General features: G+C 47.3%; 2 protein-coding genes across 6 annotated transcripts; both read left to right on the forward strand.

Annotated features, from left to right (window-relative positions):
- Positions 1 to 9,394: 9,394 nt before the first annotated feature.
- LOC119824614 (splicing factor SWAP) lies at positions 9,395 to 85,018 on the forward strand. Of its 5 annotated transcripts, none has more exons than XM_038344880.2 (19): positions 9,395 to 9,741; positions 12,124 to 12,293; positions 12,879 to 13,010; positions 18,220 to 18,305; positions 25,088 to 25,313; positions 27,155 to 27,267; positions 28,490 to 28,625; positions 51,993 to 52,233; positions 54,548 to 54,676; positions 55,257 to 55,350; positions 56,330 to 56,495; positions 62,845 to 63,078; positions 64,340 to 64,530; positions 69,221 to 69,486; positions 74,013 to 74,165; positions 75,169 to 75,294; positions 82,807 to 82,980; positions 84,057 to 84,129; positions 84,631 to 85,018. In XM_038344880.2, exons 1-19 carry the CDS (start codon positions 9,524 to 9,526, stop codon positions 84,694 to 84,696), a joined length of 2,994 nt encoding a protein of 997 aa, XP_038200808.1. In that variant the 5' UTR covers positions 9,395 to 9,523; the 3' UTR covers positions 84,697 to 85,018. The 5 variants fall into 5 exon arrangements, with proteins under 5 accessions (XP_038200808.1, XP_038200809.1, XP_038200810.1 ...); XM_038344881.2 differs by having other exon boundaries at positions 62,848 to 63,078; XM_038344882.2 differs by lacking the exon at positions 74,013 to 74,165.
- A 10,317-nt stretch (positions 85,019 to 95,335) lies between these two features.
- Mmp17 (matrix metallopeptidase 17) lies at positions 95,336 to 116,974 on the forward strand. The gene is made up of 10 exons (XM_038346600.1): positions 95,336 to 95,491; positions 105,664 to 105,796; positions 106,063 to 106,192; positions 106,513 to 106,796; positions 107,459 to 107,635; positions 109,636 to 109,735; positions 112,825 to 112,907; positions 112,999 to 113,151; positions 115,879 to 116,136; positions 116,685 to 116,974. Exons 1-10 carry the CDS (start codon positions 95,336 to 95,338, stop codon positions 116,972 to 116,974), a joined length of 1,764 nt encoding a protein of 587 aa, XP_038202528.1.
- The last annotated feature ends 26,360 nt before the right edge of the window (positions 116,975 to 143,334 follow it).

Genomic DNA, 143,334 nt, shown 5'->3' on the forward strand with positions numbered 1-143,334 from the left:
TCATTCATCTCCAAACTAAGCTGTTAAAATGCCAAGCTGAGGAAGAGAAGCCTGGGGCACACTGCAACCACGACACTTTTATCTTAAAGACATGATGGCAGATGTGTGTGGAGTCATGGACCTCTGATTGCAGCACTCAGGAGGCTGAAGCCAGAAGATCAAGGTCATCCTGGGCTATGTAGTGAGACCCTCATCTCAACAAAACAGCAAAACGAGAAGCTGGGACTCAGCTGATGAAGCACTTGCCTAGCACACACTAAGCTCTGTTATAGCCCCAATACCACATAACACAGTGGTTCTCAACCTGTGGGTTGTGACCCCTTTGGTGGGGGTGTCAAACGACCCTTTCACAAGGTCACCTAAGACCATTAGAAAATACAAATATTTACATTATGATTCATAACAGGAGCAAAGTTAACAGTTATAAAGTAGCAACAAAAATAATTTCACGATTGGGGTCACCACAACACAAGGAACTGTATTAAGAGAATGCAGCATTAGGAAGGTTGAGAACCACTGACATGAAGCCAGGCATGACTCATGCTTGTAACTCAGCACTTGAGAGGTAGAGGCAGAAGGATTAGAAGTTCAAGGCCATCCTCCTCCACAGGGAGAGGTCAAAGCAGGCCAGGGAAACACAAGACCATGTGTAGTAAGGAAGGCTTCTAGTTAGTTCCTGGCCACTTAACCCAGAAATAATCACACAGAAACTGTATGAATTAAATCACTGCTTGGCCCATTAGCTCTAGCTTCTTATTGGCTAACTCCTACATATTAATTTAACCCATCTCCATTAGTCTGTGTATCACCACGTGGCTGTGGCTTACCAGGTAAAGTTCCCAGCATCTGTCTCAGGCGGGATACATGGCTTCTCTCTGACTCCACCCTTCTTTTTCCCAGCATTCAGTCCAGTCCTCTCCACCTAGCTTTGCTCTGCCCCACCCTGCTCTGCTATAGGCTCAAAGCAGTTCTTTATTCATTAATAGTAATCACAGCATACAGAGGGAACTCCCACATCAACCATGCAGTTATAACATGTTACAACACCCATCTTTAACTCTCTGTTTCCTGAGCTTGATGCTAAGCCTTGTGTAAATAGACATAATGAGCTCTGGATTGTGCTGAGCATGACCCATGGAGCTTCCTTGGCCACACCAGGATGACAGAGGGCCTAACCACACCCTTACGCATAACAAAATTCCTGGCTCTCTTATAGGTCACATATTCTGAAAGCAGCAGCTTTAGCAAGCTCCAGGGGTCTGGTTAAATCGGGTGCCTCTAAAGCTGCAAATGCAGATGAAGGGCTGGGAGATAGTTCAGTTTGTAAAGTATTTGTCATGTATGTATAAGACTCTGGGTTCCATCTCCAGGACCATAGAAACCAGCTGTGGTGGTGCACCCCAGTAAACCCAGCACTCAGGAGAGGGTCAGAAGGATCAGAAGTTCAAGGTAATCCCTTGCTACATAACAAGTTTGAAGCCAAACCTGGGCTACATAATATTAGGTCTCAACAGCTGAGGTGCCTAGTAACATATCAAAGCTGACACTGGCTGCCAAGTTCTCCCAGCATCCCTCAGCCCTACCTGTTCCAGAATCCTCCTGGCTGGCATACTGTAGGTGGAAGTTTCTGCCCTGCAATCACTCCCAAGTAACCACATAGAGACTTAATATTGGTTCAACCTATAGCTCAGTCTTGTTATTAGCTACCTCTTTTGTTGGCTACTAGCCAATCAGTATTTTATTAAAAATCATACAAGTGACAGGATAAAAGATCATTGTCCCATAGCACTTCCCCCCCTTTAAAAAAAACAAGAACTCTGAATCTAATATTCTTTGTTTAGCTTGTCTCCTGACCATTATCCAAAACAACTTGTAACCAACATTCTAAACAAAGTAAAATATCTATAGTCCGTTTTTTGGGAATGTGGGCATAGTTTTCCAGGATACTTCCTGCTGATTGGGGGCACTGATAATCTTATGAGGACCTTTTGAATTATGGTCAAGTCCTAAATGGAATATTCTGTGAGACTTGATCATCTCAGCCAGCAGTTTTGAAACTGTTCTGGATGTAGAACTCAGACATCTGGGTCATCCATTCCTACTGGAGATTTCTCAGGGGTCTTCCTTGATCAAACCTTATTTTTCTTAGTCCAAAAATGAATCCATAGCCTCTCATTTCCTGTTGAAACAAAAGCGAAACCTCTTCTCCAAAGTAACAATCTTTTGACTTCAATTTTGAAGTCACGGCATTTACAAAATATTCATGTTTTATTAATCCAGCAGCATTTATATTCAAATGTCTTTTAGTAGCTCTTGCTCCTTCCTCAGCTGTCAAGCAATTCAAAAACAACATAATCACATACAAAATCCAGACTCTGTGTATTTTCCATCTTTACGTGACATTTTTTTTCTTTTTTCTTTTTTTGGTTTTTCGAGACAGGGTTTCTCTGCAGCTTTTTTAGAGCCTGTCCTGGAACTACTAGCTCTTGTAGACCAGGCTGGCCTCGAACTCACAGAGATCCGCCTGCCTCTGCCTCCCGAGTGCTGGGATTAAAGGCATGCGCCACCACCGCCCAGCTTACGTAACTTTATTTTAAACTCTATTTCTTTTACTTTTATTTTTAATTTTTGGCTTTTTGAGACAGGGTTTCTCTGTGTATCTTTGGCTGTCCTGTAATTCACTCTGTAGACCAGGCTGTTCTTGAACTCACAGAGATCTACCTGCTTCTGTCTCCCAAGTGCTGGGATTAAGGTGTGTGCCGCCACACCTTGAACTCACAGAGATCTGACTGCCTCTGCCTCACAAGTGTTGGGATTAAAGGTGTGTGCCACCACACCAAACTACTCTTTTTTCTCTTTTATTTTAAGGACTTTATCCTTCTTTTTTTCTTTCTTTGCCAAGCCTACATATATTTTTTTTGCCTTTTTAAACACAATATAAACCATTTAGAGGTTTTCTTCATCTGAATCTATCTTTACTGTATAACTCTCTTTTTCTGACCACATGAGTGTTTAATTTGCTAAGCAATATGTCTAGGATTAAAGCAGTGGCTTTGGCAGCTGGATCCAGTCAATTCCTTAGCTTTCTGAGATTCTAGCCTCATGATAGAGGTACTGGCTGGAGCCATGTTTATTGCCACAACTCTGTGGCGTTTTAAGGTCTATGCTGCCACCAAGAAGCATGCTGTAGGCTATTTATAAACACCATGTAAGAGGCAGAGCCTCTTAAAAGGGCTGCAAAATTTTTGCAGCTAAAGCTGAGTCAGGAAGCCTCACTTAAATGAGACTCATTTGCCTCTTGCAAACAGAGTCCACCTGAGAAAATGCTGTTATCAATAAGCCGTGCTTAACTCTATTCTTTTCTGTCTAGAATTACTTCCCAAGTTCAGGCTTTCTGTGGATGCAGTTGTCCACACGTTGGGTGCCATTTCGTTGTGTGTGTGTGTTGGGGGGGGTTCTGTCCCGCCTGGTCCTGCAGTCCCAAAGAATCACACAGAGATCTATATCAATTATAAACTGATTGGCCCAGTATCTCAGGCTCTTCTTATTAACTACTTCTTATAATTTATATTAGCTCAAATTCTTGTCTGTGATAGCCACATGGCTTGGTACCTTTGTTGGCGAGGCAGTCACATCTTGCTTCCTCTGAGGCTGGGTCACAAATGCCCATTAGCTAACTCTTATATTTTCAATTAACCCATAATTTTATCTATGCTTTTCCAGGTAGACTGAAGTTTCTGTCCCACCCAGTCCCACAACTTTTCAGTCCCAAAGAAACACACAGAGGCTTACATTAATTATAAACTATTTGGCCTATTAGCTCAGGTTTATAATTAACTAGCTCTTACAATTTAAATTAACACATAATTCTTTTGGGGGGAGGGTGGGTTAGAGACAGAGTTGCTCTATAGCTTTGGAGCCTGTCCTGGAACTAGCTCTTGTATACTAGTCTGGCCTTGAACTAAGAGATCCGCCTGCCTCTGCCTTCGGGGTGCTGGGATTAAAGGCGTGCGCCACTACCGCCCGGCTGGGGCACTAGTAATCTTATGGGGATCCAAAGAAAATTTAGGATTACAGTCAAGTGCTGACTGGAATATTCTGTGAGGCTTGATTATCTCAACCAGCAGCCTTGAAGCTGTTCTGGATGCAGAACCCAGAAGAACTGTTACAGAGGTGTTCTTGAAATGTTGGATCATCCGAGCCACCCATTTCCACTGGAGCGTTTTCAGGGAGTCTTCTTCAATCAAACCTTATTTTTCTTAACCAATAATGAATCTACAGCCTCTCATTTCCTGTAGAAACAAAAGCAAAACCTCTTCTCCAAAGCAACATAACTTTGACTTAAATTTTGAAGTCAAGGCATTTTCAAAATATATAGGTTGGATTAATCCAGCAGCATTTATAACCAAATGTCTTTTAGCAGCTGTTGCTCTTCCCTCAGCATTCAAACAATTCAAAGACAACAAAATAATATACAGTATCCAGATTCTTGTATTTTCCATCTTTACATGGCTTTTTAAAACTCTATTTCTTTTTATTTTTTATTTTTAATATTTGGTTTTTTGATACAGGGTTTCTCTATGTTCTTTGGCTGTCCTGGATCTCACTCTGCAGACCAGGCTGGCCTGAAACTCACAGAGATCCACCTGCCTCTGCCTCCTGAGTGCTGGGATTAAAGGCGTGCACCACCATTGCCTGGCAGCCTATGCATATTTTTAAACACACTGTAAATCTTTTTTAGTTTCTTTTGTCTGAATCTGTCTTTATTGTATACCTTTATCTTTTTTTTCTTACCATATGAGTCTTTAATTTGCTAAGTCATATGACTAGGATTAAAGCCACAGCTTTGGCAGCTGGACCCACCCCATGAGTTGGCTTCCTGAGAGTCTAGCTCCATGGTGGAGGTACTAGTGGGAGCCACATTTTTTACCACAACTCAGTGGAGTGTCTGGCTCCATGCCACCACCAAGAAGCATGTTAAAGGCTGCTCATAAACACCATTTAAGTGATTGGTAGCAGGGCCTCTAAAAAGAGCTGTGAGGTCTTTGTTGCTAACATTGAGTCAGGAATCCTCTCTTAAAGGAGACACACTGCCTCTAGCAAACAGAGCCCACCTGAGAAAATGCTGCTACCAAGAAGCCATGTTTAACTCTGTTCTTTTGTGTCTAGATTTCCTTCCCAAGCTCCCCCAGGTTTCATGTGGATGTAGTTGCTCCACATTGGGCACCATTTTGTAGACAGAGACTGTGCATTGATTTCCTGGCCACCCAGACCCAAATAACAACATAGAAACTATATTAATTACAACATTGGTTGGCCATTGATTCAAGCAGATTCCCAACTAGCTCTTACGTCTTAAATTAAGCCATTTCTATTAATCTATTTTTGCCACAAGGCTGTGGCTTACACATAAGGTTCTGGTGTCTTTCTCCTTTGGCAGCTACATGGTGTCTCTCCGACTCCGCCTTCTTTCTCCCTGCATTCAGTTCAGTTTTCCTGCCTACCTATAGTCTTCCCTGCCATAGGCCAAAGCAGCTTATTAAACAATGGCAATAAAACATTCACAGCATACAGAGGGGGATCCCACATCCCCTTTCCTTTGTTGGCCTCTTAGTCTCCTGGCTCGCCCCTCTCCTCACAGTCTTCCAGTGTGTCCACGCTGGACTCTCCAGATGCCTGTCTCCTCCTGTGCACTCCTGTGTATCTATACTAAAAACCTCAACCCTCAGAAGCAGTCATGTCCTCCTTTTAGTTTTTCATTCACATGAGACTGCCTCAAAAATTAAAAAAGCAAGCAAAGCTGCAGAGTTTGTCCACTGCACCTGTAGTTCTTGTGCGCACATCCATGTTTATGTACCACCAGACAGTTCCACACAGGGACATTCTAATACCTTTGGATCAAGACCAACATGATTCCCTATCTTTTTGGTAATTTTACATACAGAGGTCTCCTGATGAATTCAGCCAGTTTTCCACAGGATAAAACCAGGGTGGTTTTCTGATGAGACTTCTATACCAGCTTGTACCACCTCCCCGCCAAGAAATTGTTCTAAAGAGCACAACATACATTGTGGTACTTGACCTTAGGGACTTGCCAGTGGTGGCCTCCAAAGCACAGCAAGACACAGAGATCTCTAAAGCTCAGTGTGAGGCAGGCATACTCATTGTGTACTGGCTAGCAGTGTATCTAAACCCAGCGAGGCAGAAAACACTCATGCAACAAGTTACATGAAAACAATTTATTACCCACAAATAAGGCCCGAGGGACAGAAGAAGCCTAGATCTATGAGCCAAGTCTCAGACAGCAAGCAGCACGGTGCAAGAAGTAGCATCAGCTACACCACAGATGTGTGGCTCCTATAGGAATGTGACTATGGCAGTTTGAAAGAAAATGGCCCCCAAAGGGAGTGGCACTATTAGGAGGTATGGCCTTGTTGGAGGAAGTGTGTCTTTGTGGAGGTGAATTTTGAGTTCTCCTATGCTCAAGCTACTCCCTCTATTACAGTTGACTTCTTGTGACCTGCAAGATGTAGGACTCTCAGCCACCTCCAGCACCATGTCTGCCTGCACGCCACCATGTCCCACCATAATGGTGATGGACTGAACCTCTTCACTCTGAGGGAGTCACCACAATTAAATGTCCTTTTTAAGAGTTGCCATGGTCAGGCCAGGTGGTGGTGGCACATACCTTTAATCCCAGCACTCAGGAGGCAGAGACAGGCGGATCTCTGTGAGTTCAAGCCCAGCCTGGTCTATAGAATGAGTTCCAGGATAGGCTCCAAAGGAACAGAGAAATCGTGCCTCCAAAAAAGATAAGTAAATAAAGATAATAATAATAATAAAAGAGTTACCGTGGTCATGGTGTCTCTTCACAGCAACAGAAACCCTAACTAAGGGCTGGAGAGATGGCTCAGAGGTTAAGAGCACTGACTGCTCTTCCAGAGGTCCTGAGTTCAATTCCCAGCAACCACATGGTGGCTCACAACCATCTGTAATGAGATCTGGTGCTCTCTTCTGGCCGGCAAGCATATAGGAAAGGAATGTTGTATACATAATAAATAAATAAATCTTTAAAAAAAAAAAAAAAAGAAACCCTAACTAAGACAGTGAGCTATAGTGGCCACAAGTCTCTAACCTACAGTGTTGAAGGGCGTCTGGTTCCTAGGGAAGGCTTAGATGGGGCTCAAATGGCACGCGTGTGTGCATGTGCATGCCAAAGCGCATCTGAAGCTATTTTTCACGTGTCACCCACTTCTTTATAACACGGGGCCTTTCACTGACCTCGAACTCACCAACTGACCAGGTAAGCTGGCTGTCGAGTCCAACAGAACAGTCTGTCTCAACCGAGGCATCTTCCTAGCCCCAACTGCTTCTCAAACCGTGGCTTGATACCCCGAATGGGGCGAGGAACTGAACGTAGGTGTCAGAGGCAACAGTAAAAGGTTTCTGAATGCACAATCTTTTTCAAAATTCAAAGTCAAGTACCCACGGTGTTTCTGACAATGCTCAGCTGTCCTGCGTGTGGCTGTGCTGCAGTCTTGGCTCTGAGCACACAACATGTGAACTGTATGTCGAGTGGATCCAACATGACAGCTCAGAACTGAGACCACTGCATGGTAAGAATAGCAGCAATTTTTTTCTTTTCTTTCTCTCTTTTTATTTTTCTCTTTGCTTTTTCAAGACAGGGTTTCTCTGTAGCTTTGGAGTCTGTCCTAAAAACTAGCTCTTCTAGACCAGGCTGGCCTTAAACTCACAGAGATCTGCCCCCCTCTGCTTCCCAAGTGCTGGGATTAAAGGCGTGTGCCACCACCGTACAGCAAAGCAGTATTTTTATACTACATAAAGTGTTTGGGCTGGGCAGTGGTCTCTCACACCTTTAATCCCAGCACTTGGGAGCGAGAGGCAGGCCAATTTCTGAATTCAAGGTCAGCCTGGTTTACAGAGAGAATTTCAGGACAGCCAAGGCTACACAGAGAAACTTTGTGTGTGTGTTGGGGGGGGAGGGTAATTGTTAATGTTTTCACTAAAAATTCATTAAACGAACTCTGACTGGGAACAATGGACACACACATTATTTCTGCCCCGTGTACTACATATTTAAGCAAAGCAACATTCTCCACATCGTTGACTAGTTTCACTTAGTATGTTTTCTAGTGTGTGTACATGTGGAGGCCAGAGGTCAACATCAAGTGTTTTCCTCAACTGCTATCCACTTTTTAAAAATGTAGTTGTGCTTGTATGTGGGCGAAGGGGGTACTGGGGAGGCTTCTCTCCTTCCATCATGGTGGCCCAAGGATCTAATTCGGGCAGTCCACATACACACACACAAACTAAGTAAATGAAAATGTAATGAAAACTGTAAATATCAACCTGGGAAACTGAGCAAGAAAAGGGCTGGGGACATTGCTTAGCAACGTGAGTATTTTACCTAGCAAGTGTTGAGGCCCTGGATTCATATGAGAACTGAAAGGGAACAGATGAAAATAGAAACACGGAGATTTCTTTCCTAAGTAAGACCACCGGTGTGCCACTCCACCCAACAATCTGATCCAGATATCAGAGAAACTGCAGCCCAGCAGAGTGCTCGGCAGTAAAAACAGCAATGTAGCTGAGCCAGGATTGCCAGAGTTCGAGACCAACCTGGGTCACGGTGAGACCCTGCTTTAAAAAACAAACAAAAAACCCAACTCTGAGCCGGACGGTGGTGGCGCACGCTTTTAATCCCAGCACTCGGGAGGCAGAGGCAGGAGGATTTCTATGAGTTCGAGGCCAGCCTGGGCTACAGAGTGAGTTCCAGGACAGCCAGAGCTGTTACATTGAGAAACCCTTTCTCGGGAAAACAAACAAACAAACAAAAACTCCCAAACAAACTCTGCTTCCCAGAAGGAAACAACCAGCCTCGCTGTCTCCGAGCTGGGTTTCCCTCAGCCACTGCAACCCCCCAGCACTGAAAGCACTCGAACATTTATGGCTCACAAGTCTGGTAAACCTTCTGAGTCAGACGGCCAGGACCTTGGCTTCCTAGTGATCTAGGAAAGGGGTGTCGGAAGTGAGCAAAACTCCGCCGGCCTCCCTAAGACATCAGCGACAGGATCCCAACAAGATCCCACTTAGCCTCCACATCTCAAAGCCTCTCCACAGTCCCAGCGGAAGTCGGCGCGCGACAGCAAACCTCACTTTCGCCACACCCTAGGTGGCCACCAAAAATTAGAAATAGAACATTTTGTATAAACAGAAATTTCCAGCATAATACAGAATCGAATAACGAAAACTAAGGTCCGTATTATTTTTTTTAGAGTTTCAAGTGGCCCCCGGTGGGCGTGGCGAATCTACCACTGTTGTTTCCGGAAGTGCGGCTTTCCCAACGGAAGTTGCGTTTCCTCCATTTTGTTGCCCGCCATGGCAGCTGTGTTGAAGTTGCGACGGGGATGCGGCGCCTTTGACTGAGGGGGTAGGACAGGCGAGGCATCTGGGACGTTGTGCGGCACAGCAGCAGACCGGCCCGGACGTCGGGGACGCTGTCATGTACGGTGCCGGCGGGGGCCGCGCCAAGCCAGAGAGGAAAGGAGGAGCGAAGGAGGAGGCCGGGCCCGGCGGCGCCGGCACTGGGGGCAACCGGGTGGAGCTTCTGGTTTTCGGCTATGCCTGCAAGTTGTTCCGCGACGACGAGCGGGCTTTGGCCCAGGAACAGGGACAGCACCTCATCCCCTGGATGGGGGACCACAAGATCCTCATCGACAGGTCGGTTCCTCCCCCCACCCGTCGACCCTCCCCTCCCTCGCCCGCTTGATTTCGCCTGATGTTGACTTGATGGCCAGGACCGAAAAGGGGGGTTTGCGGAGCCCGGGGACCCGGGGGCCTCCCTGCCCCACGTTCCCCGGCATCCGGGGGGAGGGGACGGTGAAACCGGCCCTAAGGCTCCGGGCAGAGCTGGCGCCGCGCCGTCGCCGGAGGGATCGACTCCTGCTCCCGCAACCCCTCGAGCCCGGGCTGCCGCTAGCGACTCAGCGCGGTGGAAGCTGCCCGGGCCTCCAGCCCGCGCCGTGGGGCGGGTGCCGCTGTCCCTCCGCTCGCTGTGCGGGAGGGAGCCCGGGAGTGCGCTTTTGTTCCTCCGAAGCGCCGCACGCCGAGGCCGTGGGTAGAAGCTTCTTTTGGACCCCGTGAGTTAGCCTGAACCGTCACTGGCCGGCTTGACTTTTGGCGTCCGGCGAGCCCCTCCCCGCGGTTATTCGACCATTTGACCCACCGCTGTAGTTGGTGAAGTTGCCGTCTGTTGGAGGCCGGTCGACCCCGTGCGGACCTTGCTCTTAGGGGTAGCGTTCTTAGAGCTGGTTTCACTGTTTCCTACAATTGAAGGGTGGAGCTGGGTTACCCTTGTGCTGCTTCTTTTCAAATCACAGCCACTTAAGGGCGCCCTGAGTTGAGGGTCAAGGGGCGGGGCTGTGGGTTTCTCAACGGTGTTTGATTTGAAAAGGATGGCATTACATGATGTGGGTGGTTTGCTCCCCACCTCTCTTCTCATTTTTCTCAGTCCCCTTTTCCTTCCCCACCATCCTGGGTTTGGGTATTTGACCTTCCATTGGGTAATATGGCTTCTGAGGCCAGGACTCAAAGGCTAAGTGACCAACCATTAAGCTGTGGCGTGGTTTTCCCCGAGTGAAGGAAACCCATCGTTTGAGACAAGTAAAACTGGATTCTGCGAGGACTTGGAACATGCATGACTGTAGGGATGACCTCTGAGCTGGCCAGAACGGACACATTAATGACCAGTAGGCCTTTCCAATCCCTTCCAACTGTGTTTGGGGACAGACCTAGGAAAAAAGGACTCAACGAAGGGAGTGTTGCAGATCAGATGGGCTCTGGATCTGATGGTCCACTCTGCTGGAATGTGCTATGCCTTGAACCTCGCTTGGTAGCAAGAGATGTTGCTTCCCAGGCCCTCACTGTGATGTGTGCTGTTACAGTGGGGCAGATGCTGAAGCCGCTACTCCATCTGCAATTTCTTTCCATATCATTCTGTGCATGAGTTGAGTTAGATCTCCCGGAACCGGTGGGGAGCAAACACCACACATGGATATGTGTAATATTTGAAAATAATACATTTGTAAGTTAAGGAGGTTTACATCAAAGGAAAGCAAATTTTGAAAGTTAATAAAAATGCAACCGTTGGGGTTCCCAGGAATTTTTGACCTTTTTCCTGTGGTGCACTTTTTCCTTCCTTAATTTGGTCTCCATTACAAAAGTTAACATTGATAAATCATGCAAACTTTTGTTTGTTGCCCCACATTCACTTTTGCAACCTAAATTTGAGTCTTAAACGTCACTAACCCATTTATTGTCCGGCAGTTGTACATTGACAGCATCTGTATTGGATCTTATGTTCAAACATAGCAGAAAGTGCTCTTTTTATTCCTAATTTGGTCTTCAATGATGTGTCTTCATTGTGGGATTTAAAGTTTAAGGGACATGCTGATGCTGCGCCTTCTGGTGTCTTTGCAGTGTTTGCCGTGAACCTCCTTAAACTGCATGTATATGTCACTGTTCCTTTGTATGTGTGTCTCTCTACCACATAACCCAGCACTTCTTTCCTCAGCCAAGTGGCTAGGGGCGAGCCTAGCCAAGATTTTACCTCCAATGGACGCAAGTTTCTTTGGTGAAGATCTCTCCTGAGAGTTCGGGACTAGCAGGAAGAAGCGAGGAAATTTCGCCCGTTTGGTTCTGTCGGATAGGTATTTATGGACTCGGTCTGTGTGAATGTAAGCTGTAATATTTAACTGCTGAGAACAGATATTTTTTTGCAAGTGGCATTGAATGGTTGACCAAAGCATACATGGTAAGAACTGCTAGCAAGGGGGATACTTTTTCTGCCCTAAAGGATTGTCTGCCTTTAGCTCTAAGTTCTGTTGTACTGTAGAGAGGAGCTTAGTCTTTGTTATGATTACTTCAGTTTAAAAAGTAGGTGAGCTATGTATGACTAGTCATGTTAAATATAGATCTGAAGCTTTGCATTTGATTTAATATTTTTATTTCATTATTTTAATTGGTAAGTATGTGCATAGACTGTCACACGCAACCAGCATGGGTGTAGACTTCCATCCATTGACCAGCATGTTCCCGTTACAGATACGACGGGCGTGGTCACCTGCATGACCTCTCTGCGTACGATGCTGAGTACGCTACGTGGAACCGAGACTACCAGCTGTCTGAAGAGGAGGCGCGGGTAGAGGCGCTGTGTGATGAGGAGAGGTATTTAGCCTTGCATACGGACTTGCTTGAGGAGGAGGCAAGGCAAGGTACTGCTCAAGAAAGACCTACTTCAGCCACACCCTTTAAAATTTAACTATTTAAAACGTTACTCCCATTCATTTATTTTATACTCACTCTTTCTGATATTATCTTGACAGTACCCAGTGGATTGGAAAAACAGGAGTCTTTGCGTTCTGAGAGGACCTCAGGATAGCTTATATGTAGAACCACAGAGAATTTTCCCAGCTTTTGAGGGCAGACTGGGATTTGAAAAAAACAAAAACAAAAAACAAACTCTTTAACTGTTCTTCTTTAACAGTATCGTATGAATTAAAATCGATGTTCTTGTCTTTGCCTTAATTATCTTTAATACAGTTTTTAATCCCAAAATTTCCTCAGCAGGAAGAATTTTTCCATAAAAGACGTGTATTCTGCTGTCTGTGGGTAAACACATACTGGCAAAAGTACATAACAATAGATACCAAGTGTGCATTTCCGGAAAAATTTTCTCCTCAAAAAGAGATTGAAAAAAGTGTGTTTTATGCTTTACTGATAGCTGCACTTTAGAAGTGTATGAAGTTTTTCTCAGTAAACGTTCATTTTTGTTAATAAAATTCTCGTTTTTATTCAAGAGGAAGAATACAAAAGATTGAGCGAAGCTCTGGCAGAGGATGGGAACTACAGTGCCGTAGGGTTCACCTACGGCAGTGACTATTACGACCCATCAGAGCCCACGGAAGAGGAGGAGCCTTCAAAACAGAGAGGTGAGGGAAAGGAACCCGCCACTTGTCCTACAGGGACACGATTGAGGTGCCTTTTGCTGGAACAAAGCTAAAAGCTAGAAGATGAATTGTGAGTGGCAGTGGAAAGACAGTTCTGACTTTGAGTAGCTACCTGGATTAGTCCTCTTAGGGTCTCACGGAGTTTATCCTGGGATCCATGCTTCTGCATCAAACACACACTCTTCCTGTCTTAGTCATTGTTCTATTGCTGTGAAGGAGGGGACACCGTGACCAAAGGAAAATCTTAAGAAAGAAAGCATTTCATTTGGGGCTTACTTACAGGTTCAGAAGCTTATTAGTCATTTTCCATCATGGCTTGGAGCATACAGACAGACCCTGGAGCAGTAGCTGAGAACTACATTCTGATCCATAGGCAGAAAGTGAGAGACTTTATCTAGGCTTGGCTTGGGCTTTTGAAACCTCAAAGCCCACCACTAGTGACACTCTTCCTCCAATAAGGTCACATCTCCTAATTGTTTTGATCCTTTCAAATAGTGCCACTCCCTGCTAGCTAAGTGTTGTTGTGTATGAGCCTATGGGACCATTCTTATTCAAACTGCCACACTTGCATAGCCTTAGTATTCATTCTGGGGTCACTGGAAAGTCAGTTTTGCCTAGGAATCATTAATGTCCGTCTCTTACCCATGAACCTCTGCAAAGCCTATCCCCCACAGACCTGACCAGTGGAAAGACACCTGAGGGGTTTGTCAGCAGGAAGACTGTTAGTGTAACATTAAAGATTGAAGCTGGTGTCCTTTCTAGGCTAATGTGGCACCACTGAACATAAAAAGAATGCTATCAAAAACTCCAAGCACTTGCAATATAAGCAGAGCCCTTGGTCACTTCTGTGAGCCCTGAGAAGACCATTGTCACAGTAGGACATACCTATTAGCTTTTGTCAGTAACAGTGATATAAACTTAAGCCATTAAGGATAATTCTCTGACAATCAGGATGTTCTGTTTGAAGAAGAGAAAAACTTTTAACATTGGAAAGCCGTTCAGATATTTAAAATAGGAAACTAGATCACATCCTGCAGAGACTTATGTCAGAGCTGAATCTGCTCCTGAAGGTGATGAAGTGAGATCACAGCTACATATTCAAACAGGCGCTGTCCACCCTTGTGTCCTGCAGCTGCACCAGCTCGACCGCACCCCACCCCACCCACTGAGTGGTGTAGCAGAGCAGCAGGCGAACAGATGTCCATGCAGGCTTTCCTGCCTGCCCTTGTGCTAGCCACACTCATCACCTTACAGGTGAAATGTGACACACGCAGCTGCTGTGTGGACTTGCTGAGGCTTTGCAAGTGTAGCTGGGACTGTGTTGGGAAAGGCAATTGAAGGAACCACCTGCGATCTGTGCTGCCTCGAGTGTGTGTGTGTGTCCTGCTTTTTAAATTTGGGCAGGCTCTCACTGTATGTCCCTGTCTGGCCTGGCCTATATCTCACTACATAGACCAGGCTGGCCTAAAGTTTGTTTCAGTGCTTTGCCTCCCAAGAGCTGGCACCTGCGTTGACTTCTGAATTTAACTGTCCTATGGAGGTTGTGAAGTGCCGGAATTCTTTCAGGTCTAAGAACTAAAACCCATTGATTTGTCTGGACCACATTATTTCTGCTCAACTTTGTTTTGGGTATTTTGTTTGTTTCATCAACAGAAGGAGAAACTACATACTGTCACCATACTGGTACCATTTTCTTTTGTTTTTTCTTTCTTTTCTTTTTGTTTTTTCGAGACAGGGTTTCTCTGTGTAACAGCCCTGACTGTCTGGAACTGTAGACCAGGCTGGCCTTGAACTCACAGAGATCCTCCTGCCTCTGCCTCCCAAGTGCTGGAGTTAAAGACGTGCACCACTGCTGCCCAGCATCCCAACCATTTTCTGACTAAAGAACTTTGAAATACAGTTCAAAAAAAAAAAATAAAATATTTTTTAAGATTACAGCAACTATCTTTAGAAAGGAATACTGTATTCCTAACATCTTAGCCATTCCCACAGGCCACGTGCCAGGTTTATGTAAAGGCATTTTTGTTGGATCACAGCTCAGCAGGAATGGTGTGCTTCAGCAGAGTGGAGTGGCTGGGGCAGAGCATATGACCCCTGTTGGTGGTACCCCTCTGCACTGCTTGCTGACCCACTGGTCTGGGCTTGGATCTGTTGCAGCTTAATACTGAGTAGGTACTAAGGGTAGTGAATACCAGTGTGGCTTCATGGGCTTCCTCTCATCATAAAATCATGTTCCTGGAGCCTGACAATTTTCTTTCAGTATTGGGGATTGAACTTAACAGGCACTGAACCAGTGAGCTACATCCCCAACTCCTTTTTTTTTTCTCCCTTTCCATTTTGAGACAGGGTCTTACTAAGTTGCTCAGGTTGACCTTGAACTGTTGTGTGTGTCCCTGTCATCGCGCCCATCCCCCTCTCAGTCTTCCTAGAAGCTGGGAGTACAGGCTTTTGCCACCAGGCCCAGCCCAGCTTATGATTTTTTTATTTTTTAGTTTGCACTAATTAGTAAAATACTGTAAACATAGTAGAATTCATGTGGAACCTAGTACCACTGATTATAAAATTCAAGATTAAGTGTTCTCATTATTGCTGAGCATTTTCAACCTTGCTGTACTAGCTGAGTGCATGTGTGCCTGTTTCTGCATCTGATTCCTCCCTCTTTCACAGCACTCTGCTTAGCCTGGTTCCTTCCTCTTACACTTTGACAACTTTTCACCCTTACACATGTTTTTAACATTTTGGGTGACTCTGGTTTTGTATCACAATGATTGCTTGCTTGTTTGGTTTTTGTCATTGGCTTTGTGGGTCTTGTTTGTTTCCTTGTTTTGTTTGTTTCAGTATAAGGTTTCTCTATATAGTTCTGACTGTCCTGGGACTTACTTACTCTGTCGACCTGACTGTCCTCAAACTCAGATCCACCTGCCTCTGCCTCCTGGGTGCTGGAACTAAAGGTGTGTGCCACCACCAGCTAATGATTGGTTTTTATTTCATACTTTGAATGCAGTTTTTTGTAAAGACCCTTATAAGAGTAGGATCTATTTAGGCAACTATTTCAAAAGCTGCATGTGTGGACTCCTTACCACACAAAGAAGAGGCTGTTCGAAATCTTGTTTCATGTAAAGTGGTCTTTTCCTCACGCCCTTGGTCTCATCCCCAAAGAGATCTCAAGAAGCTAAGTTGCTCTTGGTATTTGTAGTAGGAAAGCTGTACAACCAGTGTTTGTGATCCTTCCAGTCCCACTCTTGTGTAACTCCTGGAGGTGAGCACAGCAGCAGGGTTGGTAGCTTCAAGAAGTATAGGTAGCAGGATGTGTTTGCTCCCCTGTTAACCACTGTTCTTGGTGGAGAACAAGGGGCACATGTGGGACAGAGGGGCAGTGTTCAGTACTCCTACCTGGTAGGAGTTTATAGTCAGCTAGAATCTCACTGGAAGAAAACACTTGAGTTTTTTGCCCTGCTAAAGAGCCAGGTTTAGATCTGCAGCTTCCTGATGTCCAGGGGACAGTACTGTGTGCAGTCGGGTCTCACCATGCAGCTCTAGCTTGGCTGGAATAGGTAGCTCTAGTTGGCCTTGAACTTGTGACCCACTTGCTTTATCCTTTTGAGTACTAGGATCACAGGTTGTGCTACCACACATGGTGAAGAGTGATGTTTCTTTCATTTCTTCTTTTCTGGGCTAAAAACTGTGTAAACACTGAAATTCCTTAAAGTGTTGGTTTCTAAAGTTTTGTGCTGATTTCTGTACATTTCACTATGTGCTTTTAACCTGCTGAGCGATCTCACTGGCTCTTCCTATGTACTTTTAAATTAATAATCATGGGGCTCACAGATGGCTCAGCTGATATAGGTGCTTGCCACCAAACCTGGTAATCTGAGTTCAAGCCCCAGAACCCACTTGGCAGAAGAATTGACTCCCACGGGTTGTCCTCTGACCTCCACTCACATGCATTGGCATGCTTGGATATGCACTCACACACAAGATAATGTAATTATAAAATAAATAAATTGTTAACAATTAAGTTGGCTATTGAGGTGTATTTGGTACCTTAGAATTCAGAAAAGGTATAGTGTATGGGACCTTGTCCAGTATATAGCAGAAAGATGTTAAATGAACCACAATTAAAAAATAGAAATGCAAAAAATCTGATTACTTTTTTAAACAGGGTGGTTTGCTTGTGTGGAGACAGCTTGGTTGTTTTACAACTTTGTGATTATAATTGATTTTTCCAGACATTGATTACCTTGTATCTGGGATCCACAGAAACAGTTGGAGGATGTTTTTGATGCCAGTTAATGCCTTCATAAAAGAGGGTCTGGGAAAGGCGAATGTAGCTCAGTGGTAGAGAAAGCTCTGGGCTCCATTCCCAGCATGGCAAGAAAGTTACCCACTCAGCGCAGGACAGACTAAGATGCTAGGTCTATAGTAATAGCAGGAGGGGGATAGACTTTACAAACATTCATCAGGGAGCTAAGGCAGAGGGTTGGTGGATAAAAGCATTAGTTGCCCATCTGTGAGGGCCCATGTTAAATCTGGGAAGCAATAGGAAGAGTGTCTATAATCCCAGCACTTCTGTGGGATGTAGAGTAGAACTAGAATCTGGAAGTTTGTAGGGCAACTAGCCTGAACACTGCAAAAACAACAGAGAGCCCCTGTGTCATGGCTGAAGGCAAGAACTGACACCTAAGATTAGCTTTTGATGTCCACATGCACACTGGCTCACATTTACACACACTCACACATGCCATACACTTATATACTCCCTACCCCCGCAATAAAACATTTAAAAAGAACATTAAGTACTAAGCGTTGAGCATTTTGCTCAGGGAAAGGTGGTCATGTTATTTAGCTCCCTTACACCATGGAAATGAACTGGGCTGCACTGAAGAAAGCATGGAAATAGATGTAAGAGAAGCATATGCCCAGAATCCCGGGATTCGGAGTTCAGAAATACCCAGGCTGGATTTCAGATTTCCACCTGCTCCAAAAACATGCTCTTGTAGCTGTACCACCACCACCTCTTTGGAATCCCTGAATGAGGATAATTAAGTTAATGGGATAGAGCAGGAAGCTGGAAGGGGGTTGTGGAAATTGGTGAAAAGGTGAAGAGTCAGGAAAAGTCCACACTGTATAGTTACCTACTGTTGGTGGGGCATCACACTGCAGTTCTTAATTTTCCTTTTTTTTTTAACAGAAAAAAATGAGGCTGAAAACTTGGACGAAAATGAAGAGCCTTTCATTGCCCCGTTAGGATTAAGTGTTCCGTCTGACGTGGAGCTGGTATGTGCGTTGGTTTACAAGCCTCTGCACTGTGGTTTGTTCCTGTTCTTTGTGGTGCGTGAGAGCACAGTAAAACACAGCTGCTGTTTAGGTACTTTGTGCAGCAAGATTATTTGTAAGTTGAAGGAGAAAGCACAGACTGCCTACCTTTGAAGATTAATGGGTGCCAGGTGTGGTGGTACACAGCCGTCATCTTGGGACTTGGGAGGATAAGGTAGGAGGATCTCAAGTTCCAAGCCAGCCTAAGTGCTCCAAACAGGGACCCTATCAGAAAACAGAAGGGGGGTGTGGCTGAGAGATGACTCAGTAGTAGATTGCTTTCGTTCCTTGCAGAGGACCCTGGTTCAGTTCCCAGCAGCTATATCAGGTAACACAACCACCTGTACTCCAGTTCCAGGGGAATCACATACCTTCTGCCCTCTGCCAGCTTCTACACACACAGTACACATAGCCTCATGAAGGTACATACATGTATACATACATACAAACTGTACTTTTTAAGAACATACACTTTAAAACAAAAGGAAGAGGTAGGGGATGGAGAGAGTGGAAGTACACCATCATGAACAGCTCAGCATACCAGTGAGTTGTGTTGGATCTGTGTGGAGTTCTGTGGGGAATCTCTGTTTTATCAGCCAAGTCAGGGCTGGACTGGGATGTTGCTGTCCTCATACAGATGTGAAAACAGTTGTGCTCAAGGCAGTCTTGTTTTCAGCAAAGTACCTGGTTCTGGCTTTTCTAGTATGAATTGTGGAGGCTCTTGCACTTTACCTAACATTCACTGGACATATTTTGGGTCCATGGGACGTGTCCAGGCTAACTTTCCATGGATGAAGAAAGCAGAGGTAGAGCTTTGTGAATAAACCTCCCTGCCTTTTGAGGTGCCAATTTGGTGTTTTGTCTGATAAGCCATCTTGCCAGTACTTTATAAAATTAGTTTTGAGACAGAATCTCATGTAACTCAGGCTGATCTCAGACTCGGTATATAGCTGAGATTGGCCTTGAACTCATGACCCTCTCTGCTTCCACCCCCACCTACTACTGGGATGTCAGGCATGTACCTCCAGCCCAGCATCTGTCATGTTTGGAAAGGGTTCCTAAGGGATTATGTTCAGGAAAACGTGTTTGCTTTGACAGTATTCTCGCTCAGTGCCAGTTGGAGGTATGAAGGTTCCAGGTTTTGTGCCTGGCACAGTAGCCAGGACAGTAGACACCATAACCCACACACAGTGACACCTCTGACACCCCCTGTTGATAGTAGCCACCCTCAGTTCAGCATGGACTTGAAGCTCTTGCTCTTTTCCTCTTCTGCAAATGAAAGAATGGTGCCTGGCTCTTCCTTTTGCCATCTTTTACATATCTGGGTAGAAATTTCTGTGTGATTGCAGTTCTTTTTGCTTCCCTATTTCTATCTTTTGATTGCTTTGCTACAGCTAGAGCTGAATATGCCCAATATGGGTAGATGCTGGTAATCAAGCCCAGGTCCCTGGAAAAGCAGCAAGAGCTCTTAATCAGTGAACTATCTCTCCAGCCCCATATTCTTGTTTTGATATAGTTTGTTTCTACACATTCCAAAGCAGACTATTCTACATCAGAGACCTATTGAAATTGAACCTTAAAAATCATTTGCTACGCCGGGCGGTGGTGGTGCACGCCTTTAATCCCAGCACTCGGGAGGCAGACGCAGGCGGATCTCTGAGTTCAAGGCCAGCCTGGTCTACAAGAGCTAGTTCCAGAACAGGCTCTAGAAACTACAGGGAAACCCTGTCTCAAAAAACCAAAAAATAAAAAAAATAAAAAAAAAATCATTTGCTACATTATCTGTATTTTATACTAAATACTTTTATTTAAGATTAACTATGGGTTCCATGTCCCCTTCCCTAATTTGTGTCTTTTGGCAGGAGAGAGGTTGACTTTTTTGTTGTCGTGTGGGGTTTTTGTTTTTGTTTTTGTTTTTGTTTTGTTTTGTTTTGTTTTCGGTTTTGGTTTTGATTTTTTGAGACAGTCTCTTTACATATTCCTGGCTGTCCTGGAACTCACAGAAATCTGCTTGCCTCTGCCTCCCAAGTGGTATTAAAGGTGTGCACCACCACACCTGACTGTTTAATTTTTTCATTATATGTATGGGGGGTGCATTTTACACATGTGTGCAGGTGCCTAAGGAGGCCAGAAAAAGGTATCAGATTCCCTTGGGAATTAAGAGTTACAGGCAAGTGTGTAAGCCTGCCTACAAAGGTGCTGGGATTCAAACTTGGGTCTTCTTCAAGAACAATATGCGCTCTTAATGCTGAGCCATCTCTCCAGCCTCTCCTTACCCCACTTTTTTGAGATAGGTTCAACATATGTCCTGAGTTGACCTTGAACTTGTGATCCTGTTTCTTCTATCTCCCAAGTGTGAGGTCTTTTGTGTGCTTATGTACTCCTACAAGTAGAGGCAAGAAGTCAGCTCTTTTTCAGGAGCCATTCGTTCACCTTATTCTTTGAGACGGGGTATTTCACTGGGACCCAGGACTCACCTGTTGAGCTACTGGATTGGATAGTCTCAAGCTTTTTCATCCTGGCATTGCAGGCACATGCCACCGTGCTCAGCTTCTCACCTGACTGCTAGGGAATGAACTCAGGTCCTCATGCTTGTACAATCCAGTACTTAGTCGACTCAACCTTCTCCTCAGCCCTTTTGTTTTTGACACAGTTGTTGTTGTTATTGTTGTTGTTTTTAATGTCTGTTCAGATAAAATACAAAGGTACAATAGAATGTTGGTGGCTTAGCTCCTGTTGTTAGATTTAACAGCTGTGTAGTCTCAGCATAAGCATCACTGAGCTATTTAATAGTTACCTTGGACCCACAGACAGTTAAGGGAGTCTTGTTCTGTTGGCACAGTCCTCCAGTATCAAGGTTTGAGAGGTCCCTGAGTCCTTGGCTGAGTGTCTGCTTTGCTTTTTTTTCCCTCTTTTTTCCCCCTCTGACAGTGTCAATATTCTCACTTTTCTCAGTTGTGGCTTTGGCAGGGTACTGTGTAGATCATACAACCTTTGTGCTGTTGAGGGGTAACGAGAGGGGACAGTATTTGCAGCAGCAATGACTAAACATACGTGGTGGCTTGGTTACATGCCTGAGTGTTGCTATTGATCCTGACCTGGAAGGTTGAGTTGGGTGGGTAAGGAGGTAGGTGCTCTCAGAGCTCTTTGGTTTACACTAGCTGTTGGGTGAGAACCTAGTGAACATAAGGCACCTGGGATCACTGCCTGCCACCTGCTGCATGCTTGCCAGCCAGCGTGCCAACCATGACTCTGCAGCCTCTGGTTCATGCCTGCTTCTAGACTCAAGCCCTTTGGATTTTAGGATTTTAGGTTTTTTTAGTACTATTATGAGTGTGCCTTTTTGCTCAAAGGAAAGAGAAACAAAAAGACCTGTTTTTCCTTTCACTATGTATTTATGCATCATGTGTCCCAACACTCACCTGTCCCTTTCCAGGCACCCTGAGTCCCACACATCAGCTAGCCACCTCCTCTGGCTAACTGTGTTGACCCGTGGATCCCAGTAACACATGGGGTGAAGGGCAGAATCCTTTGCTCAGCCATCTTTTCACCCTCTCTTTGCTCCCAAGACACTAGAGATGACTGACATGGCTATCTGCACCTAGCATGATGGTTCCTGAGCTCGAATGTCTGCCAGGTACTCCTGGCCTTGTGGGCTTGCCTCAGAGCTGGCTCTGCCACCCACCACTGGTCAGGCCTAGGGTCCAGAAGTTGTGCTGCTTAGCAGGCTGTTAGACATGTTTCTGGAAGAGTACACAGTGGGAAAGGAGAGAGGGCTTTATTAGATGTTGTGTGCTTTAGTCTGTTATGGGACAGTAAGCACTTCCTGTGGGCGTGCCGTGACCCAGATCTGTGCCAGGGCATCTCTATGTTTGTTTGTATTCCTCATTTGGAAATCCCAGTCACTGAAATTAGAGAAACCCTGGGGTCTGAGAGCTGAGTGTTGAGTAGCTTTGTTGTTGTCCACTTACCTCTGAAAAAAGAGGGACCCTTGTCTGCCTCCTGGGAATGCTGCTGTAGCCCTGGGTGTTGTGTCTGTGTGTGATTCTCCAGGTCAGTTCTGTGTCCTGCCAAAGTCCTGTGTCTTTCCTTTGTGCCACAGGGTTCTGAAGCTTGGTTTCGGAGAACTCCTTTTCACTCCCAATTGATGGGAAAGTTTTTGCTACATCTCCTCCTAGTTCTTCTGTGGTTTTGTTTATCTGTCATGTGACTGATCTTGTGCTTATCTGAACCTATGGGTAAACAGAGTGTTTCTTTTCTTTCTCTGGGCCGATTCACAGACCCCCTCACCTCTTTCTGCATTCCTCCTGAAACCATCTCTTACTGTTCCCACGGCTGAACCTGTCCAGAGCTTCTCAGAGCTCTTGTGGGCTTCCTGACCTCTAGCTGTCCCACTTCTCAGTTCTTACTCTGAGTTTACGGCCACACTGATGAACTTTCTAGGGAGAGGGGCTCTCAACACAGGACTTAGGTATACATGAGAACGAAGAACATTTTCCTTCTGCTATGTAGGCTTTGTGACATGCATACTTAACATGTTTGTTAGTTTGAGGTTTTTGTTTGTTTGTTTGTGGCTCATGTGTGATTATTTAGTGCCAGAGTTCAAACTTAGGGCCTCAGTGTGCTCTGCCATTGAGTTGCACCCCAGTTCTTAGTAACTATTTTTGTTGTTGTTTTGTTTTTTTGTGTGGGTTTGTTTGTTTTTAGGTTTTTCAAAACAAGGTTTCTCTGATTGTTCTGGAACTAGCTCTGTAGATGAGGCTGGCCTCTAACTCACAGAGAGCTGCCTGCCTCTGCCTCCCAAGTGCTGGGATTAAAGGCATGTGCCACCAACACCCGACTTGTTTTTGAGATAGGGTTTACTATATGGCCTTGGCTAGCCTGGATAGAGATCCCATCACTGTTGAACGCTGGAATCAACATACCAAATGCCTATCATACTAAGTATATTTTAAAATAGCATTCTGTAGTGCTGGAATGGTAATGATGGTCCTAAATGAAAGAGAATTTAAGATCCGTATGGTAAAGATGCAGAGAATGCTGCCATAGTTTCTGATACTATGGTGAAATACCCTGACAGAAGAATGAGAAAGGGTTTATTCTCACCCACAATCCTGGCAGGGAAGTCCAGGTGGCAGGAGTTTGAAGCAGTTGGTCATATAATATCCCTAATCAGGAACAGAGAGGAATGTATGCTTGCAGCTGCTCAGCTTCCTTTCTCCACTTAAGGACTCCAAAGTCCAAGCCAGGGGAGAGTGCTGCCCACAATGGGCAGGTCTTCCCACCTCAGTAATCAAGATAATCCCCAATAGGCATGCCCAGAGTCCCATCTCTCAGATGATACTAGATTCTGTCAAGGTGACAGAATTAACCATTATAAATGGCCTTCTCCAGGAGAAATAGTTGTATTTTATTATCCTGGTGGCAGCTCTTAAGGTACCTTGGGCCAGGTGAAAGCACTTGCTTGCCATCAAACCTGACAAGCTGAGTTTATTCCTCACAGCCATATGGTAGAAGAGAACTGACTGCTGCAAGTTGTCCTCTGACCACAAGAACACACACACAGAAAACAAAAGTGTGACGGGGGTTGCTTTGTCTTGAGCAATGATTGGTGCTGTGTTTGAGCCACTGTAGTCACAACATTATCATAGTATTGCTTTTAAGTCATGGAGGCCAACAGTTGACCTGGTCCACTAAGAGCCTGCATGGTGAAATCATGCCTGTCTTTATGGGTCGTGCTGAAGTGATCCTTGCTTCTTGGTATGTTTATAGAATGGACTGTTTTACAAACAAGTTTTTCTGTTAAGCCAAAACTGGTGAAATCTGGATCGGGGCCCAGTGCATTCAGATTCCCTTTGACATGGAGCAGAATTTATTCAGGAGCCAAATAGCTTAAACTGCAAACATTTCTCTGTTTTAAAATAATGTTTTATTATAGTTCATTTGTTTGTTGCGGGGTTGGGTCACCGTGCACCACTGCGTCTGTGTGAGGTCAGAGGACAGCTTGTAGGAGTCAGTTCTTCCGTCATGTGGGTTCTAGGGTTGATCTCTGGTCATCAGGCTTAGCAGCAGACACCTTTACCCACTATGTCAACATTTCTCCTTTTTAAAGTGAGGGGGGCAGTATTAATGAGGAACTAAACTTGAGAAATTAAACTTTTTATTTTATAAAGGATAAGGTCCTGAAGTTATTTAAGCATCTTGATATTAAGGGGGTGGGTGTTTCGAGACAAGGTTTCTCTGTTTTCTGTGTAAGAGTCCTGGCCATCCTGGACCAGGGTGGCCTTGAACTCAAGAGAGTCACCTGCCTCTGCCTCCCGAGTGCTGGGATTAAAGCCACCAGAGCCAGCTGCATCTTGAATTTTTAACCACCCATTCTTAGTGTAAATAATTTTCAGTCTTTTTCTCATGTAGTTTTCTAATGTTAATATCTTTGTTAACATTAAAAATATTGAACATTTATTTATTTGGGGGCGTTGGGAGCACACATGTACAATTATACACACATGGAGGTTAGAGGACAACTCCCAAGTTAGCTCTCTCTTTCCACCATGTAGATCCTGGTAATAAATTCTAGTTGTCAGGCATGGTGTCGAGCATATTCACCTTCTGAGCCACCTTCTAACCTTAAAATGTTTTATTTCTTAAATTGGTACAGTAAAGCCAGGCTGTTCCTTTTAATTAAATTGTGTAGCTTATTTACGTCGTATACACACATTCTGATCACATGACTTTTCCCCCAGCCACCAACAGCCAAAATGCATGCCATCATCGAGCGCACAGCCAACTTCGTGTGCAAACAGGGAGCACAGTTTGAGATAATGCTGAAGGCCAAGCAAGCACGAAACTCGCAGTTCGACTTCCTGCGATTTGATCACTACCTCAACCCCTACTACAAATTCATCCAGAAAGCCATGAAGGAAGGACGGTACACGGTGCTGGCAGAAAACAAGAGTGAGGAGAAGAGAAGTATGTGGGTCTATCCTGGCTTCTCGGGCTTGGGAGGATGGGCAGTACAAAGGTGCCTGCTCTCAGAGGAACATGACTGAAATGGAGGCTTGAGTTCTCGGGTGCCTGTCAACTGCTGATAGCCTGCCAGCACACCCTTCTAAGTCCTTAGTTCATACTTTTACAGATGGTTAGAGTACAATTCAAAGTTGATGCCTAGGCTGGAAATGTTTCCTCTCATTTTGGCAGCGTAACAGTCCGCAGAGGAGATGGTTTCACTCTCCAGTGCACGTGCTTGCATCCCAGTGCATGGGGCAGGAAGTTAAATACCACACGTTCACAAAATGATGCTTCCTTGGTCTTGAATTACTTATCTGAAACTGTTTTTCAAGTGTCTCCATTCCAGATTCTTAGAAAACCAGTTTTTTCCTTTTTGAGTGACACCCAGGGGCAAGTCTCCCTAGCCATGTCTTCCCATCCCACAGCCTTGCCCCTCCAAAGAAGCACTCTGCCACAGAACTGCACCTGCAGCCCTGCCCAGCTGTGCAGATCTTACCTGCACACCTTGGTGCTGGTTTTGGGTTTTCATTTGTTTCCTGTTGGTAATATTTTTTTTATGAATAAAGAAGGTTTTTGCCCTTTTTGAAAATAAAAACCTATTACATCACTGCAGTAAATGCCAAAGGGAGCCTGTGCTGTGGATGAGGCGGTGCTCTTTCCTGGCTTTTTTTCTGAACAGCTTATATAACCAAAAAGAATATTCCCCCATGGGTTTTGTGTTCAGGTAACCAAGAAAAAGCCTTGCAGGACTCTGCCCTTGTCTGCTTTCAAGTGTTTCCACAACTCATTTTGTTCATCCCCCTTCCTCCTCTCCCCTCTCTTCATTCCCATCCTCTCCCCTCCCCTTACTATGTAGACCCCACTGCTTCAAACTCAGATCCACCTGCCTCTCGGTCCCACAATGTGCCTCCATGTCCAACCTTGTCCCCTTCCATGTTTCCTTATATTGTGTGTATGAGCCCCCTCAAGCCATGGCATACTTTGTGGGGTTCAGAGAATGGCTTGCAGGAGTCAGTTCTCTGCTTCTACCATGTGGATTCTGGGGATCAAACTCACTGGGAAAAAAGAAGAGTTGGTCTGTCTTTTTTTTAACTTAAGATTTTTCTGTTTGTTTGCTCAAGACTTATTTCTTATATGACCAGGTGGCACACGCCTTGTATCCCAGCACTTGGGAGGCAGAGACAGGCGGATCTCTGAGTTAGTGTACAGAGCACGGTTACACAGAGAAATTTTGTCTCAAAGAACCAACACAGAGAAAAAAGAGAGATTTATTTTTTATTTATATGTATGTGCTTGTGTCTTTGTGAGTCTTCGCCACATCCATTTGGGTACCTGTGGAGGCCAACGTTTTGAGTCCCCTGGAGCAGTTGTGAGCACCCGGTACAGGTCCTCTGGAAGAGCAACATATACTCTTATAGCTGCTGAGTCATCTCTCTAGCCCGATGTTTAGTTTGGTCTTTAAAATTCTTTCTTAAGTAGCCCAGGCTATCCTTGAAATCTGATCCTCCTATTTCTGCTTCACAAGTGCTGGGATTAATTAGAAGCATCTGCCACCATGCCCAGGAGACTCTCTTTAAATACGATTTAATGAGCATATTTATAGAATACAGTGATAGTTTAATACATGTAAGCAATTGAACCAAAGTAAAAATTTTTTGAGATAGAATCTCAGTATGTAGCCTAAACTGGCCTGACACTTGTAGGTGTGCCTCTGCCTCTGCCTCTGCCTTTGCCTCTGCAGTGCTGGGATTACAGGTGTGTGCCTTCATACCTGATAGCCAACATCTTGAATTCAATTTCAGAGTTGGGGACGACCTCTGACAATGAAGATGAAGATGAGGAGGAGGATGGGAGTTACCTGCACCCGTCTCTCTTTGCTTCCAAGAAGAGCAGCCGCCTGGAAGAGCTGATGAAGGTCTTTATCTTCTCACTAGTCTGTGTGTTTACACTGTCACAAAATTGCTGCTCATTTACATATGGAAACACGAAACTACTATTTTCTGTGCTACAGCTATATCTTGTGTATCTTGTTTTATCACGGAGGTGTCTGCATGTCTTTGTTCCATGTGGTAAAGAATCATTTGTTTACTTATGTCCCCACATTACAGGTTGCACAAGCAGAAGATTGTTGTTTTATTATATAAGTAGTGTTGGTAAAGACTTAGAAGTTGTTTTGTTGTGTAGATTGGAATTTAGGATTGGATTCTATGCTTTTTAAATGGCTGCTTCATGAAGCCTTAGTTCCTTCCATAGACAGTTCCTGAAAACGTGTTTTTACCTCTGGCCTTCTGACTCTCCCCTCATTCATCCTTATGAGGAGACTATCAATGCTTGCACACTTTCACTCTGCAGTTTATGATGTAGAGGAAAGGATTTATGAAATTGAAGCTTGGTTCTCCACAGTTACAAATGTAGTTGATGTCTGAGAGGAGTGGCTCTTGATTAATGGGAAGGTAAGAGCTGATGATGAGAAATTACGTCCCAGTGAGGAAGGATGGAGTTTGAAGTTTTGTGTGAGTTTGGATGCCTATACTTTGAGTAGCTGTCTGGTCTTGATGCTCCCTCCACCCTTTGCTTAGAAGTTGTTACGGAACTAAAGCCTGTTTAGTTTCTAGTACTCTGAGCCAGCTGGAGCACCTGGCCCCACGTGGACAGGACCTGTGTGTGTGTGTGTGTCTAGCCTAAATAACAGTGGCTCTTGGCAAGAAAGTTGTGTTTGGGAGTGTGCACTCACAGAGGTGGCATGTTCAGGGGAAGGACAGAGGATGGTGGTTTTAAAAGGTGCAGGGGGAGAGTTACAGGAGCATACTGGAATCAGTAGGCCAGCGTTGAGCAAGCAGCTTCAGGGCAAGTGTGCTTTTGGCAGCACTCTTGTGCTCAGTGTGGTTCTGACATGTCTCTTGTGATCACTGGACACATGCATGCAATTCTGCCTCCATGACCTCCCGGCTCTCCTTTTTTGTTGTTCAGGGTCTGACATAGTGGCTCTTCAGTGGCAGCTTTCACTGTGTCTAGACGTGTGCTGGGCTTTTCCTGAAGCATACTCACAATATGTGAAGTTGAGTCTTTTCTCAAGGAAGGTTTTACATGGTGCAGAACATAGAAAATGTTAAAGCCAGTGTCTTCTTTGTCTTTAGCCCTTGAAGGTGGTGGACCCAGATCACCCTCTAGCAGCCCTTGTCCGTAAAGCACAGGCCGACAGCTCTGCCCCAGCCGCACCCACTGCAGACGGCACACCTGCGCAGCCCTCCCAGGTGGAGTACACGGCAGACTGTGAGTACCTAGAGTGTCCTTTCTGTGTCCAGCTGCAGCTCTCCCTCACCCCCATGCTGTCCCTCAGTGCTGTGGAGCTTTCACTTCAGACTCCCTTTGCGGTCCAGGAGGGAGGTTCCTGGAGGGCATGCTTGCCTGGCCTGTGGCTCTGTATTCCTGAAAGGAAGAGTCAGCCTACCCAGCTTCCCAAAGCCACACTGACACCTCCTTTAGCTCACAATTGGCTAGAGCGGTGGGGGCTGGGAAGTGACACCTACGGTTCAGAACTTTGCTGCACTGAGCAGTGCACTGACAGTTAAGAATGGGAAGAGCAGAGACTTGTTAGACAGCACAGCATTGCTGTACTGTAGAGTTGTTTGGTGCCATGAAAATGCCCTGGTATTGACTTCAGATTAGGTACCATTTTGTTGAGAAGAACAACAAGCAGGGATGGGGAAATGTAGGGTTGCCTGTCATGATTGCTTAGCATGTACAGTCATTTTTCTGTTTCTACAGGGTTGGTTTCAGGGACACCTCTTACCCCCCACAGATAGTTTCTCTCACAGCCTCTAAGAGAATCCTTTCTGGAGAACTTACAATTCGTTGTACACGCTGTGTGAACAGTTGCTATGCTGTGTTGTTCAAGAGGTCATGACAGGGAAAAATTAGTGACTGCTCAATACAAATGCAACTTTTCCCCTTTCTGTTTTGAATCATCTGCTTGAATAGTGGGTGTGTGACCTAAGAATATTGATGTACAGGGATTATGTTCTTTTGGCTTTTAAGAATTGCTGCTCTCTTACCTTTCTGCCTAATTGAAGGGGAGTGCTCTGGAGAGTGACCCAGAATATCTAACCTTAGGCTCAGTGTCAGGTCTCGTTGCTGTTGAGGCTAAGCAGCGTTGCATGAGTGTTGTGTGAAAAGAGGAACCTTCAGCAAAGAAGGATCAGCCTGCACTGTGCTGTCCTGCTGCAGACTCCATTCCTCAAACGAAGCGACATGCCCGGAGGGTGGGTCTTGCACTAAAAAGAGCTGCCATTTGCCGAGGGTAAACATTCTTTACATGTGCTAACTTCTCTGCACTCTGTCTCCACACAGATGTGGCATTTTGGTTTAATAAAGTGACAAGACTGTAAAAATCAGTTACTTGCCAGATGTGGTGGCACAGGCCTTTAATCTTAGTATTTGGGAAGCAGAGGCAAGTAGATATCTGAGTTCAAGGTGAGCCTGGGCTACCATAGTGAGACCCTATCATTTAAAAAAAAAAAAATCAGTTTCTGAGTGAACTTTGAGAGTCTGTGCCTAGAAAACCTCGGCTGGAACTTAGATCATTTAAATAATAATCTTTAAATAACCAAATTGAGCCACATCAATCTGGAATATCCAATCAGGGGAACTTGTGTTACAGGATTGCATGTTACATGTCCTGCTGTCACATCCCACAGACAGCCATCTTGCAGCCTTCAGGAGATTTCTGCTGGCTCGAATACACACTTGGGAAGTGATCCATGTGCATAGCCTGCCTGTTTCCCATGTCCTGTGTAGCCCCAGGGAAAGCTCATGAAAGACCTAATCAGTGGCACCAGGAGGCTCTGCCAAGCAGTCTGGTTGCAGTCCAGAGAGGGAATGGTGTGCTGCCAACCACCCCTATCATGCATGCCTATTTTCTGCTTTTTTGTTTTTTTAAGTGTGTATATGTATGTATGTGTGTATGTGTGCACGCAATGCATGTTTGTGTCTTTGCACCCTTGTTTACAAGTGCGTGTGGAGGCTAGAGGCCAATGTTGACTATCCTCAATTGCTCTCTCTATTTTTTTTTTTTTTTGTATGTATAGAGTTAGGAGGTACGCATGTGTCCTGCAAATGTTGGGTTCCTCTCTGGATTGCATTGCTCTCTTCCACCTTACTGTTATTGAGACAGGATTGCTCACTGGTTTAACTAGACTGGTTGGCCAGTGTTTACCTCCCAGGCACAAGTCGCAGCTCCCAGCTTTTACATGGGTGCTAGGAATCCAAAGCCATTTCTTTGTGTTTGCACAGCAAACAGCTTACTAACCTAGCCATCCATCTTGCCCATCCCCCGCATTCCTTTTCTAAATCTGTCTTGAATTTGCTTAAATCAAATGCATTGTCTATTCATGTTCCTGTATCTTTTTATAGCCATAAAAGAAAGCAATAGAAATTGGGGGTAGAGAAACTAATTCTGTCAGTAAAGGGTGGACAGTTACACAGAGGTCAACTATGGTGGTGCACAGACCCTGTGGACCAGGCAACATGGTAGACAAACTGGCTCATCATTCCTAGTCCAGTGGGAACAGTGGCCTGAGGCAAACTTTGGCAGTGTAGGTTGTCAAAGGACCATGCAGGCTTGCCATGTTCTGCTTGAGGGCTAGTCCTGCCTACAGTGCCCTCAAGGACCAAAAAGGACATCAGGCCCTGATGAAGCCTCCTGGACACAAGGAAGAATAGGTTGTTTAGATATCTGGAGTTTGTAAGAACAAACAGATCTATATGGGATTGATAGGTTTCAGATATGCTCCTGTTATCAGCTACAAAAATCAGAGCCCTCAAAGCCACCAACACGGCCTCCTGCCCAGGATCTAAAAGATCATTGGGTACAACAGGTGAACTTGTGGTTTTACAGCAGAGCCAATCCCAGTGGGTAGAGCCTAGGATCTGTTTCCCAGTGAAACTGCTCAAAAACCATCAGAAAAGTCCCAGCATCCTTGGTGGTGAGACTGCTGCAGTTAGGAACAGCCCTGGTCTCTCCAGGGCTCCAGCTCTGCTGGGTATCTGCCTAAAACTCACTTCCCTCTGTACTCTTTGTCTTTGAGTATCTGCATCATCTTGTTGCTCTTGTCTTATGGTGCTGTAGGCTGCCAGAGTTGCTTGAATCCAAATCTCTGGTCTATTGATGGTCATTCACAGCAGCTGGGGCTCTGCTCAATTAGGTGACACTTGGTTTGTAGCCAACCATTTAATACAGCACTTAGAAATGCAGCCAAGTAGAAGAAAACCAATCACAGCTGTTGATTTTAGTTCTTTTGTGGTAAATTCATCCATATACAGCAGTTAGATTGCTTAAGTGTCAAGCAGTTGCTGGGGCCCTGTGCAGAGTGTCATTAGCCTTTCTTCCTCTACTTTTCTCATTTTCAACATTTTTTCCTTTTATTTGTTAATGTGTGTGCATAGTGGAGTGGTGCACATGTCACACGCTTGTGGAGTCAGTTTTGCCTTTATATGGGCTCTGGGGCTAGAGCTCAAGTTATCAAAACTGCACGGCAAGCACTTTACCCACCGAGCCTCTCTCCCTGGCCCATATAGTCTACATCTTTCAAATGTGTTTTACTGTTAAACTTTCAAAGGTTGATAACTGATTATAATATTTAGAGCATTGCCTACAGACAGTGGCCTGTGACTTACCTCGGTTTGTATGTATCAGGGTCAGATCCAACAGATTGTTCAGAGTTCCTCCTTTCCCACTCGTACATCTGTGTGACTGACCACCATCATTCATTAACTTTGCTCATGTCCACCAGCTCTTAGAACTTTGCTGACAGGACAGGGGCGGGGAGTGCCTGAGACTTTGGGGTCTTGGGCAGCAGTGTCAGGACTCAGTGCAAGGTGAGTGCCTGGTTTCTGTTGCACTTGAGTCAAAGAACAGGTGCTTGCCTGGTGTGGTTCTTGCACAAGACCACAGTGATACGTTGAGTTACTGTTTTACCTCATAGCTTAGTAAGATTATAGCCTTTGGTTCTTATAAAGAGAATTGTCTTTATAAGAACTTGTCTGGCAGATTGAGGGGCTAATGAATATGAATATGGAATAGGAACGCAAGGCTACTGTGGTCAAGGGGTTGTGGGTATCATGCTGGCTGTCCAGGCCCATATATGCCTTCCTTACCAAGCTAGCCCGCTTGGTGTTTGCTGTACTGGTATTCCCGAGGCTATTGTACTAGTGTGCTAAATAATCATGTGTCTGCACGTGTAGATAAAGGTCATGCCTGACCTGCTAGTACAGTGTCCTCTCTTGCTTTATTCCAGGGATACACAGGACTCTCAGAAATGGTTACTAGTGAGTAATTTTTAAAACATGAAGAAGAGAACTGGAGAGAAGGCTCAGTGATTAGGAGCATGTATTGCTCTTGCAGAGGACCTGAGTTCATTTCACAGCACCCATGTCAGTAGCTTACAATGGCTGCAATTCCAGCTCCAAGGGATCCAGCACCCTCTTCTGACCTCTGCAGTCACAAGCAGGCATGGACACACACATACGTACGCACATAAAGAAAACCACATCTTAAACCACAAGCCTGATGGCATATGCCTTTAATCCCAGCAGGTGGATCTTTGTGAGTGAAAGCCTGCCTGGTATATATAGTTCCAGACCAGCCAGGGTTGCAGAGTGAGACCCTGTCTGCATGAGTGTCTTTACTTCTGCAGGCCTTTATTTTCCCATTTGTGCATTTAAGATGTTATTTATTATGTTCTGAGTGAAACATTGAAGATATTTATTTCCATAGTATTTTAAGATTCCACATTGTAATAATGGTCAAGTGAAACTTAGGGTGGTTTACGATGATGGTTTCTCTCTCTCTCTCTCTCTCTCTCTCTCTCTCTCTCTCTCTCTCTCCTAGTAAAAAATTTCCCTAGTTATCTAAACAATAGTAAGGCAGAATATGAGAAATGTGAAAAGAAGTTTAATATAGGGGAACATATGCTACCATAATAAAATGTTATTTTGCTATGAGGCCCATGAAATAGTTGATGCCTTAAACAAGTATGTAGTAAAAATAGGTCTGAAGCTGGTAGTTGTGGGCCTGAAATCAGTCCTCGGAAGAAGGTCTTACCATCACCAGGCTGACCTTCCCTTGTGTGTGTAACAACATGTGTGCATGGACACTGCATATGCCATAGCACAAGTGTGGCGGTGAGAGAACGACTGTTGGTTCTCTCCACCTTCACAAGGGTTCTGGGATCAGACTTTGACTGCTAGCCTTGCAGGCTGAGCAGGCATCTCCCTTGTCTTACTGGCCCTATCTATCTATCTATCTTTCTTTCTTTCTTTCTTTCTTTCTTTCTTTCTTTCTTTCTTTCTTCTTTCTCTCTTCCTTCCCTTCCCTTCCCTTCCTTTCCCTACCTTCCCCTTCCCTCTCCTCCCCTCCCGTCCCCTTCTCTCCCCTCCCCCTCCCTCCCTTCCTTCCTTCCTTTCTTTTCCATAAGAGTTCCTATATGCTCTTCTCCATCATTTCAGATCTGGGTCATAGCTGCTCCTTGGACTCCAGCAAAGCATGTTTCCCCATTCCTCACCCTCCTCCATCTCTTTTAGTGTTTTTGTCCTAGGAAGCAGGTACCAAGTACTATGGTACCACATTGTGGGTTGTTTTTTTGTTTGTTTGTTTGTTTTGAGGCCTCAACAGTTTCTTCTTCTCCTGTAATTGTATAATAGCTTTTGAAAACACTTGGCTTTTTATCCAATTTTTCCAAAGCATTCAACTTTATAATCACAGAAACAGTAATTCTCTTCTTATTCAAATTGTGTGTTGGCATAAAATTTAACACAATACGTAATTACAGTAAGTTTAACTAAAAAGAAACTGTTTAAGAGAAAAACTGGTAAAAAGCAAAATCTCAACTTTGCAAAGAGGAGCCCACCCCGCCTGGTGTGTCCTGACATGGGCTGCTGAGGTCAGCTGAGACCACTGCTGCTCAGGGAGCCCTGCAGTCCCAGCACAGAGATCCTGAAGGCCAGCACAGCCAGGAGTCCTTGGAGAGGAGATGGCATCAAGAGGTAGTGTCTGGAAAACAGAGTCAGCTAGAGTGTGTGTGGATGGCCAACAGCTGACTTCTGTATTCGAGAGCCAGATGGGGGAGGTTCCCAGCTAAGGAGGAGTAGCCAGTAGCCAACACTTGATTACATCTGTGAATGGGTATTTTGTTTTATTTTATTTTATGAAACTAATGAGAAAGTAGGAGAAATGTTTAATGTACAATAATGTTCACAGCCAAATGAGAAATAACTGTCATTCTGTTCAGAAATCTCTGAGGTGAAAATGACTGTGCTTCCATTTTAAAGGTTCAGCTCAGCTGCTCCCAGCCACTGAGCAAGGGCTTATCTAGGAAGTTTCTACTGTGTATCAGCACAAAGTTGAGTTGGAGCCACTGAAATATTTTACTCATAGTCATGGGCATCTTAACGAAAATGAATGAAAAAGCAGACATCACTGAAGCAGAGAAGAGGAAGCTGACAGACAGTGTTTTATCAGTGGGACCGTGTATGTGAACAGGCAGTATGAATGGCATTAATCTAAAATACACATCCTTTGGTCCAGTGTATCCCCATTAGTCTCTAAGGATATCCATTTTAGGTAAGGCTTTAGACTTAGCCAAAGGCTGAAGTAGTTTACCAGAGCATGGCAAGAGCTACATGGGTGTTTTGCTCCCCTGTCCACCCCCTGGGCACTGGAGCTTGATGCTAGCAGAGTTCCTGCACTACTGTGGGGCCCACAGAGTGTGTAGCTTCTGAGGAAGGGGTGATGCTGTGGAAGAAGGCCAGCATGGTGGGGGGAGGACGTCTGTAGTGCCATTGAGAACTGGGGGACAGAAACTAAGGTGGAGTGGTGGCTGCTTGCCTGTCTTTTTCAAGAGCTGCTTGTTTAAAGTGATATGGACCCCTTGCCAACAGACATACAGATCTTTGTTTTGTTTTTGTGAGGCAGGGTCTCATGTAACCTAAACTTGCCTTAATGCACTATTGTAGCCAAAGATGACCTTGAACTTCCTACTCTCCTGCTTCGATCACCAGCTAGAATTGCAGGCATGCACCATCACACCTGGTTTTAGGTGGTGCTGGGGACAAACCTAGGACTTCATGCATGCTAGAAAAACAGTATACCAGTGAGCTGCATTCCCCAGCCTTAGGTGTTCAGGTATATATGGTGATTAGGGTTCCACTACTGACCAGAGTGGGTTTTTCACAGCTGTGACATTGATGTACAACTTCAAAACTGCCTCGACAGCCAGCTATTGTCTAGACACTCAGCCCTGTAGGTCTCTGCTAGCAAAGCTAGTGACTCTGCTCTCCTTGTGGTGTTTACTCAGCAACTCAGGATACACTCAGGCTCCTTGTGACTCACTTTCCACTAATGTTCCTGGATTTGGGCAGCCTGTGAAATAGAATAGCTGATTTTTATTTTGTGAATTTTTTCCAGAAGCTCTTTAAATGTAGATGTATAAAATTAACAATTTCTTTTATTTCTAGCTTGGTAATGAACCATTTTTCAAGTTCTATTCTATATTACTTTGCTACTTAGCAATAAATCCTTATAAAATAGTATAAATAAATTATGCAAGAGGCATTAATGCTGAAATACTGTCCACTGTCAGAACCAACAATACTTTGTATAATGTTCTATAAATAACTAAAATTAAAGTATTCCTTGTGACTAAATATTCTCCGTGTACACACGGGATGTGTGTGTCATGGTGTTCTTGTGGAAGTCAGAGGACAATTTTATGGACTCAGTTTATTATTCCTGTGCACAAGCAGTTCTATCTGCTAAACCATTTCTCTAGCCTTATCCTGGTTTAAATTGTGTTATTATATTTCTTAAATTTATTTATGTGTGTGCTCACATGTGCAATATAGCACATACAGGGAGGTCAGAGGACAACTTGTGGGAATCAGTTCTGGCCATCCACCATGTGGGTCCCAGGGATCAAATTCACTTGGCAGACTTGGCAGCAATCCTGTCTACCCACTCAGCCATCTCACTGGTCCCTATGCCAGTGTTTATCAGTTGGTTTGCTGCTAGCTGTGGCCTTTTCTTTTTTTTTTTTTTTTTTTTTTTTTTTGGAGTGTAGTTGTTAGTCAAGGGAGGTAGGAAGAAGCAAGGAAAGCTCTGTGCCTCTTGGCATTCGTGAGCATCCTTGATGAGGCTCAAGCCCAAGCAACTACCGTGCCACCGAGGAGAGGGATGAGCTGGGGCTGCACAGCAGAACCTGAGCAGCATGGGCTCTGGTGAGAAGGAGATTTTACTTGAGCTTAGCCGCAGACCCTGCAATTTAAACTCAGTGCAGAACTGTGGGTACAGCTGTTCAGCCCTGAAAGAACTCTTTCTAGTTCAGAGTAGAGATCTGGAGATCCAAGGTGGAGCAGTTGCATGGCAGGCACAGAATCCCAGGTTCAGTCATGACCAGTAAGGACAAGGAGAAAAGTTACATGTTTTTGTCTTGGAGGGAATGAGTCCCCATGAAATCATTTTCTTCCCTGGCTTTTATAGCTCAGTGGTAAAGCACTTACTTAGCTTGTGTACCTGGGTCCATGTTCCCTTTACTCATCACTGATTCCTAGTTTTTGTTAGGCGTATTAGCTTCATGTTGTGAGATTTTATGAGCATTACATGTCTTCTGTCTATAACTGTAATTCCTGCTTGTTTAGCCTTAGTTCTGTGGCTGACTAGAGTGTTTCCCCTGCGGTGTCTCCAGTTGAGTTTCATTGATTCATCTCTTGGATGTTTTTGTGTCTCATAGCTAGTCTATTGCAAGGACTTTTTAGAACTTTGCACATCCTTGCATAAATGAAAAACAAATACCCACTGGTACCTGGTTGCTGGTGCCTGGTAGCTTCTGTACTTGGAGCGCTCAGGAAACAGAGGCAGGAAACTCTTGCATTTGAAGTCAACCTGACATATATAGATACCAAGACTCAGTTTAAAAAGAAAGAAAAAAAAAAGCCAGCTTTCAACTTTCATATAAAAGAAGATCATGTCTTGGTCTGGGTGTGAGGTTCTCGGATATCCGTTTCTATCCCTCGGAGTTTTGTGAACCAGAGCCCAGTGTAACCCTTAACATCACAGAGAACTGTGGGATGGCACATGCCGGCCTGACTAGTTTTTGTCTGCTGGGTCTGGAGCTGTTCTCTTAAATTCTTTTATGATTGAAAGTGTTTGTTGCCTGTTAACATACATAGCAACAGCATCTACTGAGCCACACTCACCTACAGCATAGATGGTGACTCAGCCCTGTTTTCAGGAAAAGACTTCCCTGCCCACTAGCTAGCTGTGTGCTGTTTCACCTGAGCACCAGGGGAATACCACTAGGTTAAATGTCAATTGCCTAGTCAGTTTGCATTTCCCATGTGTGCCTTCCTGAAGGCACACATTCCCTTTTGTTGGACACTTTTTTCTGTGAGTGTTCTATTCCCTGGTTGTGGCTCTGCCTCCCCTGGTGTCTTCTGTGGTCAGTCTGTTCGCACTGTGTTAGTGTTCCATTCTGCTTTCTAAAGCTCCACAGTGGGGCCAGGGCCAGAACTTCTTAGATATCAAGAGTACACATTGCCAGCTTCCCAGGTCCTGCATGTCTACCAAGCTGCCCACCTCTGTATCAGATGAAGGTGGCCATAGACCATAGACAAGATAACTGGGCAACAATAATATTTTTATATGAACCAGAGGTAGAGATAGGAGAATCACAAGTTCTACACAAAACACTAACAAAAATTGTGTGTAGCCAGCAGGATTTTAGTACCACATATTTTCTCTATTGTAAAACAACTATTTTGCTTGATTTTTTTCCCTTTAATGTTTAAAACACACACACACAATTTTGCACTTGGAGCCTGTGAAGAAAGCAGATGGCAAACTCATGCTGACCCGTGCTTGGTTGACAGTGTCCTGGTCTCTGTTCACTTACCCTTTGTTCTAGTTTGTTTTCTGTTGCTGTGGTAAAATGTTCTGATGAAAAACAACTTGGGAGAGAGGATTTGTTCAACTCACTGCTCCAGATCACAGTCCATTATAGCAAGGAAGGCACAATGACAGGAGTTTAAAGCAGCTAGTCACATCACATCCACAGTCCAGAACAGAGACCTGCTCAGTTGTTGACTTTCTGCCCAGGATCCCTGCCTAGGGAATAAATAATCTGAAATGATAAGGTAGAAGGCAGTTGAGGGAGATGTGAACTGAGGAAGAAACCTGTTGTTGACCTCTGATCTCCACATGTGTGCACTCGCTCATGCGCACACATGAATTCTTAGTTCAGAGAGACTTTTCTAGAGGAAAATCTAATCCTCCAAGGAAAGAAGGAGTTTTTAAATATACTGGATGCAATAGATGCATCTGGTGGCTCTTCCCCAGATGTGACCTTCATGTACCACTGCAGATGTCATCCCAATTTCCCACTTGGTGATATCAAAATAAGTCTTTTCTTAAAGACACTTTTTAAAAAATATAATGTGTTTGTGAGTATGCGTGCATGTGTGCGTTTATGTATATGTGTGTTCCTAAATTTGTCAGAGGATTTTTAGAAATGTATACACTCCACGTCCTTTAAGATGGAGTTGCTAATTAGCCTAGAACTCACCAATTAGGCTAGACAGCCTGACCAGAGAGCCCCAGAGATCCATCCTCCTGTCGCCACTTCCCACTGAGATTATAAATATTCACCACTATACTGCACTTTCCTGTAGGTTCTGGGCCTTCAGTACAGGTCCTCATGCTTCTCGCGAAAGCACTTTACAACAGAGCCATCTCCCCAGCCATGGAGACATTTTATAGGTTGTCTGGAAGTTTCAACAGGGCAGGTGAACTAGAGTGGCATATGGTGTTCCTTTTCTCAAACATCATAGTGCATGTGCCCTGGTGGCAGACCTCTGCAGTCTTCTGCTGTGATGGGATGTCCTCGAGACAGTGTGGTGAGCCTGTTATGAGAAGGACAGTGACATTTTTCTATTTAAAAACTGTAGGCACTGCATTTTAAGGAGTTTTGAGATTGCTTGACTTTGTTTTTCTCCTCTGTAATAGAAGATTTTGTATTAGAAAGTGCTGACTGCTTTAGACTAGGAAGGGATCTTCTGGGAATTCCTGACAGTCAGGTACCTGAGTTCAGAGGATGAAGCAAGGACTCCAGAGAACTGAGCTAACTGCATGGAAAAGAGAAACTTGGGTTCTCAGTTCAGTTTCTCCCCATTCCGCCTCTGGAGACCTTGAAGGTTTTCAGTATCCACTGAATGTGTGGACTTTCCTGATCTGAAAAGGAAGGATTCAGCAGTGACATTGACATGTTGGTGCCAGCATTCATGCTAAAGTCACTTTGACCTCCCCTGAGTGTTCATCTTTAGTGTGAAGGAGGCAGGGCCTTGTGGAGGCAAGGGAGAGCCTACTCACAATATCTGCTGCAGCACGCAGATAGCAGCAGGCATCTTGTCAGGGAAAAGATGATAATCTCATTGACACTGAGATTACTATGGTAATAATCATCCTGACACTGGTCCTGGAAAAACACATCCATGAGAAATGCCAGCTTCTGGCAGCAAGCCAGATTGTACTGCTCTAGACTAGTTCTCAACCTTGCTAATGCTGCAACCATTATACAGCTTCTCATGTTATGGTGACTTCCAACCATAAAATTATTTTGTTGCTGCTTCATAACTGCAATTTTGCTACTGTTATGAATCATAATGTAAAAATCTGATTTGCAGGATATCTGGTATGTGAAAAGGTCATTAGGCCTCCACCCTCTCCAAGTGGTCACAACCCACAGGTTGAGAACCACTGCATTAGAGCAAGTCTTCCCTGACAGTCAGTCACCTACAGGTTTGCCTAAGTTATGCTTTGTGGTGACCTCCTTATGGAACTGACTACATTGTAGATAAAAAGGAGTGAATGTAACTGTGGTGTTAGGATTCATGTGCCCAAAGATTGCCGTCTTGATTATGCTGAGAAACTACAGGAGGTGAATGAAGCATACTGGCTTGGGAGTGTGTTTCCTGAGAAACCACAGGAAACGGTGTGTTAAAACTGTTGAACATACCGGTGGGTATTTCCATGTTGAATGGCTCATGATGACTCTGATCTAATCAGGAGTTCGTCATTGCCTTGATGTCCTGGTAATATGACAGCATTGGGAGGGGATGAAAAGTAGAAGCCAGTAGAGCCTTTGAAGAGTGTGGGGTCTGCTCTGCCTTCTGTCTAGAGTCTTTTCTTTACTTCTGTTTCACTATAGTGTGGACTGAGAATCTCTGAAACCATGAGCCAAGTTAGCTTCATTCCTCCCTTACGTTCTTTATGTCGGGGATTTTGGTCACAGTGGTGCAGACTAACTAATTCAGCACAGCATTGCAGAGTGGTAGGGAGTAGATCCATAAGAGTGTCAGGGACACACTCAACAACCTGTCAGTGCAGTCACTGCATCAAGAGGGCAGAAAAGAGTGTGAGACCAAAAGTTAGGTATGGTGGTTCATGCCTGTGCCTGTAATCTCCATGCTTAGGAGGCAGATACAGGAGGATTACCACAAGTTCAAGGCCAACCTAGTCTACAACGTGAGACCCTTTCTCAAAATCAAGAAAGTCATGGTTGAAAATAAAAAAAAAAAAACAGGTTTTTTGTTTTGTTTTGTTTTGCTGGTTGTTTTGTTTTCTTTTGTTTTTGGTCTGTTTGTTTTAAGTTGGCTTTCTGAAAAAAATGTGTAGTGTTGGGGAGACAGACAAGTGTTTCTGTAGAAAGTGCCAAGACTGCAGCCTTTGTCCAGGGTTGTCATCAGCTGAGCCAGAGTGAGCTCCATCAGCCCGTGCCTGCACAGAATGTGTGGTGCAGAGTTTGGTAGGTGAGGGGAATCCAAGAAGAATGCCAGTCTCCTCAGTAGTACATCTGGGCTGCCGGAAGTAGCAGTCCCTTGTCAGCAGTCAGAAGACTAAGGTGGGAGGGCGACAAGGTCCCAGACAACCCCTGCTACTGACAGACGCTGTATGGAAGGGGAAAATGGCTATTTGTTCTTATTTCCTCACATTGTATAAGGAGCTACATCTTGTCTACAGCTTTGCCTGCAGGTATACAGCCTGTGTCTATCTCCTTATTACATTTTAATTGATTTTGTGTATCTGTATATACTGGTATGGGTATGCCATGGCAGGAAAATAGAAGTCCCAGGGCAGCTCGCAGGAATCAGGTTTTTCCTTCTACTGCGTGGGTTTTGGGAGTCTAGATTGGCAGCAAGCACCCTTCCCCACTAAGCCATCGTTCCAACTCTTCAATATCTGTCTTCCTACGAAACTTTGCTAACCCCCACTCTTGGTCCTAAATAGTGAGGTAACTTGTCTACGTATCCATGTGTCTGTCACTCTTCTACAGGAGTGTGTTCTGAAGACTGCAATTTTAGGCAATTTTGCATCATGATTATGCTTAGGAATGTGCTTGCATGAGATTGCATTTTCATTTCCCTGGTTTATATGGAGCCCTATACATTTTAGGCTATTAAAAATCTGTTTTGTTAAGAAACTGCCTTTTCAGTATACCATTCTTCTTGGGGAAACACTTGGTATTGGTTTTTTGTTCTGGCACTTGCATAAAATATTTTATTGTTAGCTTTATGCAGAAAATTCATCAGTTTGTTTGGGATGACAGAGGAGGTATAACAGAAATCAATAGGAGCCAATGGCTGAGGGCAAAATAGATGGGAGGGGAGAGCCAAGTTGGGAGGGATTAGCAATGAAGCCAAGATTGCTAGTGGTGCTTGCTCGCTAAAAAACTAGGAATACCAGAGGGTTGTGGATCTGGGAGGATGAACTCCAGATGCTGCTGAGCTCTTGTCATTAGCTGTTAGCTGTAGACTAGCGCACCAGTTATCTTAAACAGCAACAGAAAGCCTTCCCAGCACATTCTGCTGTTCTGTCTGTCGGCAGTCATCAAGACGCAGTCAGGGCTAAGTCAAAGGAGAGCTTTAGTTGTGTCTGCTTTCAGAGTGAATTGATTTGTCCTGGGTAGAAATTCCCAAGTACAGCTGTGTTTGCCAGCCTGTTCCTCATCGATGCTGTGTCAGCAGCCATGTGCCCTACACATTTAATAGATGACTTCTTTAGTTCGTCACATCTTGATAGGAGCAACAGCTTCACCACCATCTCACCAAAGGTCCTGATCCCATGGCTCCATCTTTTAAAACTTCCTATTGTTGAGGAGGCTCACCCTGTCAGTTGCATGTCTATCATGCCCAGCTGGCTAACATAAATCAGTACTTAGCAAATGGGTGGAGGGCAAAAGGTCACTGAGAGGGACCGTGCAACTGTGTTTGGTGTTCCAGGCCTTCACACCAGCTATTCAGGAGGCTAAGGAAAGAGGGTATAAGATCAAGGCACACGTGGGCTACAGAGTGAGTTACAGGCCAGCCTGGGCAACTTACTGAGAACTTGTTTTAAAATAATAAAGGAAAAAATGAGAGACGGGTGGCTTAGTAGTTAAGAGCACTTGGTCTGGAAGCATGAGGACCTAAGTCGAAAGCACACATAAATGCCAGATGTGGCTGCACATGCCAGTAATCACAGCATAGGGTTAGAGACAGGAAGATCCCAAGAGTTCACTGACCTGCCAGCCTAGCCGAAATGATGAGCTGATTCAGTAAAGCAGAAACAACTGAGGATGACACCCAGTCCTGCTCTTACTTCTTATAACTATAGCCTCACATGCATGCATCACACACATACCACACACAAAAATAAATAAGCTCGGTGGTGGCACACACCTTTAGTTCCAGCACTCAGGAAGCAGAGGCAAGAGGATCTTCATGAGTTTAAGGCCAGCCCAGTCTATAAAAACTAGTTCCAGGACAGCCAGGGCTGTTACACAGAGAAACCCTGTTTTGAAAAACCATGAAGGAAGGAAGGAAGGAAGGAAGGAAGGAAGGAAGGAAGGAAGGAAGGAAGGAAGGAAGGAAAGAAGGAAGGAAGAGCTGGAAATGTGACTTAGTGGTAGGGTACTTGCCTGGCACACACAAGACTGTTTAGTCACCAGTATTGGGGGGGGGGGGTGTCAATAATGTGTTTCCCTCTTTGCTGTAAGCTCAAGAATGTGATGAATAGGGTAAGATGTTCCTCATTTCTTTGATTATAATTAGTATATGCTAAATTTTTGTTTTAATTAGAGTAGGATATATCTATAGTTTGAAAGTCAAGTGCACACTTGTTATGAAGTGTTTGCTCTCCCCCTCCCAGTGCCAGTTTGGGCCCCAGGATTACTTGTAGCATTGGTCTCTGGTATTGGGTGGGGCTCTACCTGCCCTTGCTGGGGCGGCACCTCTGTTCCTCCACATCCTGAATTTAGGTGCTCTGAGATCTTCCTCTGTGACAGACAGTAATCTGATTTCACTCACATGTGCTCCTCAAGCTTCCTCATGTCCAGAGTTTAATACTCCAACCCAGTGGTTTCTCTTTTGGTTGTCTTATCCCTCTGGAGGGATGGAACTGGTTGAAGATGTGTATGTATATGTATATTCTAAAAAGGATTCATAAAATGACTTGCAAAGTAGTGACTGGGTAGTCCAGCAGTTGCTCTCCACATGCTGCAGAGAATGAGAATTAACTGCAGAATGCATGTGACTGGAAGACCTGGAAGATTCCAGAGTTGCTTGTCTTCAGTATATATTGGAAGGCCAAAGACACTGGAGTCTGATATCAACAAAAGATGGCAGTTGCAGCAACGGTAGAGTTAGATGAACTCACCAGCAAGAAATGAAGGCAGGGGACTGGAAAGATGACTCAGCAGTTAAAAGCACTGACTTCTCTTCCAGAGGAGCAAGGTTCAGGTTTAAGCCACTTGTAATTCCAGTCTCAGGAGATCTAACATCTTCTTCTGGCCTCTGAGGGCACCAGGGACACATTGGTGCACAGACAAACATATAGGCAAAATACCCATCCATATAAAGATAAATAAAACTTTAAGAGAGAAAGAAATGAAGACGGACAGGCATGCAGCACTATTTTGCCTCAGACATCTTTATCTATCTGGTCTGCCCATTAGAAGATGCTGTCCACTTTGTTAATCTTTCCTGGAAATGCACTTACAGGCCTCCAGAGGCATGTTTCTCATTTGATTCTGTCAAGTTGCTTGCCATCAAGTTGACAAGATTAAGCATCATAAGTCAACCCTTGTCAACTTGCCCCCCACTTTTTATATCATGCTTAATTTCCAAATGATGATGATAACTAAGTCATAATTCAACCTGCTGTGACATAAGTGTACTATGTACAACTAAAAACATATTTGTTTTTTCCCCGGAGTAGATAATAAAAGGCCCTGGAAGAATGCTATCTTCAAAGTGTAACTTAAGTATAATACAACACTTAAGTTCTGACATTTTCTTAATGTTATATGGTAACAGAATAGGAAAAGAAAGAAAATAGTGTCAGACAGAAGCGTGCTTGGCAATTACATTCCTCATTTTTTGTGATTGGACTCTTGGCCATAGTGGTTTATATTTTTCTGCTACCTATTCATATACTTATCAAGCCCAGCTTTTTTGCCTGTGGGTATGGCCTGAAACGTCCTTCATGATACAGGATGGATTAGAATTTTTGTCCTTCCTGCCTCAGCCTCCTGAAGGTTTTAGTTCATTTATTATTCTGCCTGGATTGAGTTGTTACAGTTTCTTACTTACTCAGAACATGGTCACACCAAGAAAGACCCTCCACTTCCATTCCTCCATTGCAGTCCAGTTTCTTTGTGATGTCTAGATCAATCATTTCTAATAACACTGTAACTCCTTTTTTAGTCTGTTGACTTAAAGGACATCAGGAGCCTTAGTGGCCAGGGTCTTAGCTTCCAGTTTAATTGAATCGTTGTAGTGTTTCTTGTGTCTCCTAACAGAAGCATTCCTTCCTCTGGAACCAAGACATCTAGGCTAGCAGAACATAAGATTGCAAGAACAGAAAGCAAAAATGTTGTTAGAAAGCCACTAGTGGTATTGGTGAGTGGTACCATACCCATTTCTACCCCTTGCTTCATGAATCCTGGCTACAGGAAAAACTACCATATTCTGTACACTGAATCAGAGCATATACAGTCTTCAGGCTACTGCCACTTAATTAGTCCTGTAGTTTTGTCTTGGAAAGGTCATTCGACCATTTTATCAAGCCAGCTGCTTTAGGATGACAAGACCAGTGGATTCCAAGGGTGTGCGCTTACTGCCACACTTTGAGTATGAAATGAGTTCCTTGGCACTCAGCATCAGATGTATTTAGGTCAGCCTTAGCAAATGGGAGTCCATGTTGTTAACCACTTTGTTCATGAGTCCATTGGGTAATGGCAAGAGTGGTCAGGGAAAGGAGTTGATGTCTGTCTACAGAACAGGCCATCCTACTTGCTTGTTGACATTCTTTTCTACTGATACCACCATCTGAGAGCATTTACATGGGACACAAGTATCTTCACTTAATTTGAAGAGATCTGTCTATATTCCTCTTCCCCAAATGTCTTTCTCACCAATTTTCCAATTATGTTTCTTCCAAGTCCCCAGCTGATCACCCAAACCATTGGGTATGACCTAGCAATCAATGTGTAATTACACATCTGTCCAAATAAAGTGTATATGGCCAGCAAGATGGCTTATTGAATTAAAGGTGCTTGCTACCAAGCCTGATAACCTGAGTTCAATTCCCAGAACCCACATAGTGGGAGGAGTAAACTATCTTTCACAGGCTGTCCTCTGACCTCAATGCACAACAGTAGCATAGATACATACAGAGAGAAATAATCTTAGAAAATGAAATAGTGAATAAAAATGATATTAAAAATATACAACTGTTTTGCCCAAAGTTGTACCTACTACAAAGATTTTCCTTTACTGTATTCTTCAATGGACTCTTGTCCTTCTTGGTCATCCAGTCACAGAGCACACCTCATGAGGTCATGCTTGGGGACCTCAAAGGGCATTGTTGCAGGAATAGGAACCATCGGCATTTGGGCAACTTCTTTATGTGACTTTAGCCCTGCTGGGGCTCAGTCACATAAATACCACTTTCAGTTGATGATGGATTGCTGCTTTGCATGTCCAACTTCATGACTTGGTAGGTAATGCTCAGGCTATGACAGGCTGTTCAAGTGATGTGGTAACTTGGTAGTGCATTGTCAAATATTCAGTTTCCACTAAGACCCAGTAGCAGGCCAAGAGCAATCTCTCAAAGAAACCCTTGTTTATAGACGACAACAAAGCCTTGCCCCAAAATCCCAAAGGCCTCCACTGTGATTCACCTCTGGGGCCCTGCCAAAGGCTCCAAACACCATCCTTACCTACCACTGACACCTTAAGTATCATCAGGTTTGCTGGATCATATAGCCCAAGTAGCAGAGCAGCCTGGACTTGTTACAGAGATTGTTGTTGTTTTGGACTCATTTCTGGTACCACAGTCTGAATTAACATGGTACTCTTGACAAAAGATTACAGTGTTTATGTTACAAAAGAGGATTCGCTATCCTGGCACAGATCAGTCTGGGTAGTCCCATAATAGCTGTCTGCCCAATGAAGAGTCTGAGAAACAAATAGGTGCACAGTTCACAAGCGGCTGGATGCCTTTGCAGTCCCAACTGAAAGCCTGGAAGACTACTGGAGACTTACTATTTTCCACCTATGTGGCAAGACCGAAGAAGCAGAAGTCAATTGATAGCAGCAGTAACAGGAGAGTTGGATACACTCACTAGCAAAAGCAAACGCAGCAGCAATGATTTTTCCTTTGGACCCCCTCTTCCTGTTTGGTCAAGGGAGGGTCCTCTCTCCTCATTTAATCCTTCCTGGAAATACCCTTAGAGACCCACCAATCAAGATTCTTTTAAATTTTATTTATTGGTGTTTTTCCTGTATAGATGTCTGTGTAAGGGTGTCTGATCCCCTGGGACTAGACTTACAGACAGTTAGCCATGTTGGTACTGGGAATTGAACCTGGGTCCTCTAGAAGAGCAGTCAGTGCTCTAAACCGCTGACTGCTCAGCTACTCTAAGTCTCAGTGACTGCTTCTGAAGCTGAGGACAGTGAGTAGGTCCATCAGCCAGTGTGCACCTGTATGTTGGCTGTTGGCAGCTGTTTCCCAGTCTGCCACTCTAGTCTGAGACTGTGTTCTCAGCTTATAGCCCTAGGCTTTCCTGTGGCTTCTCCATCACCTGACTAGATTAGCTCCATACAGTCTCTTTGGGGTTCTTGTTTTGTTTGTTGGGGCACATCCCCCAGTAGCTTGCCACAAAAGACTCCACGGGGAGTCACATTTCTTATTTTAATCCTTGGATGTCTGAGATTCTTGCTCTTTCTGGATAGATAGTGGGTGGACCTCAGATTGCAGTATAGATGTGTTATTTTCCCTCCAATTTTGGGGTGTTCTGTGCTACCACTTCCCATCCCTTGGCCTAGGCTAAGACTCCCTGATCTCTCCTATGCGACTGGTACATGCACTGAACAGTGTGCTGTGCCAGTGCTATCTCAGGAATGCCTGGATGGAGTCCTTCCATTTGGCACAGCATTCTAGAGAACAAAACAGATGGCCAACAGTGAAGAGACAGCAGGTCCCGCATCTGCGGTTTTGCTTTCCATGGGATCTACAGTCTGAGAATATTCAGTGGAAAATTCCAGAAATAAGCAATTCAAAAGTTTTAAATTGTGCACTGTTATAAGTTGTATGATAAGATCTCACATTATCTTAGTCCTTTCCATCCAGATTTGATCGTCCCTTTGGCCAACTGTGTATGCTATCCTCCTGCTGGTCACTTAGGAATTATCATCAACTGTTGTATCATGGAGTTCATGTCCAAATGACCCTTTTAAAGTAGTCTGGCACTGCTATATCCTTGTGCCTATGTCACCTAATGCCTCACCTGTCGCATAGATACTGGTTCATTTATTACTCCAGGAAGGATGTGCACAGCACAGTGGGGTGTTTGCAGAATAATTCTGTTCACTTCCATTGTATATATTACTGTAGTAGTTCCATTTCGTTGTTAATTCTGCTGACACTCTCTCACTGTGACTGATTTCAAGTTAAACCTTTATGAGTGTTAACATGTGTGTACCAATAAACAGCCATTCAGGCTCAGTGCTGTTTGCAATGGCAGATGGTCCCACAGCAGAGTGGGCCTACACCTGATTCCAACTAAGGATTTTAGGAAGGTCAATCAGTGGTTGACCAAAGACTTAGAGAAACCTGGGATGAGGTGGTATGGTTCTCAAGAGGCCCCAGGAGAGGAGATGAAGGACTGTTGGGGGTACCTCCCAGACAGACACTTGTCTAAACACTGGGCAGAGGTAATGCCAAGAGGTCCAGGAAACTGACTGGAGGCATGGCATTCCCTCGACCAGAACTGCGGGCTAAAAGGTTTAGATGAAAGCCCAAGGTGGTTCTGGACACAGCTGGTTTGGAACATGTCTGAACCCTCCAGATCAGAGTGCTGAGTGGACAGTTCTCAGACAGATGCAGCCCAAAGGTGGAGACGGGAATTCTGCAATTATCAGAGGGCTAGAATACAAAGCCTGAGGACTACCTGCCAACCAGCTAGAGGTGGGAAGGAGGTTGAAGGACATTGCATGAATGGCATGTAGCCTCAGGACAAAGTCAGAGTGGCCTGACACCTGACCTCAGGGTGCGTCACCAGGGACAGCTAGAGGGTGGGTCCCTGCTGCATCTCAGAAGTACTCAGCTGGTGACCTGTGAACTTTTTAACATCTCTCCTTTAATGTCCTAGGCATGCCTTAAGGTCTCAGGAAAGCTGTGGCATTTTCTTCCACACACCTATGCTCAGACTGTCAGCAAGAGTTCAAGGGCTCCGGAAGATGGTTAGATAGGGCTGGGCTGTAGCTCTGTTGGTAGAGTGGCTGCCTCACGCTGAAATCTCTAGCCTTGGTCTCTCCAGCACTGTATCAGCTAAGTGTGCTGACACACACCTGCAAGTCCCGCCCTGGGGAGGTGAGGACAGGATGGTGAGGGGCTTAAGGCCGTTCTCCACAATACAGCAAGTTCAGGAACAGAGTAAAGGATTATTAGGCAGACTCCACCAGCCTCGCCTTGGAGTATCGCTCATGTAAGCTTTGCAGAGCTGGAGACATGCTCCTGAGTGTGCCTCCATGTTATGAGCTCATCTTTCGTGCTGCTGTCTCGATGGCAACTGCTGGGGTTTCTCAGTTCATCTAGTGTGTGTTTTTCTAGTTCTCATGTAGTAGATTTATTAGCATAATGTCACATCATAGTTTCACTCAGTTAAAAACCCAGTTCTGGCCAGGCATGGTGATGTGTTCATGTAGTCCTGTCTCAGTAAGCTGAGGCAGGGTGCTCACTTGACTCCAAGACCTAGAGGCCTGCCTGGGAACAGAGCAAGACCCCAAGTCAAGATGGGGGGGGGGGGAAGCAGTATCCTTGGAAATTTCAGTATAAAGTGCTGAGGACAGCAGGGGCCTCTGGAGAAGAAGGTTCTGGGGGTAGCAGCCTAGCATTGAAGAGCACAGGTAGCTCCCTGTGCCAGGCACCTGTGTTGCGTGCTCCACTACTCAGATCGCGGGTTGTAGGTGTCACTTTTTTTTTTCTTTTAAAGTTTTTGTTGTTGGTTTCTGGTTTGGGGGGATCTTTCATATGTGTGAGTTTCTCTGCATGTATGTGTGCTGTGCATGTGAGGGCCACAAGAAGGGATTGAATCTCCTGGAACTGGAGGTATAGATAGATAGTTATAAGCTGACCAGTGTGGGTGCTGGAAACAGAATCTTGGACCCTCTGCAAGAGCAGTGTATGTTCTTATCCATTGAGCCATCTCTCCAACTCCCTCTTTTTCTTGTAGTGACATCTTATTTAACCTCATGACTTGCTGTGTTCTGTGTGTGACTTTTTGAATAATGTTGTAGGTTGTGTTTGAATGGTTAGTCCAGTAGTATTAAGTAAGTTTTACATTTTTATTTGCCTGATGTCTGACACCCTTTTTATCTTGCAAAATATGAAACCTTAAATCATCATGTGGTTTTAAATGTAAGCAAAGTTTTTGCAAAGATAATACAGACATAATACTTGATTGGTAGTAGTATTAACATTTTTTGAAAGAGGCTACCAGAAGACTTTAAAGTAAGATTATAAAATGTCAAGTAGTGTATTTGTAATTGATATTATAAAATCAGGAAGTCTGTGAGTATGTTTGTGGGGCATTTGTGTGTGTGTGACTTTTGCTTTTAACTTGGTATGGTATGATGTCGGTACAAATAGCTGCATGGGAACCTGTGTCCTGGAGTCAGCTGGTGACAAGGCTATAGGATGCTTGAGCTATAGACTTCACTGCTTCAGGGTGGGTAGCCAGAGAGACTGAGCCAGCAGGAATGGGCTAATGTGAGCTAGAGTCACTGGCGGTATTTCAGCACTGGGTTATTTGAGAACAGCACAGCTAAGCTCTACTTGCTGAGTGCATCAGGAGCTGCCAAGAACTTGTCACTGTTTTTGAGATGTGTCACCCTTGGGACAGTAGCAGGCCCATAGTCTTAGCACTGCAAGGAATTACCATAGGTTATATGTTCCCACCTCTGCCTTGAACTGTGTGGGAGGATTTCCAAAAACAGGAGCCAGTGGGTTAAATCTAAGAGGGGCCTCAAGACAAGCAGAGATATTTCACATATGTACCAGAGACAGAAGTAACAGAGTGAGGGCCTGTGTGATTTTGGGGTAGTGAGACCCAAAAGTCCATGGGGCTCAAGTATGTAGGATGAGCTAATAGGCTCAGGATCATTGAGAAGCCTGGCTCTCATGCCATTGTTAGGACTTGCCCATTGCCTTGGTGCCCCTGACAGGAAAGGCCAGAAGCAGCTGCAGAGGCATTGGACTTCTGAGCTGAATATAGTGACTCCGTGCAGGACGTGTGGACGGCAGTTCCTAAAGGAGCAGTGGAGTAAAAACAGACTCCAGAAAGTGTGCTCAGTGTCCCAGCAGGGCGAGCTAGGGAGTCCACCTGCTCTGTGAGCACAGGTTACCTGGCCAGCCCTGTGGAAAGAGGACCACCCATCAGTTATTCCTGCAGGGGGGTCACTCCACATTTAGAGAGGCCTTCCACACCTGCCCTTATTGCACAAAGGAAGATGGATTGGTTTAGAGAAAAGCCACATGGTCTACAGTGAGTGTCTGTCTGCTGTCCACTCATTCCAGGGTGTGAACCTATCAAAGATACAGAGCAGTGTGGCTGGGGTGGACAGAACCGATGCTGCACTTGGCCAGAGTCTCTTTCCTAGTCATTTGCTGTCCTGTTATATTAGTAATTGTCACATTGCTGTGCTCTAATATCTGATGGAAACAATGTGAAGTTGGAGGAATTTGTTTTAGCTCAAAGTTTCATAGGGTCTCAGTTCACTATGGATTGTGGGAGCATGAAGGTGAGGCTGTTCACATTGTGGTGAGCAGGAAGCAGAGAGTCAGCCAGAGCCAGGCACCAAGAAATGGTTGTCAAAAACCTTCTACTAATAACAGACCTCTAGCCAATCAGGCCTACATCCTAAAGGTTCCACAACTCCAGTGACCGTAAGCTGGGGAGCAAGTGTCAAAAACATGAGCTTATGAGGGACATTATAGATTCAAGCTGTGACACCTGTCATTCGCCTTTTGCTCACAAAACATGTTTCTTACAGCAACTGTGGCAGCCATGTACTACAGCTACTACATGTTGCCAGATGGCACCTACTGCCTGGCACCACCCCCACCTGGGATCGATGTGACTACTTACTACAGCACCCTTCCTGCTGGAGTGACCGTGTCCAGCTCACCTGGTGTGACTACTACTGTACCACCACCTCCTGGGACCACACCTCCACCACCCCCAACCACAGCTGAAACAAGCAGTGGGGTTACCTCCACAACCACCACCACAAGGTACGTGTGCCACCTGCCCGGCGTGGTGACTGCTGCAGCACACCAGTTTTCTTGCTCTGGATTGCATACATGTGTCTCCATAATTAGCATAGTTATTCATACATTAGTACCATACACCTGGACTCGCAGCTTTTGGAAAGCTGAAGCAGAAGGACCAAAAGTTCACGGCTATGGCCAGGCAAAGTCAGGCAGTCTCCAAGTTCAAGGCCATCCTGATTTATACAGTGAGGTCTATGCCAGCCAGAGAAACACAATGAGTCCCTGTTGACCACCCCCCCCCCCCAAAAAAGTTCAAAACCAGCTAAATATTTCATTACAGGTATTCCAGCCCTGTAATTCTAGCACTGTGGAAGTAGAAGCAGAAAGGTCAGGAATTGAAGGTCATCTTCAGTTATATAATGAGCCGCAGAGCAAGACCTTATTTCAACACTGAAAGTGGTTCTTAAGCAGTGAAATTTAGCCATGTGTAAATGTGGCTGTTGGGCAGCATCCCATATCTGGGTTGCTCTTGTTCAGTGTGTTGACACCTCGGCAGGGCAGTATTAGGCAGGGTCCAAGTGAAGTGGACTGAACTTGTCAAGCTTGTAGGTGATGTAGGAGTGTTTCTATCTATCTGCTGTTTCATTGGTTAATTAATAAAGAGACTGCTTGGCCTGATAGGTTAGAACATAGGTGGGTGGAGTAGACAGAACAGGATGCTGGGAGTGAGGCAGATGCCTCGGGCAGTTGCCATGCCTCTCCTCTCTGGGTCAGATGCGATGGAGCCAGCCGCCAGGTCAGACATGCTGAATCTTTCCCGGTAAGACATCACTCGTGGTGTTACACAGATTATTAGATATGGGTTAGTCAAGATGTGAGTAAGAGGCTGAAACTAATGGGCCAGGCAGTGTTTAAATGAATACAGTTTGTGTGTTGTTATTTTGGGGCATAAGCTAGCCAAGCTGCCGGGAGCCGAGCGGCAGGAACACAGCCCGCAGCTCCTCACTATATGTAGGGTTTTATATAGTTGGTGAAGGTAGGGCTCTGTTGGCCTTGAGACCACCAGTTACACAGTTGGCATCTCGTGTAAAACCCAGCGATGGCAGAAGGACAGGAGTGTTCAGACCCCATGGAGGGCCCCTGTGTGTGTCTCAAGTCCAGTAGAGGCGACAGAAAAACTTGACTAAAGCCCCCTCTCTAAGGCTTAGAAAGTCAACTGTGGGCCAGGGGTATCACTCAGATCACTAGCCTAGCATATGGGAAGAGTTGGGGAATGACACCTAGAGCTATACTGCTGAGATGTAAACATGGAGTGAAGGAGTTTGAGCCATGCTAGCCAGCTGTTTTAATGTCTTTTTCTTGTTTTGTTCCTAAGAAGTAGCTCATAGTTAAAAGGGAATGCTAATTGGGAGGAAGACTGAACCTACCTATGGGACTTTGGACATCATTCTTTAGTAAATTCCCACTGTTAGTTCGTTTTTGGAGATAGGGTCTAGCTGTGTAAGCCAGGCTCTAGCATTGGGCTTACAGGGTGCCACACATAGCCTCCTGCGTTGTCACTGACAGTGGTGCTCAGGAGCTGGCTTTGCTAGGTTAGTTAGATGGCTTCTTGACTTTAGACCAGCAGCTCTCCACCCTTTGGGGATTGAAAAAACTTTTCACAGAGGTCACATATCAGATATGTAGTGAGAGCAGCGGGCTGCATTCCCACCGCCCCGGCTCCCAGCCACCTGGCTAGCTTATGCTCCGAAATAACACACAAATTGTATTCTTTTAAACACCGCTTGGCCCATTAGTTTCAGCCTCCCATTGGCTAATTCTCACATCTTGCTTTAACCCATATTTAGTAATCTGTGTAGCACCACGAGGTGGTGGTTTACCAGGAAGATCTTAACCTGCTTCTGTCTCGGAGAGGAGAGTCATGGCATCTGCCTGAAGCGTCTGCCTGACTCTGCTTTCTTTCTCCCACAATTCTGTTCTGTCTACTCCACCTACCTAATTTTCTGTCCTATTAAAGGGCCAAGGCAGTTTCTTTATTAACCAATGAAAGTAACACATAGACAGATGACCCTCCTCCATCACAGATATTTATTTACACTATGATTCATAACAATAGCAAAATTACAATTATGAAGTAGCAATGAAACAATTTTATGGTTGGGGTCGCCACAACATGAGGAACTGTTTTAAAGGGTCACAGCATTAGGAAAGTTGAGAACCACTGCTTTAGACCAAGAGTCTTCTTTCATGCCTGAGCCCGAAAGGACCCTCCAGCTGCCATTGCCAGGCTCAAGCCACACTGAGGTCAGGGTTGCTCACCAGCTCTTCTCCACAGTGCGCTTGCTCCCGTGGCCATCATACCCCCGCCCCCTGACATCCAGCCTGTGATCGACAAGCTGGCGGAGTACGTCGCTAGGAACGGCCTTAAGTTTGAGACCAGTGTTCGAGCCAAGAATGATCAAAGGTGAGGTGAAAGGGTCTGGGGGTTGGACTGGGGTGTAGTTCAGTGCCAGTGTTTGCAGGCGGGTATTCATGAATTTCTGAGCTCAAGCTCCCACGTTGCAAAAACACTCAAAAATTTTAAGCATGTCAGGTTTATGAGATTAGGGATTTTCGTTTAGCATTCTTTAAATCCTGTCACTATTCCTTTGTTCTTTTATCTTCCCTGGAGTATCTTTAGATAGACATTTTTGTACATCTTGTTAAATTACTTACAGTTGAAGAGGGGTTTTGCTATTGTTTTTATTGTGTAGTAAAAATGTAGGTGCTTGAAAGACTGGAATTCACACTTTCCAAGGGTCCTTATCCCTTACCTGTGGCTGTGTCCATAAAACATGGACTGCATTTTCACCTGTGATATGGTCCTGGAGAACAGGTAGCCCTCTTCCCGATTCACATACTACTGGATAGAACAAGACTGATCCATGTGGAATCTATGAAGTTGTGGGATGATCAGTGTCTATGAGATGTCCATGACAGTGCAGACCATGTGGGAAAGACTGAAGCCTGTGTGTGGGTCATACTGAATGCTTCTCTGTTCGCAGATTTGAGTTCCTTCAGCCCTGGCACCAGTACAACGCCTACTATGAGTTTAAGAAGCAGTTCTTCCTTCAGAAGGAAGGAGGCAGTAGCACACAGGTATTCACTGAAGGTGGGGAAGGCATGAAACGAGCTCTGACAACAAGTGCAGAACTGACTTCCTGTTTATTCTCAAGTACATTATGTCTAACCTTTCCCTTCAGAGGTGAAGCTGTCTTAGATCTGTTGAAGCGCCCACTTGCTCCTCCCTTAGTGACCACTTCTCCAGCATGTTCCAAACAGAAAACACTTGCTTCAAGCATCAGAGGCTACTTTTAACAATATTGGGGAGGGGAGTTGAAACATAGCCTCATGTAGCCCAGGTGATCCGCCTGCCTCTGCCTCCCAAGTGCTAGGGTTGCAGATGTGCCACTGTGCCCAGTTTACTTTGACTACATGTAACACACCTCATGGTGCATATGCTGGAGCTGTTCACTGCCCTCCAGGGGCAGAGCTAGATCCTAGCTGCCAAGTACACAGTCCCTTCCATAGTTCCTGGCACTCTTGAGCTTATTCTGCCAGAAATGATTGCTGAAACTGAAGCTGCTCACTCATCTGTAGTCAGTGGAGTATTCTATTCTGAAGGTATTGTCAGTAACCAGACTCCAAGGAAAGGTACTTCTTCACCACTTTAGACTGTTGTTTTATAAACATACAGGCGGGCCTGGGGATGGAGCGCAGTGGCAGAGCACTACTTGTCTAGCGTACCAGAGGCCCTGGGTCCAGTCCCCAGTAACACATACACACACACACACACACACACACACACACACACTTGAAAGCACAAGAGAACTACAAGTCAGAATTTGAAATGTGGAAATGCTATTTTTGGCTGTTTGGGAGATTGTTTCAGTGTGTTTTTTTAGAGTGACTCATGAAGCACAGGCTGACCTCAGACTCTTTGACCAGGATGCTCTTGAACTCCTGGTCTTCTTGCCTTTACCTCCTAGTGCTGAGATTATAGACACGTACTGTGGAATATACTGACAAACCTGTGTAATTGTCATGTAACAGTGCACAGTGCTATCTATCTTTCCAGGTAGCATCCACAGCTGAAGAGGCTTCCACAGAAACTGCTGCTGAAGAGTCGAGTGAAGCCGGGGAGGACGGCACTGCTGAGGGTATGGCAGAGACTGGGGGAAGAGGCAGCGGGAAGAAGGAGGCTGGGTCCAGCAAGAGCACCGTGGACGGGAAGCTGGTAAAAGGTGCGCTGTCCTGGTGAAGCCTGGACCTCGTGGACTTCCCTATTGAGGGACAGAACTAAGTACCTCAACCATAGGGGCTCACTGGGCTTGGCTTCTTGAACTGCTATATTTAAGCATGTTCACCTTATCCTGCTTCCAAACATGATGTCTGGAACCTTGTAAATGCATGCTAGTTCAAGTATCCAACAGCTTTTAGCCTATTCCGAGCCATTTAGTGGACATGTTTATAAATATTCAAATAGCATTTCATCCTCACCCAGACCTTTGAAACTGTTCTGTTATTTGTGCTCACCTGAGCAAATGCTCTCCACTAGGTCCCAGCTTAGTGCAAACTATTGTGATGAGGTTTGTTTCCTTTGTCCAAGTAGCTCCCTTGAGTACCCTTGTCAGTCAGTGCTGCACTCACTCACATTTGGTCTCCTTGCCCTGTCCCTGACAAGATGATGTGGTCTAGCAGGACAGATGTATGTAAGTGGCTGGTGCAATAGAGAAGAGAGAAGAAAGACTGCTTCAGACTGCTTAGCAGAGCTCTGTGAAGAAGCTGTTACTTCCTCTTACTGGAAAAGAGACTGCAGAAAAGGTTGTGTTGAGTGTTCAGAGATAAGTGAGGTTCTTGCTTTGGTGTGGTGACAGGTGGCTGTAGTGATTCAGTCTGGAGAGGTGTACTGGCCAGCATCTGGGACTTTGCTTCCCCTGAGGCTTGTGGTTACTGGGGAATGCTTTATTTAGCATTGGCTTTTTGAGATTAAGATAGTGGGACAGTTAGGGGCCTTGGTGGCCCAGTGGCTAATGCAAGAGTGGTAGCAGTAGAAGCACAAGCCCACAGCTCCTAGAAGAAGAGTGACAGCAGACACAGGCAGCAATCTCTTTCCTGACCTAGAGCGGCCTTCCGGGTGGGTAGGGAGAATGGAGAGGATTCACAATAATCTGGTTATCACTAGGAGAGCACTGTTTATAAAGCCAGGTGACTGCCTGCCTCCTGCTCTCTCTGAAGTAAGCAAAGGCACAAGCCAAACAGAGCAGCACCTTCTGCATAGAACCCATTTGAGATGCTGTCCCTTGCTGGAAGACAAGCAGACCATCTGGGACTTCCTTTTAAGGGGAAGAGAGGTGTGAGGACAGTGATCCCAGGACATCCACTGCCAGCAAGGAGAAGGTGGAAGACTGGGACAAGCTAGGGGGCTTCCATGAGGCCGCTGTTATCCAGGAAGTACCCTCTAGACTGATTCTGCCTGGGTGGCTGCAGAGCCACAGAGAAAGGAGCGCCAGGCTCATTTGCTGCACCAGCCTGCCCACCCTGGTAGGAGAAGCCCAAGAGGTAAGGATAGAAATGCATAGTGTTTGATACGCTTCTCCCACAGCGAGACCTGGAAGAGACAGCCTGCTCCTCTGCAGTTCAGGATGGAAAAGCACAGCCCTGCTGAGGGGCTGAGACTTAGAAGACAACAACTGAGCCGCTGGCCCTAAGTATCAGAACAGATTCTTAGGCCTTTATGTTCAGAAGAGTTGAGGATGTTATAAAATTTAGGTTGCCAATAATCTGACAGCTTCAGAAGACTGCTCAGAAATGCTGCTAGGTTAAGCATGATGAAATCACCGAGTCAGTCTGACTAGAAGATGGCCTGGGAAGTTCTCAGAAATCTCAAAGATAGGGACAGATGTAGAAGAAGTTTATCCAGGTGGAAACAGCCAGGCTTTTCTCTGAAGAGGAGAAGGCAAGTTGGTGCATCATTTCTCTGTACCTCTGAATGCTAGAACAGGAAGGCCTGTAGGCATAGTAGCACCCCAAAGTCCTGAGTCCACAGAAATAAGGACAGTAAGAACATCAAAGAAGTTTTATGGATTAGGGCATAGCTCAGCAATAGAGCACTTTCCTGGATTCTGTTCCCTACACTGCTGGGGGCGAAAATAAAATAAGATACTATTGCAAAAAGGACAATAGCATTACTTGTTTATGTTGGTAAACAAACAAAAAATAAATGAACATTGAACTCAAGAGACTAGGAAGTGAGCTGGGGTGCAGTACAACATGGCCTGGGCATGTTCAGTCCTGGGGGGGAGGGGGGGAGGACAGGATGGTGGAGAGGCAGAGAGCAGGATGTAGGGTGGAAGCCCAGCTGTAGCCCAGGTCTAGAACCCAGTGCTGAAGAAGCTGAGGTAGGATTTTCAATACAAGCTTCCTGACAGTGAGAACCTCTCAAAATCTATAAAATGCTTATAAGGAAAGCAGAAACAAAGGAATAAGAATTAAGAAATTACTGAGAAAGTAATTTTTTAAAGACCAGTAAAATCTGTTGCATGTGCTCAAGAGAAGAAGAATGCAGATGTGAACACAAAGTTGTAAATCTCTTTCAGAGTCTACACAGGACAGCATGCACACAACCTTAAATGGAAATGAACCGAAGTCATTGAAAAATACCATTTCAAAGAAACGTAGATTGCCAAAATTATTTCAAGAAAAGAAGAGAAAGAAAGGAAAACTGACAGATTTTTAGTCTGGCAGATTTTTAAAATATTGGTTGGTGCACAGCCTCTAGAACCAGGCAATAGGCCAAAACAAATTAAAGGCTGGCTTAATTTACCCTAGAGAACTAGATCGTCTCTGTCAGTAGAGCTTCTCCAGGGCTTATTGGAGACAGAATTAAGAAGCTCTCAGAGCTCAGCAATCTATAGACCTCAGCACTTAGAAGCATGATGTTAAATATTAAATGGAATCCAACTATACTAAAGCAGTGACAGGAATAAGCAGTGGTGTTGTTCTAGGGCCCTGGTATGGCCTCTCCATCACCTGTCCGCAAGCAGACTTCTGGGGTCTTTTCTCAGTAGGCCCCGAGAAAGTGTTGGTCTTCTGAAACTTCAGTAGTGTAATGATAACTGAAACTGCACGGGCAAGCTCCTCTTTGACTCCTCCTTCAACATGTGTGTCTCTGGGATCAAACTTAAGTTGTCAAACTTTGCAGCAAGCTCCCTGCCTACTGAGCCATCTTGTAAGCCCCCTTAACTTTTAAAGAGTTAATAAGACTCAGGTGTCTAACAGCAGTGATTCCAGAAGTTCAGTTTCTAAATGTAGTCATTGTGGGTAGTGCATGCCCATGATCTCAGCACTGGAGGTGAAGGCAGCAGGAGGAGCTGGAGCTCAAGGCTTTGTGAGCCTACATGAGACCTTGTGGAGAGAGGAAGGAGGAAGAGCCGGGATGGAAAGTAAATATATATATATATGATCTTAGAATCAGAGAGTTGAAGCCAGAAATCAGGCTTACAGATCTAGGAAACAGAGCCAGAGTAAAGTTAAAAGGCAAATGACAGTAAGTTGGACAATGAAGGGTTAATGTCCTTACTCTAGAAAGCTTTTCTAGGTCAGAAAATGGACTGAGGGCATTCTTCAGATGAGGAAGACACGTGACTAGTGTGGTGGGGTTGGAGAGCAGAGGACCTGGGTTGGCTTCCCACATAGTACTGGGAGTCTTCTCCTAGTATCCATAACCACCCATAACTCCAGTCCTAGGGAATCCAGGTATGCACATGGCGACATACATATATGCAGGTAAAACATTCATACACACAAATGAATCTAAAATAGTTAAAATTCTAAAAACAGATTTTTTAAAAATTTTGTATCAGGGATGAGGAGACAGCTCTGTGGGTTAAGTGCTTACTATGCAAGGATGAGGACCTGAGGTCCCATCCCTAGCACCTACTAAAAAGCTAGGAATGGCTGTAACCCTAGCATGTGGTTTGAGGAGGCCCAGAAACAGAACTCCCTGAGCTCATTGGCCAGCCAGGCTAGGCTAGCCATTGATAAATACCAGTTTCAGTGAAAGATCTTGTCCCAAAAAACAAAGTGGAGAACAACAGCCAAAAACATCAACCTCTGTTCCCCCTCATACATATGTGCTCATCTGCACACATTTGGGCACATGAATGCACCACAAGAACGCATCACAAGAACAACATTTAATTAGTAACAATAGTAATACCACTCATCTAGGCGGTGTCGGGTACCTGCAACATAGCTAAGAGCTCATCTCGAAATATACACATATATGTGTGTACACACACATGCAGTTATTACCCAGAAGTGGGGAAGAAGCTGTGAGGCCATGGGTGTTTTACCCATCCTTGAGGGTCAGATGTGCCGAAAGGAGCAGATCCTACAGGCAGCAGGCAAGAACATCTGTCTCAGCTTGAGCACAGTGCAGAAGGGCATAGCTGGATCATACAAGGTATGGGCCACCTGGAGAAAGAGCTTAGGATCGGTGGTAATGCAAGATGTGATGTGCAAATTGTGTAATTGGAATATTCCAGAATTTTCAGGGTCTTTGGGCTACCTTGCCTAGAGAAGCTTCCTGGCCTTGGCCTCTTGGTTCTCATCAGTGCCATGGAGTACGGGCCCTGATAATCTAATCAGTCGTCAACAGTGAGACAGGACACTGAGACGCACAAGTTAAGTGGCTCTGTAATTAGGTTCCTTGTGTGGAGGTAAGGGTGCTTTGGCTCTGTGTCTGACTGAATGCTCTCCAGACTGTTGCAAAGTGCTCACGTACTTCAGTTGTGATCTGCTTGTCCTTTTCTGCAAACAGTACAGGTGTTTTTAAATCATCTTGTATTTTTTGTCTCACTTCATAAGTGAGTCCATTAACATTTTATGAATTTTCTCTTTTAAAAATGTCCTTGACCCTCTGCTTATTAAAGAGACCATGAGACCACATTACCACAGGCAGTAAAAGATTTGTTTTTGTTAACTTAGCTTTCTTTTTTTGTTTTGTTTTGTTTTGTTTTTCTAGACAAGGTTTCTCTGTGTAGCCTGGGCTGTCTTGGAACTTGCTATGTAGACCAAGCTAGCCTCAAACTCATAGAGATCTGCCCGCCTCTGCCTTTTGAGTGCTGGGATTAAAGGTGTGCATCACCACCACCTGGCAAACTTAAGTTTTCTTAAGGAACCTTAAGACGTGCAAAAACAACACATGGCACAGTAGCCCACATCGCCTCACCAAGTACTCACCATTGCCTTCAGCAGTCGGCCTAGGACTGCGGTTGTTCTGCGACTCTGTCCCTGTCTTGGATTCCACTCAGACTCTGCTGCCACAGATCCTCATTATGGCCTTAGCATAGACATCTTGGTTGTACTATGAAAGATGAGGACTTCGGTTAAGATTGGATCAGCATTACAGTACCACAGCAGCTCAAAGTGCGCTCTGCTTCTTACCAGGCGTCGTATGGAAGTTTGCTCTCCTGGCTCTTGGGTATTAAATGGGGCATATGTCACAGGTATAAATTCTCTTCAGCCCAGCACATGGCCAAGTGTCCTGCCTTGAGAAGCTTGGGGGACAGGGTGGGGGAGAGGTGCAGGGCAACTGAAGTAAGTTTCCCACAGTCTGCCTCACTCAGAGGCAGCTGTTCTCAGTGCACTGCAGATGCCCTTCGGTGTAGCTTCTTGATGCCCATCATGGCTGAAGGCTGTAGTATCTGACTTCATCTGTGGCTGCTAGGAGTCACTCAGTGTAGTGAGTGACAGAGAGAGTCAGTGTTGACAGGTCTCCTTTAAGGCCTTTGCATTTCTCTCAAGTGTTTAGGGGTATCACCTAAATTTTTGTTACACTTTGAAATACTTGTGATAGGTGTAGATCGCGGTCTGACAGGATGCTTGCCATGTTCACTAAATAAAAGAATGAATTTTGTGTTTTGGTTCAGATTTTGCTTGAAGGACAGGCTTTCTTTTTCTTTTAATGTAACTGGTGGTTTTCTAGACACCGTTTCTTAGTGGAGCCATGTCACATGCTCTATCATACCAGTTCAGCTACATGCAAGATTGTTTTTTTAAAAAAAAAAATTTAAGAAAAATGACAGGCTAGCAAGATGGTTCAGTGGGTAAAGGCTCATGCCACCAATTCTGCCAGCCTGAGTTTAATGCCCACAACCTATGTAGTAGGAAGGACTGATTCCCAGTTGTCCTCTAACCTTGACCTGCACACATGGCACACTCTCAAGCACACACATTACAAAAAGGAAAATGACAAAATTGGTTATTCAGACTAAAGATGACAGTTTCATATTCAGCAGGTGTGTGTCTACTATGACACCAACACTATGCTGCCCTTGTTAAGCATGGTTCAGACACACACCCCAGTCTGATGCCTTGCCTCGAGTATTTAAACAAGACTCCTTTAACACTGCAGCAGCCCCACCTGTAGACCACACACAACACGGAACACGGCGGGGGTGGGGGATGCCTTCACTACAGGTGCCATCGCCTGTCACCCTCTCTTTTGTAAGTGCTAGTACCTATGATAATGTCTGCACATTTTGCTCTGGTGCCTAAAAATGTGTCACACTTGTCACCTTTTCCCAGCAGCTTCTTTTGCTCCAATAAGCTTTGCCATCAAGGCCAAAGAAAATGACCTACTTCCTCTGGAAAAAAACCGAGTCAAGTTGGACGATGATAGTGAAGAAGATGAAGAAAGCAGGGAATGCCAGGAAAGCACAAACAGCGTGGCCAACCCCAGCCCAGCCGCAGCCCCACCCTGTGTGGTCGTGGAGGAGAAGAAGCCCCAGCTCACCCAGGAGGAGCTAGAAGCAAAGCAAGGTTTGTTGATAGCTTTTAAAGTTCTTGAAGGAAAAAAGACAAATATAAGATTTATGTGCTAAACCAGGAATTCTAAGACTACAAACCAAAGCCTGGAGCCATGCAGGAGTGCTCTGAAAGTCCTGTATGCATTGCTGTGTGGCACTGTGCACTCCTTAGCTTGATGCAGTGCCCTTGGCAATCTGTACTCAGAGTAGCTTAATGCGCTAAGTGGGCAGCTCTAATGGAGACGCACTTTGTACTTGGACGACAGCCCCAGGGTGAGGCACCAGGCCTGGACTTCCAGCTCCAGTTAATGCACCAAACTGGGAGAGGCCCTTTTGTAGGAATGTCTCTCAGCAAAACCATCAGCCCTTGAAGATGATGCCTGGCAGAGTTGATGTCTCTGGATCATCTTTATGGGTCAGAGCATGGCCAACAGCATGTGAGGGACATGGACTGGGACTGGAATTGTGGTAAAATGCTTAGCATTTTGGGGACATCTGCACCTCCAAAATAAGTCGTATTCTATAGTGAAGGAGTTACTCAATAAATGCATTTGTGCCTTTACCTGTACTAACTGGTTTTCTTGGATTGCAATGTCTGGGTATGCATGAATAGACCATACAGCACTGATTAAAGGATGTTCTTGGAGCCAGTGTCTTCCAGAGGAGAGCATGTCATGAGCCCATAGTTGGTGTCCCTCAGTTCACTTACAGTCACACTCTGAGCTGGGCGGTGGTGGCGCACGCCTTTAATCCCAGCGCTCGGGAGGCTGGAGGCAGGTGGATCTCTGTGAGTTTGAGGCCAGCCTGGTCTACAAGAGCTAGTTCCAGGACAGGCTCCAAAGCTACAGAGAAGCCCTGTCTCGAAAAACCCAAAAAAAAAGTTTGCACTCTGTGCGTGACCTCAGCAGTTTGTCATGCCCTCTGAACTAAGACACTTCCCACAGGGCATAATTAAGTGCAGTGATCATCCAGACACTTGCAGTGTTGAGGGCTTCTGTTCATGAGAGCCATTCTGCGGTTCCTGGTATCCAGCCCCAGCTTCTACCATCATGGAACCCCTTCAGCCTGGCTGCCTTTAGAGTAAAGTACATCCCTTTAAATAGAAAAATAATAAACATAATAAGTTTATTTTCTCAAACCTGTGGTATGTCCCAGGTGTCTGCCTGCTCTGAGGTTGCTGTTGAAATGGCAGTGCTGTATGGCCAGAAGGTGCCTGTGAGAATTAGAAGTAAAACACTGCTTATCGTAAACTCTGCCTTCCTTGTTTTCTGTAGCAAAACAAAAGCTGGAGGACCGCCTTGCTGCTGCTGCACGGGAAAAGCTGGCCCAGGCATCCAAGGAATCAAAGGAGAAGCAGCTCCAGGCTGAACGTAAAAGGAAAGCAGCTTTGTTTTTACAAACCTTAAAAAATCCTCTTCCAGAAACAGAAGTTGGAAAACTTGAGGAGAGTGCTTTCAGTGTAGAGGTATGTAGAAGAAGTCCTGATAGCATGCCTGGGTTTGTAGTAGATGAGAGCTGGCTCTGCCCTGCTCTGCCCATGGAACCTCAACCTTGAGTCAGATGGCAGCAGCATAGAGGCACAGGCTTTGCTGATAGCTTTGAGTCTGTGAAAAGAGATGCCGTGACAGTTACCTGTAAACACACCAAAGGCAGGCTGCAGCCTTAGAACACAGCCGTAAATCCTGGTCAGGAAGTTCAGCTCATGACTACCCTACATGTGGTCAGATCCACATTGTTGAGCTTACATAGGGCAGAGATCACCCATATCTGCGTTACGTTGTAATTAGGGAAAAGAAAAAGTGAAGTGCAGCCACTCTTGTCTTCTCTGGGTGTGCAGCTCAGTGGTGGAGCACTAATCCTCAACACCAAGAGGTCTTAGAGAGCCCAGGCAGCTCCTTCCTAAGTGGTGGCCTTGAACAGGATCATCACATGGTACCTTGGTGTGAAGCAATGCCTAACACCAGGAACTCTGAGTAAACGCTGTTGGCGGCAGCAGTGTGTCATTCAGTGAAAATTCTGGTCATGCCTATCTAGACCTGGTCAAGGAGTCCTGGGCCAAATGTGTAGCAGGTAAGTGCCCTACCCTGAGCTGCATCCCCAACCCTGGGTCTTCTCTTCTAGATTCTTGATAGGTATCTTTCAAGACTTTGGGGGTGGGGGGGGTTAAAAATGCTTCATGGGTATCTAGGAATTCATGGAGGAGTTCAAGAAGCATTTAGAAATGTAAGTTTTCCAAGTAAGAAAACTAGCAGTGCATCAAATGCCTCGAGACTTGAAGGGTGACACAGCTGGAGTGCAGAGCCAGCAGCAGTCTTGTGACTCAGTGCTTCTGAAGAGCAGTTCAGAGTGGTCATTTCAGAATCTTTCTTGGGAGGCTGGAGAGATGAGTCAGCAGTTAAGAGCAATGATTGTTCTTCCAGAGTTTAATTCCCAGCACCTACATGGTGGCTCACAGTCACCCATAGCTCCAGTTTTCAGGAGCTCTGACACCCTCTTCTAGCCTCCACAGACTCAGACGGTGCATATATAAAAGCAAAACACCTATACTCAGAAAATAAATATTGAAAAATAACTTTAATGTTGCCTGGGCTCACACCAGTAATCATACCTGTGAGACTGAGAGAGGATGATGACCACTTTTCTTTTTCTTATCCTAAACTTTGATTTGGGGGTGGGAGTGCTTAAAAGTAAGTACATACAGCTTTATAGGGCCTGATTTTGGTTCTTAGCACCCATTGCAGGCAACTCACAGCAGCCTGCAATTCCTGCTCCAGAGGATCTGATGTCCTCTTCTGTAAGCAGCTACACTTGCATGTCATACCCACATACAGATACAAGCATACGTATATGATTTAAAAATTAAAATATTTAGGAAAAATATAACAATCTCTCAGGCATGCCCCTAGAATCCCCGTACTTGGAAGACGGCCTAAACCACATAGCAAGACCTTGTCTCCAGGTGTCTTCAAATATCTATTGTGCTTGGTCTTGGTTAGGGTTCTAGTGCTGTGAAGAGACAACTATGACCTTGGCAACTCTTATAAAGGAAAATATTTAATTGAGTCTGACTTACAGTTTAGAGGTTTAGTTTCTTATCATCGTGGTAGGAAACATAGCAGTGTGCAGGCAGACACAGTGCTGGGGAGTTAGCTGAGAGTTCTACATCCAGATCAGCAGGCAACAGGAAGAAAGAGTGCCACTGGGTCTGGCTTGAGCTTCTGGAACCCCAAAGCCCATCCCCAGTGACACACTTCCCAATAGTGTCACTCCCTGTGAGCCTTTGTGGGCCATTTTCATTCAGACTTCCACACTTGGTTTTCCCTCATAATTCAGACCAAGCCCTTTGCTCTGGTTTGCTGTTGTTGGAAAGGGCTGGACCACATATCAGTTCTCTTGCCTCAGCCACCATTCCTGGCTCCTTCACCCTTTTAACTTGTATTGACACTTGTAAGTGCCTTTGGAGTCTGCAGTGTGTCTGTGGTTAGAGACTGTTTTCCACCTCCTGTATGTCGAGACCCACTGCTTCTGTGTTCGCCTCGCATGTTCTCAGTGGTCCTGTCCTCATGCCGACCTCTGCCCTGTCTTTGCCAAAATGAGCTTTTCAGGGAGGTGACAGAACATACCAACCCCATTTTCCAGAGCCCCACAAAGATGGACTGCCTTCTGGTTCCTCACACAAGGTCTGCTCCTGCAGAAAGTAGGAACAGAGTATACCCAGCTGAAGGCAGCCATGGTATACTGTGGCTCCAGCTGAGGGCATTCACCTGGCACTGTGGCATGCAGTGTGAGGGAAGGAGCACAAGAACGTGAACTCTGCAGTTATGGAAGGAGATGGGCAGCACATGTATGGGCAGGCATGCATGAAGCTTGCTTGAATCTCTTATTTCATTCTGATTTGTACAATGAACAAAGAGATTCATTAAGACACATCTGTAAGCTGTAATGCTTCCCCGGAATGCATAGGGTCTTAGGTTTTGTCTTTGATAGATGTCAGCACACCCGATAATCCTAGCACTTGGGGGTAAGGCAGTTCAGAAGTTCTGGATCATCCTTAGTTATGGCAGGTTCAAAGTCAGCCTGCACTAGATGAGACTTTATCTCAAAGTGGGGATGAAAGCCAGACAGGACAGCATGGGCAGGCTCAGCAGGTAGAGACGGTTGCTGCCAAGCCTAATAAGCATGAGTTCATCCCTGGGACCCACATAGTGAAAAGAGAAAACAGACTCAGTAGCTGTCCTCTGACCTCCACATTCAAACAGGTAATATGTAAATATATTGTATAGCATTAATTTTTATTTTTTATATTATTAATTTTTAAAATTATATGTCAACATTTCATAATTAATATATAAATACATTTCCATATTATTGATAACTATATATTTATATAATTTTATATTTTAATCTATTAATTTTTAAGAAATAATATAAGGCCATGGGTGATGGTGGTACACACCTTTGATTCCAACACTCAGGCAGAGGCAGATGAATCTATGAGTTCAAGGCCAGCTTGGTCTACAGGGTGAGTTCCAGGACAACCAGGGCTACATAGAGAAACCCTGTCTCCAAAATAGCAAAAAATAAAAAATATGTAAAGCCATATCTGCAGATAGATAAAAACAAGTCGTGGTTGCAAGATTGCCTCTGTGTTCTGATGTGGGTTGTTTGTCATGAACCTGCTGGCATGACCCAGCCCCTGTCTTCTCTCAGGATGACTCCATTCTTGTCTGCCAACATTAGCCCTGCCTATAATCCATGGATGTTTGGCTCTGGAATGGTCTCTCTGATTGTGTGTGCACACAAAGATTATCTCAGCATAGCTGCTTCAACAGAAAGGGAACATGAGGAGCAGATAGTGATAAGTGTCTGATTGCTTTGAAAAACTGAAGAACTCATAATAAATTGACAGTTAATAAATGAGTCAAATCCAAAATGTTGTCACTATCAAGAAACTTCATGGATAGGCTGTTGTTGACTTTGCTGAGTAACTTGATGTGCTCTTTGCCCATAAATATTGGCACATTCACCCAGTTAACCACCTAGATAAGAGTTCTTACAGGCTTTTTAAGTATATGAGATAAGGTCACATCCTCGGGATGGGCAGGTACCCAGAGGGTAGCATTCCGCCGTGCACATGTACGTGGTCCTTTTCTGATGCTAGTCTGCCCAGTGCCATTGGCCATTAGATGGCTTTACATATCCAGGTGTGATCTTAAGTGATGTCTTTAAATGTACTCATTGACATAGAAAACTAGTACTGGATGGATATGGTAGAACTCACAGAAATTGCCTTTAATCTCAGCACTCAGGCAGCACTTTCTATGAGTTCCGGGCCAGCCAGGAATACATAGGTGAGACCCTATCTAAAAGAAGAAAGAAATTAATGGTATACTAAAATTTTAAGCAGTCTATAAACTAGCTAAGAATATTGCATCAGTGATGATAAGCCTGTGAGCTAGTGGCCTAAGCAGAAGGGAGTTGAAGGAAAAACAGAGCTCTCCCTCCTGTCTGACAACTGCAGGTAGCCATCTGGCCTCAGCTCAACCTACTGGGCAGAGCACTTCATTGTGAGCTGGTAGTTCTGTAAGAATCGTGTGCAGAGATGCTAATCAGCTGCCAGAATGAGCCCGACGGCAGAGCCCCCGTACCCACAGTTGCAGGTTTACAAATGCATGTGCACACCACTTCTGTCCCCATCCCATTCCAGGGCTTCCAGACATCTGGGGCAGTATGAGAGGCTGCTCACACAGAGCATCTCCCTTGAGTTTTCCCATACGCCTTAATGCTAAATCCTCCAGGCACAAAATGAGAAATCTTCCATGTGTAGCAGTCGATGACTAGTTAAACCATGTTTTTCCTGAAAGGCCAGAGGTTTGTTTTTTTGTTTTTTTTTTTTTTGTTGTTTTTTTTTTTGTTTTGTTTTGTTTTTACGACAGGATCTCACTGTATATCAGGCTGGTCTAGAATTAAATTTTGTAGCCCAAGCTGGCCTCAAACTCAAGGCAATTTTCCTACTTCGGTCCTCAACATGCCACAGTCACAGGTGTAATCCATACACCCAGCAGGGGAATTTTTATAGATAACAGCCCCTGAGCTATCTACATTTTAAATGTTGTATTTCCTGTTGACATCCACACATTCGCTTATGTTTCCAGGAAACCGGTGTCATGCCCTGTCCTCTGCTGGTTGGAGGTAGAACTCTGCCCATGTTAGAAGTGAAGCCTCCAGAAAGGCCTTCAAGCAGATGTAGAGACCCACCAAGAGAAGAAGAAAGAGAAAAGAAGAAGAAGAAGCACAAAAAACGGTCTCGAACGAGGTCCCGCTCCCCCAAGTACCACTCGTCTTCCAAGCCCAGGTCTAGATCCCACTCAAAAGCCAAGCACTCCCTGCCCAGTGCCTACCGGACAGTGCGGCGGTCGAGGTGGGTGTGCAGGCGCTCGTGCCCTCCTGCTCCTGGTCTGCCCTGCATGCTGAGCCTCCTGCTGGCACCCTGTAGAGCCAGCAGAAGGTTTAAAGTGAGCACAGGGTACACTAGGCTGATGAACACACTAGGGGTGTGTGTGTGTTTGTGTTTGTGTATGTTTAAAACAAGCATAGGCTGGTGGGTGCACTAGGGTGTGTGTGTGTGTGTGTGGCATCCTGCAAATCTAAACGAAATCTTTCAAATATTATTTAGGCTTTTCAAAGCTCATCAGCCACTATAGGTTAAATGATTTATTTATGTTTCTTATCTCTACATAGCTTATTTATACTTCACTCTTCACTCTGGAGGTGGAAGCAAGAGGATCTCCAGTTCAAGGCAGTCTAAGCTACACTAGAGTACTAGCTCAGTCAGTACAATTTGTTGTACAACATGAGGACTTGGGTGAAAAAGCCAGGCCTGGTAGTGTGTGCTTCCAATTCTAGCATGGGAGGCGGATACCGGCTGGGGCTCGTTGTCTAGCCAGCTTAGCCTAATCAGCAAAATCCAGGCCAGTGAGAGACTGTCTCAAAGTAAGGTGAATGGGCTGGATGTGTGGACAAAAGCCCCTACTCCCAGCTCTCAGGAGGCAGAGGAAGGTGGATCTCTGAGTTCAAGGCCAACCTGGTCTGTATAGCAAGTTCTAGGCTAACTAGGGCTAATGAAACTAGTTTCAAAAACCCACAGTGAATGGCTGCTGAGGAAGAACACCGAGTATTGCCCTCTGACCTATACACGCACACACACACACACACACACACACACACACACAAAATGAGTTGCTGGGTGGTGGTATACGCCTACAGAGGCAGGCAGATCTCTGTGAATTCCAGGACATCATAGGCTGGCAATGCTGGAGTTATTTTGTGTGAATGAACTTTCCTGTGTTGATTGCTTCTGAGTGTGAAGTGATACAGCAGCCCTTCCCACTCAGTCTGTGTTCAGATGTTCTACAGAGTGTCTGCAAGTGAGTGTAGATGAGGCAGCTGTGTGGATCTGTTTCTTCACCTCAGCCTGCTGCCTCCAAACGTTCTACCAAAAAGCCCTCTTGATAAGGAGCCAGGTGTTAAAGAAGCAGTTTGGCATTTCTGGCAACAGAATTAGTAAAGTTGAACTTTATAGGTCCCAGAGCATACCTCTTAAAAGGTTTAAAAGGTTTAAAAATGAGGTTCAGCAGTCACTAGTGTGACTGTCTTCACTGAGTGTGTTTGTCTACATGGTGAGCCTTTGGTTCTGGTTCTTGGAAGTTCAGCACTTTGTACCATTACCAGAAAGCTTGTCATTCAGTTGTGGTCATGCTTTAGATTTTTATTTATTTTTTAAGCTCCTAGAATTTGTGTTACAGATCCAAACAACACAGGCTGTACCTATCCTTCAGTCTCATTCTGGCTAGTCAGTTCACCCTGGTTTCCTCTAGTCCAGGGCTCAGACAAGGGGAAAACCAGTTTCCTCATGACTCCCAGGCTTTGAGCCAGTAGAGAGGGTTGCCTGGGCCCTTCCTCACCTCAGGCACCCACGTTAATCTCAGTGTGTGGTAGGGCAGATTGCCTTGTACTTTGGCTGCCCAGCTTGTCACCAGGTAGTGGTGCTGCTGACCTGAAGTGTTCACCTAACACCTGCCTTGTAAGTTCCTGGCTATAGTTAACTGTAGTCCTTAACTATAATGGACTAGCTTATTTTATATATTATCTTACCTTTTAAAATGTTTTTAAACTTAGGTTTGCATATTTTATACAAGTGCATTATTTATAACACTTTATATCTTCAGTGCCTACAGGTCCAGGAGCAAAATCCTGCTCCTTAGTGTAACTGTCAGTTAAAAGACAAAGCGAAGCTGAAATGTTTCTGACCATTATTTCTTCTCTGATGGTAGGCCTTCAGTTTTATCTTAATTTGACCTTCAATGAAAATGTTTTACAGCTGGTCATTCTCAAAGCTCCCAAATCTTCCACCTCAGGGGCTGAGACGGGATCAAAAAGATCCTTTTGAATAATTTGGTTAAACAACTCAAATAATTTACAAAATTGGATAAGTTGATCTTTGATGTTTGGCTTTACAGTTTAGATAAAATATCAAGACAAGTACAGCCTTTCTGCAGATTAAGAGTGTTGGTAATGTGACCCACCTTCTAACTACTGTCTGTACGCAAAACACCCCAAGAGCTTGGAACATGGACCCTAGAAGCTGCTGTCTTCGGCTGCACACGGACCTCACTCTCTGGTCTTCCCTTTATCTTCTTGCTCTTGTTCCTGCATGCTCTCTGGGTTAGGGTTGTATTTTCCCAAGCTGAAAGCAAAGCTGCTTGCCTAATCCAGGCCCTGCCAACACTGTCATTCCCAGGATCAAAGCATGGTTATGGCAGGTGCAGTAGCCATGCCTATGATCCCAGCACTCAGACTAAGGCAGGAGAAGAGAGGATGTCTAGGGCCAGCCTGGTCTTCATACTAAGACATTATCTTGAAGACAGAAAGACACCAAATAAAACGTTGCAGTTGTGACTGAAATGGGATGGCAAGTTCATGCTATGTGCTGTTGACATTCTAACCACAGTGCAGAAAGTGCTGACGATACCGTCATTATTTGTCTTTAACTATCTTTTCAGGTAGAGTAACCCGTTGCCATGGTGACATCTACACTGGGACATACTAGACTTACTTTTCAGGCCTGGCACAGCCTAAGTGGTCATTTTTAAATGATGACTGCTAGCTCAAAGTAAGATGCTGCAGTCGTTGGCATTTCTCCCGTGGTAGCATATTGTAACTGAAGTGTGTTCTCTATATTAAGTGGTTCTGGTCTGATATAAAATGCAGGACAGTGTGATGTTCATTTACTGTGTGATATGCTCGTAGTCGCAAACTGCTTTCTTGATATGTCCAAACTGTAGGTGACTTTGGACCTGCAAAGACAAGTTCTTCTTAGCAAAATTCTTCAGTCTCATATGACGCCCAGTACCTCCGAAAGCATAGTGTCTATGGGGATTTGAGTCAGCCTTGACCAAAGCCTAAGACTTGTCCATCCAGGTTCCAGCTCTCAGTTGTGCTGTGTCCAGCATTCTGTCTTCCTGAGGTGAAGCAGCAGGCACACAGCTAAGTCACAGTGATGGTTTGGGTGTTACTGCACTAACTTCTGCCAGTGACATGTGAAGTTGCTTGTCTGTTAACCTTCCATAGTCAGATCCCCTGAGTGTTCAGCTAAGGCCTGTGGGCAGCCCAGCAGTGTGGAGGACTGTGTGATAAAGACATTTCTCCACAAATCTCTTCGAGCACGGGAAGAGTGCAGGCTAAGGGGATTTTGGTTGGTTGGTTGGTTTTTGGTAGTTTTATTTAGCATTCATTAAGAAAACTGGGCATGGTGACGTATACCTTTAGTTCCCAGCACGTGGGAGGTAGAGTCTGGTGGGTCTCCAAGACCAACCTGGTCTACAGAGCTAGTTCCAAGACAGCCTGTCTCAAAAAAAAAGTAAGAAAGACCTTGTACAGGTTAAATTGAGGTCATATTTTAGTGTAAAATTAGTGAGTCTTTACTATCTATCCCATTCCCAGCAATAAACCATGTAACAAACAGACCAGGAAAGCACATTTAGTTCCGCAAACCTGTTTGTTAAAGGAAGGAGAGTGGTTGGGACCTCCCGTGTGGTGCCACCCCTGTGGGTGTAGGACAGTAGTATTATGTTGAGGTGACCTGTGGCCAAGCCAGGTCAGGCTCAGGTGCCTGCACTTCACAATGCCAAGCATGTGAGTGGGGTGAACAGAAGGTGACTTCACCCTATCCAGTTAACCTTCACACCAGTAGCCAGTTTTCACTAGGTTAGACCCAGACCCTGGCTGCCTAGTCGCCTGTTGTTGCCCACAGCTGTGAGAAGCCCAGGAGCAAGGAGGAGCAGACACTGGCATTCCAACAATAGTTTGGAGTTTTATCATTAAGTCTCCTGCCCCAAAGCAAAGCATTGTGGTCGTTCAAGAAGGGATATCTTCGTTGCACTCACTATGCCTGGAAGTTTTTACATGAGGCTGGTTTGTCTTCTTTAAGAAGGCCTATGGTGACGCTGAACTACTGATTGACTTTAAGCCGGGCTTCCCGGCTCTTGCACTGTCCTGGCATCAACATTAAGAGCCTGGGTAACAAAATTAAAAGCAGTAAGACCTACTTAATTAAAGTGAAACCTAAAGAATTACCGGCTGTATTTGCTGCCCTGTTTTGAGCAGGGCTTCCTTCCCAGAAGGTTGGAACTCTACTGGGAACAGCCGTGTACTCTGATGAATTCATAATGCTAATAGCCACTGCAAAACGGTATTGTACTTCAACATTCTGAATCTGCAGGCATTCAAAACTAACTTATTTTTCCTAACTGTTGAGTTTATTGTAGAATTCTTTGCTAAGCGTCCATAGGTGCTAAGCTTTGAGTGAGCGGAGCTTTCTCACGGCTCTGGTAGCACCCAGCCCGGCACATTTCATTCTGAATGTCAAGTATGTGCCTCCGACCGCAGGCCCTCAGCCTCCCCAGGGATCTTGAGTGTGGAGCCTTGTCCCAGCAGCTCGGCAGTGGCGGCAGCACAGCAGGAGAGTTATCAGGCAGCCTCGGCCTCGAGCAGCTTTGACTCCTGGAGCTCTTTTGAGGGGAAACCTGGTAAACCGTCAAGGTGTCTGACTGCCCCCACCTCTGTAGTCTGTGTAGCCTAGGGAAGGTCTGGGGAGGCACACCACCTAGGCCAGCCCTGCTGGAGAGGCCCCACATGGGGGCCAGGGTGTGACCAGAACTTGATTCCTGAACAACTTGTGTGTTGTTTCTGTTGGGAGGGAGGAATTCATTGTGCTTAGAATGAGTTAATGAAGAACTTTTTCAAATGGTGGAATCAAACTGCTCTCTTTATATTGTTTTTGAGTGGGTTGTCATGGAAACAGAACAAAGAGAGGAGTTTGGGTTTGGTAGGGTTTTTTTCCCCCTAAATTTTTGCTTATTGGAGATTTTCCTGAAATAGCAAATGGACAGAGAACTAAAATAAAAGTCTCAAGCCTTCATTGAGGAACCTGTATTAAGGACCTCTACACCCACAAAGGGTGAGAGGGTCTGAGGGTCTCTCTTGCCATATGTGGAGTAAATCTGAGCATGAATCAAACAAAGAATAAGTATTAATAGATGGTTTTGTGTCCATGAAACCTCCCATAAACTTAATCAGTCTGTCATGAGAGCACCATGTTCTGAGAGGTGCAGGGTTTGGGCTTCATGCCAGTGGGCCTGCAGCGTGGTCCTGTTAGCCTGAGATGAGTGGCAGGAGGGATGGCAAGGTGCAGCCTGCAGTCCTTGGTTTCTCAACCTTTAGTTTCTCCCTTCTGCCAGAATGTCAGCGCCTTTCCCTGCCCGAGGGTAGGAACAGCTTGAGTGAGCCGAAAGCTTCAGGCCTTGAGTGAGCACAGGGCAGGAGCAGGGAGGAGCAAGTGCAGCCTCCTGGAGACCTGCGCTGTGCTGTAGCAAGGCCGGGGTGGGGAGAGGTTCTGTGCCTCCCAGCTGGTGTCAGTAGGGCAGGGCCTGCCTGAGCAGCCTGCATCTCAGACAGGGGCCTCTCTGGCCTCATGGTAGGGAGGTGCATACCACACAGACCAGGCCTCAGACAAGAGCTAAAGTTCACCTTGTTCTCTATCTAGGTCACGCTCTCGGTCCCCAAGAAGGAGAGCACACTCTCCTGAGAGACGACGGGAAGACAGGAGTGTCCCTACTGCCTACCGGATGAGTGGTAGCCCTGGAGCCAGCAGGAAACGAACCCGTTCCAGGTAGGCTATCATGTCTCACAGGGGAAAAAAAAAAAGTATGTATGAAGTCTTGATGTCACCTGGGTGAGGCAGTTGCAAGTAACTTCAGTGGTAATGTCTCCTGGGAACCCAGACTCACCTAGCAGTGGTTATTGTCTCTTGGGGCGGTGTGTTACCAAAGCATATGGGGATCCAGGGCACAGTTATGTCTATGCCTTTAGAGACATCACATGACCTTGCTCTGCACCCTGTTTTTCCTTAACACCAGCCCAGGGACCTTGCTGTCTTTGCTGGATCTACACTGGTTCCTCTTACCTGTCTGTAGGGAGCAGAGGGGTCAATGCTAAAAGTACGAACTCCTTGTCTCGGTGTCCTGCTTTTTCTCCTGTGGTGGACACTGGAGACTGGGTGGCATGCGATGGTGAGCAGAGCAGGGAGGAGGTCAGCCAACATGGTTATAGAGCAGAAATCCCAGCTACTAGGTTTCAGCCTGGCCCATTTAACCCTATAAGCCATAGTTTCCTGGCACTTTGACCTGGTGAGAGCCCCAGGCTACCCTGGCCTCCCCTATCACACTGGGGCCCCAGTGCTTTCTCTGGCTCATCTCTAACTTGGGGGAAACCTGTCTACACTCGGTGGTACCTGCTTCCATTCCTGTTAATCACCTTTCTGTCTCTATAGTCCAGAGACTAATAGCTTACAAAGAGTGAAGGTTTGTTTTGATTAGTCCTGTTCCATTGGGCCTGTGCTGGGGCAGTAAATTGTGGTTAGGGCCAAACCCTTTGCCTCATGACCAGGAAGCAAAAAGGAAGGGCTGGGCCCTGTTATCCTCTCCAGGGACATGTCCCCAGTGACCTAATAGCCGTCCACTAAGTCCCTCTTGATGGTCCCAGTCTGTCCCTGAAGTACCGCTCTGGGAACTAAATATTTTATGTATAGGCATCTGGGAGACACTGAAAATCTAGACTATGGCTGCAATGGGTGTAGCCACTCCAGGGCAACCCTGGAGCAACAGCTCGTGTCTCCTGGTGGATTTCTTTAGTTCCCAGATGAATAGGAGTCATCAGACCACTCTCTGTCATGGGACAAAACAGCCAGAAAAGCTAGAATTTTTAGGGGACAGACCATGGGTTACAGGTGAACAGGACACATCTGGGGCCCCAGCTATTGCCCAAAATGCTAATCCTAGGACAGGAGCAGTGGTCATAGAATCCCCCCCTCTGGACGTAGCCTAAGGTGGAGCAGTACAAAATGGCCTGTTAGCTAGTCACAGGATGGCTGTTGATTGGAAATAAGAGATCACTTTCTTTAACCTGAAAAGCCAGCAGACAAGCTGGGAGGCTGATGGGTATTGGCAAAGGTTTCCAATACAAGTTCACATTTATAAATTACATTCCAGCCTTCATAATCCTACCAGCTATTGCAGTACATAGAATTCATTCCTTAAGCAAGTGGTTTAACATTTGAAGTTCATCATCACCTTTGGTATATGTAAAGGGCATGGTCTAAAATTAATTCTTACAGCAAAAGATCTCTCTCAACAGAAGAATTCATGCTTTGCCCTCAAATTAACCTTTGCATTCAGAGGGACATGATGGGAGAAGGTAGTGGAGGTGCCAGTGTCCACAGTGTGGGGTGTCTAGCCCCGTCTTAGGCATCAGGATTTGTGGGGCCTCTGGCCCTTCTGTTGGAACACTGCCATCCCAAAAAGACAGGACAAGGCCTCTCAGCTGAGCGCTGCTCCAGGAGCAGCACTGAAGAGTGCAGCTGCCAGCCACCGTGCCCTCCCCCCGGACCTGGACCTGGAGCTGCTCCGCTTCCACCCAGCACCTTCAGCCCTAAATCAGACACTCCCTCCACCCTTCCCTCTCAGTCTGTGGGTGGCCTGTGGCTGATTCATTGATACTCTGATAGATCACCCTGACGGAGGGGATGCCACTGCTCTGATAGAGCACAATCTGAAGCAGTTTCCTGCAGACTGATCCCCACCTGCTAAACAAACTAGACTGGGTTTTCGTTGGTTTGTTTTGTTTTTCGAAACAGTGTTTCTCTTTGTAGACCTGGCTGTCCTAGAACTCACTCTGTAGACCAGGCTGGCCTCAAACTCACAGAGATCCTCTTGCCTCTGCCTCCTGAGTACTATGACTGGGGGTTTTAACGTGGCACTGAGAGCACCCACACACATTTGGTCAGCAGCTCACTTAGCTGCATGTCCTCTCCTGCTTCACTCTGTCTCTGTCCACTGGCCTTCCCACATGTATTAAAGAGTTCAGCGGTGCTGCAGAAGACCCACAGGCAGGATCATGGTACTCGTCCATGGAAGGGACACCTAGTACTCTGAAGAAAGCATCCCTAGCGATGCTTCACCTGGCCCTCCATCTAAAGTTGCCTCTGTCTCTGTACAATCAGGTCACCTTCTAGGGGACCCTGGGCACGCATGTGAACTCTGTTCCCAGTTTTCTGCCAAGTCAGTTGGTGATGCCAAGAATGGCTTCTTTCTGGTCCTGTCTATTTCTTCCTCAGTCATTAGCTAGCCCCTCTCTTGTTTAGCTCTGCTCTGGACATTGGTGACTGTACATTTCCCATTCCCTTATTCTGTTTGATTGTGACAGACTCCAAAAGCCTCCCCAAGCCAGTTGTCACATTGTTCTGACTGGTCATGGTGCTCTTCAAACACTAGCCAGCTTCTCTGTACAAATGTCCAGGCTGCGCTGCCTTTCCTACTACAGCTCTGACGTCTGTCCTTTCTGTTACTCTTCTTCCTTTCCATTTCATTTTATTTTTTATTTTATTATTTGTGGGTATGAGTGTTTTCTTGCATGTATGCCTGTGCATAATAACGTGTACTTGGTGCCTGTGGAGACCACAAGAAAATTGGAGTTACAGATGGTTGTGAGCTGCCATATGGGTGCTAGGAACAAAACCCTGGAAGAGCAGTCAGTGCTCTTAACCACTGACCATCTCTCCAGCCTAACCTGCTTCCTTTTAGTGAAAGTTTGGAAATCAGGATCTAAGTCTACTGCCCGTTTTTAGAGTGAAATCTGGTCGACAAGGCATGGCAGTGCACACCTGTGGCCCAGCCCTCCGTAGTCCGGAGGTGGAGAAAGAAGGATCAAGAGTTCAAGGTCATCCTCAGGTTTCAAAAATAACACACCAAAATTGGCAAAACATAAAAGCAAGCAGCAGCAGCATCCACACACAGCATGTGAGTACATGGTGAATTGTGTTTCAGAGAGTGCGCACGATGGCACTGTAGTCAACAGGATATCCTCCTGGTTACTTCTCTGCAGTAAGGAAGGAATCAGTAGGAATGGCTTCCTGCCATTGCGTTCCCTGTGCAGAACACTGCATGTGGCGCAGCACCTGAAATTAATGACTGGACGGCCCTTGCTGGGTGTGTAGTGTTACTCGTTCAAGGTGAACTTGGGAAGTGAGATATATGTTACAGTCCCTCAACAACCAGGGAAAACGTAGCTGAAAAAATGTAGGGTGGGGCTGGCAAGATGTCTCAGTGAATAAAGGTGCCTGCCACTAAGCCTGACATCTCTAAAAACCACAAGGTGAAAAACAGAACTGACTCCCACAGTTGTCCTCTGACCTCCACATGTAAGCCTCAGCACACACACAAACAAGTGTCTGCATGCACACACAAAATAAGTAAATATAATCTATTTTTAAAGCGGAGAAGAATCCAGGGCTCACTGGCAGACACCTGTAATCCCAGCACTCAGGAGGCAGAGACAGCCAGGCCTCCATATTTCCAGGACAGCCAGAGCTACACAATGAGACCCTGTCTCAAGAAACAAAAACAAAACAAGATTTTTTTTAAGTAAATGAATAAAAGCTGAGATATAGAACATTTAAAACTCTTCATTCAAAAAAAAAAAAGCAGAAGCTCAGGAAGGAGAAGAAGACAAATGAGGCCGTGAGAAGGTGGTTAGTTAAAAATGCTTTGTGAAAAATCTTTCTAGATGCAAGCATGTCAGACAGATCTTAGGCGTGTATAAAGTGGGCTTTTAGGACTTGCTACAGGTGAACCCAAGTCCTCTCACATGGCTAAGCAAAGCACTCTATAGGGAGCTATACCCCCACCCTATTTAAACACTTTAGGGCCGGGGCTACAGTTCAGTTGGTAGAGGACTCAAGACTGGGTTCAGTTCCCAGCTTTTGGACATGAACTGGACATACCTAGTGCCAGTGGGGATGGCAGGATCAGAGGGGCCATCTCTTCTACATTACCAGTTTGAAGCTCTCCTGGATCTTGTGGGACTTGTCCTTTTTTAAAAAATAAAAAAAAAGCTTTAAAAATAAATATACTAGGGGGCTGGAGAGATGGCTCAGTGGTTAAGAGCATTGCCTGCTCTTCTAAAGGTCCTGAGTTCAATTCCTGGCAACCACATGGTGGCTCACAACCATCTGTAATTAGGTCTGGTGCCCTCTTCTGGCCTGAATATTGTATACATAATAAATAAATAAATAAATAAATAAATAAATAAATATGAATATACTAACAGATGAGATTTTAAAAGGCAAGGAAGATCCACTTTCCCATTCTCATAACAAAGGCGACAGCTGACTCTCTGAGGCAGGCGTTTTAGCATCAGGATGTGATGTTCAGAATGTGTGCAAAATGGAACCTTAGTGCTTAGTACTCAGAACAGAAACAGCTGAATACAGTGCAGCAGACAGAAGGGACACAGCCATAGCCAGCGGCCCAAGGGTGCACCTGCTTTTAAAATGGGTGCCCAACACTGACCAGGACAGTGTGCCAGAGACCTGTAACAGTATGGAGAGCCACAGGTGTGTTTGCAGCACACTTCCCCATGAAGAAGTCATCACTGGAAGAGTCCTACTTAGAAGGGAGTGGTGTGGAAGTATATGTGAAAGTTTCCCTTTTGCAGGGCACCAGCTAGGAAATGAGTCTCTGTAATGTTGGTGTTAGACTACAGAAGAGCAGCCGTGTAGAAACATGATCCAGTTCCACATCTTCACAGTCTGAGGAGACAGCGCAGAAGCAAGGAAATTATAAAAGTGAAGTGAGACATTTGCAAAGCAAACAAAAAAAAAAAAAACCAGCAGCATAAGAAAGGAGCAGAATGGTGAGGTAACTCAGGGGCCTTCTCAGAAAGAAGTGGCCACTCCCCAGTCACCCCAAGACCAGATGACTAATCCCTAGGCTAGCAAGAATTCTGCATATTTGTGTTCACAGACCAGTGCTCTGAGAAACATAGAGCCTCTCCTCAACTCTCTAGCAAACTAATGCCCACACCTCCTCTCCTCTATGATCTATATATCCAGCCCAACCCCAACGTACATCCTAGGACTTTTGGAGAACTGGCAGACAAACTGAAACAATGATTGTCAAAGCACTAAGGTGCAGGACTTTGACCTGGAGATAACCTAGATCCTGGTAGAAGCCACAGTCAAGCTTTATAGTAAACACTGAGCAGACTGCAACATTCTTAAAGCCCACACTGTGGCATGACCTCTTGCTAGACCATAGCACTGAAGCAGTTTGGCAGGAGAGTCCTCTAGCAGAACCTGCTCAACCCACCAGACACTGAGATGAGAAAGAACAAACTGCAGATGTTACTTCTATTTAGATCAGCTATCCAAATATAAAAGCCAGAACCAGAAAACAGAATGCATGCCTGAGACTCCTTAAGATGTTAAAAAATGGATGGGTGAGTGGGTGGGTGGGTGGGTAGATGATAGATAGATAGATAGATAGATAGATAGATAGATAGATAGATAGATAGATAGATAGATATGATATGATAGAGAGAGAGAGAGAGAGAGATAGATAGATAGATAGATAGATAGATAGATAGATAGATAGATAGATAGATAGATATAGATAGATAGATAAAAGCCCTGCTGGGTTAGGGAGTCAGCTCTGTTAGTAAAGTACCTGCTACACAAACAATAGGACCCGAGTTCCATCCACTGGAGCCAGACATGTTGTATGTGCTCGTAATACCAGTACCAGGGAAACAGGCAGGCAGGCCCCTTAGGTTGTCTTCCCACATGTGCATACATACACACCCACAAAAGAAGACCCTACCAATGGGAGGAAAGCATAATACAGTCAGTATCACTAAAGTCAAAAGCCTGCTTCCAGGGGCAATTAGGAGACCGAGCAGTTGTTCTCCCAGTGAGAAAGACACCCATGGTGCCAGTCTCTGTAGTCCATGTCAACACCGGAGGCCACCGACTTCACAGAGAACACATTAGCAGGGAACACTCTAGAAGGATGTTGAACATCAGCAGTGCGGAGTAAGGGAGCCCCAGCAAGTTTCTCCTTGCTCACAGGCCTCACTTAGTGTGGTCAGGCAAGGGTCCTCACAGCTGAGGCTGCCATCTAGAAACAGCTTCGTTTCTTACAAGGTTACAGGCGCACCTGCCGGACTTCACCACCGCTTTTCTCCCCAGAGTGCACTGGGGATGTTTGGCCACAGAAGCAAGGAGATGTGAGGTTACCAGCTGCACCTGGACAATGCTACTGTTAGTATAAGAACGTCCCTGGTGACTGCAACACTGGTAGGGCACACTTTGACAGATCCAGCCAAGCAGTGAGCTGCCTGGCGGTGTCCTGCAGTCCAGGAGGGAGGAAAGACTCTGGGAGGCAGTGATAGAGCTCCAAAGCATCTCAAGACAGGCTTAGTGGGAGGTGGAGTGCAGGCTGGCAGTGGCCCTGTCCTGTATGTAGGGAATGGATCTGAGAGGAGACACTGCATTTTACCAAGTATGTGTCCTCACAGTCTTCCCGCGTGTGTTTGTGTGTGTGCCTACATCTGTACATGGTAGAAACAGTGAGGCAATGCCAGAGCCTTCAGAAGGAGAGGGACCTGCTGGGACTGGTGGTGGAAGCAGGGCACAGGTCAGAGTTCAGCTGACAGTGGGTGCAGCAGACATGCAGAGCAGAACACGCCCAGGCTGCCTCCTCCTGAGTTATCCACGAAGGGGTATATGCAGGATTTGGCTGATAATTCCCTATCTTTTGGCATGAATGAGAAAGCAGTGTAGACTTTCCTACAGGCTGCCCTTGGTAGTTATCTTGGTATTTTCAATGCAAATAGATTGTTCATTGTACATTAAATGCCAGACATTTCCCCAGGTCTACGCTTCCCCTATGGAGAGGCTGGATTCTGGATGGTTCTTTTAAAGCTCAGTACCCTGTGGATATACAGGCTCAATTGACTGAAAGATTACAGCTGTCTAAGGCATGCACGTGAAGCTGGAAATGTACTCAGCTGGTAAAGTGCTTGCTGGCATGCACGACACCCTGCATTCAGTTTGCAGGTATTACATGCCCCAGTCCTGGTGGTACATCCTCTAATTCCAGAACTTGGGAGGTGGAGGAAGGAGATGGGGAGTTTAAGGTCATCCTCAGCTACAGAACGAGTTCAAAGCCAGCCTATAATAGAACAAAAAAAAAAAAAAGAAAACCCACAGGAGGGGCCCTTGAAATAAACAAGTTCAGACTGCCCTCTTTTCACGCTGCATTCCCTGACAAGAGCACTTCCCTTTCAGAAGTCCCCACGAGAAGAAGAAGAAGCGGAGATCACGGTCGCGCACCAAGGCCAAAGCCCGCTCCCAGTCAACATCCCCGAGCAAACAGGCAGCACAGCGTCCCTCAGCCCACTCAGCCCACTCGGCCAGCATCTCTCCTGTGGAGAGCCGAGGTTCTTCCCAGGAACGTTCCAGGTAACCATGACCCCCAGACAGCTCTCTATGGGAGAAAACAAGGGGAGCAAGTGAGACCTGGCCAGCTCTGGCTGTGAGTACCTCAGTGGAGCCCCCGCCCCCATTGCTTCTCTGGGAATAGGGAATACCAAGTGACCTGAAGTGGGTGACCTCAGACAGGAACGTGTGGGTGCACCTCCTCTGAATCCTTGCCTTATCAGACATTCAGATTCCTTCTGTGAGTAAAAGAGCACCTGAGGTACCATATAAGACTTAGTGGATCTCAGTGACAAATGGTCTCAGTAGGCTATCCATGTTGGAATTGCATCTACCAAACAATCAGGCCTAGAAGTCTAGGGAATCTTGAGTCTAGGGCTGACTGTGAGGTTAAAGTGTGTGTTCTTGATAGGAGCTTCTGTAAGCATGAACAGGGCATACTCAGTTCAGACAGGCTCATGGCCCACTGTGAGGAACACAGCTCACCTAAGGGCTCTGCATCTGATGGGGACCATCCCGAAGTGAGTGTAGGAAACTTGGCCACAAGGACAAGGGTGATGTCCATTTCCACAGAAGCTTTATGTGTGAACTGGGAATCACTTGGGCTGTGGTTCTGATCCTACCGACCTACCTGACAGGTGCCACCTTCGTTATCCGTCTCTTCACAAGCATTTGTGTAACGGTATTAAAATGTAAGTTAGGTTCTTTTTATGAAGTGGGTATAAAAATACATGTTTCTGGCATTCAGATGGCTCGGTGGATAAAGTACTTATTAGCACAAACATGGGGACCTGAAGTTGATCCTTGCATCCATGTGAAGAGCAGGGCACAGCAGCATGCACCTGCAGGTCCAGCAGGCTGAGGTGGAGGTGGGAGGATCCAGCGTCTAACCCATGAACAACAGACAGTGAGAAACCCTGTCTCACAAAAGAGTCGCGAGCAATAGAGGAAGGCACCCAGCTCATCCCCTGCCCCTCACACACACATGGTGTATTTCTAAGCTTGTTGCTACTTTCAAGTTAGTTTGAGAGTATAGGGCGTGGGAACCAGCCTTCGGATTCTTGAGTGTGTCTGAGCCTCCGCTCTTTCCTCTGCATTAGGGGGGTTTCTCAGGAAAAAGATGGCCAGATCTCTTCAGCAATTGTTTCCTCTGTGCAGAGCAAAATAACTCAGGTAAGATGGGAGTGCCCCTCTCCTTTCAGCTTTTATAATGGGGCCCCATTTTTGTTTTCTGATAGTTTTCCTTCTCACACCTTGTCTCCAGTACTGACCCAGGTCTAAATCTTGGGCTGGTCACCTACTGACTCAGTGGTTTGGGCCCTGCCACAGTCAAGCATTAAGTTAAGAGCCCATGAGGCAGGAAAGGGGGAGGAATCACTTCCTGGGGATCCTCGTCTTCCACAGGAAGTTCATGTCCTCCTGGGGTTGCTATGCTGTAGAGCCCAAGTCTTCCACGGGTGACTGGCACATCCTGGGCCCCACTTGAACCCCCAGGCCATGTGGGGTCACAGCTCTGGGAGGTTTGTGACAAGACAGAGGGTTACTTTGGTCCCTGTGCAGCTGGTACGGGTTCACAGCTAGGCTGCTGGAAACTCTGCCGCCTGTCCTCACCACGACCTCCTCACAAGTCTGGTTAACAGAAGACTCAAATGCCCTCCATGTTTCCCTACACAGGATCTCATGGCCAAAGTAAGAGCAATGCTCGCAGCTTCAAAGAACCTGCAGACCAGTGCATCCTGAGATGGCAGCCACGGAGCCGGCCCCAAGCAGAGCATCATGCGCAGCTGTGGCCCTGGCTGTGGCCACAGGTGCTGGGCTTCAGCTCAGAGCAGCCACAGCCCAGCCAGAAGCTGAGCTGCAAGCTCTGTGCCGACCTACACATGGCCCTCCAGGTTCTCCAGCCCGACTCCCCGCGTCAGTCGGTGGCTTTTGTAAATTTTTGGTGATATTTTTAGTTTCAAATTTTTGACCAGCAGTCTCTTACCTGTATATTTGTAAATATATCATGTTTCTGTGAAAATGTATTATCAAATAAAGCGGGAGGAAACACCTTTTCTAGCTAGCAGCCGGGGCGGCTCCTGCTTTCGGTTTTCTGCCACTTAACGTGTGTCAGCCTGTGGGGAAACGGGTCTTCCGTCCAATGGTGGCTTCTCCCTGGCTGAGGATGGGGATGCTCCGAGACGTCCCACCTGTGTCCTCTGTGTCCTCTGACAGACCAGCTAGTCACAGGGTCATCCTGACATGGCCCTCGACTGCCCCGTGAAGTTGCAGGTTTGCTCTCACAGTGCTCACATGCAAAGCGTACAGGGTCCTGACATCAGAGACGTGCTGGCATAGGCTGAGGCCAGAGCCCTGCTTCCATCCTGACACTCGAGTATGCTTAGACTATTCTGTGCTAGGTGGACTTCCCTTGCAGTTCCTGCCTTGTGCCTGACCAGAAATGGGCTCCTTCCCTCCTTGCAGTGATCCCCACTCAAGTCCTGATGCTTCCTTCAGGACACTCACAGCCCCCAGAAGCTGGTGTGGGCAGGGCAGATGATGGAGTTGGTGGCCCTAGAAAATAGGTGTCAGTGAGACATGGCCCCCGATGGCCCAGCAAGCACTCCTGAGCAGACAGAACACCACCTGCCTTCAAGGCACCTGCTGGGCTCCCCCACCCCACACCTGTGTCGGGTGTGCCTTGTCGTCCTCACCAGCCTGGTGGCCAGCCTGTGCTTCCTCATGTATTGACGTCAGGTTATGTCAGTGTCGGACCCCTGTCTCCGTCCCCAGTGGCCTCAGCTACGAATGGTGACTTTATAAACGGCTGTGCTAAAGTCGTCCTCAGAGGACTCATGACACTGAGCATATCTAATCTGAGTCTCTGGTTCCCACCGGGCCACTCCTCCCTGTCCACAGCCCAGACCTCAGGAAACATCACACACCACACCTGAAAGTGCTGGCCACGTGTGACAGACACTTGGCCAACTCAGACTCCAACTCAGATGAACGTAAGGGGCCTGCATGCTTTGTTTGTTGATTCAAGCTGGCCTTGAACTTTTTTAACTTTTTAAAGGGTTTTATATGTTTGAAGAATTTTTTTTTTTTTTTTTTTTTTTTTGAGACAGGGTTTCTTTGCAGCTTTTTTAGAGCCTGTCCTGGAACTAGCTCTTGTAGACCAGGCTGGCCTCGAACTCACAGAGATCCACCTGCCTCTCCCTCCCGAGTGCTGGGATTAAAGGCGTGCGCCACCACCGCCCGGCTGAAGAATTTTTTTTTTTACTTACTGTATGCTTTTGCCTCAAACTCACTGTGTAGTCAAAGATGACTTTGAACTCCCTGATCCTCCTGCCTCCACATCCCAAGTTGCCAGGTGTGTGCCACCTTCTAATTTCTTATTTTTTAGTGATCAATAAAATGAAGTGGCCAGCCTGGTCTGTATAATTCCAGACCAGCCAGGGCTGCACAGTGAGAACCTACGTCAAAAAAAAAAAAAAGTGGGGAGCAGTTAGAGAGTTCAGTAGTTAAGAACTCTGGTCGTTCTTCCAAGGGGTCTCAGGTTTGATTCCCAGCACCCATATGGCAGCTACCAGCTGTCTGTAATTCCAGTCTTAGGTCTCTGACCTCCACAGGCACCAGGAACACACATGGTACATATATGCAGATCAAACACATATGTACAAAAAGTAAAATAATTTATATGTTTTTAAAAACTGGAGGCATTTGTGTCACCCTCACACGAACTGCTTACTGGCTGTGTACTACAGAGCCTTGCTCTGCATTCTGTGTCGATGTCCGGGCTGCTGCTGCTCAAGGGCATTCCCCTTACACTGCTGTGTCAGTGGGGAAGGTGTCTGCTGGGAGTCCACAGCAAGAGCATTGCGAATCTCATCTCTGATATGGATGTGCCTGTCTGTCATGGGAGGGCTCTAGTGGGTGCTAATAACTACTGCTCTTCTTTCGGAACTCTGTGTGTGGTTCTGTCAGCTCATGACGGAAGGAGGAACTTCACAATATCTGTTTTGAGACGTCCAGGACCCTAGGGTAATGCCTAGGTTTAAGAGAGCACTTGGAACCCTGTGGGTTGTGTTTGTTGTACTTACTTGAGCAGGACCCCAGGTGGCCTCCTTTGTAAAGCTAGGCAAAGCCCTTTTGAGGACAAAGCTGTCCCTTACCCAAACACCTCCTTTCTGATCTTATCTGTGAGGATCTGATCTAGGCTTTCATGGTTGTAAGCTTCTAGCTATCCCCAGGGTGAAGCCATCTCCCACTCTCCAAGAGAGTATATGTATTGGTGGCCCTGCCAGACCCTGGCAGCCAGTTGTTTGGGATTCAGGTTCAGAGAACGACTTTCCATGGGTGCAGCAAGCTCCACCCTGTGTCCAGTGAGGACATTCAGCCTGAGAGGAAATAAGGTGCTATTCCACAAGAAAGTGCAAGGAGGCTAGGTACAGACACCCAGGGCTCACTGCACCCCGTAATATGAGGGCTGGTGATTACACTTGCCCAGGCCCTAGGTGGGGTCAGTGGGCCTGTGTCTCCAGCTCCCCTGTATCCACCGAGGTTTCCGTCATCTTAGACTGTGCAGAGGTCCCCTGAAGGACAGCTTGCACCATCTCATTTCAGCGGTTGAAAAGTTGCTTTAATTACAGGCTCATAAGCTGTTCAGTGAGGGCAGTTTAGGGAAACATGAACATCAGAAGCAGAAGATTTGAGAAAGCATTTGGAGGGCTCCCCGTTCAACCCACATCTCACAGCAAAACAGAAGCCTGGGTCCTGCCCAGCACAGAACCCATGGTGATGAAGCCAGGACAATGCCCGTAATGACCTGGAATGACCCCAGGTTCCCTTTGGGGTACAACATCCTTCCCAACTCAAAAATATATGAAGAAACAAACAGAAACAAACGGAATAGCTGCTACACTAGGCCACAGAACCTCCAGAGCTGCGCTCAGCTTCTGAAGACGCCTCCCTCGTCTGCATGCAAATCTCCAACCTCCAGAACACAATACCTGGCAGCCAAGGGCTCCTGTATCTAGAGGAGGCCTTGCTGGACTGCCCATGGCCTCTGCTTGGTTTTAACAGCCCCAGCTGGGCACGTCCTTCCCACAGAAAAACACAGCAGCCTCGGATTTGTGCCCGCCTCAGAAAGCCCCATGAGGGCAGTGGGAGGCCAGCATCCAGCACAGCCCATTAGCCATGAAAGCATTCAAAGGGAATGCAGAACAATGGGCAGGTCTTGAACTGAAGGGGGGGGGGGGCAAAAGTGACCCAGGCAAGGGGGCGGGGGAGGGAGGGAGGGAGGGAGGGAGAAAGCAGTGTACTGGAGGTGAGGGTAAGAGAAACCCAGCTCTGAACCCTCAACAGCATTAACATCCAGCGCCCACTGTAGCCCCTGTGTCTGTTCCTATTGATGGGACTCCCTGAAGAACTGGGCAGGAAGGGCATGGTGGAAGCCACATTCAGAAGTGCCCAAAGTGACTGACACCTCAGGTGGGCGGGCTTACCTGAAGAGCCTTCACAAGCAGAGCCACATAATTAACATCGCATTAGATTCCAGCATGAGTCCATCTCCGTGAATCCATGCTGATGCCCATAACAGACAGCAAAGTAAATGGGAAAGAGACAAATGGGGGGAGAGGCGCTCGTCCCTCACATGAACACCCACTGTCCTCGGGGCAGCTCACAGCCGGGGGCCGATGGCCCTGGAACCCAGTCTCACATCACATGTCACTGTCACCCTGTGAGCATCACAGAGCATGTTTAACACAGCTGCGACGTCACTATGCAGCAGACTCGTGTGGGATCACCTGGGAACTGCTCCCGCACCCCTGCAAGCAGGACCCCCACCACACAAACACCCTTGAGCAGCAACTCCTTTCTGAGGGATGGGCCCAGGTGAACATCACACAGCAGAGACACAAACACCCTGACCAGGTGGTCAGGGCCACCGTCCTCCAAGGTAAGTCACTTTTTTTTTCCCGAGACAGGGTTTCTCTGTGTATCCCTAGCTGTCTTGGGACTTACTTCCTCTATAGACCAGGCTAGCCTAAACTCAGAGATTCCCCCTGCCTCTTGCTCCCAAATACCAGGAATAAAGGCGTGTGCTACCACCACCACCCTGCTGAGTCACAGATTCTTGCCTAATGGAATATAAATTCTGTCATGACTTTTTTTTTCGGCAAACTCATAGTGCACCTCAGAAAAGCACTGGGTTGGTGGTGAGAAAAATAGGAGCCAAGTCCGAGTTAGCAACTCTACCAGACAGTTCCCCCAAAGTAAGTCTTGAGCTGCCAAGGAAAGGCAATCACTAAACATCATTTCCTGCTCGAATGAAACCTTCAGACAGGTGACATGAGCGGAAACTCGGTTGCCAAAACCATTTATTAAATCTTTTAATTTTCTCACATAGTTCAGGCTGATCTAAAATTTGCTTTGCGTCTGAGGCTGGCCTTGAACTCCTGGTCCACCTGCCTCTAATCCCCCAAGCGCTGGGATTACAGACATACACCACTATTGGTTAGATCTGATGGAAGGGCCCTTAACTGGCCATGAGCAGTGGCAGTAAAAGTGGCTGTGGTACAAGTCGGTGACAACGCCCAGAATACACTATTCTGTCTCCACAATATCTCTATGACTCTAAATAGTCTAAATTTAGAATCTTATTGTAAAAAAACATAAAGCACATGAACACAGACTGCGCATTCCAAGGCTGTCAAGCAGGAAGGCCAGTGCTCTGACTTCATGAGACAGGAGCACAACCCCACACCCATGTAGTGGGTGTTCCAGAGCCACCAGGCCTGCTCACAACCTAGGCTTCCTGAGCACGGTAGGGAGGAGGGGGCGTGGCTTCGCCGAGACACGTGGCCTCAGTTCCACAGGAATGAGGCAGGCGTGGCACTGGTTGGCAACGTGCCTGGGGGACATCATTCTGCCTCGGGGCTCCCATGATTGAACTTAAAAGCTGATTTCCAGAACGTTTTAGGATTGATATTCGACTATTTCCTCTACAGCAGATCTCTGTAACTGGGAAGACAGAACACTTGGAAAGGCAGTATTTATATGTTGACTTTAATGAAGGCAAGAGGACAAGATATTCCCTTTCTCGTTAGTGTTCAGAATAAGTAGTTCTGGAATAACATGTTAAGAGATGTGGATGGGATGGCCACAGTTCTGAGTGGAGAGCACTGTCTACCAGGTATCTGGGCAGTAGGGGAGGGAGGCAAGGCATTGGAGTTGGCCAATCGGCTGGAAGGCCTGCTTTCTTATTGCCAGCGATGTCCAACAAGCCAGTGCGAGATCAAGCTGAGGTCAGTGCTGGGACAGTAGGGACACACGACAGCCAGAAGGATGGGGGAGGCAGAATGGGGCCCAGGACCAGAAACAAGCGGGGGGGGAGGACTTGCAGAGAACCCAAGCACAAAAGACACTGCCACAGGGATGCCAAGAATATGAAGGGGCATAGTATGAGTAGACAGGGTAGGCACAACCCACATGTGCACCCACAGCCATGGATACGGTCCCTGTGGACAGTGGAATATTAGCTTTTTGTTTTGCCTTGTTTTTGTTTTTCTAGACAGGGTTTTTCTGTGTAGCCCTGGCTGTCCTGAAACTTGCTCTGTAGTCCAGGCTGGCCTCAAACTCGCAGCTCTACCTGCTCTGCTTCCAACAGGCTGGGATTAAAGCCATGCACCACCACCCGGCTTATTTGGCCTTAGGGGAAAAAAGAGGAACCTTGACACAGGTCACAGTGTGTCTGGACCTTGACTTGCTCAATAAAACAAGGCAGCCACAGAAGGACAAATCCTGCAGTGTCTCTGTAGCGTGAGAAAGGACCCTGGGGACAGCAAGTCCATAGAGACAGGATGGCCAATGCCAGAGGCTGGAGAGTCCACTTTAAATCACTCAACAAGGTTAAAAATCTTGGGTGGGAGACTGGAGAGAGAGCTCATTGGATAAGGGCAGTTGCTCTTGCAGAGAGCCTGGATTTGATTCCAAGCACCCATAGGGTGACTCCCAACTATTCATACCTAGTTTCAGGGGGTTTGATGCCTTCTTCTGAGCTCTTCAGGCAACAGAACACATATGAAACACAGATATATATGCAGGCAAAACATGCACACACATAAATATTTTTTTAAACCTTGGTGGGTGGGGGAATGGGGGATTTATGGCTGGGACTGATGCTGAGCCTCAGTGGTCAACAACATGGTCCAGGTTCAGTTCTTAGCACTCATGTGGTAGCTCAAACCACATGTAACTCCAAGTCCCAAGGAATCAGACGCCCTCTTGTGGCCTCCTCAGAGATCTGCATGCTCATGGTTCAAATAAATTCACACAATATCACACACCCATAAATATAATTTTTTTTAATGTGCCAGGCATGGTGGCACATGCCTTTAATTCCAGCATTTGAGAGACAGGGGCAGGCAGATCTCTGTGAATTCAAGGTCAGACTGATCTACAAACTCGAGTTCCAGGACAGTCAGAGTCGTTACATAGTTGTTACATGAAATCCTGTCTAAAGGGGGAAAAAAAAATGTTGGACCAGTAAGATAGCTTGGCAAATAAAGGTGCGTTCACACAAGGCTGACAACCTGAGTTTAATTCTCCCAAACCCGCACTCTGGAAGGAGAGAACTGACTCCCACAAGTTTTCCTCTTATTTACAAACATGTGAGGCTCCAAAGGCTAGCCAGGGCAGAACCACAGGAAGTGGGCCAGCAGAGGAAAAGGCAGGACAGCAGCAGCCGGGAGAAGGGGAGGGGTTGGCGAGCCAGGCTGGGAGAATCCTGGAGTGTTCCAACACCTCCAGCACCAAAGATCCCCAACGGGCAAAATCAGCCACCAGGAAGCTGAAGTCCCAACACCTTTCTCACGAACTGCAGCACTTGGAGATGGTGCCCGCCGCTCACTACCGCTGGAAGCTACCTACATCAGCTGCCAAGTGTCAAGACCGCTAGCAGTTAAAGCCCAGAGCAATAAGCCTCCAGGCTGAGACTCTTGAGTCTCTGGCATCTAAAGCCTGGAGCGATAGGCCACCCGGCTCTCAGAAGCTCTGAGCCTCTGGGTCTGCCAGTCAAGCCCCTAAGCCTTGGGAACTCCAGAGCTCAGATCTGGCAGCACCAGGACAGACTAGCATAATTCCTGTCAAAGCAGAGGAGTGGCTGGCTGGGTGCTGACAATGGCACCACCAGGCTCCCACCCCCCACGTGCCTGAGACGGGCAAAGGGGCACACTGGCTTGAGCCGGGTCCACTTGAAGGTTCACTGTCTACTGAACCCATCCCCACTGTACCCAGAGCAGGAGCCGGTGATAGCAGATATCTCTGCCCTCTGGGCTGACACCTCCGGGAAGCATGCAGTGAACAGAGGAGGCTCCAACAGATGGCAGAGGGGGAGAGCTGCCGTGCTTGCGAATGAGACGGTGCTAAGTGAGCGGGTGCCAGGGGCAAGGGATGCTTTTTAGAGATGAAGCAAGAATCAAATCATCTGCAGAGATCTGAGGCAAAGAATCATAAGGCAAGACCACCCCACACAGAGAGGCCGTGCAAAGGTCCTTCGGCATCTGGAGGCCACTGGAGGAGGTCAGAGACTCTACCAGACGAGGGAAGCAGGTGGAAACAGGCAGGGTGAAGTCGGAACAGAGCAAGATGCCACAGGCTGGGAAGAGGAGCTTGGGTTTATCTTCCAGAGCATGGTGTGGGTGGTGCTATCTCACTCGTCTTTGGGAAAAAGGGCCTGACTCTGATTCAGTCTGCCTGTTGGAGGCCAGAATGGATGTAGAGACTGAGTAGGAAGTGCCTAGGGTCTAGGGCAGAGGGCCACAGACTTGCTGGTTATAAACGCCCATAGGCAGACAGCTCCTTCCCTGACTCAAAGGAAGAGTCAGCCTATCTCTCCCGCTCCAAGTGGTACCATAATCCTGATGTTGCTATTTGTGGCTACATCATACCCTCTGCCTCCCTGGTTATGTGGTCACCTTTCCTATGGCTTCTCCTCTGTCCTCTTATCTGTTTGTTTGCTTGGTTTTTTTTGTTGTTTTTTTGTTTGTTTTTTTTTTTTAATACACTTTCAAAACTGTAGGCCAAGTTGGCCTGGAGTTTACTATCCTCCTGCCTCTGCTTTCCCAAGTGCTGGGATTTCAAACCCTTGCTACCATGCCCTGCCTCCCCTGCTTTTATCAAAACATTTGACAGTGGATTGAGGCTCCCTGGACAATCCCAGTGAGCTCATCTCAAAGTCTTTAACCCTCATACCTGCAAAGACCGCCTATCCAAGCCAGGCATGCGAGCGCACACCCAAAATCCCAGCACTCAGGAGGCTGAAGCAGGACAGAGTCCTAAATAAAAAAGACTCCTGTCCAACTAAGAGCATGTCTATGATGTCAAGTGGACATTCGCCATATTATAGGAGCCCTGGCCTGGAAGAAACTCGCATAGCCAGACAGGCAAAGGGGTGCACCTTGGGAGAAGGTACCAGGTCGTGTTAGCCAAGTCAGAGACAGACTCTGAAGCCAGGACCTCTAGAGACACCCATGCCTGAAGCTGCTGCAGTTTTCCAAGGCTCATTCCCACGTGGGGATGTCCTGCACGGGAGGCCAGAGACCTCGGTACAGACAGAACAGGAGGTCAGGAGCTTTGCAGCCAATCTCACAGAGAGTAACTGTAAATGCTACCTACAGTCCCCCTCTTCTCGTCTACCAGGTGAGCACAAAGCTTCTCGATAGGGACCAAGTCTTCTAATACCATGTGATGTTAATGCCACGTGTTAATATTGTAAACTCGACAGGATCTATAATCACCTAGGAAACAAGTCTCCCAGCACATCTGTGAGAGATTAGCTAGATTACGCCTTTAAGGGATTACCCAGATTAGGTTAACTGAGATATAGGATGACTCATTTTTAAATATGGACAGCACCCTTCCATAGGCTGATATGGAGTGGTATGGAGTCTGTCTGTTCCCCATAGCGAAGAACCCCAAGATGTTACTGTCTTATTGCTGGATGGCTGGGGCTGGGTTAGGTACCCTCTGGGCCACCGGCTTTCTCACATTAAGGTCCTAAACCCCAACACACACACACACACACACACACACACACACACACACACGTCTGTATTGGAAAAGGTGACCCGTCTCCAGCTGTGCTGAAGTAAGTGCAGAATCTAAACCTCTCCCCAAACCACCCTGGCCCTGAGAGCAACAAGGACTGCATAGTCCAGTCCCACAGCTAGGACTTGGGGGTGGGAGCTTTGCTTGGAATGCAGGGAGCCACTCTCCCCTTCAGGGGCATCACCTGAACCTCCGTTTCCCTATGCAAACAATAGACTGTAATCCTAACAACACCAACAGTAAAGAAAACCATGGGAGAGAGACTAGGGATCCAGCTGCATCCCAAGGTGATAAGAAGTTGAACTGGGGAGCAGAGGAGGGGTTGAACCCTGTCCCCTAACCCAGGCAGTTTCCCCTCTGTCGCTCTGCACATTGTCACCTGCTTAGGAGTTATTTTCTCTGGACCTCAGTTTCTTTGTGTACAAATTGGGAAATATGGTTTCCACCTCTTAAGGGTTGTGAGAAAGAATTTTTTTTTAATGTAAAGTGCTGAGCGGATGCCAGGTCCCAGTTAATGTGAGCTATTCATAGCCTCCCATTCGGTCGCGGTTCAGGGAGAGAGAGCCGGTCCAGGCCGCCGGCAGCCTTGGGGGTTCACTCCCTGCACCTCAAAACACAATTTCTCCTTTCTCACACCTGCCGCAGACACTCAGCAGCAGAAGCCAGGTGCTTCCTGGCGCACCGGGGTAACAAAGTGCTCTGCGCTCCGTGCTCCTTGCAGGACTCAGGTGTGCTCTCGGCCTCAGCACCTCCCATCCTACGCCCCCACTCCCACCCGCGCTCCCCCATCCCATCCCACGCTCCCTCCTACGCTCGTCGGAATCACACTAACCCCCTCCCCCCACCTTCGTTCCCTCCGCATCGGGATGCTCACTCCCTCTCGCCCCAGGACTCTGTGGCCCGCGGGCTCCCCCGTGCGCCCATCATGCGCGCTGCGGCGGTCTTCCAGGTCTTGAGTGACCTGGAACTGGACCGGGAGCTCTAACAGAAGACCAGGGGGCGCTGCCAGGGATCTTGAACACTCGCACCCTAGTTCACCCGCTCCCCTACCTGGAGCGGAGCTCCAGCTCTCAAAGAGGGCAAACCCTCGGTGCGGATTATCCGGTCCCGCCCGTGCGGGGGGAGGTCCCTTTAAGAGAGTGGGCGGGGTGCTGTCTTATTAGCATACATTAGCATGGCCCTGCCCCGGAGGCGGGCGGGCGCGCGGCTCAGTCCCGCGGAGCGGAGCGGAGCGGGCGCGGAGCCGAGTGAGGCGCGGAGCCCTCGCCACCCCGCCTCGGAGAGCGGGATGGGACGCCGCCCGCGGGGACCTGGATCCCCCCGGGGACCTGGCCCTCCAAGACCCGGGCCCAGGCTGCCGCCGCTGCTGCTTCTGCTCGCGCTGGCGGCCCACGGGGGCTGCGCAGCGCCCGCGCCCCGCGCAGAGGACCTCAGTCTCGGGGTGGTGAGTGTGCGACGCGGGCACGGGACTCCGGGAGCCGAGTCCCCGGGCTCTCAGGAGGTGCAAGAGAGAAGGGAGACTCTCCCTTGTTCCTCTAGGAGAGGTGCGCAGATCCCGGGCGCGGCGGACCCATTTCCAAGGCAGGGAAACTGAGCCTGGGACTCGGGCTGAGCGGGACGCACGCTTGCAGGTGTAGGAGGACAGCTGTCGCTTTCCCGTTCGGTGCGATCCTGCGTCGCAGTCGCGGGCGCCCCGGGGAGGTGGTCGCCCAGCTGGAGCCGGGTCCCTGGTTAAAAGCAGCTCCACAGAGACCTCTGGCGGGGTGACCGGCGTCACAGTCGCTCGGAGCGGTGCGCCCCGCGAGCTTCGCGGCCGGAGTGGGAGGTCAGGGGCGCGCACCGCAAGCCGGGGACGCGCATGTGGGCGTCCGGAAAGCCTGGGGTTCCCGTCTTTGCTCTGCTGACGATGTTGGGAGAACCGCCTGCTCGGCGTGCGTGGAGCGACCCCCTCTCCTTCCTCCTCCACGGGAGCGGTCGGCCTTGTCCCGCCGGTGCGGGTGGCAACCTCTGTTTTGTCAAGCTCGCTGCTGTTCCCGGCCCGTTAACTCCCAACCCTGCTGCTACCTTAAGCCCCGAGCTTAGCGGGGCACCCTTGTTTGGGGGCCCGCGGTGCCGGCTTTTTCCCACCTCTCGTCTGCCCTCCTGACCCAAGTCCCCGCAGGAGACCCGGAAGGTTTCGATCAGACTTTATGGCTCCGCAGGCCCGCGAAGCCTCTGCAAAGGCGCGCTTGGTGGATAAAGCTCTCTTTCGAGGAGGAGGCCCCGGCCTGGGCGCCCTTGATCCTCTGAGATCCAGAGACCCGGCCAGGGGCGGCTTCTTGCCCGGCACAAGCTAGCCAATATCCTAATGGGGTCCTGGCAGAGTCCCCCTCTGCACGGGCGGTTGGCAATGGGGACTCGGAAACCTTTAGGTCTAGGCAAGGTGCCTTGGAGATGTCATGCTGGAGGAGACACTGGGGCGGGCCGGAGCAACCCCGTTTGGCAAGACTTGCCCCTGGATCTGAATGAGAGGCTGACTCTGCCACCCCCAGGCATCTGTGGTGGCAGCGGCCCCACACTTTCTTTGCCCACTTGCGGACAGACGCCTGAGGGTCCCCTAGGGGTGGCTTCCTCCCACTCCAGTGGTCTCTAAAATAGGGGTTCCTCACACTCCTGTTCCTGGGCTTTCATAGCCATTCTCCCCCGCTACCACGAGCAGTGGGACATCCAGTCCCAGTTCTGGGTAGGTGACAGTAGAGCCCAGACCCCTTCGTGTTCCAGTTCTCAGGGTGTCTCAAAAAGGACTGGTTAAGGGAGAGAGGACACCGAGGTGGAGTTGGGGCGATGGATCCCCTGACCAGCCAACTTCTCCATTAGGCCCAGTGCCTTTAGGAAGTTTTGTAACAGCCAGACCTTGGAGGTTGGGGTGGGGCTGGCTCCTCCCCCTGACACCTGTGGACCTTATCCTACTTTTCCCCTCCCCTGTTGAGTTCCTGAGCACCCTAGGGTCACCGGCCGATCCACACCTTGAAGGTCTCACTGAGCAGGGCGCGCGACTCCAGCCTTGTCAGAGGCAGCAGAACCCTGTCGTCCAGTTTTGGCTAAAGCGGGAGGGTGCAGTAGGCATCCCCCTTCCCAGGACAATATCCTCCCGGGTGTGGGAACCCTCATCTTCTGCCTGTCTCTTCTGTGGTGGTAGGGGGCGCCCTCTGGTGGCCCTCTAGGAGATGGCACCTAAGAGCTTGGGGCACAGGGGCTCCGAGCTGCAAAAGATGGGCGGGCTTTGGGTGGGAGCATTCTGATGCCCCTCAGACCGCCCTCTGCGGGCTGTTGAGCGTATTCAAGTCTGGATGCCTCCGAGGAGAAGGGCGCCTTTGTTTTTGTGATCAACCACTGCCAGACAGCGCTGCACCCATGGCTGGGCGGGGAGGGGCCAACGCCAGTGAATAAAGCCCAGAAGAGGCCCCAGGCCCCCTGGAAGGACACCGGGGATGTGCCTCCTCACAGCCTAGTGGGCCTTGTTTTGTTATTCCGTTTCTTGAATGGTTAATGCCTCACAGCAAAGTGTGCAACCCCAGGGAAGGTTCTGAAAGAGTGGCGTCCTGACGGCCCTTTCAGATGTCCAGCTGGGTAGCCACGGGGAAGTGGACAATTTTCACACAGCCAGATCAGGCCCCAGTTCTCACACCCTGCGGTTCTCACTCACAAACTGCCTGGGAGACTGTTTCATCCACTGACTGGCTCTGCAGATTCTTGCCGTCACCCCCTTATATTTCATTCACAAATGTCAGATCGCTCAGCCAGGCCTGGCTCCATAGGGCATGCTGTGTGGCTGTGTCTCGGCAGCACCAAGCAGTCTAGGTATCTGGGGGCCCGTGGTTGCTAGGGGTCCTGCTAAAGAGCCCCTTTCATGCTGGCAGCTAAACAAATGAACTCCGGAAGTTTCGACTCTGGGTTTTCCTCCCACAGCAGTCTCTCCCGTTGCTGGCACCACACAGGCTGGGCAGGTTCCGATCTTCATCTCAGGTATGCCCACAACTGAGGGCTGGTGTGCTGGAACTAAGGATGGCTGTGGATAAGTAAAGACCCTGGGGGCAGGGACAATGGTGACAGGCAGAAGCAGGGAAGTGGAGTTCAGGGTTGGCCTGTGTGTTTCCTTCTTGAAGCCTACAGTCTTCGCTCTCCCTGCTACCTGCACTCTTTCTGGGCCCACGAAGAAATGCTCCTTATGCCCATAGCTATGCTCTGGGAACTATAGCTGTTCACTGTGGACCCAAACCAAGGTGGCGAGGCAGCAGTTGCACATAGTGCCAGACCTGTATTTACGGGCATTCACCACGGCTGCCCAGAACTGAGGGAGGAGGGTGGTATGAAGGCCAGCATGGACTCTCGAGCGAGACTCTGTCTCAGAAGGTGGAAAGCCAGAGATGTAACTTAGTTGCTTGCCTAGCGTGCACACACCAGTGGCTGCCAGCCCCAGCCCCACCAAATAAGCCAGGCGTGTTGGCACACACCTGTAATCCCAGCACCAGGAAGCGAAGGGAAGAGGATGTGGTGTTTAGGGCCTTTGGCTACATAGCAAGTTCAAGGCCAACCTGAGCAACCTGAGACTATCTAAAAAACAAACAGAAAGGACCAGTGCTGGGTATGGCGGTGTATGCACCTTTAATCGTATACTCCTGGCACTCAGGAGGCAGAGGCGGATCTGAGAGTTCAAAACCAGCCTGGTCTACATAGGGAGTTCCCAGGCTATCTAGGGCTACTAGTGAGACACTGTCTCAAGAAAATAGAAGATGACGCTGTCTGTTAGTGTTATACCGTCATAGTTACTTCTCTGTTTGAGAAAACACCGTGACCAAGGCAGCTTAGAAATGAAAGCACTTGATTGAGCACAGTTCCAGAGGAGTAGCGTTGATGACGGCCAGGCTGAAGCCCTGGTTGTAGGAATAACTGAGAGCCCACGTCTCAGGTTGCAAAGAAGACACTGGGAACAGCAATTCTTTGGAAACCTCAAGCTAGCCTACAGTGACACACCTCCTAATCCTCCCCACACATTTCTACCAACTGAGAACCAAGTGTTCAAATATATGAACTGGGGGCTGGGGTCTTTCATCCAAACCACACTGCATAGGTGATTTGTCTAGCACGTGAAGGACCCTGAGTTCTGTCCTAGCACACACACACACACACACACACACACACACACAAACACAGAGAGAGAGAGAGAGAGAGAGAGAGAGAGAGAGAGAGAGAGAGAGAGAGAGGGAGAGGGAAAGGGAGAGAGAGAGGGTAGGAAACAAGTCTCAATGGAGACAGGGTCTTTGTAGCCATGGCTGACCTGGAACTCACAGAGGTCTGCTTGCCTCTGCCTCCTGAATGCTGGGATTAAAGGTGTGTGCCTCCACACCCGGCCACTCTGTGGATATCTAATGTGGGACCCTTTCACCTAGGTCTAGGCTGAGTCCCAGGCTGCTACTTACCTGCTCTGTGACCAGCTCATAGGTCCTCAGTCTTCTCTCTTGTCAAATGGGCCTATAGGAACAGCCTGTTCTTGCAGGGGAAGCTGGACAACTTCAGAAGGCTTCCCGGGTGTTATCCAGTGAGGAGCCTGCTGGGGGACTTCCCAGGGTGTGTCAGATGCCTGTCGCCTTAACTGTAAACTTTAAACTTTCAGTACCACCTGGCCTTGGGTCTGTGTACAGGCCAATGCTGGTCCAGGAAGGAAAAGACATCTTATACACGCCAGGTACCTGGCTCCCAGCAAAGATGAGATGGTTATGTAATCAGCATGCAGCCCAGCATCCCCTCATAGCTCCAAGTCCCACTCTGTTCGTGTCCCCAGACCCTTCACCCCTCAGTAGCCATCTTCTTCCTAGGTGCTAGTACCTAGCTACTTCCTGCATCAAAACCTTCACACCAGGACGTGCAGTGGTGGCACACACCTTTAATCCCAACATTCGAAGGCAGAGGCAGGCGGATCTCTGTGAGTTGGAGGCCAGCCTGGTCCACAGTGTGAGTTCCAGAACAGCCAAGGCCACACAAAGAAACCTTGTCTCGAAAAACAAAAACAAACAAACAAAGCCAAACAGAAAAACCTTCCCACCGTGAATACTCTCCCCAGGGCTCCTTATAGACAATGACAGCCCCGTATCTGCCCAGAACAACTTCCCCGAGTGTCCATCTAACTGTTCCGTCTGTCACATCCCTCCCTTCCCTTGCAGTGGTGACAGGGTAAGCGCAGAAGCCAGACAGCTCTAGCTCTAGCACTCCCATACTGTGTGACAGGGATCAGTACTCTGTGCTTCTTTCTCTTCTGTTGTTTGTAAAATGGGGTAGCAGCAGCACCTACTTCGTCGGGCCTACTTGCAGTGACTTACAGAATACCCACTGTGCATGATGGAGAGTGCAGGAAAAAAACCAGCGCCCACCGTCCTCCCCACACCCTGGGGGCTGCGTGGAGCTTTCCATGTCTTTCACAGGCATTCAGTGGCCCTTAGCTCAGAATCGGTGGAGCAGCTGCCTTAAGGAGGAAAGTGGCCAGCGACAATGTGTGCATGGTCTCCACTAATCCTCTCCTCTGGGACAGATCCACCCTGGTCTACCTGTCACCCAGTCCTTGGCATAGTCAGGAAGGCCCAGGCAGGGGACCACTCCGGCTATCTGCTAGGATCTTTCTTTATAAAGGGCCACGCAGGGGCTGGAGGGAGGTTCACTTGGTTGGGTAAGTGCTTGCCAGGCAAGCGTGAGAACCCAAGTTCAACCACCAGAAACCACTGAAAAAGCTGGTCATGGAACTAGAGAGGTGGCCCAGCAGTTAGGAGCATATACGTTTGATGCCCAGTCCTACAGCAGGTGATTCACAACTTCCTGGAACGCTAGCTCCAGGGGACCAGATGCCCCTGGCCTCCTTGGGCTTCTGCACTCACAGACACATTAAAATACATATGTATATATATATATATATACATATATATTTTATATATATTATATATTTTAAAGCTTGGCTTGGTATAAATACTTGGGTTTTTTGTTTGTTTGGTTGGTTGGCTGGTTGTTTAGTTGGTTGATTTCTCAAGACAAGGTTTCTCTGTGTAGGCCTAGCTGTCCTGGAACTCACTCTTTAGACCTGACTGGCCTTGAACTCAGAGATCCAGCTACCTACCTCTGCCTCCCAGATGCTAGGATTAAAGGTGGCTGTGGACCATACTCATAATTCTGGCACTGAGATTCTTGGAGATGCTGGCTGGACAATCTTACCTCTTTGGTGAACTCTGGGCCAACGAGTGACCCTGCTGCAAAGGACCTGGACAGTGTACCTTGAGGGTCACACCCAAGCTTGTCCCCTGCCTTCCATACACATACATGCTCATTAATAAATGGTTGAGTCATGGATTCCATGGGCTGCATAACTGGACAATTTCCTTGCTCCTCTGGATCTCAGATGCTGGTTCTATAAGAGCTGGAGGGTCCCCACTGGTATTGCCCTTACAAGGGCCTGAGGGCTTTTATATGGGGGGAAAGTAGTAAATGTGAGGAGTGAGTGGCCAAAGGTGGCACTGCCTACGGACCTGGAGCACCTACAGTTAGCATATATGATATGAATGATATATAGCATATATCATTATCATATATCTATCAGGAGTTAGCCCTGTTCCTGACACAGGTTAGAAGGACAATAATCTGGATTCAGCTTCCAGGCCTCAGTTTCCCTACCTGTGAGATGGAGGCTGGTGGCATCCATTTACCTCCAACCGGTGGGTACAGTTAGAGGGATGAGGGGTGGTCGTAAGCTTAGTAATAGTCCAGGTGCCAGGCAAGTTCTGCAGGCTCCTGGGGGCCACAATGGCATTTGATCAAGGCATCTGATCAAGGCAGAGTTGCCCAGATTCCATAAGACAGTTGGGTGAGCCAGCGCAGGGATTGGGGTGGCTCTATAAATTTGCTAAAACCATCTGAAGGATTGTAACACTGTACATATTATGCCTGGTTAGAACTGTAAAAAGATACACATTGTGTCAAATGGTGATAAACGCAACAGCAAGATGAGAAAGAGGAGGGGGCCAGCGCATGTTTACATCTGTGCAGGAATCCCCAGACTGCTCAGCCAGCCTCAGTAATGGTCTGCAGCAATGGTCCAGTTTCCTTGACTGGGCTGGGAGGAAGGGGTGTCTGCCCTGGGGAGTGGGACTCCCCTTTTCCTGGCCCCACCCTCCTCCCCAGTGGCCTTCTGGAAGGTTCACCCTGAGCCTCACAGCACCCGCCTGCTGCAGCCTCCGTTGCCCTGGAGACAGCGGTCTGTCTCCGTGGCGACAGTGGAAGGAGGACCAGGCAGGCAAGCAGGAAGCTGGCGGCCCAGGACAGGGTGTGTGAGGTCCTGGCTCAATAGGTGTTAGGGGACAGGGGAGAGGACGCAAGGAAGTCTTGTCTCTGGCCATCCTGCTGCAGACGTGGAGGTGGGGAGAGGCTTTCACACCTGCAGGGGTCAGAGCAGGTCAGGTTGGGGGACTGCCCTAGTTCGCTAGCTGCGAGGTGCCAGTCAAGGCTGCCTCTTCTGCAGAAATCTTATCCTCTGGGTGGCTTTTGTCAGCCTAGGCAACCCCAAGTCCTCTAGGCTAACTGCTGTCTCAATGGCCCGTTATCTGCATTTGACATTTATCAGGTTCCAGTCCCAGATGATAACGAGAAGCTTATGTGAGCGTTTGGGGTTCACCCGCCTGGAGATGGATGAGCTGGCTGCCTGTGTCCTCCACACACCCATCCTCTGCTGATGTATGACTTTGGTCAGTTGCCTGCCCCTTGGGTGTCCACCTGAGGCCAGTGCTAGCGACCACTCACCTCCCGAAGCCAAAGCCCACTGGGGTCAGCCCCTCCCAGGACTCAGCACTGTGGAGAAGGCTCCTGGATCCAGGGAGGGGGCTGCCAGCATACAAGAGGTTGAGCTCTCACTTGGTGGGGGCAGGGCATCTGAGATTGCAGGTGCAGTGCTGCCAAGCCCAATTATGGTCTGTTCTAGACAGGCAAGGGCTACCATCCCAGCCTCCATCCCCTGTTCCCCATCCATGCGCACTCTCGGGAGGGGGACCCATTCTCTCTGGAGTGTTCCATGTATGGGCTGAGGAAGCTTCAGGGGGCTTCCTGTAGAAAGGGAAGGCAGTCATGGGGCCCCGCGTCTGAGCTGTGTAAACATGTGTGTGCGTACGCGTGTGTGTTCTGACACTTGAAAACAGCTAAAATGTTAAAATCGTTTTTGAGAGGAGAGATCTGAACAGGGTTTCACCAAGATGGTCTCCTTAGAGAACCCAAAATGGGGCAGTAGAGAGATCTGGGCATGTACCCAGGGACATGACTGTCACTTTCCAGGCTGCTTTGGGGATATTGTCCTGTCCTTGGAGGTCCTGCCCTTCAGCCTTAGAAACCGGTCCCTGGGGGCCGGGCGGTGGTGGCGCACGCCTTTAATCCCAGCACTCGGGAGGCAGAGGCAGGCGGATCTCTGAGTTGGAGGCCAGCCTGGTCTACAAGAGCTAGCTCCAGGACAGGCTCTAGAAACTACAGGGAAACCCTGTCTCGAAAAACCAAAAAAAAAAAAGAAAAGAAAAGAAAAAAGAAACCGGTCCCTGGCACCCCCATACACACCAACAGGATGCAGGAAGGGTGGGGTGGGATGAATTGTGAAACAGAGAAACCCCAGCGAGGATACATGTTATGCAGAGAAGAGACCTGGCAGGCACACTGCAAATGTATGCAAATTACATCATCCAGGCTGGACCTCTTAGCCTGGGAAGCTTGCCGCTGTTTGACGCTCGAAGGAGTCCCGGGAGATGAAACCCGGTTCCAACCACATCTTCTGGACTCCCAAGCAACAGCTATCAGCAGCCGTAGCCAGTGCAAGAGAGGAGCCTGGGTGATGTCCTGGGAACTGGGGAGTCAGGGAAGGGCATGAATAGGGTGGTATTTTTTTGGTGTGTCCATCAAAACAGAAATAGGTTGCTGGGCATAGTGGACACAACTTCAGTGCCCACCAGCACTGGGAGGCAAAGACAGACGTGGAGTGTCTTAGTGAGCTCAGGGCCATCCTGGTCTATATAACAAATTCCAGGGCTACATGGTGAGATACTGTCTCAGAAAGGTGTGGACAAGCTGCTGGGGTGATGGCTTAGTGGTTAAGAGGATTCATTCCTATTACAGAGGACCTGGGTTCATCCCCAGCACCCACAGGGGGCTTTACAACTACCCAAAGCTCCAGTCCTGGGGATCTGATGCCATCTTACCTCTGTGGGCAACAAGCATGCACGTGGCCATATATATCCATGCAGGCAAAACTCCCTCACACAAAATAAAACATACAATTCGAATTTAGAATAAATTCTTTTTAAAAAGAGTACTTATTGGCAGAGGACCCTAGTTGAGCTCCCAGCACCCACCTTGGGCAGCTCACAACTGCCTGTTAAGTTCATCTCTAAGGGGATCTAGTGCTTCTTAGGGGACCGAGGTTCCCTGCATACATGTGCACACGCGCGCGCGCGCGCGCGCGCACACACACACACAGCTATGTAACGTAATTTTTTGTTGTCTTTTTTGGTCAGGGTCTCTCTGTGTAGCCTTGGAACTCCCTGTGTAGACCAGGCTAGCCTCAAACTTTCAGAGGTTTGCCTGCCTCTGCCTTCCAAGTACTAGAATTAAAGGTGTGCACCACCACAACTGGATAATTAAACATTTAAAAAAAATAAAAGTAAGGATAGTGCTTGCCTGGCTTACTCAAAGCCCTGGGCCCAATCCTTAGCACCACACGAAACAGGCATGGTAGTACGTGCCTGTAATCCCAGCCCTTGGGCAGTGGAAGCAGGAGGATCAGAAGTTCAAGATCATTTTTTGGTTGCAAGGTAAGTTTGAAGCCAGACTGGACTACATGGGACCCTGTCTCAAAAGAGTGGCATAGCTGGCTGTGGTGGCAGGTGCATTTAACCCCAGCACTTGGAAGGCAGAAGCAGGCTGATCTCTGGGATTTTGAGATCAACCTGATCTACATAGCCTGCCAAGACTATGTTTCAAAATGTGTGTGTGTGTGCGTGTGTGTGCGTGTGTGTGTGTGTGCGTGTGTGTGTGTGTGATGGAAGGAAACAAGTCTACGTGTTTGGGCCCTTCTTGAAAAGGAGGGTGGTTTTGGCTTAGAGCATCCTGCCCTACAGGACCTCTGGGTCAGGAGCCAGACAGGTCCATGCAGCAGGCAGGATCGTTGTCACAATTGGCATGTGGACTGCAGCACCATCTAGTGGTTGCTGGCAAACATCGATCATGGCTTATAACCTGATTTATTTTATTTTGTTTTGTTTTGTTTTTTCAAGACAGGGTTTCTCTGTAGCTTTGGAGCCTGTCCTGGAACTAGCTCTTGTAGACCAGGCTGGCCTCGAACGCACAAGGATCCACCTACCTCTGCCTCCCGAGTGCTGAGATTAAGGGCATGCGCCACCACCGCCTGGCTCTTATAACCCGATTTAAAGGACAGGGATGTTGGGATGTGGGTAGGTAGGGGTGGCCAGGGCTCAAGAGGCATTTCCCCTGCAACAGTCATGAGCTTGGCCAGCCCCTCCTCCGCTCGGCTCTACCCTAACAACCTCTTGCTCTGCTCTGTGTCCCCAGGAATGGCTGAGCAGGTTTGGCTACCTGCCTCCTGCAGATCCAGCAACAGGACAGCTACAGACCCAGGAGGAACTGTCCAAGGCTATTACTGCTATGCAGCAGTTTGGCGGCCTGGAGACCACCGGCATCCTGGGTTAGTTTTCTGGGAGGCACCAGGAGGCTTCTTGGTTCCATCAGGGCTGTGCGAGCCTGGTCATACCCATCCTGAGTACTCTGGACCCTGCAATTAACCACTGAGGACTGGCCAGAGCCATAAACATGAAAGTTGCCTTAACCTGGTGGGGGGATAGGTGGGGTTTGAACACACCTGGCCTTGAGACCATTGGCCCTGAGGGGCCCTGGGGTCTTCGTTGGGGAGGTGGAAAGAGGTCCACCTGCTGACCTATGTCTGCGATGCAGATGAGGCCACTCTGGCCCTGATGAAGACCCCTCGCTGCTCCCTTCCGGACCTGCCCCCTGCGGCCCATGCAAGGAGGAAGCGACAGACTCCGCCACCAACCAAATGGAGCAAGAGGAACCTTTCTTGGAGGTGTGTGGCCGGGGTGAGGGCTCCCCAGGGTAATATCTCTCTGTCTTTCTATCATCCCTGGGGCCAGAGCAGCTCAGAGAGGATCCCGCCAGACTGTAGACTGTGGGTGAAGGGTGGAGCAAGCCCTGAGATGCAGCCTGCCCATGCTTTCTGGAGAGCTGGCGTTTCCTGAGTCCCCTGGACTCATCTGCGTTCATCTCCTGGGGACTAGAAAACGGCAGATGATAACACTCACTCCAAGGAGGGGCAGTATTTTACCCCAAAGGGAGGTCTGTAAAGGCCTCAGGGACAGCTGGCCTCTACTCTGACCCCGCCCCTAGGGTCCGGACCTTCCCACGGGACTCCCCCCTGGGCCGGGATACTGTACGAGCGCTCATGTACTACGCCCTCAAAGTCTGGAGTGACATCACACCCTTGAACTTCCACGAGGTAGCGGGCAACACAGCTGACATCCAGATTGACTTCTCCAAGGCTGACCACAATGACGGCTACCCCTTTGATGGCCCCGGGGGCACAGTGGCCCATGCCTTCTTCCCCGGTGACCACCACACGGCAGGAGACACCCACTTTGATGATGACGAGGCATGGACCTTCCGTTCCTCAGGTATGTAGGGGGTCAGTCCTGAGTATTTGGGACCCTGGGCTTGGGCAGCCCCTGTGAGCCCTGCAGACCCCACAGTAACACCCTGAACCTTTTAAAGATAGGTGCAGCCATGGTGGCTCACAACTGTCTGATTGTGGGATCGGATTCTTTCTTCTGGTGTGCATGAAGACAGAGAGCACTCATATACATAAACACATGAATAAATAAATCTTTTTTAAAAAGATGCAGCTGTGTTCTCCAGGACGAGTCCCAGGTTAGACTTAAATAGTTTAGTTCTACTCCACTCATAAGTTAGCCACTAACTGAGACCTGTTGGGCCATTCTCATGATGCTGGTCCACCGAGTGTCTGCAGGCAGCTTGGCAAACCAGCTAATTCCCTGCCCAGTGCGCTGAAACCCAGATCTCTCAAGTAGGGTCTTGGGGTGACATCTATTGTATTTGAGCCTGCCAATCCTGGGATGTCTCCACTATGGTCAGACACTAAATGGGCTGGCTTCCATACCGTGGAAGTGTAAGAGACCCCTGGGAAGCCTCTTCCTGCCACACAGGGCCTCCCCAGAGCCAGGATTCAGGGACCCTCTGAGCACCGGCTCTTTATTCCAGCCCCATCATCAGTGAGGGGTCCTGTCCTCCCCGGCTCATGCAGCTTCTGTGTCTCCAGATGCCCACGGGATGGACCTGTTTGCAGTGGCTGTCCATGAGTTTGGTCATGCCATTGGTCTGAGCCATGTTGCTGCCCCAAGCTCCATCATGCAACCGTATTACCAGGGCCCCGTTGGGGACCCACTCCGCTACGGGCTTCCCTACGAGGACAGGGTGCGTGTCTGGCAATTATATGGTGAGTGTCCCCAAAGCCCAGTATGGACCACGTGGAGGGCGGTGCTAGAGACAGATGCCCCAGGTAGTTGTATGTTCTGTTCATGGCTGTGCCCTCTTAGTCTAGAACTCCGTGGGCATGTGACATCTGCTGGAAACAGAACAGTGGAGAGAGGAGAGGAGCCCAGGGTGTAGGACACAGGTCTCAGCCTTCTAGTGCTGTTCCCCCTGGTGCTTAGAGCCCCGGGGATGTCAATCAGTCCCTCAAAGAGCCTTGGCAACAGTAAAGGTAGATCCAGGCCTTCAAAGCACCGGGTCTGTGCTAAATTAGCCATCTAATTACATGACTCTAAGGGAGGAGGAGGAGGAGTCCTGGGGTGGGCAGTGTTCAAGCAGCTTGTCCTGGATAGCTCACAAGAATGAAAGAATATCCCTACAGGATTCAGAAGCAGCAGTTTTCCCAGGATAGCCCATAAGACTATGAAGATATCCTTGTAGGACCAAAAGTCAGGCACTTTGCCCAGAATAGCCCACAGGACCAAGAGGTAGCTAGCTTGCCAGGGTCTATCAGTGAGAGTGAGAGGCAAGCAGCTTGCCTGGGGGCCCCACAGGAGTAAAAACAGCCAAGATAGGACCAGAATCTGGTCCAGGGCTGCTCCCGGGTCACATCTGGAAATAAGTAGAGGTGTCTGCCCCCATGTTCATCCGGGAGATGATACTCTGGATGGGGTGGGAGAGGCGATGTTTAATATACAGAAACATTTTCCTCCCTGAATAGAGCCAGCCTGCCCCCCATCCTGCCTCTAGCTTCATTCTGCACCCCCTAATCTGCTTTTCCGTGTCCCACCTCCCCACCCCATCTGTGTGGAGTTTTGTTGTTGTTGTTTCGGTGGTGGTGGTGGTGGTGGTGGTGGTTTTGTTTATTTTGCAGAATTTCCTTTCTTATGTGTGAGTGTCTCAATATATGTCTGTGTACCATGTTTATGCAGGTGCCCACAGAGGTCAGAAGAGGGCATCAGACCCTCTGCAACTAGAGTTTCAGGCAGTTTGTGAGCCACTGTGTGGGTGCTGGGAACTGAAACCAGGTCCTTTGAAAGAGTTGCAAGCGCCCATAACCGCTGAGCTGCCTCTTCAACCCTGTGCATTACTGCTTTCTATGTGTGTGAATTTCTTGCCCTGCGTGTATGTTTGTGCACCACATGCATGCCTGCTGCCCCATGGAGGGTGGAAGAAGGCATTAGATCCCCTGGAGCTAGAGTTAATGGACAGTTGTGAGCTGCCACGTCAGTTCTGGGAACCAAACCCAGGTCCTCTGCAAGAGTAGCTAGTGCTCCTAACAGCTGAGCCATCTCTCCAGCCCCAGTGCTGTTTCTAATGCAGTAAAATCCACCATCTCCAAGGGTGCACATGTGTGTCACAGGGCTGTTCAGGTGCCACCCTACCTAGGTCCACAACCCTTGCTACCCTGAACTAATTCCAAGGGACTGTCTCTGAGCATCGCCTGAGGTGTGACACTCAGAGGAAGGGGAGCCGTGCAGAGTGAGGCTTTCTGTGGCTAGTGGTTTGTGTGTGTGTGTGTGTGTGTGTGTGTGTGTGTGTTTGTTTTGTTTGTTTTCCCCAAGTGTGGTATTTTCAGGGTTTCTCCCCCACCGGAGTCAGGCCTGCTTCCTTTCCATGGCTGAATGAACTCAACATTGAGCACTGGATGACTTCCCTGTCAGGCTCTTGTGACCAGCACTGTGGACATTGGTGCAGAATTCTTGTGGATCACCTGGCTTCCGTCTTTCAGGGGTGTCCACCCAGGAGCGTGGTTGTGAGGGACAGTGATGCTCTCCAAAAGCTCTTGGGGCACAGTATAGTTCACAGGCATGCTGCTGGGGTCTGCCCCACCTAGACACCCATCCCACTGAATGAGCAGAACCGGGGCCCCCAGTCTCACAGCCCAGGCTGCATGCCCAGGGCCCCAGGATAGGCTGGTAAGACTAAGACCCTGGGTTGAACACACACTTTCTGTCTCCCCAGGTGTGCGGGAGTCCGTGTCCCCTACTGCACAGCTGGATACTCCAGAGCCTGAGGAACCACCCCTCCTGCCGGATCCCCCCAGCAATCGGTCTAGCACCCCGTAAGCCATGTCCCTTGTCCTAGTTCCCTGCTGTCCCTACCAAGCACATAATACCCAGTATAGCCTGGGATCCTGAGGAAGGCATTGCTGTGTGTGCTGACTGGGCCTGAGGGGCACTTTCTTCTCTTAGACCTCCCAATAGGAGACGGGATGGGAAAGGACCTACTGCCCCCTGAAGCTACAACGAACCTCAGATAGCCCCTCTTCTATAGCCTGGTTCACAAAGCCCAGGACCTTGGGGGCTAGGAGATCTTGCAAATGGTGGCTTGTTTGGGGAATGGAGTACTCAGCACCTTACTTTAGCGTCAGTCCCTCTGCAGAGCTGACTGAGAGCTGAGTTCATCCAGACAGTTCCCCGGGCGCACGTCTGTGCCATCCCTGGGACTTGGGCTCTCAGTACAGCAGCGACTGTGTTGAGAGTTTACACAGTGCACACCTTTTGTTTCTCAGCCTGTCCCTTCTCTTGTCTGACCCCAACCCCCACACCCTGGCCTCCTTGCTGTGCCCACACTCATCTGGGCTTCCGGTTTTTGTTTCTATGGTGGATATTTCTGCTCGTGGCTTAGCTGTGTACTACAAACTGCTGTTATAGTCCATGTACCACTCTGCTTATTCTGGGCTTTTGTTTGTTGTTTTATTTTATTGGGGGAGGGGAGACAAGGTCTTTGTCCATAGGCCAGACTGGCCTTGAACCCCTGCCCTTTTTCTGACTCAACCTTAAAGTGCTAGAATTGTAGGTATGAGTCAATATTCTCAACCCACCATTATTTCCTATCTGTTGTGTGTGTGTGTGTTTCTTGTGTTGGACATTAAACCCAGGGCCTTGTGCATGTAAGGCAAGTGTACTGAGCTATGCCCCAAACCCTGTGTTGTTTTGTTTTGTTGGTACTTTTTGGTTTGGTTTGGTGTTTGAGATAGGGTCTCGTGTATCCCAAGATGACTTCCAACTCCCTGTGTAGCTAAGGATGATGACAACCTTGACCCTCTCATCCTCTGTTTTCCAAGTGCGGAGACTACAAGCATGTACCACTAGTCCAGGTTAATGCAGTGCTGGGAATTGAATCTTGGACTTTGTGCATGCTAGGCAAATACTCAGCCCTAGTGTGTGTGTGTGTGTAGGTGTGCACGCACGTGCATATGTGATTGTGCACGCACGCACACACACACATTTGGTGTGGGCACACAGTGTGTATGGAAGTCAGAGGACAGCTGGTGGGAACTGGCTCTCTCCTTCCACCATATTGATTCAGAGACTGAACTCTGGCAATCAGCCTTGACAGCAAGTCCTTGTAATGGACTGAGCCACCTCACTGACCCTCTGCTGATTCATTTCAGGTAGGGTCTTGCGGTGTAACCCTGGCTGGCCTGGAACTTGCTGCATGGCATAGGCCAGCCTCAAAATCATGAACGCCCTGCGTGCTGGCGTTCAGACATGAGCTGAATGAAACAAAACCATACGCTTGGCTTTGCTTGTTTCTTCTTTTTCTTCTTTCTTTCATTTTTAAGAGATAACTGAACCCAGGACATTTTATAACTGAGCTATATGTCCCTGCAAGAATCATTTCTCTCCTGCCAACCCCTCCCACCCAGCTCTCTAGGTCACCCATGTGTGACACTGCCGGAGGGTTCTGCGTTGTAACAAAGGAAGAGTGTCCTCATGCATGGCACACTACCGTATGTGGCTCTGGCAGGTGGTTTGCTGGGAAGCCCTCTACCGCAGACCCTCAGGACTCTCAGCAAATGGACCACGCTGTCCTCAGGCCTTTTCACACTCTCTGTCCCTGACCACAGCTCTGCTCTCCATCCGCTTTGTGTCGGGTGATGCTCTGGGACACTTAGCATTGTGGTCGACAGGACCCTCTCTGTCTCAGGAGTGTGACATGGTTCTCCCATCTGCAGTGTGCATCAGCGAACACTCACACCCCGACTCCTACCCACAGGGCTCTGTGTGCTGAGACACTGACCTACCTGGGAAGCCAAGAAGCCGTTCTGCCTTTCCATCGATTTTTAAGGGCTTTTAAAAATCGTGTGTCTGTGTGTGGCTGCGTGCATGGTCCTTTAGTGCCTACAGAGGCCAGAGTCGCTGGATCCCCTGGAGCTGGAGTTACAGGCAGTTCTGAGCTACCCAGCACGAGTGCGAGAACCAAACCTGGGTCTTAACCACTGAGCACTTCCCCCAGCTCCTTTTCTCTCTCGCTTTAGACAAGGTCTAACTGTGGAGCCCGGTATTGTATGACTCCATAGGGAGTTATGAAAGCATCTCTTCACCCCAGATGAGGCCCCCACAGCAGACCAAAGAAGAGGATTCTAGTCTAGCATAGTGAGCCAGTAAGTTTGCTAGGACTACCCACAGGAGCCAGCATGAGGGTTACTTACTATAAGCGTGATGATACAAAGACAGCTTCGTTACTGAAAAACCCAGAGCCCACCCCAGGCTGGATGAGGACGCCAAAAGCTGTATCCTTGAAACTTCTGTGTGACTGGCAGGTAGCCAATTGTGACATCTCCTCTGCCCCAGCCGTCTTACGTAACCTTAGGAAGGGGCCTGTGACTCTTGTAAGTTTCAGGAACTTTTCCTGAGACTTAGGAGTTTTGTTTCCCTCCTAAATCGTAAGGACTGTCCCTCCTAGGGATGTTTTTTCTTTCCCAGGCAATTGAAACCCAACATCTGAGTTGACCAGAAAATGGCGATCCCCCTGCCTCAGCCTCCCGTGTACAGGACTGACTGTAGGCATAGTGTGGCCACAAGCCCGACTGACGCTCACATTCTTTGCTTTTGTTTTGTTTGCCATCGTTATTGGTTCATTTCGGGTGCTTTTGTTATCGTCTGCTGTTTTAGGTTTAGGGGAGTTAGTTGGCTTTGGGGTTTTGAGTGAGTCTCATATAGCCTAGGCTAGCCTCAGACTCACGATGCAGCGTATTGCCTTATGGGCCCTCATTCTAATTGCCCTTTCTTGCCTGGTGGGCTCTGTCTACCATGTGGACACAGGGTTGTTGTGGGTCCTTCCAGGATTCTGGCAGCCATAGCTCACCTGGCTGCTTGGGTCGGGTTCTCTCCCTCTCAGACCCTCTCACATTCTGCCTTGCAGGCCCCAGAAGGACATGCCTCACAGGTGCACTGCCCACTTTGATGCGGTGGCCCAGATCCGAGGTGAAGCCTTCTTCTTCAAAGGTAACCGACCCTGGGGGGCCTTGTGGAATGGAAGGACAGATCCCCATAGCCACGCCAGGCTCCTGCAGCCACCTTCCCTTCCGTCACCCAGGCAAGTACTTCTGGCGGCTGACCCGGGATCGACACTTGGTGTCCCTGCAGCCAGCTCAAATGCATCGCTTTTGGCGGGGCCTGCCACTGCACCTGGACAGTGTGGATGCCGTGTATGAGCGTACCAGCGATCACAAGATTGTCTTTTTCAAAGGTGAGTGAGCTTCTAGCGATCACAAGATTGTCTTTTTCAAAGGTGAGTGAGCTTCTCTCCTGGGCCACAGCTGGCCATGGCCTCCCCCTGTGCCGTCTGACCTGCCTTAGCTTCCCCTGTGCCCTGCAAACCCTTGGCTGTAACCTTGCACCTCCAGCCTGGTTGAGCGAGCAGATTGCTCCACCAGTCTGAAGAGCAGCTGTACTCCTTGGATGTGTATGGAGGCCTACAGTCGTCTCATCCTGTAGGGGGCGCTGCAGATACGTACAGCAAGCCAAAAAAGGGAAAAAGAGGAAAATCTCTGCTGCGGTGTAGAGCGGAAGTTGGGGGTGAGGTAGGGTGTGAAGAGCTCCTCCACAGGAGAGTTTAGTCAAAGAAGCAGTAGATGCAGTGGGACAGAACAAACAACTGCACGCAAAGTCTATCTAGGGACCTGCCATTGTGCAGAATCCCCAAGAACAGGGTCCAGGTCAGGACTGCAGCCAGTGTGAAGACCCCCAAATCAGAAACATCCCTTCTGAGTGCAGAGAACTAAGAGAGAGGCCACGGGGGCCTCAGAGAGGCCACGAAATGCAAGAGGAACTGTGAGGCCACACCCCTAGCAGCTGCCTCTGTCTAGGTCACCCTACCCTGTCCCTAACTCGGAAGCAAGGCTCCTAGCCTTCATTGCTAGCCTCGGATGGGATGTGTCTCTTCCATCCGCCTCTATCCCACAGAAAGGGAAAAGAGGCCTGGGCCAGGAAGGTAACACATTCCTATAATCTCAACACTTGGGAAGCTGAGGCAGGAGGGTTGCTGCAAATTCCCAGCCTGCCTGGGTTACATACTAAGACTGTTTCCCAAAAATCGGGGCGCTGGGGGCCTAGGGATATCATTCCATCGGTTGAGTACTTGCTTAACATGCACAAAACCCTTGGTTTGTGCCCCCCGCATTGCACGCACCGGGTGCATTAATCCTGACAGTTGGGAGTTAGAAGCAGGAGGATTGTAAATTCGAGGTCATCCTTAGCCAGGTAGCAAGTTGAAAGCCAGCCTAAGTTAGGAAGGAGGAAGCTAAGGCGGGGAGGAGGGAAACACATGTGAGGTGTGAGCCTTCTGGGCCCATGCACAGGTAGACATGGACGGACAGAAACCTGGGGTTGGTGTGAGCAGTGGCTTGCCCTCAGCTCAAAGTTGCCACCACCCTTAGGTCACCCTCCCAGCTCAGGTTCCCCTGAGGGCACTGAGCCAGCATGGCCTCATGTCACTTGACTAGATGCTGTGATAAAATACCCGACAGCGTCAACTTAAGGTTTCGTTGTGGCTAACAGTTCCGGTCCATCATGTTAGGGAAGAAATGGGTGGCAGGAGGATGAAACAGCCGGTCACAACCAGTCACATCGTCTCCCTTAGTTGGGGAAGATGGAGCTGCTGCTCAGCTCACTTTCTCCTTTTTATTCTGTCCGGGACCCCAGCCCATGGGACAGTGCTGCCCACATTCAGGGTCGGTCTTCCCACCTCAGCCCACTCGAGATTAACATATCTCATCGGCACGCCCAAAGGCTTGATTCTACCTGCTATCAAGTTAACAGTGTTAATAATCATCATGCCTTTCCTTTTACCCAGACAGGGTCTCACCGTGTAGCTCTGGCTGGCCTAGAGTTCACTGTGTATCCCCAGAGTGGCCAGTATTTTTTTCCTCTCTGGGACATTCAGTTAGGACTGAGCTGTGAACCCCAATACCAGTTGTTCCTAAGCACTGCTCCCTACCCAAGCCAATGAGTTCACAGCGACTGTACCTTCATCTAGTCCATAGGCACCCACTCCTGCATCACCAGGGTCCCAGCCAGGATCCCCCTTACACAGTGGTGTTTTTGGTCTCCAATCTAGAGCACACTCTCGGGTCTTCAGTATCTACCCTCCCCAGGTTTTACAGCTCGTGTGCCCTGTGTGTCCTGTGGATCAGGAATATCACCCACGGTGTCCTGGCCCATCCCATTTGTTGGTGGTCTGGACATACTGTTTCCACCCCGGAAACAGCCGAGAGCCACCCAAGCATCTTGCCCTGTGTTCATCCCACACACTGGTACCCCTGGGTGGAGTCTGTCTGGTCCTAGCCCACACATCTTTGTTCCCATGGAACCCAACGGTTCTTTAGTGTCTTGGTTCATAAAGTCTCACAGAGAGACCTGCATCTCACTTGTAATTAGGCCTCAGACTGAATGCCTTCTGCCATAAGATGGCCATACCTGGCTTAGGTTGGTGGCTCAGTTGTTACATCACCTGCTTAGCATGTATGAAGACCTGGGTTCAATCCCTAGAACCCCATAAACAAGGCATAGTGGTACCTGCCTTTAATCCTAGCATTCAGGTAATGGAGGCAAGAGGATCAGAAGTTCAAAGTCATCTCTTAGGCTAGTAATGAGTTTGAGACCAGCTTGGGCCATATGAGACTCTGTCTCAAAAGGGGGGAGGGATCGTTCCTACCCTTCATACATAACAGTCACAGAGCAGGGTAAGTTGTCTTGGTTCCTTGTCTCTCAGTGACTGCCAGACTAGGAGCTGATTCTCAGACGCACACCAAGATGTATGTAGTAGGTGCTCATTAAATGTCAGACAGGGCTCCTCCTTGGCTTGGTGACATAGAATAACTACTTTGTACGGCCCCTTTGGGGAAGACGGGGGACACCGGTGAAAGTCAAGACTGGAGCCTTTGCTGCAGCCTATGGCTCTTTCTCTCGCCACCAGGAGACAGATACTGGGTGTTTAAGGACAACAACGTAGAGGAAGGGTACCCGCGACCTGTCTCCGACTTCAGCCTCCCGCCAGGTGGCATCGATGCTGTCTTCTCCTGGGCCCACAATGACAGGACTTATTTCTTTAAGGACCAGCTGTACTGGCGCTATGATGACCACACACGGCGCATGGACCCTGGCTACCCTGCCCAGGGCCCCCTGTGGAGGGGTGTCCCCAGCATGCTGGATGACGCCATGCGCTGGTCTGATGGTGAGCGCCAGGCAGGGGACGGTGCTGTCCAGCATGTTTCCTTGACTGTAGATAAGGGATTGTGATGGGGCGTGGGGGCGGGAGTCCCTGAACCACACTTAACCTGTCGTGAGCTCTGAGGGGTTCAGGACCTCACCTCTCTCCTCAGCCCCCCTCACGGGCTCTGTTCCCTTCTGCCACCCTCCCTGTCCTCCTACTTTTCACTCCATAAACACACAGGACTTCCAGCCTTTATACGTTTTCCTTAGAGCACCTGTACCCTACTTGTAGCCTCCCCTCCAATACCAAAAGAGATGCACACAGAACTGATGCGGGGCAAACTCCAGCAAGGAAGAGTGGAAGTTGACAGTCCGTCCCTGTGTCCCAGAGTCTCCTCCAGATGCCCAAGTCAGGCTCATGCTTCTGACAGGAATGGCCCAGACAGCCTGTCTAAGATGTCCTACCTCTGCACCCCCTACCCCCGCAGCTCTGTATTCAGAAACCGCAGTTCTATGTAGAGCCTCCTTGTTCCCGAGGGGCCAGCTCAGCCATGCTCCTATACCCTACAGGTGCATCCTATTTCTTCCGAGGCCAGGAGTACTGGAAGGTGCTGGATGGTGAGCTGGAGGCAGCCCCTGGGTACCCCCAGTCTACAGCCCGGGACTGGCTGGTGTGTGGCGAGCCGCTGGCAGATGCAGAGGAAGTCGGGCCTGGACCCCAGGGCCGCAGTGGGGCTCAGGACAGCCTGGCAGTATGCTCCTGCACTTCAGATGCACAAAAGTCTTCATTGCCATCTCTACTGCTGTTGCCGCCACTGCTGTGGGGCCTGTGGACCTCAGTCTCTGCAAGGGCATCCTGAGGGCAGTGCCGGCCTTGCGGATCAAGGAGCCGAGGAGGGCAGGGACATACCGGCCAGTAGTCAGCAGGACATGTGCTCTAAGCGCCCGGTCCTTCCTTCCGCCAAACCCAGGGGTGCTGTGCCCTCTGCTGGAGTGGCCTCCAACTGGGACAGGAAGTCCCACCAGTGGCATCCATGCGCCCTCCCCTCCTGGAGCAGCCATAGGCAGTGCTCCTTCCTCTTCTGCACACCATGCTGCTTCGTCGCACCGTACTGGGCTGCTCACGCCTGGCTGTCACATCCTGGGGATGCCTTGTCTGTACCTGAGCAGTTTTGATGTTGGCTGCACGTGGCTGATGGGGACAACAGGAGTGTCCATAGGGGCCACGGCCCCGGTTTCACAAGCGAGTTGATGGCCTGATGGGGACAGAGTGGGGACAGGGTACCTGCCCAGCAGTCTGATCCACTGCCGTTTGCAGCAGCTAGAGCCATGTCTGTCACTGCAGGGGACCAGTCACACTCAGGATCTACAGATGCTGGCCAGGCGCCTCACTCCAACCATCAGGAGCACTCGCCTGGCCTCAGACGAGCTGTTCTCAAGTGGAGGTGATGTCCTGTTATCTCCTTCCGCGTGGCCACTAGAGAACTGTGGTCTCCCCGGGGTGCTGTGGTTTGGGGGTGTGCCTGTAGAGACATCTCTCATCTCTCCTGCCCATTGCTTCCGCAGGATGCCCCATATGGTTCTGGGCTGAGACCCTGCAGCTTAGTCTTGTGGCTGTCCCCTCCCCAGCTGCCACCTGGCATCAAAGTGGGGGTTCAGTTAAGGAAGGGTGGCTGGCTTACCCCAGGCCCTGAGTAGGGAAATAGCAGCTTGGCAGGTGGCACACAGGGGGACTGGGAAGGGGCAGCTGCAGGGAAACTCAGCACGGCCAGGTTAAAGGGCCATGATGTCACCTCCTGGTCCACCCTGGCCTTGGAGATGGAGGAGCTGTGGAAGAATTGCTGCTCTGAGAGACAGACCTTCACGGGTCCAGAAAGGGCTCTGAGATAGTACCAAGGAGCCATCAGCTACTGGGAGCTGGTTCTGGGGCAGGATGGGCCCAAGGGACACATACAGCCCAGGGGCGGAGCCACCCATGTAGGTGTGGATGTAGAGTAGGCAGCTTCTGCCATTGGACATGTGATGACACACCCCTCCCCGACTGGTCCCATCTCAGGTAAGAAAGGCTTCTGCACACCCCGGCTCACACTTCATGTACGTGGCATTGGCGCCACTCCTAGCCCAGGTTTGAGTATCGTCGGGAGGAGTGAGCAGCCTGCCCCTTCCTACACCCACCTGCCAGGCTAGACAGGACAGAGTGGGGGGTCTGAGGTGTCTTAGAGACCACCCCACTCTGCCCTACATCACAGCACGCTCCTATTATGTCCCATGTTGTCCACTGGCCTGCAGGACACAGCCGTCCAGTACAGTAGTGAGAAGAGTCCTAAGGGCCCTTGTCACACAGCACTGAAAGTCAGGCCTGCAGGCTGGAGCTGTCCAGAGGCTGGTGTCTCGCTCATTTTAAAAACCCAAACTAATAAAATTTTTTTCTACACTGGACAGATGGCAGTTCGGTGGTGGGGCACTTGGCTAGCGTGCCCAAGGCTTTGGGCTTGATCTCTAGTACAAAAACTTGTTTGTACCTCTAGTCTTGAGTGAAACAGTCAGCAGGCATAGAGTTCTCTGAACCACCCCTGCCTCCCTTCCTCCATTGCTGCAGCCAAGAGGGTCTCCCAGGGAGAGAAAAGGGGGCAGGTACCAGTGCACTGGCTTCTGGGCAGTGTGTATAGCTGGACCCCTGTGTTTTATGATTCGATACACAACCTATACAGAGGCTGTGTTCAGTTAACATGTGAACTTGGGTTAAGCACACACCCCAGAGACCATCATTGTGATCCGCCTCTCCCAGTACCGCCATAAGCAAAACCACTCAGAACCATCACCATGGTCCGCACCACTTGAGGACCAGCTCCTCCACCCTCCCTGGTGGCTCAAGGCCTCAGAGCGGCGCATCTGCTGGCAATCAGCTCAGGTGCTGAGACCTGCAAGAAGGGCCAGCTCTGTGCGACACCGTGGTCATGGCGGTTCCTCAGCTTTTGCCCTGCCCCTAGTACCTGAGCATTCATGGCCCCCTCTCCCCTTCCCTGTAGAGCCTTGCAATGTATGCCAAGTAGCACTGGGTTTCCACAAGGGTTTTTGTTTGCTTCTCTCGACTGTTAAGTTGTTTTCATGGTTCCAAATGTCCAGAAATGTATTCAAAATGCATGGTGCCTCCAAAATAGCCCCCCAATCCCTTTAGGATGCTCTGAGGCCTCACTCCTCCATAGGGTCCTTGGGCAGGCTGCCAAGGCACTGCCTGGAGCTTGTTAAAGACATAGATTCCCAGCCGTATTAAAATCGATAGATCCAGAACCTGATTCCGCCGAGGCTCCAAGGATGCAGGTGCTCCAGGCTGTGGAGAGTCATGACTCATGTTGGCTGTACACTGGCATCTCCTGAAAACTGGTGTTTTCACCCAGAGATTCTGGGTGGCTTGTCTTGTAGATCTGCTAGTCCCAATAGTTGGGGTCCAAGATCTCCTGGACATCCCGAGCCAGAATATGGAAGGTGAAAATTAGGAGCCAGACACCTGTGCCAGCCACGGTCACTCTGCTTCAAGGTGTCCTTGATCTAATAAGTCAAGGGTGGTCATTTGAGGGACCATCCTTGAATAAACTCAGGTAGACCCAGCATGCTTGTTTCTGCTCAGGTGTCTGGGTCTTTCCACTCTACTCAAAGCAGACAAGCAGCTCCCCAGAACTGTCAGCCTTGGCTCCTGAAGTTCCCAGTGCCTGAGACTGGACTAGCAGAGTGTTGCTAAAATTCCTTCCTGGTGGGGAAGACGTAAGCAACGTCTGTTCTTTGTCTGGAGGTTCCAATGACAAACTGAGGCACAGTTCCACCAAAGTTCACTTGTGGGAACCAAGGAGATTTGGGGGTTCATTTCAGAACATAGGCGAGGAGTGACTTACAGGGGTGTAGGTGCTCTTCTGTCCCAAAGGCCATAGTGAAAGTCGACTTCAGCAGGAATGGTGCGACTCACCACATCTCCATGGGGTGTAAAAGGTCAGTAAACCCAGCAGGAGTATACCCTTTTACAATAGAGTGCAGCTGAACTCCCCAAGATGGTGGCTGCCTGGCTCTGAGGGTAGCCACATACCACACACACCTAGAAGCTAACAACTCTAGGCACTGAGTTGTTTAAGTGCTTGGCTTTCAGGACCCTACCTGAAGGTTTATTGCTGTAGGATTTAGCCAGCAGCACTTGGGAGCTATTGTAATCCTCCACTCTCAACAGTAGCCTAAGCAACCTGCTAGTGTTACAGCTCCCAAACAGCCTTCCAGTGCTGGGACTCTCAGCCCTATGGTGACAGTGTCACCCTCGGGTGTCAGAGACCCTTGGTTCTTAAAGCATGACAGCTCCTAGCAACTCTTCTGTGACCAGGGCCGCAATCTCTTGTCTTCAGTTTTTCTTAGCTCTGCTGTCCCTATGACTTCTGCTTCCCATGTTTTCCACCCTAAACGCTCTCTGGAGATCTCCAACTACCCTGTCACCACTATTGTCACCTCCTGTCACTGCTGCTGTATTCACCATAACTCTGCTTCTGCTTGCTGCCTTCCCTCCTGTTACCAGCTTAGCCCATTCTACTAATGTGAAGGTCAAAAACAGTAAAGGAAAGACCAGCAGATAAGACTTGTGTTGGGCCTGTGAGCCAATCAGCCTGCTCATATACTCAAGATGGGTGTGGCGAGTGTGATTCAGCCAATCATAGTGAACCTTCATGTAAACGAAGGACTGTGCTTGCACCAATCAAAGGCCTTAGGCTGGACCAGCAGGGTAGTGCTCCCCATCTGGCCTGAGAGAGGACAGCTGTAAGGTAAACAAGGTCCTCTAGAATTCAGAGACTTGTGTAGGCAAAAAGATTCAGTGCAGGCTGTTTAAACCAACTGTGACTGGAACAGTGCTTTCGCAGCCAGACTGGTGCACACTGGCAGCAAGTAGCTGTGGCTGTAGTGCGGCTTCCTGGAGGTAACTGGGGAGTGTGCAGAGGAAGATGAGAGAGAGAGACAGAGAGACAGAGAGACAGAGACAGAGATTGGAGCCCCACACTCAGCCTAGACTTTCACAAGCAGAGATGGTTAGATGCTTATGGCCAACTTTGTCATGAACGGTCTTCTTAAAAGTAAGGATTAGCCTGCACAGATGGAGCTGATTTTCAGGACTTGTGTGTGTGACCCAGGTGCTAGAGCAGCCGAGGAAAGCACACACAGTCCCCAGGGAAGGTTGTGACAGGTCCTGGGGTGGGTGACAGAAGAAGAGGACACACTGATGCTGCCCAAACATTGATCAGGATGCTAACTGCAGTTGGCTCCTGTAACCTCTGTGGCTCCCTCTCTCTGCCTGCAACTACATTCCCTGAGAGAGGACCGGCCATCTCTGACTCTAGCTGCAACCCTCTGCCCAACATGGAGGAACAACAGGCAGGAGACAACGGTCCTGAAGTGTAACCTTAGAAACACGCCTGAACGTGCATCCCTAGCCAGGTTCCTGGGGTCCTTCAGGAACTATCTCAGGACACATCCAGGTGACGAGGACATTCAGAAAGCAGAAGCAGTCACCTGAGTGAGGGATACAGATTGCATCCCTTGCCTGTATGTGACACAGTGGCCCCTGTGACACTAACTGGGTGGACAGTTGTTCTCAGGATGGACAGGTGCTCTATCAGCAGCTCTGGGGGAAGTAATCCCTTGTTAAAGAGTGTTTGCTGTTCATAGCTGCGGTGCTGACTTCATGCAGCATGACTCAGCCGTGTGCAGTTTTAATGCTTCAGCTGGGCAAAAGGCAGACCAGCTGACCCCCACCCCCTTCAGCTATGGGCTCTCCACTGCGGTGTCTGGCCCGGGGTGCATACTGAGAAGCTGTCCGCAGCCTCTGGTCACATCTCTAGGACTCTTCCTTGTTGCTGGTATCTGGCAGCCCAGTCGGGGCCACCTCATTGCTGTGTCCACTCATGGCCAAGAGGGGGCAATGTGAATCCTTCAGCGCACCACCCTGGGCTGCCAAGGTTTAAGTGTGTAAAGGTGTCTGCCATCAAGTCTGAGGACTTGCATTCAGAACCCACATGGTGGGAGGCGAGAACAAACTCTCCCGTGCTGACCTAGGGCCTTTATATGTGCCCTGTGGTGCACATCGCCTGCACCCACACATAATGACATGTGTTTGTTTTGTTGTCAAAATATACTATCTTGCAGGGCATAGTGGTGCATGCCCATCACTCAGAAGCATAGGCAGGTGGGTTCTGGGCCAGCATTGTCTACATGGTGAGTTCCAGTCCTACTGGATCTATGTAGTAAGGCCTTGTCTTAAAAATTTAAATAAAACAAAAACAACCAGCACCACCCTGGGGTATATTTCACTAAACACTCCCAGCTTTGTTACCTTGGGTCAGAATGCCAACCTGAATTTGGAGGATACAATCCCATCCTTAAAATACAGGAAAGTGGGCCATGGTACCAAGCAAGTTAATCAGGGGTGAGACGAGGGCCATACTGCCTGGGTCACCCCCCAAAACAGCTACAATAACAGCATGTTCACTTAGGCTCTGCCCAGCTACACTCACCTGAATCCTGGGACTCGCTATTCCAGACGAGAGAACTAAAAGCCAAGGGATGGTGAGTTTCTAAGATTGGGTGCACAGAGGATAACAGCCCTGACCCGTAGGCTCAGGACCACACTGATCCTCCTCCCTGCTGCCCAAATCCCAGGCGGCTGAGATCTTGAGTGAGAAGACACACCATGCTGGGCTCCCGAGTCTTCAAGGGCTCCCCTGGCAAGAGCCTCCTTCCAATCCCCCAGGGTTTCAGGTCTCAGCCATGGGCAAGGAATTCTCTATGGGCCTGTCTGCAGTTTCTCTCTCTCTCTCTCCCTGGTGTAGCCTCTGCTGCTCTTCCCTCGTCTGTTCCAGTCCATGTGTCCTTCTCTCTGTCCCATTCTGTTTTAGGACCTCCTGGACATGTGTCTAGACCAGTGGTTCTCAGCCTTCCTAATGCTGAAACCCTTTAATGGAGTTCCTCAGAGCTTAGCAATGGTGGCACACACCTTTAATCCCAGCACTTGAGAGGCAGAGGCAGGCAGATCTCTGAGTTCAAGGCCAGCCTGGTCTTCAGAGTGAGCTCTAGGACAGGAACCAAAGCTACATAGAGAAAACTCTGTCTCAAAAAACCATATATATTCCTCATGTTGTGATAACCCCAACCATAAAATTATTTTAGTTGCTACTTCATAACTAATTTTGCTACTATTATGGATTATAATGTAAATATTTGATATATAGGATATCTGATGGGACCCCCGAGGGGATCACGACCCACAGTCTGAGAACCACTGGTCTAGACAATTGTCAGGGTGACCCCTCTGGTAAGTGCTTCCATTAGTTTCTCTGTACTAGAGTCCCCATTTGACCTGGATATCCTATAGCTTTCCCAGTGTTCGGTTCTTCTCTCAACAAGCGCTACTAAAGCCAGTCAGAAGACAGGAGACATCTATAAGTGTATATGATTTCTAAGTTTTATGTTTGTTACCAGTCAGCTGACTGATCGGGGCTCCTTTTTCTCTACCCAGAGAAGCAGGTGACATTGTCTTCCGGCTCTGGAATCCCCCAGTTCTTGAGTGCCCAAGGCCTGGGAGCCAGAGCTTAGAGCTCCAGAGAAGTCAGACACTCACAGCCCTCTTAGCCTGGAGGCTATTGCTCTGGGCTTTAACCCAGTGGCCCCAGCAGATGGCAGCTACTGGAATCCTCAGCCTTCTGCAGCAACTGCAGGCTGCTGAGCAGCTCCTGAATGAGACATGGTTTCTAGGAGCTTCAGCTGCTATGGCAACCATTGTCACAGCACTTAGCAGCTAGTGTGATTACAAGTCTCTGGCCTAGGATGGTTTAGACCCATGGCCTTTTCAGCGTGACACCTCTCGGGACCTTAGGCAGCAGTTTCTCCTCTCTGGTGTCCCCATAGTTTTCTTCAGCATCAACTCCCTGCCTTCTCTTGCCCTAGCTTCCTCCTTTTTGTTATACCAACTCAGTCTACCCTACTAGTTTGAAAAAAAAAAGTCATTTTTAGACCTGATAAGGCAATACCAAAGAATGGGCCCGGGAGTACATCCCCATTGACAGGTAAGTGAGCCTCAGTATGCCTATATTTTAAGAAAAAGGGGTCTCCCATCCAAGTACTAACTAGGCAGGCCCAACCCTGATTAGCTTTTGAGATCATACAAGACATTCAGGGTGTATAGTCAGGTGGTGGTGGACGCATGCCAGTAATCCCAGAATTTGGGAGACAGTGGCAGGTGAGTTTGAGGCCAGCCTGATCTACAGAGTGAGTTCCAGGACAGCCAGGGCTACATGGAAAAACCCTATCTTGAAAAACAAGAAGGAAGAGGAGGAGGAAGATGAAGGAGGAGGAGGAGAAAGAAGAAGGAGGAGGAGGGGGTAATGGCAAGGTTCTTTTCACCAATACCAGCAGCCTGTCATGTAAATGAAGGGCCACATTTGTACCAAATCACAGGCTTTCTGAGGGACCACCAAGGAAGTGCTCCCCCTCTGCCTGGATGAAATCGTTCCAAGGTCATCAGAGTTTAGCGGGTTTGTCAGACCAGTGAGGGCTGTCTGGGTGTTCATGACTGAAACTAGTCTTCTGCTTCCATTGCAGTGGTCCACTGCAGTCGCTCAGGGGGTTGCCATGAAGGCAGTGTGACTGACTGCCTATTAGGGACCTCTGCTAGTCACCAGGACAGGACTTGTTAGTGTCCATTGTGAGAATTTTCTCCCCAGGAGATGCTAAGTTATAACTGCCCACACTCCTTTTAAGAGTCCAGAGACAAACCAAAGTTTGTTACCTTCAAAGTTCCCCCTTGAGAACTAGTGAGTCTATTAGGCTGATTTGTAGAGCCTGGGTGAAGGGTTGTAGGTAATAGTACGGGTGACCCGAAACAGCTGTTCTGGAAGATTTTTAATCCCCTTCTCCTAGACTTCTCTCGCTATAGACTCTAGTCCTTTCCTAAGACACTGAATCCACATGAAGCTAGGGCAGAACTGTATTCAAATTGCTAGGAAGAATGTCTGGATACTCCAGCAAGGCTCCAATGACCCGCCACACTCACTCTGTCTAGGAGGTCATGGTGACAGTCTGCACAGCCAGCTGTGATGGTCATTTGCAAGCAAACACAGCTGGCTTTGAGATGGGGGTTCTGTTCAAAGGAGAGCCCTGTACAGTGCCTGCTCTGAGAGTTGGTTGGCTTTGGGGGATAGGGCTCATGTCCCATCTCCCTCCCTCTCTCTGTCTCTCTGTCTCCGTCTCTCTGTATCTCTGTTTCTGTCTCTCTCTGTCTCTGTCTCTCTGTCTCTCTCACACACACACAACACACACACACACACACACACACACACACACACACACACTGTTTTGTTGGAAAACTCAAAACTCACCATTCCCTGAAAAAATGTAGAAAAACTGCCCCCAGACAGGGCAAGGGACAACACAGCCTGGATGGAACAGATGTCCCTTCTGTCCAACACTAACCAAGAAGACTTTAAACAACTTCTGCTAAGTCCTTTTAAGAATGATTAAAGACAGCTGCTAAGAAGATTTCCTTTGTCATCCCATTGGTCCTAGATATTAGAAAAAAAGTTATAAAGGTTAAGAAAAGGTATAAGTAAGTTCCAGTTGCTGGAGGTAGCTCAAAATGTGTCTAACAACAGAAAACTGACTGAGAGAAACGGATGTACACTGTCATGGACCAGAATGATGCATTCTTCAGCCTCCCACTGACAGAGAGGTCAACTCATCTTTGCTTTTAAATGAACAGACCCAGAGGGAGGTTGCAGCAGGCAACTTAACCTGAACCAGGTTGCCCCAAGGATTTAAAAAAGATTCTCCAACCCTGCTTGACGAAGCACTAAATGCTGACCTCCTGCCCTTCCATTGGAGTTTTCCCAAGACTATACTCTTAAAATATGTAAACAACACCAGGCGGTGGTGGTGCATATCGTTAATCCCAGTACTCAGCAAGCAGAGGCAGGCAGATGTCTGTGAGTTCAAGGCCAGCCTGGTCTACAGAGCAAGTTCCGGGACAGCCAGGACTGCTATTAACCTCCTTCTAGCCTCTAAACCTAAAATAAATTATAAAAGGGCCACCAAGGGATTGCTGCAAGAGTCATAGGCCTTGGGCTACAAAATAGTAAGAAAGCCCAACTTTGTGCATCAGAGGCTACCTGCTCCCAGTTGTGGGGAGGTAGAAGGAGCCTTCCTCAGGGTAGGATGGCTGCCATCCTTCAGCTCCTAACTCCAAAGACTCAGAGACAGATTCAAGAGTTCCTAAAGGTGATTGCTGCCTGTGGATAACAGAATTTGCAGAAATAGCAAGGCCTCTCTACACCAGCACACAGAATCTGGCAAAGAGGAACACTGAGCCCCTAATCTGGACCTAATCTAAACAAAAGGCATTTGAAGTTTTAGAAACAGCTTCGAATTCAGCTCTGGCCCTAACACTTCCAGATGTCTCGAAACTTTTTCATATGTTTGTCCATGAAACAAAAGATACCAGAAAACGGGTTCTAACCCAAACTTTGGGGCCATGGAAAACACCCAGTGGCATACCTGAATGACTGGACTAAGTCACAGGATGGCCCACCTATCTAAGAGCTGTGGCAGCTAATGCTTATATAATGAAAACAAGCAAACAAGGTGACTCTGTGTAGGAGGAGGGCCAGCTTGTTCTTCCCGGCCACCTGGCTAGCTTAGCCCTGAAATAACCACACAGAAATTGTATTAATTAAAACACTGCTTGTCCCATTAGCTCTAACTTCTTCTTTTTTTTTTCAAGACAGGGTTTCCCTGTAGTTTTAGAGCCTGTCCTGGAACTAGCTCTTGTAGACCAGGCTGGCCTCGAACTCAGAGATCCGCCTGCCTCTGCCTCCCGAGTGCTGGGATTAAAGGCGTGCGCCACCACTGCCCGGCTAGCTGTAACTTCTTATTGGCTAACTCTTACATACTAGTTTAACCCATTTCTATTAATCTGTATATTGCCACGAGGTCGTGGCCTACCAGCAAAGTCTCAACACATCTATCTCCAGCTGAGGGTCCATGACATCTCTCTCACTCTGCTTCCTTCCTCCCAGCATTCCATTTAATTTTCCCTGCCTACCTAAGTTCTGCCCTACCAATAGGCCCAAAGCAGTTTCTTTTTTAAAAAATATTTATTTATTATGTCTGCTGTATGCCTGCAGGTCAGAAGAGGGTTCCTGACCTCATTACAGACTGTTGTGAGCCACTAAGTGGTTGCTGGGAATTGAACTCAGGACCTTTGGAAGAGCAGGCAATGCTCTTAACCACTGAGCCATCTCTCCAGCCCCCAAAAGCAGTTTCTTTTTTTTTTTTTTTTTTTTTTTTTGGTTTTTCGAGACAGGGTTTCCCTGTAGTTTCTAGAGCCTGTCCTGGAGCTAGCTCTTGTAGACCAATGAAAGCAACACAAAGACAGAAGGACCTCCTACACCATTTCCCCTTTTCTGTTTAAACAAAAAGGAAAGTTTTAACATAGTATTACACATAACAAAACAGTTATGAAACAAGAATTGTAGTTACAATATTTATATCTACTTTATATTTTATCATAACTAAGGAAAACTATAACTATATCTATCTATTCTTTCACTCCATCGAAGACTCCAGAAGGATATATTACCTAAGTAAACAGGAAGTGCATTGTAAGCAACTTCCAAAACTCTAGAACTGACAGAGACATCTCACTGCCTGGACAGTCACCCAAAGTTCTCCTGTAATGTTGGGGCATCCATCTTCAGCCTACAGGCCCATAGTATCCAGCAGACTTTTCCTCCATGAAGCAGGAAATTTCAAAGACAGTTCAGTCAATTTCTTCTGTGTCCTGCAGAATGTCTCACAGACTCTTTCATGAAGCAGGAACCCCAAAGGACCATCTTACCTTTAGGGAAGTTCAGCAGTCATTTCTCTGTGGGTACTGCATGTCCAGTAAAGCAGTCCAGGCAAGAGTAGTTTCTTGCTCAAATGTTTAAGGAGCCTCTTCAATGCCCATCTTCTTCTTGAAGTAATTGATGCTTCCAGGAACAGACATGTCCCACCATCATGAAAAGTTCTTAAAACATTTTAAATGCCATATTCTGAAGGTCTTTGAAAGATTTGAAGAATACCTATCTAACTGAAATATCTAGAAAATCTAACTAACATGACTACAAGCTTGACTATTAAATATGACTATTAACCTATATTTCTTAATTATACATTACATTTTTAAATGAGTTACACAATCACAACACCTTAATTAAAATTAGAAATACATATACATATAACAAAATTGACCTTAAATTTGTATCAATAAACCAAGATCTATACCAAAGCAAATTATTTGTCTCTATAGAATATCTCCCTTTAAATGTAAACAAACAATTATAAACAATATTTGGGAATATGGGTGTAGTTTAAACAGAAAAGGGGAAATATTGTAGGAGGCCCTTCTGTCTTTGTGTTGCTTTCATTGGTTAATAAAGAAACTGCTTTGGGCCTGCTGATAGGGCAGAACTTAGGTAGGTGGGGAAAATTAAATGGAATGCTGGGAGGAAGGAAGCAGAGCCAAAGAGATGCCATTGACCTGCTACCAGAGATAGACGCTGGGAATTTTACCAGATAAGCCACTGCCACGTGGCGATACACAGATTAATAGAAATGGGTTAAATTAAGAAGTAAGAATTAGCCAATAAGAAGTTAGAGCAAATGGGCCAAGCAGTGTTTTAATTAATACAATTTCTGTGTGGTTATTTCAGGGCTAAGCTAGCTGGGTGGCCGGGATGAACAAGCAGGCCCTCCTAGCAACAACTCTGGGTCAGGATCTTACATAACCAGCACCCCACACTGTTGAGGCCCTCTCCTCAGAGGAACACCAGAACGCTGGCTGTCTGATGCCTGCGTGACCCGGCACCAAGCCCTACTCCTTCGCCACCCTTGAGTCTGGTTTGAGAAACCTGTCACCATCAATCCTGCTACTGTCTGTCCTGATGACGACCTGTGGGTGCCCGTCTATGACTGTCATGAGATAAAAGCTGAAACCAGGTTTGTGGGAGCAACAGTGGTTCCTTTAACGGGAATGATCTGGGCCTAAGTCAGGAACTTCAGCCCAGAAAGCAGAGCTAATCAACCTGACCCAGGCTCTCAGATGGGAGTAAGGAAAATCTACCACCGTATAATGGACAGTCGCTGTCCTTTTACTGCTGTTCGCATCCTCAGTTGTCATCTACAGAGAACGAGGGCTTCTCAGAACGGGGAAAGGGATGCTATCTTGGCCATCACATAGGATATTTGGGCTCCCCCATGAATTGCTCTCCTCCACTGCTGAGGACATCAAAACCATGACATCCCTGAGAGAGGGGTGTAACTGGGTCACTGACCTGGCCTGCCTGACAAATGGCCCTCAGGACAGTGAGTCAGCTGATACTCTGAGGACATACCCTGACCCAGTACTGGCTGAGACTCCATGGTACAGCCCAGAGGAATGGACAGCTCAAACCCACAGTCAGTGGAGGACACCAGAAGGAAGATCATTCTCCCAGAAACACATGGCAGGACTTTGGTAACCGACCTTCACCAGGCTACTCATCTGGGGTCCACAAGCCCTTCTGAGCTGTTCAGACCAAGTTATGCTATGCCTGAACCGGACAGACTGGCGTGGAATGTCTCAGCCAGATGCCAGGTTTGTGCTCAAGTAAATCCAAAACACAGAGCGGGGTATAAATGAGACACCAACACCCTGGCAAACTCCAGGAAGCTGAATTCTCCAAGATCTGGCCCACCAGGAGAGGATAAAAGTACCTGCTAGTTTTTATAGACGCCTTTCCAGGCGGGTAGAAACATTCCCCACCCAGACTGAAACTGCTCAAACAGTAGCTTAGACACTCCTCCAGAAACTGGTCCCCTGATTTGGCCTCCCAGATACCAATAGGCTCTGGCAATGGCCCGGATTTCACAGCAAAAGCCTCTCAAATAATAATCGAATCCTTAGGGATAGATTGGAAACTTCATTGTGCATAGAAACGTCAGAGTACAGGGAAGGGTGGAAAGACCTCCTCGCTTTGCTTTGCTTTGGGCCTGCTGCACCCCACACAGGGAGGAAGTTACCCCTTGTAACATTAAGTCCAGACGACCTGCCCCACTGCTTCCACAGCTCAGGGACCCACGGTTGGCAGAGCTCACTAACTATTCCTTTCTCCAGTCACTGCAGGCGCTTCCTCAGACCATGTGAGAGACCCCGCTGACTCTGAGTGTTTGCATCCAGTGATACTGTCTAGGTCAAGCAGATAGCCAAGGAGGCACTGAAACCGACTTGAAAAGGACCCTCTATGATTACAGCTGTGAAGGCAGCTGGAATTACACACAGATCTGCTATGCCCAGGTTGAGAACATGGAAGCCACGGGTGACAATGATTAATGACTGTCTCCAGTCTGTGGACCCATTAAGGTTCCGTCAGACCCCAGGCCCTTCTGCTCTCAGCCCCTCTACCTCCTCCTAAGCGTCATGTTTGGTATGAATCATCATCATCATCATCATCATCATCGTGGTCTAATCCCACAACCCCCAGGTGTAGACTGGGAACCGAGGAAGACAGATGCAGGGTCTAATGTGACTACAGACCAGCAACCTATCCTCATCTTGACCTTTGCTCCCTGACACCCACTCTAAATATCTGCTTGCACTGGAGAAAGGAAAGATGTGGGACTTTGTTTTTTCAAATAGGAATTCGGGTTTACAATTCTTTGCCCACCCTGTGACTTGGCCTCTTAGTGGCCAAGAACAAGGTAGTTTCGATTGCAAAAGTGGGGACTGTAAAACAGAGGCTTCCTGAAAATACACAGATAAGTCTACTGAAAGACAGCTCCCTCCCAAGAAATACACAATAGGAAAATGTAATCTAATGGCCATAAAAATTAACAATCTGGACATTCACTAAGAAAAATTCCAGCTTTTAGAAAACGGGAAACCTGGGGAATCAGACTATGCCACAGGAAGGTCCTAGGGAAGGAGTTAACCATTCCCAGCCAGAAACCAGCAAGGCTTACTAGTTATGCTTAGACCCCCAGCCACCATACTACACAGGGATAGAGACTAACAGACTGTCGGCCCATTGAGTGGCAAATTCATTGTGACTGGGAGCAGCGCAAATTAACGTTAAAAGACTTACTCAGAGACTGGAACTTGTCCAGCATCCAAAACCTTTAAACTAGGTACCTCCCTTTATTCTGATGCCCGCTATTCTACCTTATGGGTTAATTCATCTGGACAACAGCAATATTGCCAGAACCCCTGAGACTACACACAGGAAGGGCATGTAGTAATGTTTCGACTAAATGTGCCTCTTCTGATGTATTCCAAACTAAGTAGACAGGCTGATGAAGACCTAGGGGTATTAAAAGCTGCCATTTCCGAATTGAAACAACAGAGTCTCTTGCAGAAATGGTCTACAGAATTGGAGAGGATTAGTCTTACTTCTCATGAGATAATGGGGGGGCTATGAATGGCTTTAATGAGACACCTGTTGTTTCTGTGCCAATTGATCAGGAGTAATTAAAGAAAATCTTGCTGTGTTTGGGGAAAACCTCAAAAAGAGAAAGAGACATAAATCAAAAAATTGATACCAGTCTCTGTACGCCCCCCCCAACCCGCCACACACACTTGGCTAACTACTCTGATATCAGAACTGGCTGGACCTTTAATTCTCATTGATTGGGACAACAGGAGCCTGCATCAAACTATGTAGCCAGTTGTTTATTGGTTCAGTAAAATTAATGGTCCTTAGGACCAACTCCAGGATAATAAGTCCATGATTTGACTCACTCACTAAGACCAGTAGGGTATGTCACACGGCCCCAGACCTTAGTAGCCCCTAAACCTTAGCACAATGGACTCTATGTTGGAAGTACCATCCAGGCCAGACAACGCAGCATGTAGACAGCACCACCTGCAAAAACAAAAACAAAGACCTAATCCACCAAAGTCCATCATTCTGGGAAAGTCTCTGAATGTACCAACCTTGCTTTTTGACTTCTGTAGTTCCTTTTCTAGCTAACTGTTCTTGATAAACTAAAGTATGTCAGCCCAGGACATGTTTTTTTGTGCTCAAAACTTACTCTGAGAAAGGTTCAGTGCTACACTGGGATTTCATATACCCAGGGTAGTCACCAATCAGCTAATAAAAACTATCTATTGGCTTGAATCCGTGTTCAAGCAGTCTTCTCTGGTGGATGTCTTGCAACATGCCCTTCTAGTGTCTTCCCAGTGACTTCTGATGTGTAACTGTAGGCTGCACTTGACAATCACCCAGTTCCATCGGCCCCACACTCCCACTCTCTCCCGGACCTTTCACTGCCAAAACCAATCTGGTGATAGGTGCTTTAAAACAAATGGGAACAAAGTAAAAAGACAGCTAACAACTGAGTAGTGTGGCTAGGCAGGCTTCTCAGATAGGCAATATCTGGACCAGATCCCAAAAACCACAAAACCCTAGAGAGCGTATGCCCAGCAGATGTAAAACACAAGCCCGGCACCTCTGGAGGAGATGCTGGAGGCCAGCATGGATGGGGCTGGGAGCATGTGAAGGTGCTTAGGAGTGAAGTCAAACCCCAATAGGAGCCAGATCGTGAAGGAGATGGACGAGCGAAGGAAGAACGCTCACCTGGGCATTTCTGCTGAGTGACCTCCAGGTCTCCGAGTCATGGGTTGGGCATGTGCTACAGGCTGAGCACGTCTCTCTGTGTGCTTTACCTTGGCAGCTCCGTCTATCTACAGGACAAGCCAAGACGTCCTAAGTGTATCCAACGCATGGGCAGAGTTATGCGGCAGTAACAAACATTTCCCCAAATCCCAGCAAGCCAACATTGTGCAGGCCTAGTCCTGCTTCAGAGCCCGAGTCCCTGCAGGGCTGGAAGAGGCTCTGCCGGGTCCTGAGATGGGGACTCTGGGAGCCAGAGCCTGGATGCCATGTATACCGTTGTTTCTGACCCCATGGAAGTCCAGCCGTTGAGGAACAGGCAGCTTAGGCCACTAACACTGAGGCTGGAGAGCTGGGAAAGCCCTACAGCTGGGGCGCCCTGTGGACGAGGAAATCATTTCAATGGGGAGAAAAGTTAAGTCACACAGGAAGCGGGAGCAACTGTCCCTGGGTGACAGGAGTCTCTGGGTGACTCCCACTGAGGACGAAGCTCACAAAAGTGAAGTGGCCACGCCCCATGTCCTGATGCACACAGGTGTGGCTAACATGGCTGCCCTGTGTGTTCCAAGGCCAGGACAGGACAAGGGACTTCCCCTCTCATCTCCAGAGGCTGGAAACCAGGCCCCTGACTCTGGTTTTCATATCATAGCTTCCATCCCAGGCACAGAGCATCCCCAGGAGGCATCAGGTCCAGCAGGTCCAGCTCTGTGCCTTGTCCCTTGGTCCTTCCAGCTCTGTGTGTCCTCTGTGTCCTATTATCGTGACTGTGACTGATTCGGCCTTGTGGAGCCCAGGAAGCCACTGTTATCAGTGTCCTTACCAGGACCCTAATAGCCGCTCTCCCCACATCAGGCTCTGCCCCCTTCTCCAGAGATTTGTATTTATATTTTGTTTTGTGTTGGTGTTTTAGAAGGGTCTCACTTTGTAGCCCAGGCTGGCCAGATGACCTTAATCTCCTCATCTTCCTTCCTCTAACCACTAAGTCAGCACTTCTCAACCTGTGGGTCACAACCCTTTTGGGGTCAAATGACCCTTTCACAGTGATTACCTGAGACCATCAGCAAACAGATATTTACATTAAGACTCATAACAGTAGCAAAATTACAGTTATGAAGTATCGCCGAAAATAATTTTACGGTTGGGGGTCACCACAGCACGATGAACTGTATTAAAGGGTTCTAGCATTCGGGAGGTTAGGAACCACTGGTCTAAGTGATAAAATCTTTAATGTGTATCCCCATGCCCAGTTTATGCTGGTCTGGGGATGGAGCCCAGGGCTTCACGCCTATTAGACAAGCACCCGTATTCCAACTGAACTACACCTTTCAAAGTTATTCTCTACTGGAGGCAGGGACAGAACGCTGCAGGTCACTGATTGACTGCTGGTAAACTGGAAGCAGTACAGACGGAGACCAGGAGAGACTCGTTGTGAGACCAGTTGAACCTGGCCTGTTGGGGACTGTTGGGGTTCTCATTCTGATCTGGTCCTGACCTCTGGGAAGGCCAGGCTGCCAACAGTCTCAGCCCGATGACTCCTCTTTGATCTTGAACATGTTCTGTTCAGGGGCTTGGTGCAAGGCAGCAGCCCCATCTTTTGTCATGGGACAGTTTGGGAAAGCAGAACTCTCCTGACCTCAGAGCTGTGGGTGTGCTTTTTTCCATGGTGTGGTGGCACACACCTGGAAGCCCAGTATTTGGGAGTTAGAGGCAGGAGGATCAAGTGTTCAAGGCCAGGGACCTAGGGAGATGGCTCAGCCATTAAAGAGCATGTATTGCTCTTGCAGAGGATCAGAGTTCATTCAGTTCTAGCAGGCAGAAGTCAAGCGAGCCACCATCCACAGACACTCTCCACCAAAGCCCCAGCTCATCAGCACCAGATAAAGCCAACTGAGACACAGTCTACTTTTTTGTTCTGTTTTTATACTGCTGGGGATTAAGCATAGGGCCTGGCCTGTTAGATGAACTGATGTGGAAATAAAAGAGGAACCAACCTCTAAAAGATCAGATTGTCCTTTAATCAGAACAATTGAAGGGTACCATCCTCTCTGCAGGAACAGAGACTGTGAGCACTGGGTGCTGGGGGCTTTATAGTCCAGAAGAGGGACCGTCAGGGGAGGAAGGTTTTACCAGTAGATGCGTTCTTTATAGTTTCAAGGATGAATGAGGTCAGCACATGTCCTCACTCCTGTGTCGGCTTTCTTGAAAGGCAGGTGTTCTTGTCATTATGCTGAATCGGCAGTTTCTCAGGTCCTCTGAGCTTCCCTGCTTTAGGCCATTAACCCTTCATGGCCCGTGTTAGAAAAGCCTTTCATTGCTGAGCTGTATCCCAGTCCTAAACTACACTCCTGCTGCCTTGGAGATAAGTTTTTATTAAAAGCCGGAAGTCTCACTAAGTGGCCTCTCTTGGCCTGGAAAGCACTATGTAGACCAGGCTAGCCTGAGCACTGCTGTGTTCTTCCTCCTGCTCTGCCTCCTGAGTGCCAGGATTACAGGTTTAAACCACCATGCCTGGCTGCATGCAATCTGCTTTAATTTTTTTCCTTTTAGTATGCATTCTTTTGTGTCTGTGCATGTATGTCTGCATACCACATATGTGCCTAGTGCCCATGGAAGCCAGAAAAGTGGTTGGAGTCCCTGGAAATGAGTCACAGACAGTTGGGAGCCTCCATGTGGTTGCTGGAACTCAAGCCCAGTCCTCTGGAAGAGCAGTCAATACTCTCAACCACTGAGCCATCTCTCCACCACCACCATCACCCCCTTTGATTTTTTTTTTATTTTTATGAAATGTGCATTTTTGTCAAAAGCCAAGTGAGCACAAAGCCCCCGTGGTTGCTAGGTAGAGGCTGTGAAGATGGCTGCGGTCCTGTCTCAGTTGATGGGAAAGAAGCTAAGTCCCTTGACACCTGTGACAGAGGCAGGCTCACAGGCCAGCTTAGGGCCCACAAAGGAGCCACTGGGCCCACAGATGGCAGTGTGCACACACAGGCAGTGCTAGGACCCTGGAGCCCTTTCTCAGTCGCCCTCCAGGCTACAGCACGCAGCACCCTTGGAGGAGAAACATCTCACAGAGCACGCTCTTCCAATCAGCTAGAAGGAACGCTACTAGTCTGCTGCTCAATGCAAACTTTGCCAGAAGTTTCCCAAGTCCCTTCTCTATCGGAGCCTCGGGCTGTTTGATCGAGGTGAGGTTAGATGAGGGGGAGCAAACGAGGAAGAACATGGCATAGTACTGGGTCGATCACCCTCTCTTGTTCCCAAGCATCCATACCCCCAAGAAACCCATTACACTTCTCTGTCTCCAACTAGCAGTAGGTCACAGAGGTCACCTTATCTAGTGCCTTTCTGTAATCTGCTAATGTAGCATGGTGTTAGTCTGGAGATCAGGTGGGACAATAAAATTAACTTCCAAAATATCTTGCCTTATATCCTCCGTGGTACCTCCACTAGCTGTGTTGGCTCGTTTCTTGTGAACTTGATGCAAGCTAGAGTCATCGAAGAGGAGGGAGCCTCAACTGAGAAACTGCCTCCATAAGATCCAGCTGTAGGCAAGCCTGAAGGGTATTAATTTGCGATTGATGGGAGAGGACCCAGTCCAATGTGGGTGGTGCCTCCCCTGTGTTGGTGGTCCTGGATGTTATAAGAAGCAGATTGAGCAAGTCACAAGGAGCAAGCTAGTAAGCAGCACCCCTCCATGGCCTCTGCATCACTTCCTGCCTCTAAGTTCCTGCCTTGAGTTCCTACCCTGACTTCCTTTGATGATGAACAGTAATGGGAAGTATAAGCCTTGGAAAAATAAACCCTTCATCCCCAAGGTTCTTTTGGTCATGGTGTTTCATCACAGAAATAGAAACCCTCACTAAGACATCAATCTTCAACTCAGAGTCCTTTGTCTTCTAAGCCCAGGCAACCCTATCTAAATTCAGGGATCAGATATCCCTTACCCTCTGACATCTCTAAATATAGGGATTTCCTATCCCGGCTTCACATACATACCCCCCAAATCACCACTACTATGAGTGCTGTCGTTATTAAAGGACCCGATGGCCCCAAATCCATCTCGGTTCATATCTACAGAAGCAGGAGAGAATCTCTGTTACCTAAAATTGCCAATTCCTCTTCCCCCTCTAGGATTCATGCACAAGTTCCACCTCAGCTGAATACTGTAGGAGGCATGTGCTTGGCCAGAATACCAGAAGCAGGACATGGGCTCACAAGAATTCTTTGCTTGTGGTTTTGTTTTGAGGCAGGGTACTTATCACAGTTCAGGCTGGTCAAGAACTCACTATAAAACCCTGAGTAAACTTGGACTGCAGCAATCCTCCTGCCTCAACCTCCCAAGTACTTTTGGCATCCATTTGTTTTAAGGCAAGGTCTCACTGTCTGGAACTCACAATCCATGCTTCCGCTTCCACCTCCAGAGTCCTGGGACTACAGGCATGTGGCACCATGCCCAGCTCATCAAACTTGGTGACTCCAGAGATCCAGAAATTTATAGATATACAATAAACAAAGTGGGGAGTTAGGGTACTGGTGAGCCATGCCTGAAATCCCCAAATTCAGAAGGTAAGAGGATTGCTGAGAGTTCAAGGGCAGATAGGGTACATAGTGAGACCCTGTCTCAAAACACAAAGTAGAAAGCTAGAGAGGTGGCTCCATGGTTCAAAAGTTACATGCCATTTCCCATTTGTTCTCTCTGCTTCAGACGTGACACTTAAGTTGTGAGCTCTCAGCTGCTCCTGCTGACATGCCTGGTACCTGTTGTCATGCCTCCACGCTATCATCATGGATTCTAACCACCTGGAATTGTAAGCCAATGGAAGCTCATTCATTCATAAGCTGTCTTGGTCATGGTGGTTATATCACAGCAACAGAAGAGTAATTAATACAGTGTGGAAGTGTGACATCCTGATGCTCAGTTTTCAAGTCACAGTGCAGCCTCTGTCATCACTATAGTATAAGTGAGGACATTATGTCATCACAACGATGCCTCTGACATCATACTTCATTATGTCATCACAATGCTGAATTGTGACATTACAATGCTCCAATATACCATTCCAGTACTCCATTGTGCCATCAGAATATTGCATTGTGATGTCACAGTGCACTTTTGTATAACAGTATGGTTATGATACCACAATGTTCAATTTTGACATTACAATGACCCACTCTGACATCATAATTCTCCACTGTGCCACTGCAAACACCTAGGATGACACCAAAGTGCCCCCATTGTGTCATTGACAGTCCTCCATTGTGATGTAGCCATGCTCTATTATGTGTGACATCACAAAGAACAATGTTGATAATTCAGTGTTCTATTGTTGAATCACAATGCTCCTGATGTGGGATGTCCTTCTGTATATGTGTTGCTTTTATTGGTTGATGAATAAAACTGTTTTTTGCCAGTGGCTTTGCAGAGTAAAGCCAGGTGGGAGATCCGAAAAGAGATAAAGAGAGAGAGTAGGTGGGGTCAAAGAGATGCCATGTAGCCACTGAAGGAGAAAGATGCCAGAACATTACCATAAACCATAGCCTCATGGTGATACATAAATTAATAGAAATGGGTTGATTTAAGATGTAAGAGCTAGCTAGGAATATGCCTGAGCCATTAACCAAACAGTGCTGTAATTACATAGTTTCTGTGTGATTACTCGGGTCTGGGTGGCCAGGAAATCTACAAATGGTGCTTGCTAAGCATTTCCACATAAAACCTGAGAAAGCTTTTAAAAAATGATTCTGGACAGAAAAGAACAGAGTCAAGTATGGCTTCTTGGTAGCAGCATTGTCTCAGGTGGGCTCTGCTTGCTAGAGAAAAGCAGGGGTATGGCTCCTTTGAGAGGTTTCCTAACTCAGTATTAGTGGTAAAAACTTTGCAGTTCTTTTAAGAGGCTCTGACACCAAACATGTAAATGGTGTTTGAGCAGCCAGAGGTAGGCTTCTTGGTGATGGCATGGACCTTGGAACTCCAGAGTTGTGGCAATAAATGTGGTTCTCACCAGAACCTCCACTGAAGTAAGACTCTCAGAAAGTTAAGGAATGTGGTGGATCCATCCACCAAAGAAGGAGCTTTAATCCTAGCCATTCTGTTTAGCAGATTAAAGACTCATATGCTCAGAAAAAGATAAGGGTATACAGTAAAGACAGTTTCAGACAGAAAAAAAACCCTAAACAATTTACAGTGTGTTTAAAAATATACGTAGGCTTTGAGAGGAAAGAAAAGGATAGAGGAAGTCCTTTAAAAAGGAAATAGAGTAGCTGAGTATGATGTCACACACCTTTAATCTCAGCACTTGAAAGGCAGAGGGAGGCAATCTCTGTGAGTTCAAGTCTAACTTGGTCTACAGAGTGAGATCCAAGATAGCCAAAAATACACAGAGAAACCCTGTCTCAAAAAAACAAAAATTAAAAGGTAAAAATAAAATAAATAGACCAAAAAAACACATAAAGATAGAATATATACAAAGATTCTGGATTATGTATATTATTATATTTTCTTTGAATTTTTTTGACTGTGAATAAGCTAACTACAGAGACACGGTTCATTGTATGAGCTGCTAAGCAAAACTAACATATATCTTAAAGGTATCTTGACTTCAAAATTTGAGTCTAAGGGTATGTTACTTTGGGGAAAAGGTTCTGCTTTTGTTTCCACAGAAGATGAGAACCTGTAGATTCCTTCTAGGCTAATGTGGCTTGATGGGACAAAACCTCCCCAAAGGTCTCCATGAGCCCTAAAAATATTTCACCCAATAAACAGCAGGAAGCAGTTTAGAGAAAACAGCACCTAAATTCCCAAAATGATTGTTTATAAATGTGTTTTCTTTAAAAGGGGGGGGTTATTATAAATGGTTAATTATAACAGTCAAGCTTTTTCTAAAGAAAAAACAGGGATATGATATAGTAAAGAATTTGGTTTATTAATAAAAATTTAAGGTCAGTTTTGTTATATGTTTATTTCTACTCTTGTTTGAGGTTATATTTCTACAGCTCATAAAATATAATGTATAATTCATGAATCTAATTTACATTGAAAGTAGAAAAAGACAAGATCTCCTGAGTAAACTGGGAGGATGGTGATCATGGGAGAGCATAGAAGGCAAGAGGGGAGGAAGAGAGGGAGCAGAGAAAAATATATAGCTCAATAAAACCAATAAAAAACAAAAAATAAGTAACTGTGATGTGGGACAATGGTTTGTATCCTTTCAATTGTATTTTAATAAAATGTTGATTGGCCAGTAGCCAGGCAGGAAGTAGAGGTAGGGCAACCAGACAGGAAGTAAAGATTGGGCAACCAGAACAGAAGAATCCTGGGAAGAAAAAGACTTAGTCTGCAGTCATCACCCAGACACAGAGGAATTCCAGATTGTAGAGGGCCCATAGGTGGAATTACCTTATTGATAGAACTTAGATCTGTCATCATTCTCCATTTACCAAATTTATTTTAAACAACAAATACAGAAGAATTCTAAGAACTCCATTGTTACCAGACAGTGCTCCATTGTTATACCACAATACATCATTGTAACATCATAGTGATCCATTATTATACCACAATGCTCCATTTACCGCTATTACATCACACTGCTCCATTGTTCCATCACAGTGATTCATTCACATAACAAAATGCATACTTGTTACATCACAGTGCTCCATTGGTATAATACAAAGGCCATTGTTTCATCACAGTGGACCATTCTTTTATCACAATGTTCCATTGTTAAACACAATGCTCCATTGTTACAGGACAGTGCTCCAATGTTACCCAACAGTGCTCCATTGTTACCTCACAGTTATCCACTGTTACATCACAGTGTTCTGTAATTAAATCACAGTCATCCATTGTTACATTACAGTGATCCATTGTTATAACGCAATGCTCCATTGTTACATCACAGTGATCCACTGTTATATCACAATGGTTCATCATTATATCACAGTGCTCTATTGTTACCTCACAGTGATTCATTGTAACATCACACTTCTCCATTGTTATACCAGAATGCTCCATAGTTACATCAAAGTGTTCCACTGTAACATCATACTAGTCTACAATGTTACATCATACTATTCTACAATATTACGATTATACCACAATGCTTCATTGTTAAACACATTGATCAATTGTTATAACGCAATCCTCCCTTGCTCTATCACACTGCTCCATTGTTATATCAATGCGCCATTGTTACATCACAATGATCCATTGTTACATCACAATGCTCCAATGTTACATCACAGTGCTGCATTGTTATATCACAGTGCTACACTGTAATATCACATTCTCAATTGTTACATCACAATGATCCACTGTTACATCACAGTGCCCTTTGTTACATTACAGAGATCTGTTATTATATCACGTACTCCAGTTTTATATTACAGTGTTCCACTGTTATAGAATATTGCTCCATTGTTACATGGCAGTAATCCACTCTTACATCACAGTGATCCATTATTACATCACAGTAATAATATTTTTACATCACAGTGCTCCATTGTTATGCCAAAATACTCCATTTTTATATCAGTGATTTGTTACATTACAGTGTTCCAGTGTTATGTCACAGTGCCCTTTCGTTACGTCATAGTTCTCCAGTGTTCCATCACATGCTCCATTGTTATATCACAATACTTTGTTTTTATACCACATTGGTCATTTTACATCACAGGGTTACATCACAATTCTCCATTGTTACATTACAGTGTTACATCGTGATACCACAATGATCCAGATATATAACAATGCTCTGTTGTTATACCACAATGCTCCACTGTTGCATCGAAGTGCTCCATTGTTATAATGCAAGCCTCCATTATCCATCACAATGCTCCATTATTACATCACAGTGATCCACTGTTACATCACAGTGATCCATTATTACATCACAATGCTCCATTATTACATCACAGTGATCCACTGTTACATCACAGTGATCCATTGTTATGTCACTGTGCTCCATTGTTATGTCACTGTGCTCCATTGTTATATTACTATGTTCCATTGTTCCATCACATTGCTCCTTTGTTGCATTATATTATTCTACCTTGTGACATCATAGTGATCTATGATTTTTATTGTTATGTCACAGTGATCCATTGTTATAACACAGTCCTCCATTGTTACATCACAGAAATCCATTGTTAAATCAGAAGGCTACATGATTACATCACTGTGATCCTTGTTACATCACACTATTCTACACTGGTACATCACAGTGATCCATTATTATACCACAGGGCTCCATTGTTACATCAGAATGATGCAATGTAATACCAAAATTCTCTATTGTTTAATCACAGTGCTTTATTGTTATATTACAGTGCTCCATTTTTACTTTGCAGTGATCCATTCTCATACCATAATGGTCCAATATTGTATCACAGTGATCCATTGTTATACCAAAATGCATCATTGTTATATCACAGTGTTCCATTTTTATATCACAGTGGTCCAATGCTATATTATAAGGTTCCATTGTTACATCACAGAGGTGCATTGTTAAATCACAGTGCTACAGTATTACATCACAGTGATCCATTGCTATACAACAATGCTCCATTGTTATATCACAGTGATCGATTTTTATACAATGTTCCATTGTTTTACCACAGTGCTCCATTGTTACATTACCATGATCCATTGTTACCACACAGTGCTACATTGTTATATCACATTGTTCCATTGTTCCATTCAGTGATCCATTATTATAAGAAAATGCCCAGTTGTTACATCACAGTGTTCAATTGTTATATCACAGTGATTCAACATTCAATTGTTATATCACAGTGATCCATTGTTACATCACAATACTACATTGTTGCATCACAGTGCTCGATTGTTATACAACAATGTTACATCATACTAATCCATAGTTATATCACAATGCTCCATTGATATATCACAGTGATCCACTGTTATGTCACAGTGCATTATTGGTATATTACAATGTTCCATTGTTATAATACAATGTTCCATTGTTATATCACAAAGCCCTATTGTTACAGAGATCCATTGTTACTTCACAGTGCTTCATTATTGCATCACATACTCTGTTGTTACATCACATTGCTCCATTATTACATCACAGTTCTACAGAGTTACTTCACAGTGATCCATTGTTATATAATGCTCCATTGTTATATCACAGTGACCAATTTTTTGTACCACAATGCTCCTTTGTCCCATGACAGTATTACTTTTTACATCAGTGTGCTACATTGTTACCTCACATCTCCATTGTTACATTACAATGTTTCATTGTTACATCACAGTCCTCTTTCTTACACCACAATACTCCATTGTTATCTCACAGAGATATATTGTTACATCACAGTGACACATTTTTATACCACAATGCTCCATTTTTACATCACATTGCTCCATTGTTACAACACAGTGAGCCATTGATACATCACAATGCTCCACTGTTATACAATTATATTGCATTGTTACATCACAGTGCTCAATTGTTACATCACAGTGCTGTATTCTTGCATTACAGTGATCCATTGTT

The sequence above is a fragment of the Arvicola amphibius genome, chromosome 10 (assembly GCF_903992535.2).
Source record: "Arvicola amphibius chromosome 10, mArvAmp1.2, whole genome shotgun sequence".
NCBI lineage: Eukaryota > Metazoa > Chordata > Mammalia > Rodentia > Cricetidae > Arvicola > Arvicola amphibius.

What these genes read in the sequence shown, in the direction of transcription:
- Mmp17 (XM_038346600.1), top strand. Translation starts at nt 95,336, where the DNA reads ATGGGACGCCGCCCGCGGGGACCTGGATCCCCCCGGGGACCTGGCCCT. An exon ending in GCGTGTCTGGCAATTATATG is followed by an intron (nt 107,636 to 109,635) that starts GTGAGTGTCCCC and finishes CTGTCTCCCCAG; the next exon opens with GTGTGCGGGAGTCCGTGTCC. An exon ending in AGCAATCGGTCTAGCACCCC is followed by an intron (nt 109,736 to 112,824) that starts GTAAGCCATGTC and finishes TCTGCCTTGCAG; the next exon opens with GCCCCAGAAGGACATGCCTC.
- LOC119824614 (XM_038344880.2), top strand. Translation starts at nt 9,524, where the DNA reads ATGTACGGTGCCGGCGGGGGCCGCGCCAAGCCAGAGAGGAAAGGAGGA. An exon ending in TTCCGTCTGACGTGGAGCTG is followed by an intron (nt 18,306 to 25,087) that starts GTATGTGCGTTG and finishes CTTTTCCCCCAG; the next exon opens with CCACCAACAGCCAAAATGCA. An exon ending in GCCTGGAAGAGCTGATGAAG is followed by an intron (nt 27,268 to 28,489) that starts GTCTTTATCTTC and finishes CTTTGTCTTTAG; the next exon opens with CCCTTGAAGGTGGTGGACCC.